General features: G+C 44.1%; 9 protein-coding genes across 10 annotated transcripts in view; 3 read left to right on the top strand and 6 right to left on the bottom strand.

Annotated features, from left to right (window-relative positions):
* Positions 1-1153: 1153 nt before the first annotated feature.
* LOC307080464 (aminopeptidase Ey-like) lies at positions 1154-11712 on the bottom strand (the record flags this gene model as incomplete). The annotated part of the gene is made up of 21 exons (XM_079743168.1): positions 1154-1309; positions 1656-1737; positions 2307-2447; positions 2602-2769; positions 3015-3125; positions 3274-3365; positions 3506-3653; positions 4221-4276; positions 4561-4694; positions 4938-5014; positions 5673-5842; positions 5970-6035; positions 6229-6294; positions 6457-6600; positions 7846-7959; positions 8792-8946; positions 9147-9273; positions 9494-9630; positions 9916-10058; positions 10641-10947; positions 11406-11712. 21 exons carry the CDS (start codon positions 11710-11712, stop codon positions 1154-1156), a joined length of 2901 nt encoding a protein of 966 aa, XP_079599294.1.
* Positions 11713-16946: 5234 nt separating this feature from the next.
* Positions 16947-19474, top strand: dnaaf4 (dynein axonemal assembly factor 4; the record flags this gene model as incomplete). The annotated part of the gene is made up of 9 exons (XM_079743173.1): positions 16947-17069; positions 17173-17320; positions 17465-17598; positions 17705-17894; positions 18124-18266; positions 18665-18777; positions 18861-19014; positions 19137-19242; positions 19359-19474. 9 exons carry the CDS (start codon positions 16947-16949, stop codon positions 19472-19474), a joined length of 1227 nt encoding a protein of 408 aa, XP_079599299.1.
* A 490-nt stretch (positions 19475-19964) lies between these two features.
* On the bottom strand, positions 19965-28002 carry utp4 (UTP4 small subunit processome component). The gene is made up of 17 exons (XM_079743170.1): positions 27911-28002; positions 27543-27707; positions 27146-27334; positions 26976-27060; positions 26526-26615; positions 25705-25916; positions 25211-25382; positions 24912-25003; positions 24676-24772; positions 24476-24540; positions 24258-24380; positions 22336-22489; positions 22047-22153; positions 21821-21916; positions 21452-21637; positions 21223-21333; positions 19965-20601 (listed from the first exon to the last, which is right to left on the bottom strand). Exons 2-17 carry the CDS (start codon positions 27699-27701, stop codon positions 20485-20487), a joined length of 2055 nt encoding a protein of 684 aa, XP_079599296.1. The 5' UTR covers positions 27702-27707; positions 27911-28002; the 3' UTR covers positions 19965-20484.
* Positions 28003-28086: 84 nt separating this feature from the next.
* chtf8 (CTF8, chromosome transmission fidelity factor 8 homolog) lies at positions 28087-29696 on the top strand. Its single transcript, XM_079743174.1, has 3 exons — positions 28087-28302; positions 28701-28824; positions 29149-29696. Exons 1-3 carry the CDS (start codon positions 28283-28285, stop codon positions 29410-29412), a joined length of 408 nt encoding a protein of 135 aa, XP_079599300.1. The 5' UTR covers positions 28087-28282; the 3' UTR covers positions 29413-29696.
* A 3166-nt stretch (positions 29697-32862) lies between these two features.
* Positions 32863-40528, bottom strand: has3 (hyaluronan synthase 3; the record flags this gene model as incomplete). Its single annotated transcript, XM_079743172.1, has 5 exons — positions 40449-40528; positions 36223-36316; positions 35541-36088; positions 33925-34026; positions 32863-33792 (listed from the first exon to the last, which is right to left on the bottom strand). The coding sequence occupies exons 2-5, from the start codon at positions 36314-36316 to the stop codon at positions 32863-32865; spliced, it is 1674 nt and encodes a 557-aa protein (XP_079599298.1). The 5' UTR covers positions 40449-40528.
* A 2783-nt stretch (positions 40529-43311) lies between these two features.
* Positions 43312-64341, bottom strand: tango6 (transport and golgi organization 6 homolog). 2 transcript variants are annotated; one of them, XM_079743167.1, is made up of 18 exons: positions 64206-64341; positions 62933-63591; positions 61553-61669; positions 61245-61404; positions 60679-60785; positions 60125-60290; positions 59161-59216; positions 58877-58989; positions 58175-58351; positions 57794-57920; positions 57394-57588; positions 55457-55600; positions 54442-55044; positions 53689-53746; positions 53324-53473; positions 48351-48502; positions 46858-46971; positions 43312-44126 (listed from the first exon to the last, which is right to left on the bottom strand). In XM_079743167.1, the coding sequence occupies exons 1-18, from the start codon at positions 64255-64257 to the stop codon at positions 43950-43952; spliced, it is 3327 nt and encodes a 1108-aa protein (XP_079599293.1). In that variant the 5' UTR covers positions 64258-64341; the 3' UTR covers positions 43312-43949. The 2 variants fall into 2 exon arrangements, with proteins under 2 accessions (XP_079599293.1, XP_079599292.1); XM_079743166.1 differs by having other exon boundaries at positions 62933-63594; positions 64206-64330.
* Positions 64342-65102: 761 nt separating this feature from the next.
* il17c (interleukin 17c) lies at positions 65103-66007 on the bottom strand (the record flags this gene model as incomplete). The annotated part of the gene is made up of 3 exons (XM_079742698.1): positions 65103-65453; positions 65572-65792; positions 65984-66007. 3 exons carry the CDS (start codon positions 66005-66007, stop codon positions 65207-65209), a joined length of 492 nt encoding a protein of 163 aa, XP_079598824.1. The 3' UTR covers positions 65103-65206.
* A 1122-nt stretch (positions 66008-67129) lies between these two features.
* On the bottom strand, positions 67130-112923 carry zc3h18 (zinc finger CCCH-type containing 18). The gene is made up of 19 exons (XM_079743591.1): positions 112780-112923; positions 111053-112212; positions 110494-110578; positions 107894-108042; positions 106351-106446; positions 105498-105640; positions 105132-105164; positions 103930-104047; positions 103336-103616; positions 91348-91527; positions 85298-85417; positions 81583-81675; positions 79683-80018; positions 78108-78206; positions 71418-71962; positions 70953-71167; positions 70646-70745; positions 69889-69985; positions 67130-68528 (listed from the first exon to the last, which is right to left on the bottom strand). The coding sequence occupies exons 2-19, from the start codon at positions 112196-112198 to the stop codon at positions 68294-68296; spliced, it is 4071 nt and encodes a 1356-aa protein (XP_079599717.1). The 5' UTR covers positions 112199-112212; positions 112780-112923; the 3' UTR covers positions 67130-68293.
* A 2289-nt stretch (positions 112924-115212) lies between these two features.
* The window catches only part of trhr2 (thyrotropin releasing hormone receptor 2), a 10476-nt gene continuing 6131 nt past the window's right edge, over positions 115213-119557 (top strand). Inside the window, exons 1-4 of the mRNA XM_079742595.1 lie at positions 115213-116218; positions 116951-117083; positions 117392-117543; positions 118141-118279. Coding sequence (XP_079598721.1) covers positions 115836-116218; positions 116951-117083; positions 117392-117543; positions 118141-118279 — 807 coding nt within the window. The 5' untranslated portion in view covers positions 115213-115835. The remainder of the gene's footprint in view (positions 116219-116950; positions 117084-117391; positions 117544-118140; positions 118280-119557) is intronic.

The following is a 119557-nucleotide window of genomic DNA, read 5'->3' on the forward strand; positions in this document are numbered from 1 at the left end:
CAAAAAAAAACAATGGATTAAAATACAGCATATCTTTATTATTTCCCAAGAGTAAAATACATGGAATCAACACAACCTACAGCTACTTTAGCATATGAGAATAATGAGGTTAAAAAAGTGTTTTGTGTTCCTCTCTTTGTTCCTCCGCAAGCCCCTCCAATTCAGTCGATTGGGTAACGAAACAGCAAATGGTAGTTATGAAGTATGAAGTGGGTTATCGGTTTGTCTGTTTGTGTTATAGGTCATAAAATTGTAGTAGGCTACCTGAATATAACAACGCCCCTTAAGCTGCTAATAACACTTTGCTCTGGTATTCTCTTCAACCAAAACCTCCAACTTACCCTCAACACCCATCTTGTTTATCACTTCATTGCATTTTTGTTTTGTTGTTAGTCTTTCATTTCTGTGCAATATGAATGTGGTGCTGCAAGATGTTTTCTTAGCAGGCGACGATTGTGTGTGACTTTATAGGCCCGGATTCTATATACAATATAAGCTAGTGAGAAACAGCCCAAACGCTAGTAGATGTAAGGCATGTTATTTTATTCATGCATCATTTCTGGAATTTCTGGTATTAACTTGTTCCTGTGCTTCAGGTTTCTATGACCTGTTGTGGGCAATATTTTCTCTTCAAGCTTTTCTCATTGTAATTATTTACTTGTTATTGTGTTTATTATCACACACTATCTTCTAAAAAGATAGAATAATTGGTGCTTCTTCTTATACTGTTTCATTTGAAAAAATAATAATACTACCACTACTACTAATAACTACAATAGATATAGGTGTCCACATATACTGTGAATAACTTAAAAATAATAATAATAATAATAATCCTTTTTTTAGAATCATAATATAAATGTGTTTCTTTCTCAGTTCACAAATGTATGAATCAGATTCGTAATCAGATTTGATGGTTCCTTTATGGCAAATATTTATATTTTGAGTAGGTTATGATATACAATATGAATGAAGATTTCAGTGGTCATTATAAAGTCCACAAATTATGAACAAACAATTGCAATTATTTACAGATCAAAAATTAAAAGTACAAAAGTTAAAAAAGCTGAAGTTGGGTGTCCATCATAAACATTTTCTATAAACAAAAATAAAATGAAAAAATAACATTCAAATGTGCATGAGGAGGAGTTCCTTATGGTAGGGAGTTATCCACAAACCACTTGAGAACCTGTTGTTTGTTCTCAGAGATCCACCTCATGTTTGCTTTGGTTCTCTCAATGGCTTGCTCCACAGCCAAGGTCCCTGAGCCAAAACCCACCGCTTCGTTGTCTTTCTTGAACTGCTCCAGCTTTGACAAAAACAGTATTTGAAGTAAATACGGGGTTACTGGGTTTGTTTCTGTTATTTTGTCCAGAAGAACATTGATATAGTTTGTAAATGTGTTTGTGTGAGTGTGTGTGTGTGTGTGTGTGTGTGTGTGTGTGTGTGTGTGTGTGTGTGTGTGTGTGTGTGTGTGTGTGTGTGTGTGTGTGTGTGTGTGTGTGTGTGTGTGTGTGTGTGTGTGTGTGTGTGCGTGCGTGCGTGCGTGCGTGCGTGCGTGCGTGCATTGCTGAAGCTTGTGCCTGGTGGAACAATTTTAGATTTACATCTGTTCAATATTTTGGATGTGCTTAAAAAAATAAAAATAAACGAACCTGCTGCAGCTCAAACTTAGAGGAAAACCTCTCGGTAACTCCGTTGATGAGGTTGGAGAAGGAAAAGGAGCCGCCTCCGTACCTGTGGATGAGGACGACAAGGACGTAAGACAAACTAACAACAGAACATTATGTCAACGTTTTGCTTGCTATGCTTCTGTTACGTCTGTCAATCTCATAACCCTCCCTGGAGGAGGGTCTGCGTTCCTTCTCAAGATTTCATTCTTGATAATTACGGGCGATTTGTTCCTACGGGGGTTGGGTCGTATAAGGTGGCCTGCTGTGCAAACTCTAACTGGGACTGACTAAGGGCCATACAAATAACATTGACTGGACAAGATAAGAACCCTTCCTGTTGGTGGGAAACTACCGTTTCACAATCCCATTCCTACGTTGGGCTCTGAAACAAGGTGAGTTCAATGGAATCCTAGGAATCCACATATGGGCGATTTTGGGTCGTTCACTAATCAACTCTCAATTATACATCTACGTTAACATTATTTTTAAATAGTTCAATATGGGCAGTACACTTTGGATTATACTGGCTATTGAAGGTGAAAATGGTCTTTGTTGTTCTCTATATGCTTTGTTTACAGACATTCGAGCAAAACAGGCACATTTGGAGGCCTGAGACCAAAGACAGGGACTCACTGGTTGAAAATGTAGGACCAGCGGTCCCGGATGAAGTCCCAAGCCAGAGGCTGTCCAACCACGTTGGACGCGATGTACACTATGGTGGATGTGGCGTCTTGCTTGCGGATAAGAGATGGATTCAGGGTGTACTCCAGGTATCTGATTGTGGGGAAGGAAATCAAATGTCATCAAATATAACCTAATATATTATAGTACCATTGTGTGCCTGCGCATGCGTTGGGAAGGGCCAGTACATATGTACTAGCATGTGTTGCTCTAGTTATATGCACAACAGTGGTAGTGTCTGGCTGACCTGTTAAGGAGCCACGGTTCTTTTGTGCAGGCGAGTGCTGCCCGCAGTTTTTCAGCCTCAGTAGCAATGTTGGCTTTCAGGAATTGCTCCCAAGCAAAGTCCCACTCTTTGGCGCCCCCTGCTGCGATAGCGCTGCAGTACACGGTGGAGCGCAGGTTGGGTACGATCCTGAAGAAAAGATAAGCTCACCGTTAGCATCAGCACACAAGTACTGGCCTAAACTATGTAGCTATGCAGCTGCTATAGTTTATTCAGCCCGGAGTTCCCATCAGAGATTAATAAAGAATGTTTACGACAAAATTACGAAAATGGAATAAACTACAATATAATGATTCAAATGAAGAAGCAGACAATAGAGTGAAGTTTGAGTTTAGCCATGAGTTTACAAATTCATTAATAACTTATTCACGCACGGGTTAACTGCAGGGTTACTCATCCAGGCTGCGAACCAGTCTTGTACAAGGACCTGACACTCAAGTAGCCCCGTGCTGCAGGCCTTGCCGATGGCGTTCACCTGGTTGTACCTGGAGGAGAGAGCGGCTTAGTGGCTACAAACCAGAACAAAGGTCCAGAGATAAACAGTAAACAGCTAATGCTAGCGTTGCTTACGCACATACTGTTATAAACGCAGCAAGGGGAAATTGGGTGAGAAAGGATGTGTGCTTTACTCACTGATCCATGTGGCCGGTTGGTATATTGGTCCAGTTACCAGTAAGGTTCTTAAAGTGGGAAAACAGGGGAGTCACCTGTTTCAATAAATAAGCCTAAAGGGAAGAGAAATATATGGTCAGCATGACAGCGGTGATGTGGTGGTGTGAAATGATCTTCATTATGCAACGTGCGATTAGGCACAACCCGTCCCATTTTGTTTCCCTTTCTTAAAACTATTGTTATGGCGACCGACCTGCATGGGCCCCAGCACCTCACTGCGGTCGAACATGAGGTAGAAGAAGTCAAGGTTGTCCAAGGCAGACTCCCAGGGCATGTACTCTCTTTCGAATGTAAGGTACTGGGTCGTCCTAAGAGCAAGCGTTGTGGGGATCTCCTTTGCCCTGTGTGGGGATCACAGAATCATGTGAAAGGCAATTGCAACTTGTTGGCTTTCATCTTTTGCTACTCTTTCATACGGTTCTACAAAGTAGTACCATGTGACTCTTCAATGATATGGGTGGGGCTGATGTTCAATGAAATATCAATATATAATGTGTTTAACCCATTCAGACCGGATCACGCATCTGTGCGTGTTTACCTTTAAAACCGGATTGCGCATCAATGCGTGTTTACCATTAACCCATTTGTACCGGCTGCTGCGCGGAGCAACATTGTATCTAGTAGATACAATGTTGCGCCGCACAGCAGCCGGTACAAATGGGTTAAAGCAAAAACAACAACATAGATCGCTTTCCTCCCAATTCCCAACACAAAGTATTGGGACTTATGTCAAACAATGTAGGGGTGGGGCGGGGTTTAGATTACACACCTGGTCTAATCTGTCACATAGCTAGAAACAGGAATGATGATGGTGGCGATGAGGATGGGGCGGGGGTAGAAGGGGAATGTGGGATGGGTGGAGATGGGTGTCATCAGCCATCCACATCGTCTAATCGTTCTCTCCTTACCTGGCAAGGTTGAAGGCATCATCTATCAGCTGAGCTCTGTTGATCTTGGGGATTTCCTGGAAGACAGGGAAGGAGCCATCTGAAGCATGTCTAAATGTGACGCTGTTTACTTACTGCTTGTCTTTATTAACTGTTCAAATTGAATTGATTTTCACTTATCGTTACTATCGCCACTTTACAATTGCACTTATATACTGCTTCATTTGGAAACCAAAGAACTTCGCATACAAGGTGCTCCATAATAATAATAAAGATAAAAAATAATATAGTTATCATTATATATTGTTTATTATATTGATATGATATATATATACATATAAAGTTTTGTATAGCTTCTCACTTGATGGTTGCTCCACAGAGCTTTGAGGAGACTGTCCCAGTTGTCCGTGTCATAGTTGACCCTGTAGTAGCCCACTGTATCCAGGTTGGCCAACACCCATTCCCCAGTTGTTACTTTCATCTCATTCAGGATCTCTAGATGAAGATCAAAACATAACAACAAAACTCAGAAAAAAGATATCTCCAAAATATAGTTTTTTTCTTACACTTCAGTCTATTGTTCTCAACTGAACCCACTCCAATAATAAATATAGTAAAAATTAAAAAAAGACACTAGAAATCTTTAGCCGGGCACATTGCTACAGCGTCGTCAATTGCCTGTGAGACCGTCATAGAACACAAGTAATAGACTGATTAAAATCACCAGAAGGACTTTACCTGATTTGCTTATCAACCATATCGGATCCTTAGTTATGTTGGTCTTCATCCACGTAATAGGAACAATCCACTCATAACTGAGAGAAAAAAGTAGTCAATTAAAATGAAACATGATTACTTTAATTACCATGTTTAACTATTAATACTGTATTTAGTTATTAGCTGGATTAATTTTGGAAGATTGTTTTTGCCTTTGTCTGTTTTAGTCTTTTATAAACATGGCAAGGAAGGGTGAGAGAGAGGGAAGGGGGTAGGTAGAGAGGAAGAATTGATCAAGAGAGGGAGGGAGGAAGAAGTAAAGATAGGAAGGAAGAGAGGGAGAGAGGGGGGAAGAAAGAGACAAAGGAAGGAAAAGAGGGAGAGAGGGGAAGAAAGAGGAAGGAAGGAAAATAGAGGGAGAGAGGGGAAGAAAGAGGAAGGAAGGAAAAGAGGGAGAGAGGGGAAGAAAGAGGAAGGAAGGAAAAGAGGGAGAGAGGGGAAGAAAGAGACAAAGGAAGGAAAACAGAGGGAGAGAGGGGAAGAAAGAGGAAGGAAGGAAAAGAGGGAGAGAGGGGAAGAAAGAGGAAGTAAGGAAAAGAGGGAGAGAGAGGGGAAGAAAGAGACAAAGGAAGGTAAAAAGAGGGAGAGAGAGGGGAAGAAAGAGGAAGGAAGGAAAAGAGGGAGAGAGAGGGGAAGAAAGAGGTGAAGGAAGGATGGATAAAAGGAAGAGAGCGAGGAAGGGAAGGAGATACTTACTTGTAGATTGATGGATCTACTTTGGATTCAGGGTCCAGAAGGAAATGCTTTTGGTTCACAAGACCCGAAGCGGTGTTTATTGTGATTAACGGGAAGCCCATCTGAAGCACCCAGGTGTTCATGATTTCATGGACCTTCTTTGGGAGTTTTATTTCACTCTCCTCAACAGCCTAGCGACAGGACGACGTAGAGAACAACGTTAAACCTGCTTATATAGTGTGCAATGAACTCTATGGTGCGTGTACTGTAGCTCGTTGCTATAGAGAAACAGCTGCTTCTTTGAGGAGCAATACCCACTGTTTGCAGGTGATCCCACAGGTCTGTGTAGATTGTATTCCCATAGGCAAACTTATTCAGGTAGGTCTGCAGGATACAAAGAGAAACTTTGTTATTTATTTTTGTCAGTGTCGATCTTGGCTACAGTTTAATGGTTTTGGCATAAATATGAGCAGAGCTTGATGAAGGACCCGTTTTGATGCTAATAGCACATGCACAGGGAGAGCATGACACACAAGTCAACCAATGTGTTGTTTTAGTAGATCTCCACAGCACTTACACTGAGGCCCTTTTTGAAGAGATCCTCCGTCAGGAAATTAGACAGCATCCTCAGAACGGCCGCTCCCTGAAGAGAAGAATACTCTATCATCAAGAGTTGATCAAGTACCCCGTCTCACCTTGTACCCCAGAAATGTATGTATGGCACCACGGGTCTAAACTGTATTAATGGTAAATTATATATATATATATATATATATATATACCATATGTATATGGTAAACTGCACCTTGCTGTATGAAATGGCATCGAACAATTCACTGATCTGCTCCGGCCGCTGGATGTCTTCCTCTTTGGAGGACAGAGGGTGGGAGGAGGTCAGGGCATCCACGGCAAACACCCTGTGGATGTCGCTGAGCACCAAGAGGTCTTTCTGATGGGAGGGCAAGGGCAAATCATCACACACCCACACACACACACACACACGCGCACACACACACACAAACACATAGAGATACAGTTACAGTGTTCTCTATGAATACGTTACACCGATTCGTAAATCGTTACATTGGCTCCCTGTATGTCAGAAGATTGATTTTAAAATCATGCTGCTCACCTATAAATCCCTACATGGTTTAGGGCCAAAGTATATAACTGATATGCTTCCACTACATAAGCCTTCTAGACCACTCAGATCTTCTGAGACCAATCTGTTAATTATTCTATGTTTGTTATTTTAATGTTTCATTTTAATGTATGTGAAGCACACTGAGTTTGCCTTGTATATGAGAAGTGCTATATATATATATACATATATATATATATATATATATATATATATATATATATATATATATATATGAATAAAGGTGCCTTGCCAAGCCTTGCCTTGCCTACACCGGACTCACCTCATCCCTACAGGAAGAGGCGGGGAGGGCTTTATGATGGCCACAAAGAAGAAAGGCCCCCCTTCATTTTTCCTCTCACTTAACTTATACTGACTTGTAAGTTAAAGGTTAACTAGTTTATGCTACAGTCAAATTCAAACACTGCCTGCTTTATGAACGTATTCAACACAGTGGTATTGTTGTCAATTATTTGAATGTATATGCTTATTGTCTAGAATTGATTGTCCCTGTGCCCATCCATGTCACATCTTTATGTTTACTCTAATATGTGGTATAGGCATTTGTTAGCTTTGTTACTTTACTCAAGATTGTTTTTGTCACACATGTAAACTATCTCAAGCCCATGATCGTTAGCAGATCATTTCATCCTACATGTGGGTTATTATATCTATTTTATATCAGTTGAATCAAGAAGGAGACAAGTGGATTTAAATTACAGAGTATCTCACTGCCTTGATTCTGATTTAACTGTTATGTGGATAAGGAGGAGGTCAATTCTTTCGGTCGTTATCTACTGAAAATCTGGAGAAGGAGGATAAGTGTGGAATAGGTTAAGGGGAAACTGGGCTGGGGGACACGGGAGATGCCTAACTTCTAGGCCCTAAACATAACATGTTGGGATTGGTCAGTGCATGTAGGAGGGATCCACACATTTTGTGAAATATAAAATGATGCCCGATTCCAGAAGTTCTGTGGCTTTCTCGAGCGCTCTTATTTTTTTAAAGTGTTGTGTTGACCCAGGACACCACTTTCTCACAAGGGTTCCTCACCACGCCCCATTCTGGTTCAGCGTGGTCCGCCCCCAGGTATTCCACGTAGGAAGCAAAGCCCTCGTTCAGCCACAGGTCGTTCCACCAGCGCAGCGTGACCAGGTTACCGAACCACTGGAAAACCACACAGAGTGCCATGTAATGATACTATTTTTTTTCAACTGAAACATCATAATAATAATAATAATGCATCATTCATCATCATCATCATCATCGACAATCAATGTAAGTTCAAAATAGAATGGAAATTCTAACGTTTAAAAGAGTGCGACCCATAAATGCCTTCTTTCCCCCAAAATGATTATCCTTTATTATTTGGTAACACTTACTACAATAAGGTGCAATAATAAATAGCAAACTAGTCATTACCTAACCATTTGTTAATATTTGCTAATTGTTACTAAAATATTTATTTGGCACAAGTTAATAGTTTTTTCATCATTAATTAAATATTAGTTGTTTGCCCTAACCCTAACCCTAACCCTAACCCAACCCTAACACACGACCCTAACCCTAACCCTAACACACGGCCCTAACCCTAACCCTAACACACGGCCCTAACCCTAACACACGGCCCTAACCCTAACCCTAACACACGGCCCTAACCCTAACCCTAACACACGGCCCTAACCCTAACCCTAACACACGGCCCTAACCCTAACCATAACACACGGCCCTAACCCTAACACACGGCCCTAACCCTAACCATAACACACAGCCCTAACCCTAACACACGGCCCTAACCCTAACCTTAACCAGCGACACTCTGTGGTCAGTGAAAAAAAACTATTAACTTGTGCCAAATAGATATTTTAGTAACAATTAACAAATATTAAGGTATTGGTATTGACTAGTTTGCTATTTATTATGGCACCTTTTTATAAAGTGTTACCAACAATTGTTATGAAAAAATAAAATCAGTGTGTGAAAAAGTAAAACAACATGCCATGTGAGCCAGCTCGTGGGAGATGATGGATGCAATCCGTTCTTTGTTGGAATTGGAGGAGTATTTCTCGTCGTAGAGAAGAGCTGTCTCCCTGTATGTGATCAGGCCCCAGTTCTCCATTGCGCCAGCATTAAAATCTGGAAGCGCTATCTGATCTAGACGGACACAAAAACACAACAGACTTTGGTTTGCAGTCATACCCGTCACAATACACTGAATGTCTCTGTATTCATGCATTTGTATCGATACAGTGCCTACATAACTAAAATAAGATGCTACACACACACAAACACACACACACTAAGACATCAGACATCATTGTTGCAACAAAGATGGATCCAGCGGTGGTCATTACCTGATTTAGGAAGAGGATAAGTTGCGTTGTAATAATTCTCAAAGAACTTGAGGATTGGCCCAGTGACATTCAGAGCGTATTCTCCCTGATTTGCTTTGATCGCTTCCTTCCGTGCAAATATCCGGATCTACAGTATAAGCCCCCATAGGGAAACACATAGTAAAGATGTGGACCTACAGTATAAGCCCCCATAGGGACACACATAGTAAATATGTGGACCTACAGTATAAGCACCCATAAGGACACACATAGTAGAGATCAAGACCGTAAGCCTACATAGGGACACACCTAGTAAAGCAGAGAAAGAGAGAGAAAGTGTGCACCAGAGAGGGATTCATGTTAATTACCAAAACTCCTTCCAGTGTTTTTTGGATGGAGTCAAAGTCACTGACAATAAATGCCAGCAAGTATGTCGACATTTTCTTGGTTGGCTCAAAGGTGGTGACCTTGACATCCAGGCCATCGATAGTTTGATTATTTGTTCCTTAAGAAGAGACAGGGAATAAGTATTTGTTATTTCTGTAAACAAATATTTTAATATAGAAGTTGAAAGTAAGTATAGAATACCATTTTCTTTGTATTCGGTTAAAAACCTTCCCCTGGGTTATGTTAATATAATTTTTTTATTAATCTATCCTAAACTGTAACATGATCATAAGCCACTATAAGTGGATAATAATAGTTAATATAGTGTATTTTATTTCCTGATCTATATTGTTTCACTAATTCTACGCCATACATTTTGATGTTGATGAACGGATCTGCTCACCTGTCTCCATGCCATTGGATAGAGCTCTGGTGCCGTGGGCGTGGACCAGCGTGATGTGAAAGATTGCTTTCATCGCAGGCTCATCAAAACACGGAAACGCCTTCCTGGCATCCGTCGGCTGCATTTGTGTGGTGGCAACAATCCTGGCAAAAACGGGCCATTGTTAGTAGGCCTACATGTTTCCTACATTAGTAGGCAGGATAGTGTAGTGTGCCAGGATAAAAATTTAGTTTTCATTGATTTTAAATATAATAAAGCCTATAGGCTAAGACATATGTTGTGGAATAATGTACGCTCCCAAAGGATGAAGATTAATACGTTTGAGAATGACCTTGTTTTGTTCATGACACTTGGCAGATCCTTGAAAGGTTATTTAATTGACGTGTTTATGGTAAAGATTACAGCTAAGATTAGGGTTATTGGCAGTCAGCCTATGCAGTCCATAAACGACATTTAGAATCTAATAATGCAGGAAAATTGCTTGATGCTACTTTAAGATAGCATGCTATTTAAATATAATATATATAATATATATATGCACACATATATGGTTCCACAATGAAAAAAGAAAGGTAATGAAGCAGGTTAAATATCATCTTGAATAAACATAACAACTTTTCAGCATTTCATATCTGTTCCTTAATTCCCTAAAAGGACAAAGTACAAAAAGGGGCTAATGTATTAAAATATCTCCACACATGCTAAACACAAAGAAATAAACCTACTTCGTTTCACCATTTTCCAGGTATTCGCTCCTGTAGAAGCCACCCAGGTCATCGGCGAGTTCCCCAGTGAAGGTGGTGGAGAGCTTGTACTTCTGATCCTTGACCAGTGAACCACTGAGCTGCAGCACCAGGTACTGGGTTTTTTCCACCAGCCAGGAGGACTTGATGGCCGGGGCCTTGGCTCCTCCGCCCTCCGTAGTGAGGTCGGCCAGGTGTCCGTTCCCAGCCTTGGTGTAGTTGAGCTTGTTGGAATGGATCAGGATCAATTGAGTTTCCCCCACACATTTGAACACCACATCGGAGGTGCCTGCACAGATGAGCCAGATGAGGAAAAGAACACATTTGAGGTGATACAAATGGATTCACCTCTTTAGGGCTTTTGAGTTGCATGTTATGGAGGACTTTTTTCATAGTCATTCGTTCTTAGACTTTTTCTGAAACCATGCACACATACACAACCATACCATACACAAGATGAATGTTGCACACAACCACTCACGTGACTCTGAATATTATAAATCCTGATTCACTGTACAACATGCGGAACATCCATACTGTACATATTCAAGATGGGCTTTTCCTTTTAAATACAAAGTGAAATGGGATTCCCACGGTAGTTATCAAAAAACACATTCTACTGAGAGTGATAATAGAACAGAATGAGATCCACACATCATAGGCTCTCACACGCACTGATTCACCACCTTATCTTCACAAAGCACACCGAGGCGAGAGACGCCTTTTTGTCTTTTCATCTTAGCTTACCTGTAAAAATGTAAAGCTTGCTGACAGGGTCTGGTGTCAGCCTGGGGTGCAGTTTGACAGTGTAGGTTTCCGGCACCAGGCTTTTGGGCAGACGGTACTGGTCCCAGGGTTCATTGGAAGGCGCAGGGGTGGTGACTGTGGGGAGTGTGGTACCCGTTCCATCCGTGGGGGCCACCTGGCCGTCGGTCTTGGCCTTCTCCTGGGAGTAGACCACCGACAGGGCGATGATGGTGGCCACGGCCCCAGCGCCCAGAACGATCCCCACCACCCCGACCGATTTACTGATGAAGAAGCCCTTGGCACCCATGTTGTCGAGGATCTGACACCTCACACACGCTCAGGGACTGGAATCGCCAATAAGGGGTGAGCCTCTATTTGTAGTCACAGATGGATCCACTGCCTCCGTCCTTGAGCAATGGCTGATCTATTAACAATGAAACTGTGGATGGAATTGATGACTATAGATTTGTGGTTGGGTGTACCTTGAACCCACTCGCAGTTGCACTCCAAAAAAAACAACCATGTGCAGGGATATTTTTTCTTCTGTACTCTTATCACATAGTTTTTCATTGCTCTTATTTGAATTAGATTTCTATCTCTTTTTAATTTATGCCACTGTCCTGTACTTACTGCTATGAAGCATTTTCCCGTCTGGAAATAAGAGAGCATCTAAATGCATATAAAATGCATGCCGATGTGCCTGTGTGTGTGTGTGTGTGTGTGTGTGTGTGTGTGTGTGTGTGTGTGTGTATTTGTATTCTGGGTCTATATTCTGAATGTGTATTTTTTGTGTGTGTGTGTGTTACTCCTGTCAACTCCTGGCAAAGCGCACCAAAGGCTGGAGGCTTTGCATCAAAAACAATTTGACCTCCACCAGAGTGACCTTAGACATACAACCCATCCCTACATTTTTTTAACCATCATTGTGGTTCATTATAAACTCTTATGCCACAAACTAGTTTTAGCCAGACCGTTTTATGAAGATAATTTTATGGATGGTAAGTGATAAAGTATAAATGCTGAGTGCGAGAAAATTTTAAGAATTGCATAAGCGGAGATTGGTTTACAGCCACTTTAACAATGTGGAATCACCACACAGTTCAAAGATGATGAGCACTCATCATCGATGATTCATCTTTGATGAAGTCAATTTGGCACTTTTGATGTCAATTTCATGTATGTATCCACGTCATATTGACTTTCGCTGAGGTTATTACGCAACAATTTTTTTGCGTTTAACTATCATCCATATGCATGTGGATCAGTTATGCTATGAATGCTTCTGAACAACAATGGTATTGATTATTGTATTGACAACAAATACAGTATCTTCAACAATCACAGACCCATTTTTATCAAGAGACACAGTGTCATCGTTGTGGTGATTGGGCCTACCTTCAAACTATCCTGACATCTCATGATGTTGGATCCACCTTGCTGTGTGTTCCTGCTCTTTTTTACTGTCAGTTTCAGTTTTTCCTCAGCTTATATTTGCAGGACTGGACATTTGGAGTTGGTCACATTGAGTAAAGAAGCAGGGGTTAAGGGAAGTTCAATACCCTATCCAGGCTTTGCTTGAAGAAATAGACCCTGAAATTAGAAACTACATTTTTACTTTTTAGGTTTATATGAATGTCCAGTGAGTGCATTTGATTACAGTCAAAGGCCAAAATCATAGGTTATTAGAATTATTTGTATTTACATGGAAACAAAAGCATTGACACCGATGTCAAAAATGTTTGATAATACACTACGCATGTGATTGGTCGACAGGCCATATTTAACTCCCTCCAGAATGGTAGGCCAGTGGGGGAAGGATAGTAGTCTAGTGAGTGGTGTTGAATGGATATTCATATTTCAGTCCACAAAAACCTCATTGTTTTATCAAACTTTTAAAACTTATAATAATATTATTTAATAATTATTAATATTATAATAATATTCAATCTACAAGTGAGAGCTTTGTCAATAGTCTCATTATGATCCATGATATGATCAATGAAGAACATATCATCTCTGTAACATCAGACGACATCAGAAACAATTTATTACATTGTGACAGTAAACCTTGGCTGTTAATCATCTGTGTTTAACTTATGTACAACTTATCTTACGAAGTCTTTATCTGAAATATAAAGTGTAATAAAAAATCCATGCCAAAGAATGGTGTTTGCACAGAAGACAGCTTAACAAAGGGATACAATTTATGGGCATGAAGCAACATTTTAAGACATAGCCGAGCTACAGGGGTGTGGTTGTTAATTTTAAGAAGACTGTGGTATTTGAAATAACCAATCCCATAACCACAACCAACAAAATCTATTTATCAATCCATTATTTGTGTGTAGCTCACTCACGCATTTAGCCATGCCAATAATAAATGCACCAATGCCATTGTGATACACTTGAGATGGTGTCTACTAAATGGCATTTATTCTTATAGATTGATACATCCTCAGAGGGAAACACAAAAACGCATTATCAAGTTGTTTGGACAATCAAGGTTTTTAGCTGCTTTTCCACTGAAGACCTGAAGTAAGTGTATGGAAGATTACACAGTTCAGCCAATTTCAATCAGGACATTATGAAAGGCGATATTGTTTTGCTATTATAATTGATTTTGTTTATTGTAACCTTTAACATTCTCATTAAATCATATGTGTTCCTTAAAACATGTAAGGTTAAAGCTAGAGTAGGCAATTTATTTAGGATGAATTTCTAGTCATATTTCTTGAAATTCTCTTTCCATAACAACCGTAAAGAAAAAAAGGGTATTCATTATAACTGGCTGTCCATTGCCCTGCCTTAGCTTTAAGTTCTAGTCTGACATGTATGTGATGTCCCTGTCAGACAGAGAGAAAGAAAGAATGGGAGTAGGCAACATAATGCTTGTAAAAAAAAATAGCACCTGATGTTATGCACGGTCTTCTTACACTGGGACATAGGGCATATTTCTCACCAGCCGAGCTTTGACCTTGGTTGAAGATGACCCTCTTCTCTTCCTCTTAGATAACTTATCTAATGTGAACGATGTGCAGGAGCACAGTATGTGTGTGCAGATTGTGACCTATCTTAAGCACTCATCTCATCTCGTCTCATTAATCGTCAGTCCGCCTCACCCTGCAGTGTCATTTTCCGTCAATAAAGATGAACCCCATTTCACATGGTGGATGCGCTGAAATCTCTTCAATGAAGTCTTTCATATCTCTCAATGGATCACAGCCCGATACACTGATTCATATTCGTCTGAAGATGTATTTTCATCGACGTTTTTTTACCCATATTTCAAATAATGAATCACTGTACATTTTGACAATTGTCTTTGTAAGTCTTGATTTTTAACTAGTTTGATTTGAGACACTTTATTAGAGACTAGTGTTATCAGGGAAAATTAATTTGGTAATAGTGTCATATTTAATCTTGGATACAGCAGTCCTATAATGAAATAGCAGAAGTTTGGGGGGAGACGGCACAGAGCATGGACTGGAAACCAAGTACTGCAAGGGGCGCAGAAACGCCTTGTTTCCCGTTTTCGTTACAGAGGTATTCTACGGAAGACAAACTCATTCACATGAGTGGATGAAGCTTTCAGAAGGAGATTTTAATAAGCGTATGTCAGTGGTCAGCCGACACGTGTGGATTTACCTATTCACCTTTACCTACACTTATTTGCAGTTTACTACTGCGGGCCGAATTTGTGTTTGCCAATTGCACGCTTACGGATACCGGCTGTCAGCAATGACCACCTCTATTTCTGAAGTACAGAAGCATAGGATACAGTATATTTATGTTTATTTAGGATTTTACAAGACTGAAACTCTCTTGAGTTGATACGCCCCATTTGCCAGAATTCGAGATTGGCTGCCATCAACATGTATATAAGAATCTTTGGAGTATGTCATAAGAGACACTTGGTTTGTGACTAGTGTTATTTGAGACACTTGATTGGTTCCTAGTTTTATGTGAATGTGAATGATTCCGATCCCACCACTTACACCTTTCTCACAAAACGTCATCAGCAAACCTTTCAGAGTATGGTGGAGATATTTAGCGCAAAAAGTATATGGCTTCCCTATTCTTTATCTGATTTCTTCTTGCAATATCATGGTATGATGCACTCTACTTACGTACAAGGTGAACGACTTCAATCAATAATTTACCAAAATGCTGATTCTTAATTCTCAGTCTTATCCTCCCAAATCTGCGACAGGATTCCTTTTCCCAATCGTCATAGTTCTGAATTCAAAGGAAAGCAATTGGATCATTCTTTATCAGAATGGATTAACTATTGACGGACATATAGATAAACTCTTGACGGACATATAGAATAGTTTTCTTCTGTTCACCTGTCCTCTTATTATCATTTTTAAAGTGTGATTCAACTAGCTGTTCATCTTCAGTTCCCTCTCAGCTCTGATCCTCTTGGCACTGTCCTACATTCCAAGATAAGGTCATTGCATTGCAGGCTGGAGGTGATGACTGTGATAACTGTCCACAATAGAATACAGTATTTCCATCACACTTGGATTTTTTTCCACTATTGTCTCGATAATCAAGGATACTGTAGGACAAATAATAAGAGAGTAGTAGACTAAGAGAAAGAGAAAGTTAATAATTCTTACCTTGCTTTACTACTCTTACTTTATTATGTATTTACAGTATGCCCGGCTAATAGATACCAGTCCTATGCCAATGGTTCCCATTGTAAAGGCTGATTGTTGGGTCTATTGCACGTGACATGTGTTAAATGAAAAGGCTCAGATTGAACTTTAGTTCTTCTAGTGGGTCTTTAAAACACTGTTATGTGATCACCCTCTAAACATAAACATCCACTGATCATTTCTGTGATATATATGTATGTTTACGGTGTGTGTGTGTGTGTGTGTGTGTGTGCGCGCGCGTCTATGATGCTGCAAGAACTTCTAATTTAGTAGTTCATTTGAACTAGATAGTAAATCCTTCCCCTGATTTCCCTTATGGCTGCTACATGATAACAATTGTTTCGATAACCAACAAGCATTTCCAGCATACCTTGACAAAGCCCAACCCTTTAGCGCCCCCTGTTGGACCGTCACGAATTACCTACCAATAACGTCAAGGCTCATTATTATAATGTAGAAGATGTATACGAAATATATACGAAATATTGTAACATCTATATATATATACACATGACACGAGATCAATCAGCAACCCCACTCCCATCCCTTCAAATCATCGATAATATAAATAACAAAAAGATTATTCAACCCCCTGACACAGACGAACACGCTTGCGCGCACGCAAACAGAAAGACAGACACGTCACCATGGCAACGAGACGCAGTTCGCCAAGAATCTAGAACTCTTCCGTCCTCCTCCACCCTCATCGTAGCGCCGCATAGCCTTCACTCTGTCTCAAACGCAGCTTGCCATCGAGACTTGAGTTTCCCCCCCCCCCCCCCCCCCCCAAGTCTTTTGTTAATTTAAATACCTCCGCTCATCCCTACAATTGGGTGTAAACTTATGTCCGTTCGCTAGGCTCGACAAGCACCGCTAAAACATGCCTTTAATTGTGAAAGATTATACCTGGACGCAAACGGAATCGATGGTTTACCTACGAGTGCCTTTGAAAGGGGCTACGGCTGAGCACGTCGACATACTCTCTACAGATGAGTATCTCAAGGTAGAGCCTGACTGGACACGATAAGCGAGTCAGTGTTTGTGTTGATAAAGTATTGTGTTTTGTTACCCGTCATCTCAACATCTCAGACCCCACGTATCGACAGGTCCACTTCCCACCGTTCCTGTTGGAGGCATTTCTATTTGAAGCTGTAGACGAAGCGAAAAGCACAGCCAAGATTGGAAACGGAGTAGCAGTTATCTCTCTGCCGAAAAAGATCCACCGACTATGGGACCACCTCGTTTTAAGTATAAGTAAGTAAGAAATGTCCTCATGTACCTGTCACCTCAACATACTAGTTGTGAACTGACTTGGGTTTTGGCTGCTCTGACAACCATATATGCATGACAAGACGATCTGACACATATCTATCTTTTTCTCCATTGAATACGTTTCAGATGATAAACAGACGAAGAAAGAAATTCGAGAAAGAGCATTGCAGGCTCATATGGAAAAGACTGCGGATAGCCGCAAAGAAAAAGCGGTGAAAAAGCAACAAGAGAAAAAATATGCCCTGGAGACGATGATGAAGGTAGTGTGGTGAAATGATCAAAAATATCATTATTTAAGAGAAAGTAAACTTTGACCTGACTCTTTGTTATCTATTTACATTTCTATCATCGACATGACTGTGCCAGCTTGAACAGGAAGAAAGAGACTTGATTCAGAAGATGAAGGATGAAGAACGAGAGAAAGCAACAGCAGAACTTGAGGGATGGAAAAAAAGACAGATTCAAACAGCTGTGGAAAAACCGCCAATCAACATGACCAACAGGGATAAAGTGCAGACCCTACACCAGGCTTCACGTGGCTGCAGTGTCAACCCTGGTGAGCATATTTATGTACACTTGTTTTTTAATAACAAATAAAGTATTACACCAAATTTAGAGGTTGGTATGTGTCGGCTATTCCCAGAAACTGCTATGTTGCCCATTCTCCTAAAATCTGATACATTTCTTTCCTATTTTTGTAAATTAAGCCAAGGTTACTTTGATTATTATTTAGCCTATTATTGTTGTCGTTTGTTAAACCGTACTCATCATCTTCTTACCTGCAGGTCCGACCTCCTCCAGAGCAGGCAGCAGAAAAGAACAAGTGGACCTACCTGCGCCGAGGTCTTCCGGAACGATCCAGATCAAATTCACACCGAGAGTGTTCCCCACGGCCCTTCGGGAGTCCCGGGTGCCAGAAGAGGAGGAGGTATGGCTTTCCTTTGGTTCTCCCTCTATGTCCCACGTCGCAGAGAAAGTGGTAAATTACTAGTTTGATCAGAACCAGTGAGTAACCGTACAGTTTGACGACTGTATAACCAAATGAATGCTACATTAAAACAGGAAAAATGACAAAGTACCGCTTACCTTTGGAGATTTAAAAGCGGATCACAAATCAGCTCTGGAAAAAACTCTCTTTGGCCGCCGTTTACACTTGTCCCCGGGATATTTTCTTTCTCCCTCCCTCTCTCTTTGCAGAACAAACTTGGTATACATGGCCCAAACAACATTTACAGCTGTAAAAAAACAAAGACTAGCATCCATTCTCTCCACCTATATAAGGGACCTGCTTATGTTACGCTAGACAAAGCTCTTCTGTCCTAACAGTGGCTTAGAAAGCAGGCTGAGGCCAGACGCGCAGGAAACACAGGGCTGGCTGCCGAACTGAAGGATCTCAGCGATGAGGAGCGGAATCCAGACTGGTTGAAGGAAAAGGGCGAGTAAGTACAGTAAACATGCACCAGACATCTGGAATTGGCAAGGTTTTGTCATAAATTAATGTCATAAATCTTCTTTTGTTTAGCAAATATTTTGCAACTGGAAACTATCAAGGTGCAGTAAATGCATACAACCTGGCGATCAGGCTGAACAGCAAGATCCCAGCCTTCTACTCGAACAGGGCTGCCTGTCATCTCAAATTAAGAAACCTCCATAAAGCTCTTGATGATACGTCAAAGGTGCGTATCAGACTCCGCCATATGGTCCCATTCAAAAAACATCTAGCTACATGAAAAATATGTGACAGGGGCACAGGATTTGAAGAGGAGGGTTGTCCAAATAGCCATGATGTTATCCTCAGGCCCTAGATCTTCTGACCCCGCCCGTAGCTGACAACGCATCGGCCCGAGCAAGAGCCCACGTGAGGCGGGGCACTGCCTTCTGTGAGCTGGAGCTCTATACCGAAGGTAGGAAAGACTCTCCTTAAGTGCTCCATCAATAAGCTCTTTAATGATCCACCATACTAGGAGGCACTGCCAGCCAAGGTCAAATTTTGACTTTGTCAATTGTATCTTTTTGACAGGTCTTCAAGATTACTTGGCAGCTTTAAAGATCGATCCTCAAAACAAAGTCTTACAAGGAGACGCGCACAGAATCAGGCAAATCATTCAAGGGTGCATTACAGGCCCTGAAAACTAATTTCTTGTTATCCATTTAGGCGACACTAAAAAACATTTTTTGTGCTTTTTGAAATTGAACATGAATGATTTTTTTTACTATGTAGTCCGTGGGGCTTTGGATTAGTATTCGTAGGTAGGTCCATTGAAGTGTGTTATCCCAACAACTACGTATACGAAACGCATCATTGGATTAAGTAACTGAAACAGAAATGGTTATATTCGTTTGATTTTGGCATGACTTTTTCCTGAGTTTGTTTTACTCCTACCTTCAAAACATTATATTTCTTATGACACATTGAATCTTCAATCTTGTTAAGAACCCTGGATTTCAGAGGCAAATGTCCCTTAAAATGCTGCAGTTAATTATTCTCTCTATAGATAGAGAAAATGTGTGGAACGACACATTAAATGTATGTTTAGTTCCCTTTGTTTAACCTGCTACTTCAAAATGTGTCAACCTTTAGATTTCAGAGGGGGGGAAATAATCTGTATGAAACACTTCTGGAAATAGTTATATTTATTACATTAAAAATCTTTACAAATCATGGGAGTGGGAGTTTGGACCACCGGTAGAATAAAATCACTAGAATTGAGTCGACTTCAATAACTTCTTTTAAAACATCCTCATAATCAACTGTTGTGTGTAACTCAATCTGCCCATTCCCAAAGTCAGGCCTTGTTTCAGATGCACTCATGGGGGCATCTTATTATGGCTCTACACATTAGATGTCCGTGATACCGAACCTGAATGAGAAGTAAAGAAAAAATTTGGACTCAGCCCGGGCTAGTATTTGAAACGACACATATCTTTGTTCTGATTAAAAACACCATTTCTTTCAGGAAGTGTTCACGTCTGCCATCATGAATGCATTCAATATACACATACTAAATAGGACAATATCCACCGGCCTCGCTTGACCTTGCAAACAGCTTTTGGGACCCCCCCAGAAATGACTGACATCGGCTGCAAGCAGTATTGACAGGGCTCCGATGCCACCAGGAAAACCAGCACGGTTATCTGACCACACTCTATGTGGCAAACTTCTTCTGTCGAACCGGTGCAGGTAACCGAGTGGCAATGTCCAAAAGGGGGCGCTCCACCACGACGAGGGAATGGTCCTCCATCAAGCCCACGCAAAGCAGGTTCTTAAATACAGAGGAATTAGAAATTAGCTGTGTCTCAACGCCTACGCTGCAGAAATGAGACGGTCGGACATTGCTTACTGTGGCCTACTGACATGTCACCAAGTTGTTTCCCCCCTTAGCGTGTGAAAGCGTGATGTGTGAAAGATCATGTTTGACTTATTTTTACATTAGACAAACAGACGCAGTACCCACAGTGCGGTCAGTCACACTAGCTAGCATGGCTAATTATCTTCTGATTAAACTTATTCATTTAGTTGAATAAACAGAAGGGTGTCCAATCTGCATCCAGCATCTTGTATTTTTTTTTTTAAGTAGATAAGTATAATGGTTTTTTTTTATATTGAAAGCTTTTTCATTTTAAGTAAGTCAGGAGATGCTGGAAATGCCATTGCTAGAAGGCTACGAGGGACTAACCATATCCTTGAAATTTCCTCAGAATGAGGGCTGTGTTTCTTGGCCGCGTTAGAAGCACTCTTTACCAGCCCTCGAGGAAATAGCATCCGAGAAATGCAGCCCACGGAGGCTGGGGCCTAAGCTTCAGGACGCAGCTACAAAGTGTGAATTAGACCTGTGGTAACTATCAAACGCGTCACACTGAGAAGGCCCCATGGATAGTCTTACCTTGAACATCTCACAGATCTTGAAAGCATGGCTGTCTTTGACCCTTGCAGCCTCATTCATAGAACGTAGTTGATTTTGATTGCACAGGTCAGAGTCTTTCTCCGGAAGAGGCTGTGTGCATAAAAGAGGTTAGGTCAGATTTTACGTTGTTGACGGTTAATTGAAAAGCCACGGCAAGACAGTGCACCGCAGGAATCCGACAGTCGTGTGGGGCAGCGCAGACACATACCAGACTCTTGTCTATGATGCAGAACATGTTGGTGTCATGCAGGATGATGTAGTCGGGGTTCCTGGCGCTGAAGGAGACGTGGGTGACGGGTGCGGCCCTGTTAAGCCACGAGCCGTGAAGGCCCTTTTTCTCCAGGCTGCGACTCCACTCGGTATATTCCTTCTGCTCCAAGGAGTACTCGAAGATCTACGGCCAGGGAAAAAGGGGAGGCCGTCAAATAAACCTGCAGTTTTCTCCACAACCTCCTCAAGCTCATACGGATGTGTCCATATTATCGTTGTTGAGCAGGTGAGGTCGGCACCACTAAATATACACATGGTGTGGTGCAACCAAATACAAGAATCCATTTGATGAGGGCAGAACACGTACCTTCTGGTCAGCGTGCACCATGACAACGTTACTGCCTGTTGGGTGAATGGCCATGGCACTAGGACAGGAGCTGTACACTGGGACCGTACAGTGGTACTACACACAAGACACACACGCACAGGTTAGCGGTTTGATCATTTTTGCAATGGTAAGGAGTCAAAAAAGTAAAAGCACGTGGAAACAAGAATTTCCCATTGCACCCACGCAGTAAGGCCCCCTTTCACACCTTGAGTTTTTTGAGGTTGTAGACGTGGACCTCACAGTCAGAGTTGGCGGTGGCTAGCCACTGGCCATCGTCGCTTGTGGACATCAGGTGAACCGCCTGCTTAGAGACTTCAGGTGGAGGTTGTGAGGGAGAAGGGAAGTAGTGGGGTACAAAGAACACAACTAGTTATACACCACCAGTCTCATTGGGATTGAACCACAGGACAGAAACTTGAAATCGAAAGCAATTTTGTCCCCTTTCAATTAAGTGGGTACTCATGATAGATGTGAAGTTAGTACGGTTGTCTCACCCGACTTGGGTTTGAGGGTGTGCACATATTTGGCCTCCGACTTGCTAAGAGCAAAGACGAGGACTGATGACTGGCTGAAGGAAGCGAAAAGTCTGGAGGAGTCGGCGGAGAAGCACAGCTGGTTGGCCCAGCGAAGGACCTTCGGCAGCTTAACCTGGAAGGGAGGAGGAATACCAAAGGTTTAAGGGGTGTGGGATAGAACCTCACACGACTGTCAGGAGAGGACATTCCAAGCTTACTGCCTGGACCTAAAGTGTAGAGTGTTTATAACCGTAAAGCGCATCAGCTTTCATTCTGCTCGCATGTTCACTAATGAGCATTTCCACATCGCAGGTGTAGCAAAAGCACATGATGGAACAGAATGTAGGCTGCAGGATTCAGGGAAAAATGTGAATCACGATTTTTTTGCTTAGAATCGATATCACGATTTTCTGCCACGATTTTTTTCTCACAAATAAAAAAAACATTTTCTCTTTATTTATTTTTTTATTGCACACATGAACCATGACAACAAAAAGGTGCAGTATAAAAAACGAGTATACTGGACCAACTTTAACTTTAACATAAATAAGCATAAATAAAACACAAATCTTTTCTTTGGAACATACGCCTCTCATATGACCCTATATGTGACCCTGAACATGGCACTTAAAAATTCCTGGCCAGAAACACAAGTCTGTCCACAGTCTGTCCGCTCTTGCTTTAGTGATGCACGGTGGCATGTCACAATGTCGCCCGCTGTACTGAACAGCCGCTCAGAAGGTGAGCTGGTAGCTGGAATGCATAGGTATTTCTTCACCAACACAGACAACGGTAGATATACAGATCTATTTTGCCCCCACCAGATTAAGATTAATCTTCACCATAAACATAACCATATCCTTTGCTAGATGGTAAGCAATTGCGTCCGTTATTTCCTTACTCCTACTGGAGTTATGTGGGTATGGGGTTGCCTTGTGCAAGGTGTCAGTAATGGATGCCGGTGTTGTTAATGTTGGACGACTTTCAGACTTCTTCTTGCCTTGTACAGCTTCATCATATTGCACTTTGTGGTGACGATTGAGGTGCTGGTATAGATTTGTGGTGTTACTTTGCGGTGCTGCAACGATCGCAAAGCATGCCTTGCAAATCCCTTTAGACTGACCCTCGTTGTTTTGCTTAAAGCCGAAATACTTCCACACCACCGAATGCGAGCCTTTTTTTGGAACAAGTTCCGTTTGTGTCTGAGGGGTTGGCTGATTCTCGCCACTAGTAGCTGGGTCCTCATCATCAAAATCCATTTTGTCTTCACTGTTTATCTCTTGTTGCACTCGCAGTCGCACTATCTTTCCGAACTACTGCGCTCTCTGCTGCTCCATGAGTGAAACACGTGACTAAAAGGCGCTTCGTCATTGGCTGAGGGTGAAGCCCTTCTCAGAACCTAGAAGGGAGAGAGCGCTTGGGAGTGCTTTTAAACCACGGACCTATGTTTTAAACTCACAGAAGAAAGTCGCGTTTGTCAGATGGACTCGGCTCATAAAAAAGAGAATCGAATTAATCGATTAATTTAAAACTTAAATCGACACGGGGGTGAATCGAGATCGCGATTTTATAACAATTTATCGTGCAGCCCTCCCAGAATGTTTTATTTTTTCAGTGTGGGGTTTATTTATGCTGCCTCAGCCCGGCGCTTCTGACACTTTCACTTTCAGCGGATCAAATTAAATGGCAAAGATGAATGAGAATGTGGCGCAAGAAAGTTCAGCTTTCACATGCGCGCTGTGCTTTGAGCCTCGGAGATTACTCCCAAGAGGCACAGAGAAATGTAATAAAGATCCTAATAATGAGTGACAGCATGGGAACTTTTACCTTGCACAACACCAGAGCAATACATGAAGCTCCACACAAACGGAGGAACCGTAGCAACCCGGTCCCATCTCTACCTTAGTGAGGGCGATGCTGTCGTTGTCATACTGGAGTTGGAAGAGACGGACGCTGGAGGCAGAGGCGTAGGCCAGCCAGCCTCCACATGGAGACAGAGTACTGCAGCAAATATGATCATCACCCTGCAGAGAACACACGTACACACAGTGAGCTCACTGGTTTTAAGGTCCAGATTGCCATTACAGAAGCTGGTTGCACACAGGTCCTTGGCACACACCTTTCTCTTCAGGTGAATCAGTGCCTCTGGTTTCTTCTTCACAGATAGCTCCTCTCCTGGTCTCCCTATAAAAAGGTACATGATAAGCATGTAGGAAGTATCAATTAGTACAAAATAGGGAATGTTTACACACCACACACTTAAATCATTGTCATCTATTGTTATTGATATGTATTCCAGTGTAAGGTTGCCCCACCCACCGTTTTCATTGCTTTCACCGAGTCTCCAGACCTCCAAGCGTTCAGGAAACTGGAAGAGCAGAATTCCTGCTTTCTTCCCACACGACACCAGGCTTCTCTACACGGACAACAGACCGAAACAGTCAAGGTTTAATAAAGAGCAGCCAAGAGAACAACACAAGCCATTGCCTAAAGTACAGTTGACGATAATTAGTTTTAACTTTGATATCAGATTCTCAGCTAGAGTTGGTACTCACATGTGGGAAGGTGATTTTGCACGGGGCAGATTCCTTGCTACCCTTAACAACTTTCTCCATAAAGGGTCGGACTACCAGATGCGCATCATTTCCTGTGAGAATAACAATGGAATAACAATCATTATCTCGAAATTGAATTATTTAAACATTTAATGAATCAGAAATGATTACAAAAAAGACAAACAGTATCAAAAATGTTTGCCTCTTTAGTTGGTTTCGTTTTCTTTATTGGGGTAATGGAGCAATCAATTTGACCTGATAATAATGATCCTAAGCCTACGAGAAGCCTCCCCACTGACCTCCTGAAACAGCAGCGGTCTCCGTGTGAACCAGGGCCCGGACGTCGTGCGAGTGGCTCCTCAGGGTTCTGGTGCGCTGCCACTCCTTGTCGGGCTGATCCAGGTGGGCTGAGATGAACTGGAACTGGACCACGCTGCCCTCCGACGTCCCCGCCAGCAGGCTGCTCTCGTCCTGTCCACGACACATTCAGAAGCTCAGCATGACGCCACACATCAGCAGAGCGTGGTCGCTAATGAGGTTGTGAACAGAGCGGGAAAATAACTGCCCAGCAGGCTGTTTCTAGAGTGGACTCCAAACGCATAAAACACGGTTTAGTGAAGAACAAACGTACAACGTTATTCTAACCCTTCTAACCCCAACAACTTTTTCAAACGTTCTCGGTGTGGACCTCAACATGAAAACAATAAAGACTAATGAAGAACAAAGAGAACATTCTAGTGCGATTTACGTCCCTTACTACCAACAGAAAACGATGGGCCCCGTTCAAGCTCACCCGGGAGACCGCCAGTGCCATGACGTCCCACTTGGTGACCAGGTGAGTGCGGATCAGCGTGCCCATCTGGCTGTCCCACACCTGGACCTTCCCGGCAGAGTCTCCGCTGATGACTGTGTTGTCGGACAGGAAGACCACGCTCCAGACCGCCACTTCTTTCTTCTTATTGGCCCCCGCAGCCCTATCCACCATCATCCTTTGAGTGGCGTGGCCTATAAGGTTTGGTGCAACGTTAAAGGGTCAGCTCAGGCACATGGGGCTGTACACTCAGACACCAACAGAAACTCAGGCACAAGTGGGCCTGTTTTAGATTTAAAAGGCAATCTAACATTTTAACAAGCTAAATGACTTTTATTTTTTCCACCAATACCCAAAGGTACTGGTTATTCAAAAAACTTTAGATCTGCCATTACAAGCTAGCTCCAGTATTAATGTTTATACAAAAACACTCTGCTCCTCATCCCTTCAAACCCACCCTCAAACAGTGAGGCTTGCTGAAAAATACTTGACAAGATTTCTCTACACTGCAGCCGACCCAGCAGTCCGAGCTAACCTAGATCCCTGTAGACATTAATATGCGGCTACAACACCAAATGTGTTTTAGTCCACATTTACTACTAAAATGTTGCATATTATACCTTAAATACAAATCACATACTATTAGATTATTGACTGTACCACCACCGTCCAATTTAGTGTCAACATCAACTCTACTCCGTGAACAGAAACCGATGTATGTGGGAGATTGGACTGCATGTTCTTCCAAAGTCATTGTAGTATACACACTTTACCCCATTGTAATAACGCTTTACATGTCTCACCTGAGGTGACGTTAAACACACGGATCATGTCCATGGTGCCAGCAGCAATTTGTGTACCAGATGGATGCCATGAAAGAGATAGGACACGACCTAGGAGAGTGAAATAGCAATTCCACATGTTACAACGAACACCAATACAATAACAAACAATAACCGTGCTTATGGCTAGAGTTCTCATCAGCTTGATTCGTTATATGTTAATTCCTATAACAATATCAGCCCCATTAAAACGGTTATTAAAGGTTTGGATAGAGGCTTACAATACTGATTTTTGTTTTGACGATATTTGCTTGCAAAACCAAATAGCTTGACAGATTTCTTCGAATGAGTCTTGGTCATAAGACTGGACATTGTACAATATTTCACACTATTAGTTTGCTGATATGGATTTTCAATGCGTTTTTTTAGGACACTGAATAAAAGATCTGTGCTTTTTATCCATCAACTTACTTTTCAGTCTGTCGAAGTTCCTTTGAAACAGAATACTGTCTTCCACAAGTTCAAAGATTTTCACTGTCCCATCCTCACAACCGACCTAAAAAAGAAAGCAATGACAATATGAGACTTTCATCATTGTCTATGGCTAAAACAAGAGAACATCAGACCGTTACGTGACTAACCGCAAGTTGTGTCCCCTGACTGTTGCTGCTGATGGTCCAGACTGGTCCTCCGTACGCTTCCACGGTGTACTTTAACCTCAGGTTCTCCAGGTCATACTCCACAATCTCTCCATTGAGACCAGTACTGAACAGACGCTGACCAGCCCAGCAGAGTGCCTCGACTGTCCTGCCATCCTTGCCCGGGATCACCTGCAGATGACGTTTGCATGTGAGCACTAAAGCACTACACTTCCTGGCTATTCCTTAAAAGGCTATGCACCTTAATGTTTTGTCAAATATTTAGAACAAGATCACTGCAAATTATGACCAAAATGACCTGCTGTCATTTGGGACATAGTAGCATTTAGGGAAAGTAATATATAAATGATATGAATTGTCAGTGCATGCAAGTTCGCACCTTTTCTTGAAAGCAGTTGTCTGCGAAGTTGTAGATCTCTACTGTCCCGTCAGCACGAGCCACCGCGAGTCTCTCTGTGTGCGCGTTGAATGCCATGGCACTGATGGCACTGGGCATGTAGTCGAAGAACCTTACCCGGTGCACTTTGAATTCCCCCATTGTCACCTAGGTCGGAAAACATACAATGCTGAGATTATTATGTCAAAGAAACAGGGCATTCATTTAATTAAGAGTCGCCCCATAAACAAGCAGTAGAGTAGAAGCTAGCTATTAGCAAAGGATACACTTTTCATAATAAACACCTAGAGATTTAGAACAAGCTCTAGATATACGTAGCGATCTTATCTTGATATTTTAAGGGTACTCACTGTGTGTTGTGTCTTTATTTAGCTCTATAAGTATCCTTTTATTATTTCTACTATGGGCACACGTTGAAAACAGTAGTGACCCACGTTGAGAGCCTTTGAACCGGATACAATCGGCACTGTCGGCATCAAACGGAAATACGTCATGGAACTAGGAAATGTGGACTGCTGGCGGGAAAGAAGAAAAATAAGCATATGTCAGAAACAACCTAACAGTTGTAGTGTTACATTTTGATGACATTTTGTTTCGAAAGCTGTTCGGGTTGAATGCTAATAGATTTGATGTTATTCAATGCAATGCAAGAATATTGTATTGCACCCAGTCATCTTAAACAACGCTGAACACCTAAACAAGGGTCGACAACCGATAGGGCAATGGTCCAAATAGTAATAAGGTAGGTGGTGACAGACTATAGACGTATTATAAGAGAATTATGTGTTGAATGAATTATAGGCATGTTTTTACGAAGACACTACCACAGAACATTTTTATCCCCATTAAATATTTTGGAAACATTCTATTCAGTAATTGTAATTGTTAAATTGTTCTTTGCTTTTTAACATCAGCCTACCAATTAGTTAGGCAGCATTAATAAGGCATATTGTATTAAATGTGGGATATAAACATTTTGGCTTATGTATCTTGGTATTATTGATCATTCATATATATTCTAGTTGCATAATAAAATTCATGAATGCATGCAGGACTCGACATAGCCGGAATCTAGTTAACGTGTTAGTTGGTTGTACCAGGGCTTATGTACTCATGCTCTTGTTCCACCTTGTCTTGTAGAAGCAATGTGGGCAGTGGTGCCGCTCCAGAGTGGTTGCTGGTTGAACTGCAAGGTGAAGTGGTATCCAGGCAGAACTCTGGTCTAGCAGGGAATGCCATGGGGGATCTGCTCTACACTAAGGAGGTATGTAGTTAGTAAGAGATGTAACAGTATAAAGAGTCCAGCTCGGTCGGGAGGAATGCCGGCGTTGTGTTAATGTATTGTTAAACATATTCATACTGCAAAGTCAGGTAAAACTAATTGATGTCGGAAAAGGAGTCAGTGGTTGTGTCAGGCAGACGGATTTCCCCTTAAAACGAATTGTGCTTTTATTCTTCAAATGCACGTTGTGGGCATGGCCTAATTGTAGCATCACTCAAAACATGGTTCTTGTGGTGGGATAAGCATGTCTGCACACACCTGTACATTTACTGTATTCATAAATGTTGCTCTGCTTTCCTCCACCAGGGTATTCCTGTGCTGATAGTCGGGCATCACATCCTGTATGGTAAAGTGGTCAAGCTGGAGAAGCCTTTCGCTGTCCTCACCAAGCTCCCTGGTCACGCACAGGACGCCGCCAGCCATGACGACAACAACCAGGTACCCATGGATACCGACAGCCAAGGAGATCCTTCCTGCACCTCCTACTCGGTGACAGCCCTTATCAAGAAGAAGCTAATTTTCAAGACGCGGCCCAAGCCAATCATTACAAATGTGCCTAAGAAGGTGTAAACCAAGAAACTGTTAAGTTTCGTGTCTGTGCACATACCTGGTGTGGTGGGTATAAAAATATGAATAAATAGATCTTTGCAGAACATCTAATAAAATAGTTGAGGTGCTTTTAAGTATTTGCACTCTGCTAAACCTTTATATAGCAATGACTCCGACACCAGGTGGCGCCAAAGTCCCTTTTTTGAAACTAGGTATCTAAAGGGGAGAACATGTGAATAGGTGTAAATTCCCTTCATCATAAGGAGAATGTTTTAATGTGTGATTCATTTGTTTTTATTCATACCTTGCAGTTAAAAAAATAATAAAATACTAAACCTTAAAAGTAAAGCATCAGAAGATGCTTTGTTTTCTGGATCCTTTCAGCAAAAGAAAACATTTAAAAAAACAAAAATTAAGAAAACAAATATTTCATTCAAAAATCCTTGTCATATTGGTTTGTTTTAGGTAAAGCCTACCTCATTATAGTTTTAGAAGTGTAATGGGAAGTTAGGATCAGGTCTTGAAGGTTATTAAATGCTACACATACATGTATGTGTTCAAATGCACATCATTTAAGTTTTTGGGGGATTTGTCCCGAACCCTTTCCCATATCCCCCTACATTTCTTAACACACACCTCATCCCAAAATAAATGCCACTGGTTAAAGTACCTATTGACTTTCTAAACGTAAAACGTTAATACAAACATCGTTATCATTTAATCATGTTGGTGGACTAATGTAAATACAAGTTCAACAAGGCAAAGTAATGTCTCCATATTTCCTTAAAACATGGACCATTTTATTGTGTGGAAGAAGTATATTATAAACAGACATTTCAGTACACTGAGTGGCGGACCATAAAGACGCAGACTCGGTCCTGGGTCATGGAGGAGTACATATTGACGCATACTTCAAACAGAAACAAAGGTAAAGGGAATTAAATCAAGGTAGCCTTTCATGCAGTTCCTCTTAAAACTCTTGAGCGTGCTGAATAAATAACATCTCCTTGTCTCTTGAACCACATATATGGCAACAAGAAAACCTGTACCTTTAATATGTTGGTGACCTAAAGCATCCAGCAGTATCACCTTTATCAACACACGAATGGAAAGAATCTGAAAAATAAATGGTTGGAATGACAGGAACAAGCTAACGGAAATATTGCCCTATAACCTTCGCAGAACTTCATAACACTTGGCACGGCTCCCTCTCACTTTCGGTTAAAAAACAAACAAAACAGGCCAGAAACTCTTGAGTGTATTTGATGAAGGCAGCTCACTGTGTTGTGAGCACATTGAGGTGAACATGGCTCCACCCCTTGCTTAAGGGTGACTGAATCAATTCATTCAACTGTTGAAAAAAACCTCTTCCAACATTTTTCAGACACCTCCCTATATCGTATACACACATACAAACAACTGCACCTAAAACCCTAAGAGGCACATTGGATAGTACTTTTTTTTTATTCAAGTCCCAAAGTCTCTGAATACAAGGCTTTTAGTTCAAGTAGTAGTTAAACATTTGTAGCGGCAGTTCATTTTGTTAATCAAACCTATAGCGGCTAGGGTGTTTTGAGTTCCGGCCAAAATGTCCATGTCAAAAGTCAACGTGAGCTTCAGCACGTTTTTAATGGTGTTGGATGGAAACATATTTTATGTCATCCTTCAAATGCATTTTGAACCGTTTTGTTTTACTGGGATACATAAAAGATTAACAGAAAATATCTTGGAACCACAACCCTATTATATTGCAAACAAAAGATAGAAAAAAAGAAAATCTAAAATGAGAGATGCTCAAACTAAAGCAATAAAATGCATGCAGAGGAAGTCATTTAAACGCAGCCTCCCGACTTGGTATGAATGGGAGATGTGTGTGGGGAAAACAGAATTTAGAATTCATTAGGAAAATTCTGATCACCGCAGATACGGGATTCTACCAGCTGGCCGCCGCATGCACAGAGAACCATTAGAAAGGGCCACCCTAGTCAGTTACTTTATACTTTTTGTCAGTCAGGTTTCCGATATAACTTAAGTAGCACAAGTGAAAACCTCCTCATTCAAAAACAAATGTCACTTACATTTAGTGAGACAAAGCAACACAGCAAAAATAATTCAGAGTTTACATTTTTAAATAGTTTGATGCCGTTGAAGGTGTGAAAACCCCCTCCTGATAAATCAATTATTTATTCCAATTGAAATTGTGTTTTAAAAGCCACAGAGCAAGGAAGAGGTCACCGATAAAACCATGAAATTATTATTTAATAAATTAACTTTTACCTTGAACCTCAGTTTCTCTTTGGTCATTGGTTTTTACACTGGCTAATTTTTGAAGATACATTGAAGATATTTGGTCCAACCACCTACTAAAAAGGTTGGTTGGTAGTTAGTTTGGGAACATACCTTAAACCGTTACATGAATGTGAATTGGCACTTATTAAAATATAAATGTTTCTTATATAAAAACTTGAATGGTAAATGGAAAACTAACTGGTATATGGTTGTACCTAGACCAAGACCAATGGACGACTCTTAGTCTGGAACTGCTCAACAGTACCAACACACACACACACACACACACACACACACACACATATATATATATACAGGTGTAGAAATGGCAGATTGTCTGTACCAATGATAAACGTGTATTACAAACAATTCAAATTGCAGCAGATGATTATAATATTAGCGGCTTGACAGAATAGGTTGAGGTCCTATGACACTTGGGACACAATTGTATCCACAGTCTTTTTTACGGCCTCAGGCCTGATAATATTGTCAGTTACTAATATTTACAGTTACACATAAATTGAAAAAAGCTATTTTTTTCCCCTTTTTGTAAGGGCCATTCATTGTGGTCAGTTACAATGCATGGTCGCCATTTGTTTTCAAATTAACTTAATAAATGCAAGAAAAATACGGCATAATATAGCACCTTCTCTTCCCTTCTTTGAAAATGTTCACACTAATCCACAGCACACATAACCTAAGAGAGAAGGGTTGCACTCGGCCATGACCCCTTAAGACTCTGAAACTAGTCCTGTTCTGTACTGTAATGTGAGTACTTAAGAATTGTAATAACTGTGCTTCACCAAAAAAATGCCCAAACCATTATGATTTGTAAACCTGCATTCAGATTTCTATTGATCTTCTAAACATATGAATATATGCACATATGAATCATCCAAAACGGCATAACATTCCATTGATTTTACAGTGTAAAGCACCATACAACAGTGACATTGGGAATTGGATTGGGTTACATGTATTTTCAGTCTCAATATTGACTCCCTTAAGTGGATCATTGCTGCTGTATCTCAGACTCACAACTGTTGAGCACCATTGATAAATATGAGCCTTTCCTAGGTCAGGGTCATTCAGCCTGGAGTAGAGTGCAGCTGTTTCGGTGAAGTGACTGTCGCTAGCAGTTCACAAAGTCACAGCACGGCGCGTGACACCCAGCAGCCCCTCCTACGCCTCGGCGTACGGCAGGTGGAACTGCTCCTCCCGCTTGTTGCAGCGCTTGGCCACAATGGCCAGGTAGAGCACCAGCAGTATGACCCAGTAGCACGCGTACAGGATCAGCCCCACGATCAGCAGCACCTTCTCATAGTCGCTGAAGGGCTCCTGCGTCTCGCAGTAGATGGTGTAGCCCACACCGCCGAGCAGCACCGTGGCCCACACCGTCACGGGCACGGCGCCGATGAAGTTCACCACGATCTTCCTGCGGCCCGACGTCCCCCACCCGGCCTTGTTGATGGTGAGCAGGGCGAAGATCTTGGAGGGAAGCAGGCTGGACATGTAGAGCAGCGAGTAGAGCGACATGAAGATCATGACCAGGCTGCCCCGCAGAAAGCAGGCGTAGGTGGCCTTCACCATGCCCACCAGCTGCACTGTCAGCAGGAACAGCAGGATGTTCCATAGCCGCCCGCGGTAGAACAGGTGGATCACGGTGGCCACCAGGAAAAAGGGGAAGAATCCGGTGACCACGGACTCGTAGGTCATCCAGAGGCTGTGCTTGTGGAACCAAAGGGCGTTGTAGAGCCACTCGCGGAAGTAGGACTTGCTCCATCGCGTCTGCTGGTTGAGCCAGCGCAGGTATTGCGTGGGCGTCTCGGTCTGGCACTGCGAGCGCGCCGTGTACTTTGTCTTGTAACCGAAGCTCAGCACGCGGTTGGTGAGGTGGCGGTCGTCGCCAAAGCTGCACTTGGAGCCCAGGAAAGTCTGGTGGTACCAGGGCTCCAAGAAGCGCTGGAGCAGGGAGTTCCGGTACATTCCCAGCGGGCCACTGATGCACTGGACGCAGCCAAAGTAGGACTGGCAGGCCCGTTCGATGTTGAAGGCCATCCAGTAGCGCACGCTGCTCAAGAAGGAGATCCAGGAGTCATACTTGTTGAGAATCTGGAGGGAAAGCAGACATGGATGAGAGGTCACTTGCAAGGGATAGATGAAAAATATAACACAGTGATTTTTCAACAGGGTAGTATATAAATATAAAATAAATACTTTTTGCACAATAATTTAATGATTTACCTGTACGTCTCCACCCACGCCTCCCACCATCGGGTCCTCTTCCATGATCTTCAGCATTTCTATGGTGCAGGCTGGGTCCAGAACAGTGTCTGAGTCACACACCTGAAGAGCCACAAAGACAATGGTTCACCTTGTGTCTTTCTTTCAAACACACACACACACACACACACACACACAGACACAGACACACGCACACACACAACACACACCAATGTTGAAGAATACCTAACAGAGTTCTTGGTATAAGCACACAGGCGAATGGGCGCGATGCAAGCATGTGGCAGAGGGGCTTTAAGTATGTACTGATGTCCAGGACATAAATGAAAGGCCGCTGACAGAAGCGACCAGCTGCTTTATCCTAATTGCAGAGCAAAGGTTCTCGATGCACAGATGCAAACATCTGACCAGCCGCAAGAACATGTCAGACAGGCAGCAGCCAGATAAAATCAGATGTAACCATTATATCGTCCATCAAAACATGTGCAACAACTATTTAAATAGCATACAACAGGACGGTACGGTTAACCTAAATATGACTCACAATGTGTCCATAATTTTGTGTTAGCTGCTTATATATTTTTTCTTCCAGGTACTCAGGAATGAGTAGCCAAATCATTTAATTATCAATGCAGCTGTCAGATGAAAAATTTGGACTCATGAACATGCCAATAGCCAACAAGGTTAGACTTCTAGCTACTCTTCCATCTGAATCAATGTGGTGATCTGTATGTCTTGGCCCACTGGACATTGTAATTGATTTAGCAAAACTGCATCTCTGTCTGTTACCATTTTGGATGACAAATTAGGTTCTGCCAGTGTTATGACATTTAATACTAACTCCAAAGCTTCAGTGATCTTTGATTCAGATTCATTGCCAAAAAGGTCACTTTTAATGTAGAATGTTGGTGTATTTTAATGTGTACTCTGTGTTCACATTTCTTAGTCTAGGAACAGGCCAGTGCCTCTACTACTGATACGAGGTGTTATTTCCAACATTCTGCCATTTGTGATGTCCCAACAAGGGCGAACCAACCCGGTCGTCTGGGACATAGCCAGGGCCATATACCTTATCAATGGAGACACTGCATCTGTTATTTTGTTATTCACGCTTTCTTTCCTATAATACTCGCCCAAAACCTTTGGTTTGGTGAGAAGAGGGATCGACAGCCAAGGAGCACATCGGGAGACTACTCCTCACCACCTACACTAAGACTATTCCACCTAAGTCTGTATCTGTGCTGTATTACATCCTTCAATAAACCATCTATTCAACCCTCTGATCCAACCTGTCAAGTTGCTTTCTACTTCAAGAATTACTACTACGACGAAAAAATACACAAGTCACACAGTCTATATGAACAGTTTAGAAATAAGCTGAAATCGAACAATTCAGATTCATTGCCAAAATGGTAACTTTAAGAGAAAAGAAGGAGGCCGGCAGGTTTAACCGAATTGTATATTTCTTAATAGAACAAAAACACAAATGACATCCCCTCTAATGTCCCCCATTAAAGAGACTACGATTGTCATCCAGATATTTGGGATTCTAGCTAGACATGATGTCCACAAGTTGCGAGCAAACCTTCTACAGCACAAACCCTAAAGACTCCACTCACCTGCACATAGTCGACGCTGTCCCCCAGCGCCTTGAAAGCCGTGTACATCACCTCCCTCTTCCCGCCCCACTCCTGCATGACGCAAGCATAGCGGCAGCCTCGTGCCAGCCGCGCCACGCGCACCGCCTCCTCCATGTGCACGGCGCTGCGGGCCCCGCCCCTCACGCCGCCCCCGCTTCCGTCGCTGTGGTAGTTGCCCTTCCACACCATGCTGCCGGCCTGGTCGACACCGCCCATCACCTCCTGGAAGATGTCCATCATGTAGCGGTCCTCGGGGCGGTTTCCGTCCACCACCAGCACCACCTTCAGGCCGGGGAAGGAGATGCGGCGGACGCTGCGCAGGCACTTGCGCAGGTAGTCGGGGTCCTCCTGGTAGGCGGCGATGCAGAGCGCCACGGTGCGGCGCAGGTGCTGCGGCCGAGCGGGGCTCCGCATGCGCCGGTGCTCCAGGTAGGCGAAGAGGCTCTGGAGGAAGAGGTGCAGGGAGAGAAACGCGCCGTACAGGCCGAAGGACAGGTGGTGCTGCTCGGTGTGGATGAACTGGTAGCCTGCAGAGGGGAGATTGGGTTGAATGGGTATGCAAAGGGTTAAGTTAGGCGCCGTAGGGACTCAATGCATCTGAATGTCTTTAATCGTATGTACGAGTGGTTTGAGAGATGGCAAGCAGGAAGGACAAACCAACCGGTGACATAGGCCAGCAGGATGGCGAAGAGCACCACCGCAGCAAAGAGGGTGGTGACCACGATGTTCAACGTATTCCTGCATCGGGAGGGCATCTGAGGGGATGGAGGACAGTGTGTCAAAGTCAGTTCACAGGGACCTAAAAAAGGGAAGACTCATTGAAGAATAATTCACATTAGAATACGCAATGCTAATTGCTTTAAGATATTTCACACATCACAACATCATGAACCACTTGTGAGTATGCTTCACAAGCAATGAAAGGCAATGATCGCCAAGTAACGCCTTTAAGATGCAAGAGGCACTACCTCTGCAGCTTGTCGTCTATCTTAAAAGGACCATGGCAAAGAGACCAACCCCTTCCCCAGCAAACCCCCCAGGTCAGGGAAGTTTCATTTCCTGGCTTTACTGTAAAACACCTTCATCAAGAGCTGTCAGCTGGGAAACATGCTTTCATTAGCAAATGACATCATGGAAGCACACAGCCTCATTGAATGGAAGCTATGAAACTAGAAGCAGAGAGGTAGACTCTGGGTCAAGTCATACGACTCTGTCCGGCTTTGAGAAACGACTTTCTTTCAAAACATTCTGGCATAAGGCCCATATTGTTGTGGATCAAACTGCCCCTGGGTAAATCCCTTGTAGGAAAACTCCCTAACCACTCCACTCCATTTTTTATGTATCAACCATTTTCCTTTTCTCTTGCCACTGTTACACACACATACCCCAAAAATCCCACCAAACCAAACTCCAGGTTAATGGCTCTAATTAAAGGCCTTGTCGGGTAAAGGAGGCTGGGAGGGGGAGGGACAATCCTGTCCTTTCATTCACTAAATTACCTCCCTGTGCCCCTGGTTCAGCCCCGCCCCGTTTGGTCTGTACAGGGGAGACAGTCCTCATTCACAGGCTCACATCACAACAGCCAGCTCTGTGGAACCCATGGGGCGCAGACAGACTCCGTGTCCGCCGGGCCAAAGCGGACACACAGATTACCAACACCTGGCACTGGGCTACTCAACCATAAATGGGAGATGGAAGACTCAGGTGGAGGGATTGTGCAGGAATTGTTCAGCCACTGAAAGAGTAGAGGGGTTTGGGGGAAATGCAGCACCCAGTTCAAATTCCTTTCCGAACTCCGCTCTTGCCTGGGACCATTAATACCCGGGGTGTTATTTAAAACCAGCACCTTCAATAGACTTTCTTAGTCATCATCGAATATCAAGCCTGTCAGGGAACTGTAGGAGGAAATGTGCTGAGTTACAAAACCCCTAAACCCAATCCTGGCGCGTACACAAGACCTACATCCCACATGGATAGCAGGTTTACTCTAAATGTGTTCACAGGAAATTTCAGAATTATCTGAAGTATCTGGATGTGAAGTATTGACTGAGGGAATTAAATGAGCCTAATAGTCAAGCGTGTTAGAGAGTCTAGTCGGCATATGATCCCTTGGGAACTACATGGACAGTGATAGGCAGTGGTCCAAGCCCTCCCCCAGGGCACAGGGAAGATAAAGCAGGATGGTAATGGCCTGATTACAGGGCCAGAGAGGCTAGCTGGCAGTACAGAGGTAGGATCAATTATGGACGCTCACTGCAGGATGACACAGCGGGACATGGTTAGTCTAGCTGAGTGTTAGGTTGGTTGGTCGTAATTGTTAATAATCATTTCAATGACCAGCATTAGTGTTTAAACTTCATCTTATTATCTGTTACATTTTCTTATGCTTTGAACAAATAAATAGATACACAGGTTCAAGCCCCTTCCAAACTAAGACCAAGATCATAACATGAAGATTGAAAACCTAGAATGGTTTCCAATTAAGGTCCTTGGGAATCAGCCATAAGATGACTGCTAGAAAGACTTGGAGCTGGCTGGAGTGTAAAGACATTTCAAATCTAACCAGGTTAAGGACACTTCGCCCTTGAACATAAATCACAACATTAACCATAAATCTGAAGACTGCCAAAACAGCATAAGTCACCTTGGCCAGAAATCGATGGTCTTCAGTCAAGGTTACAGGATTAATAGGGAATTGTCCAGAGCATCTGTGGATGCTGTGATTTGTGGAGACTAACTCACAGGCTTCCGCCTCTCAATGTCTACAATGTATTGAGCAGTCCCAGAGGTGTGTTGTCTAAACGTGCATCACTTCAGGTGCACCTGCTGAGAGAATTGCACTGTCCTCATGATTCGGTTCTGTCCCTCTTCACTCAACACGCAGGATATTATCCATCAGCCAAGCTTCCCAGTGGAACCAGTTTAGCATTCCCAAAGCGCTCTCCAAGCAGCTCGGCATCAATGTCAAGCACTTCCAGGAAATCAAAAACCTTTAATCAGGGTAATCCGAAGAAAAACAAAGGCTCTATTCCCTGATGCAAATCCCAGCATCCAAAGAGAGTTGTGGGTTTTTCCCATGTTTGGCATGCCGGCTGCCTTCCCCCGCCCCTCCTTCCTCACAAGTCAGTCCCAGGTGGAATCTTCCTCCTGGCCCACTGAGCAACTGGGCTGCAGGCTCAGGTGAGCCGGTGTGGAGGAGGTGGTCTGCCTGTTGGGGCTTAATGACCTCCCTACTTTCTGGACAAGGGACTTTTTACAGAGGTTGGCTGTGAGGGGGATGATTGGTAGAGCAGGAAGGGATAATTGATATGGGAAGGAAGAAGGAGGGAGCGGAGAAAGGAAGAGATAAAGAAATGAAAAGAAAGAGAGAACAAGGTTGTACCTAAGGAGGGCCAGTGGGAGAGAGAGAAACAGGAAGAATTGGTGTGGAGGTTTGGAAGGGGAAGAGGATAGGGCTGGTCAGTGAAGATTGTACCATGGGATGTTGGAACACAGTGGGTAAATGTTTAGGAACTGATTTTAGGAGCCGTCTATGAACATTTCAGCCAAGACAAAGTTATTCCAGACCAGTGAATTAACTTTTTCAAAAGTATCAAGTGAGTGTTGTTGAGCTCAAATATTTTTAATATTGCCCAGCAATGGTTTGCACATATGGAAGTGATACAGGTCAGATAATTCACAAAGCTTATAATATGTGTGCTTGTGCAAATGTATTTGCAGAGGGAGAAAGGTAAAAAATTCCCATAGTTTACAGTCCCAGACCCTTTCAGTGGGAAAAGAGAGCAAACACCAACCAATAACATTCACACATTCTGTGCCTTACATTCTGTTCCTTACATTCAGCTGCAGATGATTCACACCTGTGAGCCTACACACTACTTACTGGCTTCAGCTCACGTCCGAAGGAAAAGCAGAGAGGCAAATAAGTTCTGCTACCCAGTGGAAGTGTAACGTCCAACATCATATAATGGTTCCAGCCTAGACCTACATGTCTAATTCGGTTCTTTTCCCTGTCCAAGACGACATATCCCAGGAAGTCAAATCGCAGGTACAGTTAGATTTTGACTGTGGATGCTAGTCCCTGAAATGGGTCTTACAACACATCAAGGTTTTCACCCCACGCCAAAAGATGAATAGAAACAGTTGAGGGGCTCCAATTGGGTCCCATTCTTCAATTTTTTTGGTTTGGGGAACCTTTGGGATACAGAAACCAACATTTAGACTAGGGAGCTTTTTTTCACCTTAGAGCCAACATTTGAAGGATAACAGATATAAAAGAAACACCTCCAAACACGTCACTCTGAACCCGGCGCCGGGTGCGAGTCACCGTGGCGCTGATGACGCCATGGAATGTCAACAGGTCAACATTTTCTTTGGGGACGCTTGGGGAACACAATTCTGAGGTGTTCCTGTCCGGCTTTCTGTCAAGGGTTGTTGTGTGTGTATGTTGGCACACGCACGCGAGAAAAGCAAAGACAGCCTACAGGCTTGTGACTCATAAGAAAACACGGTTGCTGATTATAACCTTTCAGATACGAAACATCAGTAGTCCTCATAAGGAATACAAATTCCACGTTATTAATGAAATTAAAACGTTTAAAAAGATGACTGAATGGCTGAATTATGAAAGAGCCACTTCTTCCAAGCCATTTTCGGTGATTCAAACCACCACGTGTCACATGGATTTAGCTGAGCACACTCCATTCCTATTCATAAACTTTATGTTCCGAACCCTAGCTCTTTCAAAGAGTTTCAATGTCTGCTTTATTTTCCTTTCGCAAATATAGCTCCACGCACAGACACAGGCACACACACACACACACACACAGAGACAGACACACACACACACACACACACACAGTGACGGGGATCATTTGTCATCCTTACCTTCTTCGTCCAGCGGACCCCTCCGTCTCCGTGGTCCCCTTGAGGAGTTCCCCGAGCGTCAGATCATCAGCCGGTGCGTCCGTCGCCCGCTGCTCCCCCCCCCCCACCCCCCAGCACGCCTCTGTCCTGTCTCTCACTCTCCCCCCTCCCGCTCCGTCCGTTGGCTCGGTCCAGCTGTCGGGGCCCGCTTCAGTCAGTCACCCAGGGGCGCCCGTCCCGCTCTCGCTCTCCTCTCCTCTGCCGCGCGGCACAGCGCACTCCTTGTTCTCTCCTCTCCCTCCGCTCCTCCGCCCTCCACGTCCACCGCTCAGGCCCAGACCGCTCACACTACATCTTTATTCCCTCGCTTGCCTGCTCGCGCGCTTAATTCAGGAGGACCCCCGCGTCCAAAAATACACCGGGCCCCGTCCCCCACCTCCCTCCACGCCTCCTCCTCGTCCCTAACCCCCCTCCCCGCCCCGCCTCCTTGCGTGGCGCTCCTGCGTCGGCCCCTGTGGACCCTCCTCTTCCTCCTCCAGCACCAGTCTCCTCTCTTCTCCTCTAAACTTCTCCCCGCCTCCCTGAACCGTCCCAGGGCATAAGGCGATGCCCCCACACTTCCCCCCTCTCCACCAACTCTCCTCCTCCTCCTCCTCCTCCTGCACCTCCTCCTCCTCACTTGAGGATCCGCTCAACAGAGGTCCGCTCCCTGCCTCGGTCAGCCTGCATCCGATTGGCTAGCAGACCTGGAAAGAGCAAGTGACGGTGGTGCGTCTGGGGGGCTCGTGAGTTCCCATCCACGTCCCTCGTGCATTGGCAGCTGGCGGGGCTGCGGCCCATGTCACCTTGAGGGGGGTCAAACCGTGGCCTTGATCTTGACTGTCCCGGTGGTCCCCTCTCAGTCCGGTGCACGTCCAGAAAACCACCGGTCTTCACTCTCTGACGTCTCTCCACCTCTTTCACCTCCTTTCTCTCCCTGTCCCTCTCTCTCTCTCTCTCTCCCTCGTCTCGTTGTGCTGCCGCAGCTCCTCGCCGCATCCCGTTGCACTGCAGCCCAAACCCCCTTTTCTCGCTCCCCTCTCTCTCCTCTCCCTCTCTCTCTGTCTCTCTTTCCTCCACTCTCTTTACACTGTCCCGGCAAGCAGCGGGCTGGCTGGCTGACTGGCTGGGGCAGGGTGTGTGCGTCACCTGGCAGGGGTGACACACCATCTTCTATTCAGCCCCCCCCCCCCCCCCCCCCCATCTCTGATTCTTACCCTTACTTGTCTTCTTCCCCCCCCCCCCCCCCCCTTCCCACACACACACACACACTCACACTGGCTGGGCGTCCCACAGATTGCTCTCTCTGTCCCACTGCGGTGTCGACAGCAGCCCCAAACAAGCCCCTTGACTGCATTGAAACGACCCCCCTCTTTAATTCCTGCAGCCCATGTGTCAAAGCATCCCTTATGGGTTTATTTATCCCCCCCCCCCCGCCCAGCCCCTCCTCACTCTCTCTTGCAGCCCCGGCTCTCTTTCTCACTCTCTCTCGCACCCTTGCTGAAGACTGCATGCACATGCTCTATATGCTCACATATGGTGTAAATAAAACTGCAGTGTGCCCAGGGATGATCAATACTCAGTGGATGGAGTATCTCTCTCTCTCTCTCTCTCTCGCTCCCTCCAATTAATAACATAGTTGGAGAAAGTGAGACATTACTATTAACATTAATAACATTTAACCAAAGGCTCTATTTCATTGGACTGTCCAACAACAGTACTCAACGTTTCATTTACTGAAACACTGATATGTGCAATACAGCGATAAAAACACGTTTTTTAAGAGTTGCTGTGCTATGCCGTTATGCTGCTAGAATAAACAGGCAGACTTGCTGCCCCCCTCGGGAAGAATGCTGATTCAGATGCAATGTGCATAGTGTGTTTCATTGCCTTCCAACTACGGTTCTTTCAAGTTTTTATGAAGTCCAAACAAAGAGGTATTTTGAAAAGAACACAAGTCAATCTCCCAAGGTCACCTTGGCATATTGAAGATTTCAGCCATGTTTCCTGATCCATAAAGTCGTGACTTAGGACAGACTGAGGAATGCATTGCAGGCAGGTGGCTATTTATACAGTGTGAGATGCTCCTTCATCAGAGCGCATCTGCACCTGAACACTTGAAGTGCTGAGTTAGCAACGCATGGCTCCTCCCCAAGGACACTCGTGCTTGTAATTATTAAATAAGCAACAGACTAGATTAATCTCTCTAGTATACAGGCGTAGGTAGTTGGGATGGCTCCATGTTCTGAAATTATCTCGGACAAATAGTTGTGCTGTGTCCATCTGGCTGGTTTCCGTCTCCGTAGCCTGGGAAATATAGGTCATTTAGAGGACAGTCAATGAAGTTATAGTGTGCGTTACCTCACATTTTAAGCATGAGTAAAGCCAACACAGATCATTTATTGTCTTTTATGCCTTCACTTGTTAACTGTTGACTGTAAGTCCAGCACAGTGCTGAAGCCTCTGAGAGTTAATGTGGTTTCAAAACAGCTTGTATGCTAGCCATTACTATTAACTGAAAAATAGTTTACAATCATCCAAAAGTATGTCATACCAAAGCTTTTCAGCATGAGGTCATAACTCCTCACTTCCATCCTCATACCTAAAAGAGGAAGCAGTCGGCATTCTGTTGCCCTAAATAGAAGTTTGACAATTTCCCAGAGAGAAGTAATGTAATCCAGGGAAGGACAAAGCTCTACTTATTTGCCCTTAATGAAACATTGTTAACCGCGAACGATTCTGAATTTACATCTCGATGTGCACAACAACTTGCAAAGACATGTATTGAAATCAAAGACCCCCCTTTTTCTCACAAAAGGGGCCGTTTTATTGTATAAAATGACAGGAAGCAACAGAGGTATCTTAAACATATACACTGCTATTGTATATACGTTTTTTTGCAGTGTTATACCTGCTTTACTGTTTAGTTGAAGAGTTAAATTAAATTAAATTGATACACACATAAGCACCGTGGCAAAAACATTTGTGAAGGCACTTGTGGATGGCATTCCAAAGCGGTCCACGTTCACAATGGTAATACTAGACATTGCATCCAGACCCTTTCTAAGCTCTGCTACGGTAATGCCGTAGCAGAGCTAGAAAGAGGGCAGAGGGCAGACTCATCAATGCCCAGCAAACACCGCTGAGACCCTGTTTCTATTTGTCTACTCGTGTTCACACAGGGGGGAGATGGAGAGGGCAGAGAGCTCTGTATGTTGAGAGGCTCCTACCTCATTGACCATTTACATCCTAGCCTATTGGAGCATAGCTTACAGGACAAAAGAGGGAATGTTTTAGGCGGTTGTCAGTGGAGAAACACAGGATATGTGGTGGGTTGTGTGTGTGCGTGTGCGTGATATATATATATACACACACACACACATTCACATAAAACGTTGTGATGGTTGGTAGCCAACAGGTGCAGACCGGTCGTCAGTTTGGGTGGTTTTCTGAATAAAAGGCTGAATTCACCTTCCTTTGACTTCATGGAAGGACCACAATCTTTTTTTCCAGCTTCTGTTTGGGAAAAATGTAGCGCTTCATGACATCATCCAGCTCCTCCAACGCCAGCTGGGCGTGGAGCACAGTGACCTGATCCGGGTCCGAGCGCACCGCCCACTTGAGCGAGCGGTACAGATCCAGGAGAACGTCCCCGAGGACCTGCAGGTGGAGAAAGGTACAGATGCACGCGCAATCAGCAGGAGGTTCAGGACATGTATGTAAGAGAGGCACAGCGGTTCTGAGGGAATGGCCAGGAGGCCAGGCAGTCAAAAGCGGTAAACTTCAAAATATGTAGCTTTCATTTCGGCTTGCTGTGAGGCCGAATAAGTTTTCGCACACAGACTTGTTCAATTCAGTTGGTCACTCATTTGATTTGTTTAATCAGATCAAAACAAATTCCACCGCCCCCTCTGCAGAGAATTTGATATAATCTTGGAGGCGCAAGAAGGGCAGAAGAAGAAGCTTGGCGATGATTGCGTTTGTTTCTTTTTGCCTTTTTTGTTTTTACAACCTCTGCAAATGTATTTACCACATGAAGTAGGCGGATGGCTTGAAGCTGATCATGTTATGGTGACGCATTTCCACAGATTCATCCTCATAACAGACAAAGTTAAGGAACATGAAACTCGAACGCAGGTTAACAAAGAGTTCGATGTCTCAAAAGACCTTGGAATGATTTATTTCCTGTGTCACACAACACACAACTCAATGCAAGTTGCGTCTGCCTGTCTTGGCTCTGGGGATTCCGGTCCGTCGTGGCCTAGATTCAGTGTAGTCGAGAAGTGCCTGCTACTTTTAAGTCTCCACCAACATCCTCCCATTTGCTCACCGTGACCCTTCCCCACCTTCAATACACCACTCATGAACCCACCCAGCTTCACTCCCTCCCTTCACCCCTGGGTGCAGGTATGACAGTGCAGCCTCTGTTCCCATGTCCCAGTGTGTCATTAAGTTATACTGCAGCTGGACAGTTTCTGCAGCCTTTGCTCCAGCAGATGTTGGGCCTAATGACAGGACCAGGACTGCTACCTACCCAGCGGTCACCAAACGCCTTGTTGAAATTCACCGGGCACACAGGGTGGGTCATTACAACCATTACCACATGTCCAAAATGACATGTGCTTATGCATAAATGTTACCTTACATTTTTTTATACTTTCTAAAATGTATGTATTTAATTTTTTACTTCTAGCTCATAATTAAAATGATCACTTATCCATGTTTTGTCAGTTTCCTGAAATTATAATGGGACATTTTAGTGTAGTGTTTTCTGTTAATATTGCAGGCCTTATAATTTGCTTTGTTTATGGATCCAATTAACTTTGATGTTCCTCACTGTCAAAAAAAGATGTAGCTTGTCATTAACACCATCATGAGCATTAGCATGTTCGACGGGCCAAGCAATGAACTGTGTGATGGTTGGCTCCTCTGTCTTATATTTTGTACAGCTGTATAATACAGATGGACGGAGACGGAGGTACTGATTCACTTTGCTTATGGTGGACTTTACAGTTACAAAAGGTTTCTCACTACATGCAATCAGAGCGGAAGGGGCTGGATCTTGTGTGTTTTAAGGACCATCTTGAGGGCACCTGCTTAGCGTGTCATTGGTGTGAAGCCGCCTAGTGTCTGCCTGTTACCGCAGGGAAACTGGGAGTGGATTACTGGTTTAGAGCGTCTCTCTTACAACAGAAGGTCTAAACCTTCTGAAGGTGATTTTTTTTCTTTTACCCAACAGGTGCATAATGTTCTGAACAAGGGTTCGACATCGTGAGAGAGTTCAACCGATGTGTCTTTGGCTCTTTTAGTCTGTGTAGACTAATCACTGTGGTAACCATGGAGGGAATGTGTTCCAACTAGGGTCCATCGCAACTTTTGTTCGGTAGCAGCTGAACACACAAGGGCAATCCCGCACACACACACACACACACACAAACACACACGGTCATACTTCAAACACCTCTTTCTGATGTGATCCTTTGTGTGGATCATCTTACCATCTGTCTCACTAGAGTAAAATATTAAATTAGTGATTGTAGGAACAGCGGGTGTGAGTCGGTCGATGCCGTGTGTGTGTGTAGGAGCACTGGATCAATTTGAGTGAAAATCAATTTCTGCAATACGGCCTCGGCCACGGTTTTTACTCAGCGTTTTTACACTTCCGCGTACAATTGAACCATGTACTTTCACACGCAATGGAATGCAACGGGAAACAACCAATCAGGTTGTTTCCCCGTTGTGAAACTTTTTTTTCTATAATTCCCAACACATTGCCCTGGGGCAAAAGACATTCAGAAAGAGTGCTACGAGGGAGTGTGTCTGTGTGTGTGCGTGGGCTCTTGTGAGTGAGAGGAAGTGAGTGGGTGGGATGGAGTGAGTGAGCACTTGAAAGTGTGAGGGTGACTGAATGAGTGAATTACTGAAGGAGTGAGAGTGGGTGAGTGAGTGACTGTATGACTGAATGAGTGAGTGAGATATGCTGAAGGAGTGAGAGAAAGTGAGCATGCGAGCGAGTGTGACTGAATGAGAGAGAGAGCGAGCGTGACTGAATGAGAGAGCGAGTGTGACTGAATGAGAGCGAGCGAGTGTGACTGAATGAGAGAGCGAGTGTGACTGAATGAGAGAGCGAGCGAGCGTGAATGAATGAGAGAGTGTGACTGAATGAGAGAGCGAGTGTGACTGAATGAGAGAGCGAGTGTGACTGAATGAGAGAGTGAGCGAATGTGACTGAATGAGAGAGTGAGCGAGTGTGACTGAATGAGAGCGAGTGTGACTGAATGAGAGCGAGTGTGACTGAATGAGAGAGCGTGACTGAATGAGAGAGCGTGACTGAATGAGAGCGAGTGTGACTGAATGAGAGCGAGTGTGACTGAATGAGAGCGAGTGGTACCTGGGTGGTCTTCTCACTGAGGCCACGCAGGAGGAGGGTGATGACATGGACCGCCGCCCTCCTCACCTCAGCCTCCTTCTCTGTCTTGATAAGTGCTGACAAACAAGAGCTCAGCTGGGGACACAAACACACACGTTTAATTTATTTCAATACGAATGCAAAATATAACAATTAAAAGTGTCAGACCATTAATAATTGAATACATAATATTTGAATAAACTGATATTACGAGGGAATATCTAGGGGGAAAACCATTGATGCTTTTCTGTGTAGCCAGTATTGTTATAAAGGTGTGGGAGTCTGGGAAAGTAAATCTGCAGACTATAGTCAACATAAAATCTGTACGAGTCTACCAGAGTCTACAGGTCTACAGGGAGCCATGTAGACGATGTGCCACTCTGTTCACAACATGCTAGCAGTAAGCACATTCAGGACGCAACACACACACACACACACAAACACCACATGCTTGCAGTAAGCATATTGAGTACACACACACACACACACCTTGCTAGTAGTAAGCATACCTAAGGCATGCACAAAAACACTATGTTATCAGTAAGCATATTCAGGACACACAAACAGACACACAGCACACTGAAGACTCACACATACAGATACACAGTAACAGATAACGAACACACAAACGGTGAGGTGCTCAATCCAACATGGTCTCTTCTCTGTGAGGGGCCACAGAAGGTGGAAAAGTACACTGACCAGGCAGAGAGCAGTGTTGGCAGGTTCATTTATATCAGCCCGGTCCAGCTAACGAACAGGGCTGCTTATTCATGACACGGCTACACACACCTCAGAATCTAGATTTAAACATCTGACCACTGTGGTGTCCCTCAAATATACATCTACACTATATAGAGCTCTCTCTCTCTCTCTCTCTCTCTCTCTCTCTCTCTCTCTCTCTCTCTCTCTCTCTCTCTCTCTCTCTCTCTCTCTCTCTCTCTCTCTCTCTCTCTCTCTCTCTCTCTCTCTCTCTCTCTCTCTCTCTCAACCAGATCAAAGAAAATTAATGAAAAGTATTCCAGGTATTTTTTTTTATCCAAAACAATTTCAGTTTACTTTACAAGTTGACTATTTGAGATGCAAATATTCCTTGGGTGGAATTAAAATGAATAGACTAGATGAATAACATCATTTATTTATTCATAATTTATTTATCTGGACATGTTTAGCTCTGCTATGACTATGACAGATATTTGTAATGTGATGGACAAAATCACAACGGGAAAGAAAACTAACAAAATGTGAATATACGTGTTCAGCGTGAGGGCGTGTATATTTGTGTATAGTATGTCAATAGCTGTTGTATGTATAGTAGCTCGAGCTGGTCATTTTACTCCCTTAGACAACGTTAACGAAGAATGCCCACAGCTGCTTCCGTTTGACCCATGACACACACACACACACACACACACACACACACACACACACACACACACACACACACACACACACACCAGCCCTCCCAGTGTACCCACCTCCAGAGCCAGGGGGCCCAGAGCGTAGTCCAGCCTGTGGCTCAGCTCCCCCAGGTTGGACAGGGAGCTGGCCCTTACTGTGGGGTCCTGGTCCCGCGTGCCCTGCAGGAAGGCCACCATGAGGGGCCGTCCCAGGTGGGGCGCCAGCTCACCTGGAAGGGCGCGACAGGGAGAAGGATTATTTGACAATAGTGCCTCGACGACTATATAACGCAGGGTGTAGTGGCTAGGGCTGTCGGTTCCGGTTGGTCGGTTGGTCGATCGCTATGCACTTGTTCGACGAAGTTCTCATTGGTCGGACAATCGCTGGTGATCCTTTCATAAGGAAAAAACGCTTCTTAATCCATGGGGGGGCGGGGAAGGACATATGCAGACCGGTGTGTTTTATTTTTGAGTGATGGGCTATGATGTGTTAAAAATACTATTAAATATGAATCAAAAAGTTTTTAAGGGCTCCGTAGTCTGTTATAAATAGTGGTATGGTTTTATAGACTAGAAGACTTGTAAGACAGGAGGTCAAAACACCCGGGTTTACACAACATTGAGCTCGCCCAATTTGCGGATGACTGCCAGCCTACTGACAGGACATTTACTTGGCTACAAACAAATTCACACCATGTCAAATAAATCGTTTGTGTGGCAGCATTTGTTTTTAAAAGGATGACAAAAAATGTGTTGGCATAAGTCGTTTTTTTTCATGTTGTCTGCGACGTTCCGTCACCTTTTCACGCCCGATAGACTTTTGAGCATGAATGGATCAGACTTGGCCCCTTGGCACGCCTCGCAGCGTCCTACATTGGGAGCCATAACACCCACACACAGCAAAACCTTGGACTGAATCTTCCAACGTGTTTCCTTTCTACTATGCGACACTCGCTGGCGCGGCGCTCTGTGGCTCTTCTGGGGCGTGACCTGCTTTACATTCAAGCTCTGCCCTGACGGGGTCCGACTCGGCCAAGGAGTGGATCTGTCATCCACTGACTTCCTCCAAACAGCACTGATTTTTTGGGCTACTGGGTAAAGTAGAGTGCGCTGCAGTCGATTGAGTTAATCCAGAGATAACATGCAGATTTATTTGTATTTTCCCCCCAATCGATGGGTGATAGAGTTGTCACATTTTAGTTGACCACAAATTTATTTGGTTGACTACAGCCTTATTTGTGACAACCTAGTCTCTGCCAGCTCCTGTGTGTGTGTGTGTGTGTGAGTGTGTGTTTGTGTACGGGTGTGTGTTCTGGTTTCCGTTTGTGTGTTGCAGGATGGAGGGTCAGTGATTGCTGATCAAGCGCACCTGGGCCCATGTGCCTCTCATACTACTTATGAAGTGCCAAGTGGAACGGCACTCTCTCATCTGGTCCAACCAGACATGTCACTTATACTTAACGTGTGGAATGAGCAGGGAAGAAGCAACAGTTACATTATGGGATTGGTGGTTTATCAAGTCCATCAACTCACCCGGCCCTTTTTTATTCTAAGCGTTAGTTCCAGATTTACCCGGACATCTATAAACACTAGAAGAACTAGCATAACAGGTTACTGATGAGTCACATTCAATGATTCGAGGAAAAAAAACAAAACGGTCAAAAAGAACAGACAAATTCCCCAACTCCTTCGTGGTGTTCAGACGGACAACGACAACACCATGGACCAGTGGGGTTTACAACTGCGGACTAAAGCTTTCTGGCTGTTAACAAGTGACAGAATAGACACAAGGAACGGAAAAATGGACAAGAGAGAGAGAGAGAGACACAGTGAGGCTCTCTGTGGCTGAAGTGACTCCCCCAGCCAAGTGCAGGGAGAGTAACACACACACGGGCAAACAGAAACCATGGCGCAGAGCGAGAGCTGGCCGACTGGCCGAGTTGTGGCTCTGTCTGGCCATGGTGGGCAGATCATTTCCCAGCCTGGCCGTGGCGAGTGCCCTACAGCTGGCTTCGTCGCCTAGGCTCTCAAACCCACACACACACACACACACTTGATGCCATTCAGGCCGGCCCACATCAAGTTCTGAAAGAGAGCCAGCAGTCTCGTAGACTCTGGGTCAGAGACACAATAGCACTGATCTACCCAATGGAAAACATAATGATTTTAATGAAGTGTGTGTGTGTGTGTGTGTGTGTGTGTGTGTGTGTGTGTGTGTGTGTGTGTGTGTGTGTGTGTGTGTGTGTGTGTGTGTGTGTTCCAGCCTTGAGGAGGCATCTTTGCAGACACACAATAATCCATGACTGTGACAAAGTAGATTCATGCCTCCTGCTGCATCACGCTTAGTAAGTAAAACGCTATAATAAATCAGCGTGGTATCACCCATCCTCTCTGCATTTGCATTTTGGACTTGGCCCCACCGTGTGTGTGTGTGTGTGTGTGTGTGTGTGTATTCTCTGCAGGACCAGCATGTGTCTTTTTTCTTCTTCAACATTTGCTTCAATGCTCTAGTCAATTAGGAGAACCTTGTTATTTATTAAGACACATGCTGGCAGGGCTCTGAATTGGCCCTTGCAACTGCTGACTACTGAGGAGTGAGACAGCGGGCATTTGGGGCATACAGGGTGAGCGTACAAACATGGAGCCACACTGCTCTCTGTCTCCCCGTCTCCATCTCTCTCCCTCTCTCTCTTGTCTCTGGCTGGCCGGCTGTGCCTGCTTGGCAGAGAGTCCGTCCAGATCTTGATGTTATGGATTTCAGTCAGTGGGTTGTGAGCAGTCAAAGTGGTGCAAAGGCCACAGACAACATCAGAGTCGTGGCCCCCCCGAAAGCAAAAGCAAAAAGCCCAAAACAGAAGGCAAGTCTATCAGTTGAACAGTTTTTTGGTTTTTTTACCCCTAACAACACACTGGGTTCCCTCTGAGCACAGAGCTTACCCTGTGTTGTTAGGAGTCCATATGGCCCAGTGGTAGTAACTAGATAACTATCACAGACAAAAAATGCTTGTTTATGTGGCATCATGGGGGTTTGAAGAGCTACGCAGAATTCTCACATTATAATCCCTTTGAAAGCAGCGGTTAATTTAGACTCTTATATTATTATATTTTATATTATCTCGTTTTTAAAATACGTCAAATGACTGTCGATGTAACCGTGGAAATCCTTCTAGAATGACTCCCCCCCCCCCTCCCCCCAGATGTTCATCATTACACATGCTTCAGCCTTCATTTTAGTCAGAAGTTAGAACCCCAAATCAATATATAGATATATAAACTTAGCACAAAAAGTAAGGAAATTTGTGTTTGTTTGATTCTTTCTCTGTGGTAACAATGCTTTTTGGCAATAAATCTTATACCGTTGGAAAGCCTGTATAGTTCCCTTTCAAATGGTGCCCCATTTGTAAGGAACATGCACTTGTGGGATGAGCAGCAGAGCTGAGTATGTGGGTTGCGCCCATGAAAAATTTGCCAAATCTTCTCTGCCAATGCCAAACAGCTTATTCTGCCATTGACTCGTTTGGTTTTTGGTGGATTGGATGATTGAAGTTTGAAGAAACAAGACATATTGGCAATTAAACAATTTATTCATTTCACAAACAGGGGCCTCATTAGCGTGTGGAAGAACGATACACAGCCACAACAGCCTGGCAACTCCTCCTCATGCTGGTCACCAGCTGGGTCACACACTGCTGTGGGATGGCATCCCATTCTTCAACCAGCATTTGTCGCAAGTCAGCCAACGTGGTTGTGTTGGTCACTCTGGCACGAACAGCACGCCCAAGCTGATCCCACAAGTGTTCAATGGGGTTGAGGTCAGGACTGCTAGCAGGCCATTCCATCCTCTCCACTACCACATTCTGGAGGTAGACTCTGGTAAACCCCGCCCTGTGGGGGCGAGCGTTGTCATCTTGGAGGATAGAGTTCGGTCCCAGACTGTGGAGATATGGGATTGCCACTGGTTGCAGAATCTTATCTCTATATCTCTCTGCATTGAGATTGCCTCCAATGATGACAAGCCTCGTTTTTCCAGTGAGGGAGATGCCACCCCACACCATCACACTGCCTCCACCAAAAGATGTTATTCTATCGGTGCAGCAATCAGCATAGCGTTCTCCGCGTCCTCTCCACACTTTGACCCTACGATCCAATCTGAATCTGGACTCATCACTGAACATAACGTTCCTCCACATGTTCAGGTTCCAGTGCACGTGTTGCAGTTTGGAGAGGGTACTACGGCTCACTCCAAATAATGCTGCAACTTGGTTTTGTGGAACACCAGCTTGAAGTTGCCCAATCAGGTGCCAATCAGGCACCTGAATGGCAGCACCTTGGGGTACCAGAAGCTCAAAACAAGTGTCAAGAGCAACAGCAAAATAACCTGTTTGGCAATGGCAGAAAAGATTTGGCACATTTTTCATGGGCGCAACCCACATACTCAGCGCTGCTGCTCATCCCACAAATGCATTTTCCTAACAAATGGGGCACCACTTGAAAGGGAACTAAACAGGCTTTCGAATGGTATAAGATTTATTGTCAAAAAGCATTGTTACCACAGAGAAATAATCTACCGAACACAAATTTCCTTATTTTGTGCTAAGTTTATATATATAAAATCGCTTTCTCTTCTTATAGGGCTTGTACAACGTGAAGTCGCAATGACCCCCTTAATTTCGGAGGTATAGCAGCAGAAACAATGTTAATGGTTAAAGTGTTTGGTTATTTTTTTGTAATTTATCTTGATTTGTCACTATGGGCTGACATTGGTGTGTTTGATACTGCCACAACGTTTCTCCTGCAAGTTGTGGCAAAACAACGTTTTGAATATCCTAGGTTAAGGTATATTGCTTTATTTTTGTTGAGTCGTTTATTTCGGACTTTCCATTGCTCGAACTCTGTTGAGTACTTTCCAAACAGCCACAAAAAAAATCGAACGCACAGTATAAAAAAAAAAGTGGTGATTTTGTAAGCAATATTCCATTTTCTAACAGTGGAGAGAATGTGTATGTGGGCCTGTTCTTGTGTGCGTGTGTGTGTGTGTGTGTGTGTCTCACCCATGGCCCGGCTGGCCCTCATCAGCACCTCTCCGACCTTGAGCCGCGTCTCCAGGGCGTGCTCCCGGTCCGGGGGGGAGGGACCCCGGAACTCCCCCAACAGCCTCTCCAGGATCCTCTCGGGGAAGGAGTCGGCCAGCGCCGCCAGGCCTGCGCCCAGCACAAGTCATGTTTACGGAGGAAGACAAAGATCAATGGCTCGGACTGAATCGTTCGGCACGCACGGCAAAACGCTTTCCTCATCGCACATTTCACTGGGGGCGACGGATCGATTCCTTTTGCGGTGAAAAAGAAAAAAGCAGAAAAATGAAATGCAACTAATAGAAAACATCGAGTGCTTAAAAGAGGAGGTTGTGGAGCCTCACCTTGAATGGCTGACAGGTACACAAATGTGTCATCGTGTTCCAGGTTCTCCAAGAAGAGCTGCACGAGGACACACACACACACCAGCATTATATGTTTGATATAAATCTAGAACTATCTCACAAACATGGTGAAGAAACATACATACACAGAAAACAAATTAAATACAGCCAAGGGTTTCCCCAGCAGTAGCTCCATTGGGGTTAGTCTTAAAAACAGACACAATAGGACGGTTATCAAAGGGAATAACCCAAACAATGCCCTCAGGTAAATAGACCAGAGGAGCTCTGGAGCGGGGGGGTAGAGAGGCCGGGGGGGATGAAGGGGTTCATTAGAGGGTGATCTGGGAAAACCAACCAGTGCCGGCTCTCAGACTCACCTTTATCAAGGGTCTGATATCAAGGGTCTGGGGGGGGGGGATCGATAGGAAGTCCCCTTTGGGCATGATGAGGGGGAGGGGGCTGTAAGGTTGAGGGGCGCAGTAGGCGGTGGGGTTCTTATACTGAATAGTTAATGGGTTGTCATTCTTGTCTTGCTGCATCTGCCTCCTTAACAAGTCCCCGGGGAGCCCAGGCTATCCCTGTATCAACGCCCCCCCCCGCCCCTTCACTGCCCTCCTACTTACATCCCTCCCCAGTGTGTAGGATGGACCCTTTCATGTATCAATCAAAGCGTCTGCCTTGCCCATGAGAAGCACCAATGACGATAGACCCTGGCTATGCAGCGAGGCCCTTTGGCGCGTGCACTCCACCCACCAGTAGGACCTGTTCCTGGGCCTGGAGCGCCGGGCGGTGCCTCTCCGTCACCATGCGCGTCAGCCTCCTCAGGGCCACTGCTCTCGTCGGCACGTCCGGGTCACACGCCTCCAGCAGCCAATCCGAGAAGGCTCCGGGGGTCTCTGGCAGCGGCCCGGGGCGGCCAGGCCTTGTGGCGGCGGTGGGCGCCTCGGATCGGGCGTCAACGCTTTTCAGGGGGCCGCCGTGGGCCCGAGGCCCCCCGATGGGTCCGGGCGGCGGCGGTGGATTAGTAAGCACGCCGGGGGTCGTCCCGGACGCTCGGTCGGGGGCTGGTCCCGTAGTGGTCGGGGACGGGTGGGAGGGGGCCCGGGCGGGTCGGTTGGAGCGGTCTCCGGGGGGACGCGGGGCGTTCCCGCCTCGCGCCGCACCGTCGACGGCCTGGTCCTCCCCGGGGCCGGCGCTGCACGGCAGGCCCTCGGGCCTGTAGGCGCCGTGGGTGGCGATGATGGCCCGCAGGTCCCCCGCCAGCCCCTGGATCAGCGGCTCGGGGTGCTGCAGGGAAACCAGCTCCAGGGGCCGCAGCAGGCGGGCCATGCAGGCGTAGTCCTCCGCCCGGCGCTCCTGTTGGGGAGGGAGCGGCGCAGAGCAGAGGAAAAGGGTCAGGAGGCCGATAGGAATGGATTGGGATGAGAGCAGGATGTTGGTGGTGGTTCTTTTGGGCTAGTCCTGCCGATTTGTGCGAAAGGAACTTGGCCCCAAACCCGGCGGGGCATGCTCTGCTGTCCTCACTCCACAATTAACTTGGGTAATTAGCAGGGAACGATAACATAATGAGATTATCATTGTGAAAAACAATAATTACTTATGACTTCAATTAACAAACAATTCTATAAATGAGTTAAACTAATTAGTTTTTCAGCGGTATAACAGTAACAAATAAATAGAAACATTACCAGTAGCAGGAAAATAATGATTCCAATAAAGAAGCAGGAGTGGCAGTGGGGATGGCAGCGGCAGGAGAAGCAGTGTTTACCTGCGGTTCAGAGAGGAGGGTGGCCACCAGGCCCATGGCCATGCTGAGGGTCTCGCTCTCCACCGGCTGCTCAGTGGTACGACCGGAGGCCTGGCCCAGGCCCGCACAGGCCCTCTGGAGCAGGGACACCACAAACCCCACCACCTAGGGAGGAAGGAACCAATGAAAAACTAAGCTTTAGACCCAGAGACCTGCTCTACAAAGGAAAAGATAAGTGAAGCCAAAAGTAAGATGTAGCCGGTTCCCAATCAGTGAGGTCATTTTCTCTCTCTCTCTCAGAATGGCCCCGTCTGGCAAATAGTCAGCCACATAACCAACGCAATGGAACTCTTTATCAACCATATTGAGTTAACTAGAGTCATTCATCCAGCCAGCTAATGACGCAGCCAGCAAGCCTTTCAGAGTACAGCCTCTCCAGTTAGTATGAACCTCATTGTTTGGTGAGGAGCACCAGAGAATGGGCAGAAAGGCTATTTCTGGGTGGTGGAGTGAAATGGCCCTTTTTCAGGGTGACAAAGGCCCCCTTGGGAAGAGAAGGGCTTTTAAAACCAGCCTCAAGGGGGGCTTTTACCCTGAAGGCTGTGCCATCCAAAGACATCATGTCCCTAAAGAGCTTAACAAGCAGATTTCAATGCATCGTTTCAAGGCTGCCACTTTGCCCTATGAACTTTTGTCGAGATATTTCTGCAGACAAACAATCTAAACAATCAAATTGGCCTTCAAAAGCTCCTTCAACAACCAGGTCATGGGCAGGCAGTGTATATTCTAGGTGAGCAGTAACTGTGTCAGCATGACTGTGTTTTTTGTTTTATTGTGATTGTGGGAGTATAAATACATGATACTCATTTTAATTGTGAAATTAAGTGTTGGAACATTCTCACCTAGGGCAATGAGACCCAACGGGTTTATACATCTAAAAGTGACATTTATCCTCGTTATCGTACAGGGCTATTTTGTCTAAGAAAGTCATCAATACCTAATTGTTATTGTCATTGAGTTTGAGGTCACCGTCAAGTAACTCGACCAGAACATAGCCAGCCTTCTGGATCAGTGGGTTCTGTAGTTCTTTGCCCATTAATACACATTCCTACATCTTAAAAAGGCAAGGGAATATCAAAAGGTTGCATTGACAATGTTCAAACAAGCTTTCCTACATCCCCTACATTGAGCCCTATGTACTTGGAAAATGTTTTCACATGTTGAGTTTAAAGGCCGACACGTCTTAAAGAGATATGACCTCAACCCTTTAACCATCTCTGACAAATGAACTTGTAATGAACCATCTGCAACATCACATCATGTGACCTGATTGAGTGGAATGGTATGCAATATGAACCTTACTTGTAGTGGAATCAAGTCATATGATGTCCCTCATACCAAATTCCTGACATAATACGTAGACATAATTGTTAATTATGTTTACTTCCACTTTGTCTGAGAATGCATCCTTCCTCCTCACATGCTTCATATTTTAAATTTATATGCAAGGAAAATGTGTGGTATAAGTGGTTTACTCCACTTACACCACAGTTACCAACAATGATACGACACGATACAACTTCATTAATCCCCCGTAGGAGAAATTAGTGATATTGATGTTAGTTACTTTCATCTATAATGTTACTGTTTTCCTTCAACTTAAACCAGCCGAAATGCAATTATACTTTGAGCATTCTGTATTAGTATTGCCAAGAAAACTTCTGGTCGATAGTTCAATTTGAGTGTTGCCGGAAATATTGGCCGGGTAGCGCAATGATTTGGAACTGTAAAAACACAGAAGTTCTCATGTCTCATTATGGAGAAATAATACACAACCTTGGAACGTATCTGACCAATAACAATCAAGCCTTCTACTGTAGATAAGCTGTTGAACGTGCACTAGCAGTGAGAATGCCGGCAGGTCATGGACCCGCCCCAGCGTGCTCCGCCCCTCTCACCTGTGTGGTCTTCCTGAGCAGCGTGGCGTGGGGCAGACCCTCACACAGCGCCGCCAGGGCCTGCAGGAGGGCCAACCTCCGACCGCCGGCCGCGGCCTGGCCCGACCGGTGCTGCTCCGCCTCCAGCAGACTCATGGCGCCTAGGTCCACTTCCTGCTCCTCCTTGTCTTCCTCCGCGGCCCACATAGTCAGCTCCTGCGTCGGAAGGAGCGGGGGTTTAACCGTGTCGAGCTTTAGTGTGTGAGCGCTCGCACCCGCGTGTGACAGTGGTCGTGCTTGCAAGTTCCTCTTGTCTCTGGGCAATGTGTTTCTATACGAGGATGTTCATTATGTGTGTCTTGTGCCTGTGTGTGTGCGTGCGTGCGTGCGTGCGTGCGTGCGTGCGTGCGTGAACGCGTACCTGCAGCAGCTCCAGGAAGAAGTCTCCCGGCAGGTCGCTGTCCTTGAGCTCAGCCAGCAGCAGCACCAGACACTCCACCCTCCGCTGGTCCCCGGAGACACGCTCATACAGTGCCTCGTCCTCGTCGCTGGGCCAGGGGGTAAGACACACAGAGGACCTGATTATGGCTGTTGGAGCCCAATGCGGGCTCACCACTTTCAATCTCACCAGAGAACTCAAACTGCACATCCCATAATAAGCAAGAGGAACATTTTGAATTCAGAACCATGAAACAAATCAGTAACGCACAAAACAAATGAATAGACAGACAGACAGACAGACAGACAGACAGACAGACAGACAGACAGACAGACAGACAGAGTGCTACCATGCAACACCCACCTGTCGGTCCCTCTGGGAGCCAGCTGAGCCCCTCCGTCGCTGCCCGGGGTGAAGTGCAGCTCAGACGCCCCCCGACACTCCTGCCCGCCCAGGCTACAGAGCCCCCGCAGCACAGGGAAGACCTGGGCCTGTTCTGCGTGGCCCAGGTACCACAGCAAGATCTCCTGACATGGGGCGCTGTGGTGCACGTTAAAGACACACCGATTAAAAATACATGATACACACGTATTGACAAAAAACAAAACTCAACTAAAACATTAAAATAGGGGCGCAGTATAGAGTAATGGCTAGTGTTTTGACTTCCCACCAAAGGGTTAAGGGTTTGAGCCCCAATATCTACCTGTACTACCGTAACTATCCTTGAGAATTGTCATTATTAACAAGTATCTCAATTCACTGTACGTCGCTTTGGAAGAAAGCACTTGCTAGATGACTAAATACTAAGTAAACAGGGCCCAAACCACAAAGAATGCAGTGGCTCATTCCTGATGATTCTACCTTGCCGTACGGCATAGCTCAAATAACATACACAGTGGCATCTGCAAAGCCACGAGTAGTATGACTCATGTTAGCTTACATGCGCACTTAAACCAATCAAATAAAAGTTTCAATCAAATAAAAGCATTGGCTATGATCTTTCTTGTGGACACACGAACACGCGCGCGCACGCACGCACACACACACAGTAAAAGGCCAGGGTACCGCAGGTGGGAGACGTTCTGCTTGGTGAAACAGAACAGGCTGAACACGACAGACAGCACCTGCTCCAGCGCAGTCAGCACGGGGACCGACGCACTGTTCCCAATCACCCAGATCTGGAGCACAGGCAGGTATGGGCACATCACAATACTGTACAACAATAGAAAAGCATGTGAAATATTGAGTGACGGGTAATAAGTCCACCATCCTTTCTCCTGCGATAGACAAAACATACATTTCCTTGCCAAGTTATTCCGACAAAACAAGCTGAGACTTCCAGTCCTCACCTTGTAAACATCATCCACACATCGGCTCAGCTCCCACTCCTCCACCGAGGCCTCGCCTGAATGGGGAACAACAAAAGGAACTCAAACACTACAGAGATCGTTCCAGAAACACATATTGATGGACCTACACCAGAGATTTCTATCAGATTTCACTCCATGAAACTGTAACGTGACATTGGTTCGAAATAACCTGGGCACAAGAAAATTAAAGCATTGGCAAATCCTGTTCACCTCTCGCTTCCTAAACCATATACTATATAACCAATTTAGAAAGGGATACGCCGAGATATCTGTCAATCTGCCTTTGACTGTGTTAAAGATTTAGACAAGTTGTTGTGCGTCCAGAAGGGGAGTTTGCTGGGTTAGTATATGCTATCGTCGGCTATCGTGCTTAAATTGGCTTGCAGAGTTACAGTAGGCGAGCCACTTTTGATTACTTTCCAACGATTTCCAATGTGTCCCGAATAGTTGCTCTTTTGAAACGAGTTTCAGTTACAACACAAGATCGTACTTTGTCTACAAACACACCGGTGTTCATCAGTGTGATTAGTAGGCTACCTGTGTTGCACCACTGACTATATGATCAGCTGCCTCCGGTTGGGTAGCCTTGGTGAAGGGCAACCTGTCAGTGGCACATCACAGGCAGCCTCAGAATCACAGCAGCAACGCTTCACTTTTTGACCACCTCGTCTGAATCTGGGTGAGACGGGCATCCGCCAATTTATATTTATGTAGATATATCCCTCTCAGTTTGACAGCAGGAAAAAAATGGAAAAAAGTTGTTAAAGCAAAATTGCATTCGGGTCAATTTTTTTTTTATTATAAAAAAAAAGAACATTTTACTTTCAATTTGCTTCACCCATTATCTCTACTTAACAAGAAGAGAACAACTGTAACTTGCCGTTCCCCTTCCTGAACTAACATCAAGCGGTAAGTGATACCATGAGAGCAGTGTAATTCTGACCGGTTGCCATGGAGCAGCAGCGCTGCAGTGGGCCAAGGAGAGGTGCCAGGAGGTACTGCTGTCCAAACTGTGGTTTCTCCTCCACTATGGTAAGCGCCGCCCTGGTGGCAACGCGCTGGAATTGCCTGGCGGTCAGTTTGTCTTTGAAGTGCAGCAGTTCTATAATCTGGCCAAAGAGAGTGCATATCAAGACAAACATGTATTTCACAAACGAGTACGTTTAGTGTTGCTTCAAAAAATGCCTGATAGAATTTTGGAATTTATTTAATTAATACGTGGAATGCCCAGGATTTACTAATAAATATTATTTTCATAAACATCACTTGTTTCTGTGTATTGGAATTAAATTGGCATTGAAAATACAGCCTAAATACATCTTAATATGTTTTTACATTGACATAGGTATATTTTGATTTTGTATAAAATTGTGATCTACAATGTGTCTGAATCTCAACTCAGTCACAAGTTAGAACAGTATTTATCATAAGAGAAAACAAGCATGAACTGTGTCTTTGTATCTTCCACATGTTTCACATGCCTCCGTCTGTGTTTACCTGAGGGCAGACCTGTCTGTAGTAGAGGTCTGCTGAGACACACTGCTGGGGACAGGCCACCAGTATCCTAGCAACACCGTCACACTTCCTCCAGTCGGAGTCACCGCCTAGTGGACCCAACGGAGAACCACAGCAGTAAGCACTCTCAGATTAATGGACCAATTGTCAGAAAGATCACTCGACACAGAACATTCCCATGTGGAGATGGTGAATGGCATAATGCACCATGTGGTCCTCAATAATTAATGCATTCTAAAGTTGAAATGTTGCAGTTGAAAATATATGCCGGAAAGCAATCTACCATGTTTAGTTAAACGAAAATACATCTTTATTGCATTGAATAGAGATGATTATTTTTTTATTGGGGTTATTGAGGTTGAACGGTATCACCCCATTAATAATAAAAATTGTATTTATTTTCCACACCGTGTGCTCGTCATAACAAGATACCATTGAAATGTGTAATCATACAGAACACCAAGATTCATCCTAAGAATGCATCACAGTGCTTCTTAAAACCCTGTTCCATGTGGTTGGCCCTTAACCTGGCTCCCGTGGTTCCCTACCTGTGCCTCCCTCCAGGATGGCCCTGGCTACGGCCTGGACCCCGTGAGGCTGCATCAGCCTGTCAGACAGCAGCTGGCCACACAGGCGCCGGAGCCAGGCAGGAGTCGCTACTGTTGCCGGCCTGCTGGGGGCGCCATTGGCCCCTGCTGTTGAGGACACCTGAGTAGTATGGTAGACAGAGACAGAGAGAATAGAAACCAATGCTCATCACTATTTCAGAAGTTTATTTATCATCTAAAGTTATAAAAGGCAATATCAACAAATAACTCTGGATTTTTTATTATCATTATCTACATCTTATCTCAACCTGTTTGGGTCCACCTTGGAGTATCAGCAGCTCCTTGATTACGATGGGCTGATAGACTGTACCCAGAATGCTTTTCAGGGCCGCCCTGCAAGCTGTGCGTTCTTCCATATTCAAGTCCTAAATTTGTTAAGAAGTCAAAACACAACACGCATATTAAACAATACCATCTCCAGCCTAATACAATAACACACAAAAGTAAAAAATGTATGTATATAACAGTGCATTATGGTTATACATATAGTAATAACACACATTATGCCTTTTATATTTCAATAACATTACTATATATAGCATAAATTAAGAAATCCAGGTATAGGTTTGAAGAACCATGCTAGCTGAATGCACCTACTAGATTAACTAAGACCACTGGATAGGTGAAAGGATGCATGGTCTAGACTCTAGAGAATGCCTGTGCATTCCCAGTGATAATATCGACGGATATGGCTTCTCAGTCTTTTGTGTTAGAAGGGGTGTTGCCCCTTTCTGATAAAATGCCAAATCCAGCGCCAACATCAGGTGATTGTTGGAGATTTTGGTATAAAGTTTCATGTAGAAGTAGTCTTTCAGAACTGGAAACTCCTGAAGGGATGCTGAATTTCAAGAGCGCTTTGTCCAACTTTTATTATGCATCCTAATCTATTTATCTCCTTTTCTGGCATTCCCAGATCAGAGTGACAGTCACCTTACCTTTTGTGGCCTCCCTGTGTCTGACAGCTGTCAGGAGGATAACAAGGAACCCTTTCAGGTGTAGGGTATATGAATTTGTATTGTCCTCTACAATATGGAGGTCAGGCATGTCTGTGGCAGGGACAATGTGGCCAACACACTGTGAGGTTGTTTTGCTTTTGTAAAGGATATTATTAATATAATATTTATATATAATTATTACTATTATTATTATTATTATTAGTTAGATTATGTTGTCAGCCATGCTAGCTGTAGCTGACATCAATCAAGTGATCTGGCGGGCCTAGCCAGGTGCAGTAAGCTTTATGGCTGGTGGCGTCTTTGTTTATTGAGGAGTGAAGGAGATCCAGATGTCATGTTTCTACAGTTTAAGGTGTCCGTCATCCCAATGCATCCCCTAGTGTTTGTCCGTTTTTTTTGCTTTGTTTGCCAGCTCTCCCAACCCTACTATAGTGTTGTTTCAAATCAGTTTATGTTCAATAAAATAATGCATTTTTTGGTACAAGTTGTGAGCTGTCACTGTCTCATCTGAACAATAGTAGAATCATAAGTGGCCGTCATTGCCCTAAAAGCTTATCGATTGCTGCTATTGCATATCAATTCAGACATGACGGACACGTTCTAAAATATGTTTGAAACACCAGAGAGGAGAACACTAATCAACAATTATATGCTGACACATAACTCGGTTACCTTGTCTCCCTGGGAGCGCTGCGGCTGATGACCCAGCTGGCACAGAGCGGCCATGAGGTCGCCCAGGTGACGGGTAAACACCAGCGTGGCCAGAGACGGCAGCTCGCTCAGTCGCAGCAGCACCCTGGTGGCGGTCAGCAGCCGGCGCTCGGCAGGGGGCGCGGAGGGCGCAGCGCCGTCCCGTCGCACCAACCCCGCCAGCAGCGGGCCGAACGCGGAGCGGCGCTCCAGGGCCAAGCCCACCCCGGGCACCAAGTGAGCACAGAGCCCGAGGGAGACCGTGAACTGGAGGGCTGCGCCCAGCGTCTTCTGCTGGCTCACGCTCAGCACGTCCGGTGGCAGGGGCGGGGCAGCCTCGGGGGTGTGCCGATTGGCCGCCGGCGAGGAGGGGGTACGCTCGAAGAGCGCCATCTGGGTGGAGAGGTGGCGGGCGAGCGTGAGCAGCAGGAGGAAACACTCCTGGGCAAAGGCCCAGGGGACATCCTCCTCCGCTTCGCTACAGAACCAGGCCGCCTCGGCCCTCTCCTCCTCCCTCAACGCCCATGCCTCCTTAAGGCTCTTGTCGCTCTGCAGCTGCTCCAATAGCAGAACTCTGTTTGTCCGCAATGCCCCCAAGATGGCGTCACGCTGGGATGACTGAGTTTCTCGCCCATGGGCCTCTGCTGGAAAGAACGCAAAACCAGTACACTGTGGGATGTAGGATTATGCTTCAATAACGACAGAAGGTAGATCTTAGCCTTGAAATTATTTGACATCCGTTTTATCGGGCTTCCGATAGCTATACACAGGGAAGAGATAACGATCCAAATAATATATTTAAAAAACGAAATATTGAATAAATAATCTTATCAAATAAAATCAGGGAGTTTCTCTTTGCAAGTTGAATATTCACAAAACCTTGTTTCCGGAGGGTAAAGGGTTGAGATGCTGATCTAGCAGAATAGCCCAAAATAAAGCGCCTTAAAATACAAAGAATACACGATAGCTTCGGTTCAAATATATATGTAAAGTGCAATGACTGCAGTAGTGTGAGTATTAATTATAACATATCATAGCACTCTGTTCAGCAGCGGAATAGCTGTCTTCATATGGTCACAGAGAAAGACACAAGATCCCTAACCACAAGAGCAACGCGACGAACATATGTAATTTGTTTATTTATATATATATATTCCGGTGTCTCATTGAAATTGACTGGGGTATTCTTACGGGACAAATGTCGAAATATCTACAAAGGGTTAGGACTTGCAGATGTCAAATTCCACACACTTACCACCGAGTGGTTTTGTCAACACATTTAACGCTGAGAAGATTGCTGAAGTCATCTCGCCATTGTCAGAACACCAAATGAGTCTTCAACAAGCCAAACGCAGACAGCTTACAACCTAACCACGCTGCTACGATATTACAAACACGGCGCGAATATATTGCGTCACAAGACTCCGTTCAATGTGAAACCGAAACGCGGAAGTAAGTTCACAATAGTAAACAAACAGCCGATGAGTGCTTGAATTTAGTTTTTCAGTTTCTAAAGAACACTAGATTGATATAAATATAATTTAAGTTATTGTTAGTGAGTTTGATTTTATTTGTTTTGGTTTGTTTTCTATGAGAAGAAGATGACCACGCTCAAAAAGAAGAAGATATTTGACATCCCGGCTGGGTTTTCCCTCCTTCCCCAAGTGAACACAATACGTATGTGAGTGAAAGTGAAGTGAAGCGAAAGGGTAAACATCTATCCATAGAGCTACCTAAATATATATATATATATATATATATATATATATATATATATATATATATATATATATATATATGCTAATAAAAAATGACTTTAACCTAACAGCAGGGTATTGGTTATTCAAAGTGCATATTCAGTGTATTCAAAGAGCAATGCATTTTAAATCCACAACTAGCTAGGCCTACTAGCACAAAAAGCAAGTTAATACATTGTTTCTTGTTTGCACTTTATTAATATCATAAACGACCACACCAAACGAATCTAACAAATCAAATAAATAACTTAAATACAATTTCAATTAAATATTGTAATGAATAATTTAAATAGCTTCACGTTATAGGCTTAATAACAGCCTACTACTATATGATAGTATACCAGTATGTATTTGATGACGTTGTCAACTTCAAATGGGACGATAATGACGTTGGCGATGATAAACAAAGGGGTCTATAACGACTCCGGCACGATCTCCATCACACGTCAGATTGCATTTTAAAACAAACACAACAAGGTGAATCCAACAGATTGTATATTCATATCAGATGGGTGCTGCAAGTGCATCCAACGGCCACGTCTTCGGAGTACGGATGCAGCCGGTATCTCTTGCCATCCTCGCACAGCTCCTTCCTCAGGAACCGCTTGCTCTGATTGACCGTTACTGAGTTATAGGTGTGATCCTCCCATGGCTTGTTATCGTCGCTTTTGATCAAGATACACCCCCCGCACAGGCACTGAGCTACAGCAATCGTCTCCGGGAATCGGCCCTCTTTTGTTTCATACCTGCGGGAGAAAGGGGTAAAACCACGTTAATCTCATATCCGCTCCGCCACCCTTGCAGCCCTTCGCGTGTGTGAGAGTGAGTGACGCAAGCGAGGGAATGTCGACGGATATGACTTACACGATTCGCCAGGGGGAGATGGAGCGGTCCTTCAGAGATTTGCCTAAACCAGCGTAAATTTCGACCGGGCATTTCAATGGGGTCTCCTCTCGTACTCCGTCTGTATGCTCACTACGCTGGATTTTGTGCCTTTTCAGAGCTCTTTCTTCCAGCTGTTCTTCATCATGGCATGGTAACGAGAACGTCCGTACAGTCACAAATAAAACGCCCAATAACAAAATCTGTGAAGGGAAGGAACATGTAAATACAGATTATGCACTGTGAAAACATATTAAATTGATTGAACGTTGAAATTGAAAAAAGTACACCATAAGACTATCCATTGAATGAAATATCTTTAATTTTTTATTTAACTATAGGCATATCTTTACTTTGATTTGGCAAAAATAACACAATATTAATTCTCACTCACCTGCATTACGCCAAGGCCAAACATTGTCCTTGTAGTATATGTTTGTTACGTGTGTTCCTAGGGGCTTTGCTTGATTTTGATGGCCATGATGCTGAGACGGACATTTATAGTGGCCGGGCAGGGAAAAACCGGCATGAGGAAACATAAATAGTCAAATTCAACAGACTACTTCCTCTTCCCAAATGAAGATGTAGGTGTCAACGCTATCCCACTCCGTCATTGATTTGGCTTCATAACATTGCATCACAGCTCGGGCTTTCTTGCTACATGATGACGAGATATTAATCTATTTATAACCCTGCGCTCTGTAGGCTACATGAGTCAATGATAAAACATAATAGTCTCACTGCGTCTTTGTTCACACAGTAGACATCAAGTTACAGGCCATCAAGAAACGTGATCAGCCCCATCCATGTTGTATAAATGCATTAGTCTCAATTGTAGTAATAAATTGTTTGTCATGCAGATAGTTTCTCAAAGTGCGTCGGCAGAGGTGCAGCAAAGCTTATTACAGTTGCGCTGAGGTCAAAGTGTGGTCGTTAAGCTTGTTTCTTTCTACATACAAACCATATTCCCATAATTTGCATTGATCTTCAGAACTTAATCATTGTTTGGGCAATAAAGGCCCAGGGTGGTTAAGCCAGCAAGTTGTCAAAACAAAATGGACCATGTTATACTTTATTTTGTTATGGCATTTTTGGAATAAATACCTATTTATCGGATTACCAAGCTTTTTAATCTGTATGTGTGTGTGTGTCATTTTTAAATGTTAAAAAAGGGCTCAGTGGCATATAAAAGGTGTGTGCCAAGCTTATATTCCATCCATTGCTTTTATAGAATGGTGAACATTGCGTTGCATGACTTGAGTGGAAATAAAACTGTGAATATAACCTTTCATTATATGTGCAACTGGGATCAAATGGGTTGAATTCAAATAAAGCACCAAGTGTCAATAGGCAAACATAAAATGGTAATAGACTTGCTCCACAACAGATTTTCTATTAAAGAATTTGTTCTTACTTGCCAGCTTTAGCATAGACAGTCAGTAAAACACAGGATTGACCGTGAAGCTTATTCTACAGAAAAAGTTAAAACACAGCAAACAATGCATTCTCTTTATCAAAATAGTTTATTTAGAATCCTTTTTGTCGCACATGAAAGATGCGGGTATCCATCTACTCATATCGCCGTTACATCTCTCATATTGTGTGCCAACTAAAAATGGGACAAATAAATTCTGTATCACTTGAAAAGAGCCTAGAAGAATAACAAAAAATTAAACAAAGATAAGAAAAAGCTGAAAGAAGCAAGACTTCACGTCACCATTTTATTTTCCCGTAATAATGACCTACTTGGGATTCGGGTAACGCGATAGTACTGTATAAAGGTTTGGATCTAATCGCCCCACAGTGCCAGTGGAGTTGAAGAGGCAAGTCAGTGGCAAAAGGTGTCAGCCATTAACAAAATTTGATTGGTTAGATGGGGCTCCAAATAGAAAACCTACTTGGGTGTATGTACAAAATAAACAAAGGACAATTAAGAAACCTTTTGTGTAACCATATCAAGTCTGACAGTTAAACTCTAATGGATCTCTAAACTGAATCCGTCGATTCACCTCATAGACCGATTTAAAAAGGGGCGGTGATAAGGGGTGGCAGTATGGTAAAGAGAATTCAAATAATATAAGACTACCCAGTAAAAATTATGCCGAGCGTAGAAAGGGCGAGAGACAAGCGATAACGAGATTCAGTATCTATAAATTCACCTTATTTGTCAAAACACACAAACATCAGAAAGGTCCTTAATTCCTGTTATTTTTTGATTTTTTTACTCAACTGACCAGCAAGTAGACAGCACTTATCCACCATTTTGTTTCGGTTCTGTAAAATCAAGATATAGGACAATTCCCTGACCTGCATCCCTTTCACAACAGCAAGTAAACAAACATGGACATTCAACAACGTTAAATGGCAGAGCAAGTTGGCTGTATGCAAATTGACGGAACAAAATCCCATGTATGTCTACAATCAAGTATTTATGCTGGCCATGGTAGTGTTTGCTGGCCATTTAAACAGCGGCATACATATGTTGTGGGATGAGAATATTTGTTGTTTATTTTACACATATCCAGTGAGATGCTCCACATCAAAGGGCATTAAGGGGCAGAGTGTGGTCGGATGGAAATGTGTGGGATTCCCGGGGGAAAATCTCCCAATCCCATGGCCCACAATGTCGCCTTGGCCACTAGTCCGTAACGGCAGGTAGGCGAACCGTCAGGCATCTTTGTCGCTGAGCTGGGCTCAGGCTGGGCTACTTTGCAGGGATCTTTGCCCTCTTGCGGGCGATGGCGTCCTCGACGGCCTTCAGCTGCTTCAACAGCTCCTCCCGACGTGATAGCGTATTGCTGGGTTTCCCCGAGCCCGAGCCAGAGCCAGAGCCTGCTCCAGAGCCAGAGGAAGGTCCCGGGCCTGGGGCAGCCTGTTTGCCCGATGGAGTCGACGGGCCCTTTCCGGAGGACTTGGTGGGCGGGGACAGCGGACGCTTTCTGTTGCAAGAAGGGTGCAAGAGAACCCAGTCAGCAGCCGCAGCTCAACCCATTGTGGACCGACAGGAATTGACTAAAAATGAAGCCTACGTTCATCCTAAAATCTGGCAGCGATTGCTGTATCTTTTGCCTGTTTAATTAATTTTATATATGATTATATATTATATAACTATGCTATCCCAAAATCAAAAAATAGCTCCACAAATATAAGGGCAAGATACATTTGCTTGGCGAATACAAGTACAAATTGAAAAAATTGCCATGGAAATAAATTAAAAGACTGATATGATCTGAAAGACTGCGACACTCACTGAACAAGTTCTGCATCATAGTTTGTATATTAACCCCGTTAGGTAGGTTTTCCAATCTCAATTCACTATTCAAATGATTCGTAAAGCTTTTCAAATGAAAGAATTAAGATACAAATAATAGCATTTTGATTCATGTCTATGCATATTTGGTAACTGTAGATAGAAGAAAAGTTAAATTTTGTCTGAATATCCTAGGGTAATGGCCCTCCAGTTGAGCTATTGGCAGAAGTCATCAGAATGGCAAATATGGGATGACTGACTTTCATTTTTTCATTTGTTATGTCATTGGATTTTCAAACATAACGAGAATATTCCGGTAGTACTTTGAATGCTGCCGTCCAGCGTGAGGATATTCAAGTAGGCCTATGATCATACTTTGGAAAATGTGTATGCACAGAAACTTTAGACCGCATTGAAGCAGTGAAGTTACAAAGTCGGACTCGAAAAAAGCCACTGACATTTGACATATTGTGGTTATGCGTTATGAAAATATGTTTATATAGAAAACAAATAAAACATGAAACTAGATTCTGCAGCAGTGGTCTCCGCCTGCTCTAGGCAGTGAAAGATACACGCTATGAATGGCCTTTTCTTCTTTCTCCATTAAAAATGTGGATATTCCTTTTGAAACCAAGATTATTCTAAGATTGAAATTATGTATTGGGGCAAGCCCCACATCACAGGTTGCCAATATCCAACGTGACACACGTTTTTTTGATGGTAGTGGGGGACATCAGCAAAGAGGCTACCGACATCACATGTATGATGAGCTGAAGTTGTGTTAACCACTGCTTCCACATATGAATACCTCTTCCTCATCAAGCCCCAGCCACACTTCCTGATCTAAATCCCTCAACAGGTGAACAAAGCAAGTTTGTTGACCTATTTAAATAACACGTGGGAGGGAAAACCTTAAAACAATTTCTAGCTGCAGAAGTTGTTCACTCCCACGTATTATTTAGAAACTCCTGTCAGGGTTCCCCTTGTGTGGGCGTGATGCAGTCAGGTTTCGAGTCTGTTTGGCTCTCATACTTCCGGACTGTACCAACCTGTCTCCTTGAGGTGGCATGGGCCGGGGACCTGGGCCCCTGGGCCGATCCATTCTCGGCGGGAACATTGGTCGTCCAGGCATCCTCCGGTCACGTCCTGATGGAGAACAGCAATAACAATGATCATCATCTGTATTAGATATCAACGCTCCCTGCACTGATATATGCCCAATCTTTTGGCATTGGATTTGTGTTTAAAGCTCAAAATTTGCAGGAGAGCTCCGGAAAAATGACACAGGAAAAATAATGAAATAGGACACATGATATCAATATTGGTGCTTGCTTTACAACCACACAAATAATCACCACACAGCATACAATATCAGATACTTTGACGTCAACTACGTTCGTCAATGACGTCAGTACAACGCAAGACATACATCCACATAGGCATGTACATAGGTATTGCGTTACTTGCATCTCCGCTGACGCAGTTAACTACAGAAATAATTGGAAGCATGTTGTGTGGTGCTGCAGGAATGCACGCAAGTCTAACATTTGTGCGTGCGTTAGTCTTATCTTTGGTTATAAAGATAGCTTATATCTTTATAAGGTTATAAAAGGTAGGAACGTGACTTGATGTTATCAATTTTTATTGGTTTAGGACCATGTTCTAATGAATCTTAATAATAAATGTTAATGTACCTTTCTGCACTGCCTACAATTTTCCTTGCAGCCCTTTGGTACAATCTGTGGTGCTTTGAAAGGTTCTTTGTGACTCTCAAGCTTGTGTGTGAAAATGGAGCTGGGCCCTCACCTCTGCCAGGAGACATGGCCATCCTCTTGCTCAGAGGGGAGCCTGGGCGCTCTTTGTCAGACGGCATGTACCTCTTCCTGTTGCCACGGTCACCCTGCTGCTACAAACAACAAATGAAGGGAGAAATTAAAACAGATGGGGGGAAAGGGGACAAGTAAAGGGGCAAATCTGAATTTTTACAACTCACAAATAATGTCTAAATTAATTGATGGGATACTTTCATTGAATGTTGTATCGTATACAAGTATGAAATAATGCATCTGCTGGGACGGTCAGGTAGCATTTTTATTAATTTTATAGAAGATACCTTATTGAGGAGGGTGAGCTTGATGTCTTTATGGGATCCCGATCCTCCGTAGTTCCCTGGGGGTCCCATGTTACCGGGCATGTGGTGCATATGGTGGCCGCCCCTGTTCCCGGGTCCCATCCTGGGCATGAAGTTGCCTCCTCGTGGGGGCATCCCGGAGGGGTCCATCTTCCTGCGGTCCTCACGGAAGGGCTCGTCCTTCTTCAGCGGTCTCCCTGTGAAGGGAGAAGGCAACGTGTTATGTTTGATATAGTCAAGTTCAATTCAAACAAATCCATCAATCATCATTTTCAGTGGAGGCAGTGTCCCATTCAGGGGAGCTCGGATCAGGGTGGGAATCCCCCCGAAATCGCACTCTGATGGCAAAACTGACGGCAGAGAAATTCAAATTATGTTGCCTGAATATAAAAATGGGAGCTTTCCCCGTTTCTTTAAAAATAACACACTTAAAGGGCACACACTAACCCCTGCCCCTGTCTCGCGGGTGCGGTGGCCTCTCCCGGGGGGGGCCAGGCCTCTCTCTGCGGGGGTGTCCCCCCGGGTGTCCCCCCGGGTGTCCTCCAGGGTGTCCCCCCGGGTGTCCTCCAGGGTGTCCCCCAGGGTGTCCTCCAGGGTGTCCCCCCGGGTGTCCTCCAGGGTGTCCCCCAGGGTGTCCTCCAGGGTGTCCCCCAGGGTGTCCTCCAGGGTGTCCCCCAGGGTGTCCGCCCTGGTGTCCCCCCGGGTGTCCCCCCTGGTGTCCCCCCGGGTGTCCCCCCGGGTGTCCGCCCGGGTGTCCGCCGGGGTGTCCCAGGGGGTGTCCCAGGGGGCCCCCGGGGTGAGCGGGATGCCCCCCGCCGGGGGGCGCGGGGTGCCCGCCCCCGGGCTGGCCGGGCGTGGGGGAGCGGGAGCTGGCCGAGGACACGGGGCTGGCCAGGTCGGCGTACATGTCTTCGGAGTCGGCGCTGCGCACCGAGCTGCTGGTGCCCGACGTGGCCGAGGAGACGGACGACACGCTGCTCACGCTCAGAGACCTGGGAGGGGCCGGGGGAAGGGGGCACACGAAAGGCGTTGAAATTACACCCTTTTTTTTTTTTCTAAATGGAGGGCTGTACGGTCGTTGACGGGTTTTTTTCTTTCATTTTGCTACGCAACAAATCAGAGCTTTCGTTTGCACCGAGGGCAGACATAGGTCCAGGGCAGGCTGAGAGATCCTACTCTGGGGGGGGGGGGGCAGCATTGCCCCTCTCGTAGATACAAATCGTGCATTAGACGTGCCGTGATAGCGAGGGCAGGCAGAGCATGGTAGGAGATCTGCTGCACCGCTGCAAATTCATTTAATAAGTAACATACCGTATTTTCCGCACTATAAGGCGCACTTAAAAGCCGGTAATTTTCTCAAAAAACGACAGTGCGCCTTATAATCCGGAGCGCCTTATATATGGATCAATTGGTTAATTGGTTGATCCATACTGGTTGTAAACGGCGCTCTGTCAAAATGTTTCAGTATGAAAAACCAATAAAAACAATTTAATAATAATAATAATTAAATGTTTCACTACGACTACGATAAAGCCACACCGCTTGCAGCATTACGGCTATCGTAGTCAGTGCACACAGCATTTTACTGCGCTTACTCACAGTCCCAGTATCTCACAGTATCACACAGTGTGATACTGTGAGTGTGATTCACACTCACAGTATCTTCTATGCTATGCGCCTTATAATCCAGTGCGCCCTATTTATGAAAAAAGTTCTAAAATAGGTCTTTCATTGAAGGTGCGCCTTATAATCCGGTGCGCGTTATAGTGCGGGAAATACGGTAGTCATTATGGTAGTTTCAACTGGGCAAATGTTTAACTGTTACTGCGTGTGACTGCGAGTTATGCATTCCAGTATTGCACCTTATTCTAGTTATTTTTTCATTATTGGCTCATACACATTTACTTTATTGCTAAATGATGGCATGTGCCAAACAACAATGTAAATCTGATTTATTCATTATCCTTACCGTGTTCTATTAGCAGACGGCAAAACAGTAATATGGTGGGGCAAATTATATGGATATAGATATTTATTTTTAATTGGTTTATTGTGAAATAAGCCTGTACTTCCTAGTTAATTATTTTTTATTATTTTATTGTTACGTCTGTGTTGAAGGCCATTCTGATGGAAGGATTGATTTGTGTGTTCCTGCGCATCATGTGGTGTCCCCTTCAGGGCATGGATGTTGTGTGGGCGTGTGATGTTGTGCCTGCAACTGATGTTGTGCGTGATTGGGATCTTAACCTGTTAAGCCCTAGGCCTATTTCACAGGCCTCCTGCCCGAAATGACATGCCCAAAATGAATAGAGTATGCCTCCACAACTACAAGGGCTATATGAATAAAGTTGGTTTCAAAAAGAAGGTATCCCCTGTGAGGTGGCTGCAGAAGTGTCAGAATCAATATGGATGTTACTGTGTCAGAGTAAATACAAGTATAGAACATAGTAAGAAATGTCAATTTTCGCTTAGAGAAAACACATTATTTAGAGTGAATACCAGCTTGAAACTATGGGATAGTAGCCCAGAACCTTTAGGGAAACATATAACAACATCTGATGAGTACCCTGTTCCAGGATAAATGCTAATAAAGTGAAAATAGTGATTTTAGAGAGGTTTTAGTACAGGTAGGTCCAGGTAGACTAAATGGTGCCATTTGGGCACTTTTTGGCACCATCAGTGCCATTTGACCTTTCTAAGGTAACAGACTGTAAAACTAATTTTATTTCACTGACATATCACTATAGGTATTCATTCCATCCAAATTCAACAGTTTTGACTTGTTTTGAAAATTCACCCAGACCTCTATACATTTTCCCAGTCAAAGAAAACCATACAATCGAAATGAAATTTGACTCGAACTGGAGCAGATATATTTGAGAACAACATATAATAAAACCAAACTGTAAAAACAAAAGGTAAAAACACAGCTAAAGACTACAATCACTATAGGGATAAAGATATACAGTGGGGCAAAAAAGTATTTAGTCAGCCACCAATTGTGCAAGTTCTCCCACTTAAAAAGACGAGAGAGGCCTGCAATTTTCATCATAGGTAAACCTCAGCTATGAGAGACAAAATGAAAAAAAAAATCCAGAAAATCACATTGTCTGATTTTTTAAGAATTTATTTGCAAATTATGGTGGAAAATAAGTATTTGGTCACCTACAAACCAGCAAGATTTCTGGCTGTCACAGACCTGTAACTTCTTCTTTAAGAGGCTCCTCTGTCCTCCACTTGTTACCTGTATTAATGGCACCTGTTTGAACTCCTTATCAGTATAAAAGACACCTGTCCACAACCTCAAACAGTCACACTCCAAACTTCACTATGACCAAGACCAAAGAGCTGTCAAAGGACACCAGAAACACAATTGTAGACCTGCACTAGGCTGGGAAGTCTGAATCTGCAATAGGTAAGCAGCTTGGTGTGAAGAAATCAAATGTGGGAGCAATTATTAGGAAATGGAATACATACAAGACCACTGATAATCTCCCTCGATCTGGGGCTCCACGCAAGATCTCACCCTGTGGGGTCAAAATGATCACAAGAACGGTGAACAAAAATCCCAGAACCACACGGGGGGACCTAGTGAATGACCTCCAGAGAGCTGGGACCAAAGTAACAAAGGCTACCATCACTAACACACTACGCCGCCAGGGACTCAAATCCTGCAGTGCCAGACGTGTCCCCCTGCTAAAGGCAGTGCATGTCCGGGCCCGTTTGAAGTTTGCTAGAGAGCATTTGGATGATCCAGAACAGGATTGGGAGAATGTCATATGGTCAGATGAAACCAAAATAGAACTTTTTGGTAAAAACTCAACTCGTCGTGTTTGGGGGAGAAAGAATGCTGAGTTGCATCAAAAGAACACCATACCTACAGTGAAGCATGGGGGTGGAAACATCATGCTTTGGGGCTGTTTTTCTGCCAAGGGACCAGGCCGTCTGATCCGTATGACGGAAAGAATGAATGGGGCCATGTATCGTGAAATTTTGAGTGAAAACCTCCTTCCATCAGCAAGGGCACTGAAGATGAAACGTGGCTGGGTCTTTCAGCATGACAATGACCCCAAACACACCGCCCGGGCAACGAAGGAGTGGCTTCGTAAGAAGCATTTCAAGGTCCTGGATTGGCCTAGCCAGTCTCCAGATCTCAACCCCATAGAAAATCTTTGGAGGGAGTTGAAAGTCCGTGTGGCCCAAAAACATCACTGCTCTAGAGGAGATCTGCATGGAGGAATGGGCCAAAATACCAGCAGCAGTGTGTGAAAACCTTGTAAAGACTTACAGAAAACGTTTGACCTCTGTCATTGCCAACAAAGGGAATGTAACAAAGTATTGAGATGACCTTTTGTTATTGACCAAATACTTATTTTCCACCATAATTTGCAAATAAATTCTTTAAAAATCAGACAATGTGATTTTCTAGATTTTTTTTTTTCATTTTGTCTCTCATAGCTGAGGTATACCTATGATGAAAATTACAGGCCTCTCTCATCTTTTTAAGTGGGAGAACTTGCACAATTGGAGGCTGACTAAATACTTTTTTGCCCCACTGTATGTATATATATATATATATATATATATTAGTGCTGTCAAGCGATTAAAATATTTAATCGCGATTAATCGCATCAATGTCATAGTTAATTTGATTTCGTGCTGCTAGCCTTTTAATGAGATCAGAGTGTTGAGAAGGACAGTAATAAAATATATTTGGTAAGATGGATATAAGAAGAGACCCGCAGTGAATTCAACCCGGTCCACTTGACATCAGGGAGGTGCATGACAGTGGTAGGCCTACCTTAAAACTTCAATAGCCCAGGCTTTTATTTGTTTCAATCACTGAACTTTCGAACAAAACACTTGCTCATTAAAAGTGGGAAATACTATAACATTTATTATTTAAACCAGCATGAATATTCCTACCGTACGAAGGCCTATACACATTACCAGGCTATCGAATAACACCTACACACACACACGGCGGCGGAGTGGTAATCGGGAGAGCTGGGGTGGGCCGTTAACGTTTCGGGGCTATGGGGCTGATTACTGCGGGATAACAATATTGCGTTTATAAAAGTTTCTTGCAGCGCCGTCCGACAGCCTGAGCTGTGCGCCCACAACCTCTCACTCACTCAACAGCCGTAACACTCAAAAACTGTCAACGTCGCAACCAAGTCGATTTTGTCTAGAGGGGAGTAACTGAGCGGCCCCTTCCGAAGTGGTACAGCCCAGGTGGTCCTTGAACTGCGATTGGTCGGAAAGAGGTAACAGCTAATGACAACATTGAACTCTAGTACCAGGCTCAAACAGAGTGACACACAAACACACACACACTTTTAAGGAGTTTTTGTGCGGCGTGCTTGTTGTTTTGTTTCCGGTGTAGCTAGATCCGGTATGGTTTTGGAGTTTTTCTTAAGTGACTAGTTGTTGCTAGACAGCAGGTGAAAAAACGACAATGTTTGCCAAACCAAAAGAGCGTTAATCGCGCGATAATAAAATTAACGCCGTTAAAATTGGTTTGCGTTAACGCCGTTAATAACGCGTTAAACTGACAGCACTAATATATATATAACACGCTGGCAGCAACTTTGAACAAATATAACTAACTAACTAAAACTAACTATATACACTAAGGGCTGTCATGCCACTGCTGGAAGCAGTTCTTTTTGGAAGTGAAGCACAAAGGGACCTGGCACTTCCTGCAGTACAATTAATTTGTGTCCAGTTCTGGCAACAGCAAGTCACTGTCGTCAGACGAGGACTCGAGAGGGACTACAGTAGCCCCACTGTCGCTAGTAATGATAGCAAATGCCATTATTTATTTGAAAAGAATAACAAATAGAAAAAAAACGCCAGAAAATACAAAATAACTAGCTAACTACTAGGTAACTAGGAATACAAACGTTGTAAGAAGCGTGTTGTAGTAGCGTATATCTCTATCTAGCCGGAGTGTCTGCTCTGAGAATGTTCTCGGTGCTTCTGGCGCGAATTATGCTGACCTTCCAGTCAAACCCGGGAAGATATCTTGGGTATGCATTGGTCAATTTGGATGATTGACCCCTCTACCAAACCGTCAGAGCCAATAGAGTCGAGGGACAGTCAAATCGACGGACCCAAATCCATGTAAAAAAACACCATTCGCCAATCAAAAGTATAACACTGAATAACGTTTTTTATTTGTTTATTTATTTTGCTCTTCTGTGGCTTCTATTTCAGTGAGTTCGTCGTAGATTGATGGGAGTGATATCACTGGAATCGTTGGAGCCTCAGCTTTCATATGACATATAGTTTGTGTGGGTGGCATGAAGTAGCGAAATCGGCAGCGGCCAGAATGCGCGCATGCACATTTTGCGTGTTTTGCTACGGGCTCATTTAGTGTTTTGTTTAGGTAAAAATGGTTATCATGGGCTTTAAGCTGAGCTTCTTCCCGTTACGGGGGTATGCACCATGGACATGTTGGAGCATGGTGGTGCTGTTTACAGCTGTTTATAGCACACGTTGGCGCAGCTGTTCGCTCGGGTTTAAGAGGTTAAGGGGGAGTTTCAGGTGAAAGCGGAGGCGGTGGCTGCTGTCGATATTTTTGATAATCTTCTAAGTAATACATCCTCATGAGGCAATGCCTTACCTTGATTTCCTGGGAATGTTGCCAACAGAGAATCACCGGCACATGTAGGCGGAGGAGAGACAACACAAAAGGGGAAAGTCGTCAGGCCTGGTCACATCAACAGAGCAGATCATCCTCAGATCATATCAAAGTACATGAGGCTATCCTCGAAAATATTTGACATGTTTGACAGTGAAACCTTGAGAAGCTGTGCAATGCAAAGAATTAACCAGGAGTATCATTTCCTGCCTCGTCCGCCTGATGGACAAAGATGGCTCCTGTCTATGTGTGGTGGTATGCGGTTGTGTGTGTGCACACACAACACACACAACATGTGTGTGCGTGTGAAACGTGTGTGCGTGTGAAAGATGGTATGACGCGTGTGTGTTTGTGCGTGTGAGAGATGTCATCCAGAGATGTGTGTGGGAGTTCAAGCGAGAGAAATGCCTGCGTGGGCTTGCAGTTGACTTTCTGCTGTGTGGGCCGACTGTGGCAAACTTCATGTCGTGCTGCTGTGCATGTGGCTCTACCTGGATTTCCGCGAGCCAGAGCGAGACAGCGAGTTGGACGAGGATCTGGAGCTGGAACCGGTGTAACTGCTCGCGCTCATGCTGCCACTGGCAGTGCGCCTGCAGGTGAGAGATGCAGAGAGAAGGTGACAGATGAGGAGAGGGTGGGACTGAGGCCGAGATGGAAAAGCACCCTTGCAACGAGCACAGTGGTGCAGGGATCCCCCTGTGTTCAGAGACAGAACCCCCCTTTTTAGGGCTTTATTTACTTAGGATTATTGTTGAAGTCCAGCCCATATATTTTTGCTTTCTTGTCCTGTTTTTGTTTCTCTTATTTGTGACTCTTTAGTAATTTCATAGTTGTCTTTCCTAAATGCCTGCTGTGTAGATGTGCCAAGCATTTAAATGTTCAGAATGAGTCATACTGAGCCCCTGGTGAATAAAACCCTTAGACCTTGAGTATACTTCTGACAAGTTTACTTCTATTTTGCCATTGTTTTTCTCAAACGTTGCAATCATGCAACATCATTAAAAGGTAGGGCTGCATGAAATTAATTTAATAAGCCTGTGTCCGAAACAACCGAGGTTTGTCCACTTGTTCAGCAACAATGCTTTGATAATGTTTCATCCGCTGTTGGCTGCCATACAGAGCAAGGATGCTCACATCGCATGTTTTGTAACTCTCAAGTCGTTGGCCATGAGTCCAAGTCAAGTCTCAAAACCTCTTATAGTTGCAGCAATAGATGGAGTTTAACCAATCCCACTTTTTTATTACCGCTATCATTTTCGAGCAGAACATATTTGAGTGGGCTGATACGAAGTACTGTGATAGGTGACGCACATGAAAGACATACAATGAAAAATTCCACAATAGCTTGGATAGGCTGTGCAGCACTGAAGCAGCACCAGATTAATTATTATTCAAAACCTTCCGCCACCTTGGCTCTGGGAATTGTTATGTATTCATCCTTATCTTAGAGTGCCTCAGTGACGTCTGTGCACGATGACCAAATCGTCATAGTAAATCACCATCGGACATTTTCAAATGTGACAACAGCGCTTTAATGTAAAACATTCCAAAGATATACCAAAATATGGGGGTGCTTTAAATGATCAGAAAACAAAAAGAATGGGGTTCGAACATTGTGCAATGTTTTGATGAAATTGCAGAGCAGAACTAGCGCTTTGTACAAGCATCTGAATAGAAAACACACAGGCTCTATACTGGATGGGGGATCACCAGAAAAGGAAAAAAGACACCAAATTACAAACCCTTTATCATTATTAGGTAGCTTCTTGTTATATTTCAACCTCATGTAAACATTGAAATGGCTGCTAATTTACATTCAGTATTCAAACCACGTTTTTTTATCCTCGTATTATCAACCTGAAGTTTTACATTTGAAAAGGTCTCTTACATTTTTTTACTATTTCCCTATTATGCTCCATTTGTTTTTGATTTGTTATCAAAGCGATGAGGAAACTCCTAGCCCAGGTTGAGAGCACATGCAGAGACTCTAGCCTTCGGAACGTCACGCGGCCCCACCCACCCACCTAACCCTCTGTTAAAACTGAAGGAAAAGGGGGAATTCCTACCTGCGCGGCGGGTGCTGTTGCCGTTCTTTGCGTCTTCCCTCCCTGGGGCCCGGCGGCTTCCCAGGCTCTCTCGGGGCTGGGGGCCTTCCTTCCACTACTCCCCCTCCTCCTGCAGCGGGGGCAGACCCAGGGGCTCCCCCTGGTGCAGCGCCTGGGCCAACAAGACCACCACCTCCTCCTCCCTCCCGGCTGTGGGCAGGCGGTCGCCCCCCCTCGGGTGTGGGCCGCTGAGGCTTGCCCTGCTGGCTGCCGGCGGGAATGGGGGGGCTGGGGCCTTTCTTCATGGGAGGCCTCTCCCTCCGCGGGGGGCCCCCGGGGCCAGGCTTCAGTGGCGCCCTTTGGTGGGACGGAAGGTGGAGGGGAATGGGAATAAAAGACATTTGTTCAAATTTTTCCCAAACAGGCATGAAAATGTTTGTTGCAGCCGTCCTTGTGACGCACTTGGTCGCACCGTTTGTAAACCACAGATAGTCGAGGGGACGATAAAAGTTTCAAACTTGTGGGGCTCTGGTGCTCAATAATTAAAGAAGTATCGATAAGCTCCGATGTACCCTGTACAGCTTTCGGCATCAGTGGCAATAAGGAAATCAGTTTATATGAATTAGGCCTAGATAAACGTTTGCGATAGTTATACAACTCACGTTAAGATGCATTTTCACCATTCCCAAGTCATTAAAACAATATTGAAAAGGGAAAACCGTCGCTCTCCGAGCTCGTCTTTAAAGTGGAGGGCGAGGCCGGATCCCTCTGCCTTCCCTCACAAATTAAGGAAATACATTTTCCATTAATTCCGGCCAGATTAATGGTGCAATAGTATCAGCGTCTCACCAAACAATGTAGGCTGATAGAAGAGCTGCGCCACCATGTTACATTTCAAAAAACGGCTGTCCTATTTTCCCTGTTTAATATCAGAAACGGTTAAATGTTTAGAAGAACAGCGTTCTTCTAAACATTTAACAGCTAAACTACAACATCCCTAGTAGGATCTGTGTGGAGGAATCAGTGGCTTTCCCTCGTTTTACGGCAGAGCTTCCAAGTAAAGCAGCTCCCAAACCAGACAAGCCAGGTAGCGCGGGACAACGTCACTTAGAAGACCGAAAACACAGTCGGAAGATTCGATTTGAGGTCCTGTTCCGAGTTTAATGTAATGGGTGGCGTTTGAAGTTACTGTGCAGCTCTTTGGCTGTGCTGGTGTGAGTGCGTTCATTGGAAACTGGTTAAGTTCAATTTAGGGCACACAGCTTTGAAAGGGGTACTTCAAATGATCACAAAACTAGTAGGGGGTTTGTACATGGTGCAAAGTTTCAATTCAGGCAAATCGTGCCATTACCGACTACTAGCACTTTCTTTTTTAAGAGCATTAAAAAATAATCACACGTGCATTATTCTGGAAGAGCTATGGCCAGTAAAGGTAAAACGGCTGATGCTCCTTCAAAAGAATGTTTCAAATAACATCTTTTTGGAGCTTGGCTGCATGCATACCCAATGCGTATTGCTCTATTCCACTCTTTCCTTTTGCTGTTAATCATTTATATATAATCAATATATTTATTTGAGATTACATTTAAATTGACTGAATATTATAGCGAGTCTATAAAAGCCATTTATCCCAAACATTGTAAGCTGTTGCTACAGAAGAAAGTCGACATATGAGAAAAAATAAATCAATGTCCTTTTGTTCTTAATTTCTCATTTATTTATTCGAAAAGAATCGATAAGACTACCGGTGACGTACCTTTATATTGCTACCTATAAAGATATCAAAAAGAGCAGGTGATCCGTCATGAAACTAAGCCAATTCAGTGGTGGAAGATCAACAGCGCACGTATGCAAGAGGTGGCTGGGCTGGGACTGCCTCGGAAGTGGCTCTGAATGTGTGGGTGTTCAGGCTTCTCCCTACCCCTTTGGCAGCACCAGGGGCAGGTCTGTCTTGTTCTTAAGGTTTCTGGGTGCAGCCTGACTCGGAGAGGGCGAGGTGGAGAATGATCTTGATCTAAAGAAAGGTTATAACATAAAGACAGCACAAGACAATAGGTTTGAAGCCGGGAAGAGCAAATGTTGGATCCACTTATGGTTTGGAGTAGGCAGACGGTTTAACAGGTCAATAAATGACAAGCCACGACTCCATAATCCAACGCAGTTAAAAACCCTACTGGCTCTGCTTTAAAATTGTTCAATGATCTCCTGCAAGGAATTTAAAACATTTTTGGCATGCACAGACAACATCAACAATGCGGATTTCCGCTTGCTAACTATTGAAGCCATTAAAGCCAGTTCCAAAGTGTGACCTGGACATGCACCTATGACAACTTTTAAGGCAGTGTTTTGAGGCCCTTGTCCTTGGACTTCTATCGAGCCAATCAACCTCCGGTTAAAATCCCTTTCTAAAAGGAGAGGGAAAAAAGCTGCTCAGCTGCAAAACAGAAATACAATCCTGTAATGCAATAAATGTTCAACGAAAACAAAACATTCTGCAACCAGACCCCGTCAATCTGCCTGTCCAACTGGCATGGGCCTCAACCATCTATCCAAAAACACATCACAGTGTCACTATAAAGCGGGTCGGGCAGCAGTGTGTAGTATATGGACAACACTGGTCAGAAGACTCCATTTTAGGTTTTGTTCTTTGTTTAGTACAAGGGGTCACAATGGACGGCGCTGCGATTCGTGCTAAGGTGCCAATTCAGATACGTTCACATCCAAAGCCATCGAGCGTTCAACAAGAAAGTTGCCGGAGAATCGCAGACATGAAAAAAATGAGCATATATATATATATATACACATTGATCTTAGATGATATGCCTACATACTTTAACACTTTCAATACTTTTTTGTCTCGTCTTCTTTAAGTTGGACGAGTTCAAAGTTGTGAAAACCGGGGTTTTTTGACCTCCTGCCATATCAGTCTAACAGTCTTTCAAACCATATGATTATTAAAACAAACTACGGCCCCTCCGATATTACTTGTATTCATAATTCATGTTATTAGTAACACGTTATAACAAATCATTCAACAATAAACACATCGGTCTGCATACGTCCCCCGAAAATAATGGATTAAGAAGAGCTTTTTCCCTTATGAAAGGAACACCAGTGAAGTGCATAACAACCAACCGATTGAATCAACTAACCAGAACCCCACAACCACATTCTAAGCTACACCAAATCTCACACAAAAAAGATGTTGGTATAATTTTTGACAGCAAACTCAAAGTTTAATGAGCTAATAAATTCAGTAGTGTTATCCAGCTTCTTTCAGCTCAAGAATTGTCAGATTTTCTTAATGGCCCCATCTCCTCTGCTTCCTATCACACTGCAGCCAGGCTATTAACCGGAACTAAAAAGAGTCCATATCACTCTAGTCGTTGCAGCACATCACATAACATCAGCTCCCTGTCTGATACAGAATCGGGTCCAAAATACTAGTCCTTACCTTTAAAGCTCTGCATGGTACTGCTTTTTAGTTCTCTCTCCAAACCACACAAGCCCTGTAGGTCCTAAGAACAACGCCTACTAGCACATCTCCCCCTTACCACCCCAGCAGGTCCCTGAGGTCCTCAGAACAAGGCCATCATCTCCCCTCACCACCCCAGCAGGTCCCTGAGGTCCTCAGAACAAGGCCATCATCTCCCCTCACCACCCCAGCAGGTCCCTGAGGTCCTCAGAACAAGGCCATCATCTCCCCTCACCACCCCAGCAGGTCCCTGAGGTCCTCAGAACAAGGCCATCATCTCCCCTCACCACCCCAGCAGGTCCCTGAGGTCCTCAGAACAAGGCCATCATCTCCCCTCACCACCCCAGCAGGTCCCTGAGGTCCTCAGAACAAGGCCATCATCTCCCCTCACCACCCCAGCAGGTCCCTGAGGTCCTCAGAACAAGGCCATCATCTCCCCTCACCACCCCAGCAGGTCCCTGAGGTCCTCAGAACAAGGCCATCATCTCCCCTCACCACCCCAGCAGGTCCCTGAGGTCCTCAGAACAAGGCCATCATCTCCCCTCACCACCCCAGCAGGTCCCTGAGGTCCTCAGAACAAGGCCATCATCTCCCCTCACCACCCCAGCAGGTCCCTGAGGTCCTCAGAACAAGGCCATCATCTCCCCTCACCACCCCAGCAGGTCCCTGAGGTCCTCAGAACAAGGCCATCATCTCCCCTCACCACCCCAGCAGGTCCCTGAGGTCCTCAGAACAAGGCCATCATCTCCCCTCACCACCCCAGCAGGTCCCTGAGGTCCTCAGAACAAGGCCATCATCTCCCCTCACCACCCCAGCAGGTCCCTGAGGTCCTCAGAACAAGGCCATCATCTCCCCTCACCACCCCAGCAGGTCCCTGAGGTCCTCAGAACAAGGCCATCATCTCCCCTCACCACCCCAGCAGGTCCCTGAGGTCCTCAGAACAAGGCCATCATCTCCCCTCACCACCCCAGCAGGTCCCTGAGGTCCTCAGAACAAGTCCTTCTAGCATCATGTCCCCTCACCCCCCCCTACTAGAGTCCGGAAGTTGTCAGAACAAGTCCTACTACCATCATCTCCCCTTACCACACCATCAGGCCCTGCAGGTCATAGAACAAGGCCTACTACCTTCACCTCCCCTTACTACAGCATTATCTCCCCTTAACAGACTACTACAGCCCTGAGGTCTTCAGAACAAGGCCTACTACCATCACTTCCCCTCACCACCCCAGCAGGTCCCTGAGGTCCTCAGAACAAGGCCATCATCTCCCCTCACCACCCCAGCAGGTCCCTGAGGTCCTCAGAACAAGGCCATCATCTCCCCTCACCACCCCAGCAGGTCCCTGAGGTCCTCAGAACAAGGCCATCATCTCCCCTCACCACCCCAGCAGGTCCCTGAGGTCCTCAGAACAAGTCCTTCTAGCATCATGTCCCCTCACCCCCCCCTACTAGAGTCCGGAAGTTGTCAGAACAAGTCCTACTACCATCATCTCCCCTTACCACACCATCAGGCCCTGCAGGTCATAGAACAAGGCCTACTACCTTCACCTCCCCTTACTACAGCATTATCTCCCCTTAACAGACTACTACAGCCCTGAGGTCTTCAGAACAAGGCCTACTACCATCACTTCCCCTTACCACAGCATTATCTCCCCTTAACAGACTACTACAGCCCTGAGGTCTTCAGAACAAGGCCTACTACCATCATCTCCTCTCACCCCAGTACTACAGCCTCTTCAGAATGGTTTAGTATTTGTGTATGCTGTTTATTTTTCAATCCTTTTGTGTATTCACTTTATTTCCTGTGTTTACTGCGTCTCTATCTTGACTGAAACACAGACTGAAAGATATATTCTGTGTTTGCACTTTTTATCGTAAATGAATCAGACAGACTCCTGGTTTGTGTTTTGAGGGGCCAAAACGTAAACAAGTGCTGCCTGCGGTGTAGCCAATTACGTATTTAAATGACTATGTTTAATCTACTCAGAATTTTTTTCCACACTTGCTTACAGCCCTCGAATTGCTACTAGAGTTGTAATGGAAAATTCATGGGTTTCTCCATGTTTCCTATTTGTTGCTTCGCGCCCTCGTGGTGCTAAATCCGTGACCTGAAGGTGACCCATTGGCCATGGCTTGGGACTGAACTGTGGTCCAAGACGGCTACCTGGATCGGCTGCCGCTGATGGAGCTGTGCTGGGAGGAGTGGCTGGAATAGGAGCTGAAGGAGGAGGAGCGGGAGTGCGACGACCCACTGCCTGTGAAAGACGAGGACCGAGACGACGACCTACAAAGCAAACACAGAAAGGATTTCAATTTCATGCAGAGGAACCTCACCAAAAAAAAAAAACATGCATTACAAATCATACAGACAGACAAATGCTCTCCCTCGCACCAAAACCACCCGTATCCTCCCCATACCAACCATTGGTTATTAGACAACAAACAGTTACAGTTTGGGTCATTCATGTACACATAGACACATAAAAGGAAAGAAACAAATAAACACACAAAAGAAAAAACAAGACATGAGGAAAACAGTTGCAGCTTGTATGCAAATGATAAAGAAGAGACCTCTTAAAGATGAGATGAACTGAAATAATCAACATCGATAATGTGTTAGTTATAACCATTATAAAAAAAAGACACTGAAAAAAAATATTAAAGAAATCAATATATTGCTTTTTTTTAGCAACAAAAGAAATGAGTCTGTTAGTATTAGAGCGCCGACATTTTCGACGTCACTGGCATGGTAGGACAGGTCATTGCTGCAGACACGCAAACATCTTCTACACTCCACGGCGGAAAATAGTGATTTTAATATGGCTGGTTACGTGTTTGAGCCTGTGAGGGACATGCCTGTAGTGTCCAACTACCACCCGGTGGAGAGGGATCAATTTCAGGCTCCGGCTCCACCTTCGGAACGTGTGCGTGTGGGTGCTGCCGGAGCATGGACACTGCCGCAATCGCTCTGCTGCCGAGAGGTCCCGGTCAACCTTGACCATCTTATGGTGGGATTAGGTTGCATAACCATGCATAGGGCATTTCAGATGCTGTGCGGCGAGAGAGAGGTTTTGGAAGTGGCCATGCTCTCTCTAAGGGGTGTCCGAGCGGAGACGCTGGAGCGCCCCATAAATAGCAACCACAAGTAACAAGGCGAAAACGATCTTTCCCCGTTTCCCTTTTATGCGTTTCAGGAATATCTCTGTAAAGACGGACTCATTGCGAAAACACATCGAGCTGCATAAAAGCTGTAGTACCTACATATTCAAGGCACTGGTTCTCCACAAAAAAAAAGTGGAGCGCATCAAGCCTGCGCACCTCCAGCCTGAGCGCTCTATACAAACATTCAAGTGAAGGAGGAGACAGCAGTTGTTAAACCTTTTGGATTGAGTATAAATACTTTTTAATGTACAGTTAGTTATTAAATTGACCAAGGGGCTGTATTTAAAGCTACAAAAATAATACAAAAAAAACAACTAACTTTCAACGCAACTCTAACGTCGCTTCAGGCGTCCACACGAATCTTAACACGAAACCGCATAGGTCCAGTTTTATTTGAAACCACCCTGGGACCATGGAGCTATTAAAGAACATAGTTTATCATCTGCCTAATAACATGGTTATTAAAGACATGGTATTGGCTCCGTGTGGACGGGGCCTTTATTTATTTATTGAATCATTTTCTTCTGTAAAAGGTAACATGCCAATTTGCCATTCTTGTATTAGAAATTCATTGCGATACTGTTACTGATTTTGGCTACTTTTTGACTATTTATGCCATAATGACACAGTAGTTAAATTCAGTGTTTAAGCACTAGCCAGCAGTGGCAGCTTCCACTTAATTGATTTTGTGTGTGTTCACTATCTCATGAAAAAAAATACGCATAAACTTAAAGATTAATCAATTGCATCACTGTTTTGGCACCTACATGCAGCAAATGTATTATGCACAATTCAACTCTCAATGCATCACACAATACAGGGTGGCACACTGGAGTGCAGCTTGCACCTCTATTCTCTATCTGTAAATCACATTTTAAGGTATGTGACAACATATTAGGCTGCAACTTAACACGCCTCCTCTGTCCTTCAATTGCTTTACCTCCTCCTCTGTCACCACCTTCTCTCTCCTTCAATTGTTGTACCTCCTCCTCTGTCGCCTCCTCCTCTCTCCTTCAATTGCTGTTCCTCCTCCTCTGTCGCCTCCTCCTCTCTCTCCTTCTCCTCTCTCTCCTTCAATTGCTGTATCTCCTGTCACCTCCTTCTCTCTCTCCTTCAATTGTTGTACCTCCTCCTCTGTCACCTCCTTCCTTCTCCTTCAATTGTTTTACCTCCTCCTCTGTCGCCTCCTCCTCTCTCGCCTTCAATTGTTGTACCTCCTCCTGTCACCTCCTTCTCTCTCTCCTTCAATTGCTGTATCTCCTCTGTTGCCTCCTCTCTCTCTCTCTGGTAACCTGTCTCTCTCTTATCACCTCCTTGGCCATTTCCCTCTCTTTCCCTCTTCTCCTGATATCTAAAAAATCTCAGTTAATGTTCAAATGGTTTGAGAGAGGTGGTATAACCTAATCAGTTTTGGAGAATGTGTGTTCCCTAACCAAAAAGTTGTAAAGCATTTTAAACACCTTTCGCCCACTTACTAGCACATTAAGATTGCTACAAAATAATATTATTATTAATAATAATAATAATAATAACAATAATGTTGTTTCAATGTTTCCTAGGAGCAACATGCACCGTCAATAACCGTGTGTATGCGTGTACAGTACAGGCGTGAGCGCTCAAAAGGAGTGGCGTAACCTCTGAACTAGTCCATAGCAGCTAGCTGTCAATGGATGACATCTCTAAGTAAATTTGTGCAATCCCCCCCCCAAAACGTGTGACTGTATTGGAGCAAACAGCAACTTGGTCCCTGGTCTGTACTCGCATTGCATTTTACCCACCCGTACCCGAGTCCATTTGAGGCAGTGGGTTCTAGAATCTTAGGTTGAGGACGTCTATCGCTGCCATAACAACGTATGCTAGTCTTAGAAAGTTCACAAAGTTAGCTAACAAGCTAGCTCTTATAAAGCGTGAAATAAATATCTGGCGTGAATCAGGAATTATTCAGATCGCCTGGTTTTACTGCACATAGCACACCAATAATACTGTTCAAATGTAAAATTATTTTGGTCACTATGCTCTCAATCGAAAATGGTTTCATTCTCCACTGATACCTCTTCATTCTGAGGGTTTGTACATAACAGATCAGGGGTCAGCAACCTTTTCCACATGCAGTGCCAGTTTGACATTTTCTCGTTAATGAGTGTGCCTTAAGCAACAATATATTAAATATTAAGCTGAATTATGACACAGCGACCAAAAACATTTCCAGAAGACCTGGAATTGTATTATTTCCATATAGTCCACAATCAGCAATCAACATTTTAAATGCTTTTTTTGTTATATTTGCTACATGGGCTTACAAATTATAATTACATATGTCCCATCTTAAAACACCACTTTCAGAAACTCATTCAAAAACATATTTGCACAGTGAGAAATGTAAAAAACAAGAATAGATGAGAATGTTGGAAACATCCACATCAATATCTTTAAGACATGTACAGCTTTGCAAAACCATGTGAAGGCGATGCATACAGGCCACTTGCAACAATATTTTAAATATTTTCTTATCAATTGATCCCATTTCAGAACACTGCTTTCAGTAACTCATTTAATAATATTTGCACTGGGAGGAAATGCCCAAAACAGAAAAAAGTGCAAAAAAAATCGGTAGTTATAATTATGCTTCCGTATTGTGCGGTGAAATTTTTCAATAATAATTAAATATTAAAGTGTGCCAATGATTATGCTGCGACGTGCCAATGGTGGCACACGTGCCTAGGGTTGCCGACCCGTTACAGATGATTAAAACATGATACTATCTTGCTGGCAAATTAAATTAATAAAGAAAACAAACAAGTTATTCATTCAGAATATTTCATATTTTTGTTAATCTGAATTATGTGGGATGATATTGGTGGGGTTGTATTAGCTGGATCTGATTTTTGGGCGGGTCATGACCCCCCTAAACGACCCCCCCGGCGCAAATTACGCGCCTGCCTGAAAGACATGTTAGATGCACTTTGGAAGATACACCCGCAGATGAGCATAGATGCGAGGCGGATTCACGAGTGTCACGTTTACTTTAGGTGGATGTACGAGGTTTACTTTCTGGTGGATGTTGATGGATAATGCACAAAAGGATATTGCACAGATACATCTTACTATGAAGCTACTTCTTAGAGTGTAACTCCCTCTGCATCAGCAATCGGCTAGTCGGCGAACATCAGGGTGAGTAGAAAGGGACATGTGTGGAACTTCTGTTTACAGACCCGCCATGGAATAATGACCAGTTTTAAGGCTGCTAGCCATGCATTAAGGGCTGGTTTCCTATTCAGAGGTAGCCTGTGGAAATGTATGATTACCCCAGCTGTCTTGGCCCTATATAATTCATTACTAAAGCCAGGGGCAATGCAGTATAATCCTTGTGTAGACCAGGTTGTTTGATTTTCCGTAGCCATTTCAGCGAGCCTCAGAGTCTGATTCATTACCTGCTATGGCTGCTAGAGCCAGAGTTAGCTTACCATGCCAGTGACGTAGCTGATTGTTGAAATCCAACATGGCGGCGCCCCGTAACATAAACAACACTTTCACCGTACAATTTTATCCCTTTTAGCAAGTTCAGCCATTTTTAGTTATTGCACCAATGAGAAGGCAGACAATACATATGTTATCTATGTTAACTAAACTTCAAATTTCAGTTCAGTTCATCTTTAAACTGGTGAAAAGAGGAAATGGCTCTAAGAGACATAGGTAAGCCATTCCAAGTAGAAGGGCTTTTAAATTTAAATGCCTTCCGCCCAATTTCTTTGGCTATTCTTGGAACAAAACAGAAAAGACATCCGTATCTCTTAGGCTATAGGATGAACGATATGGAATCAAATGTTGTTTCAGATATGATGGGTAGATTGAAAAAATGCATTTGTGAACAAACTGTAACCAGTGAAACTGGTGTCGAGCATTTAGTGAAAGAAGATTCAAAGACTGATAGATATGAACGTGATGAGGTCTGAATGGACACCTCAAAACAAATCTGCAGACTATTATAAATCACATTCAGAGGTTTGAGATTGGTTTCAGCTGTGTTCTGCAAACAACATCCCCTTAATCAATTATGGGGAATAGAAGCTCAGTAATAATTTGTAATCTAATCTGTTTTGTAAAACAATGAATTGAGCGCTATAACATTCTTATGCTGCAGTTTATTTTTTTAGGATGCAACCATATCAAATGATGAGCATTACTAAACCATCGATATGATAATATGTTTAATAATGCGAGGTTCAGGTACACTCATGTCTGGCATCTGTGTGTGCCTGTGCGTGTGCGTGATGGTCCAGGTAGGCAACAGTTTTGGATAGTTTCAAGGTCCGGTATAATACAATTTGTACCATTGAAAACCCAGGGTAGGCCCACAATGGCATCAAATGATCCATTCCCAGTCAGTACCCTCACAGGAACTTTTATAAAATAGTAGCAAAATCTGGTACTTTATTTAAACCATTTATAGGTTGACTAAAAAAAAGTAGTATTTAAATCCAGGGTCTTCAACTGCAGAATATGTCTGTAAACACTAAAAACACATACAAGCCTTTGATGATCTCTTCGTTTCGATCAGGGTTGATTAATGGTTGATCGTGTTTGACATTATCCCCAAAGAATAAGAAATGCAAGTCGAGATGGTCACTGATTTAACCATCATCCTTTAGCCAATGACATTGGCTATATCTTTCTCTACCTTTATTTCGTTCTCGGCCATCACTCAGTATCGCATCACTGATGTCATCGCTTCGGCTATTTAACTGGCTATGTAATAAAGATCATAAAGTCCTTCTAATGGTAAGTGTCACTGTTTTAATAATAACTTAGTTGCCTCTTCAAAGTGGGTTCAAATCTGACGTCTTGGTCTACTCTCTCCCCTACCAGATTGACTCAATCTCGAAACTGCTCACACACAAAACCGTGCGTGCCATGCTGCTGGGGACAGATTCTGGACGCGAGCTGCTAGACTCTCATTCTATCACCCTCTCAGTCTATCACCCTCTCACTCTACCACCCTCTCACTCTATCACTCTCTCAGCCTCTCACTCTCTCACCCTCTCACCCTCTCACCTGGACGAGTGGGACATGGTCACAGAGGAGCCCGAGGGGCGGTGGCGCCGACGGCCCCGCGGCGGCGAGCCCATGGGCTGCCGTCTCCGTGGCGACTTGGACCGGCGCCAGGGGTCTTTCCACTCGTCTGGCCGCCTCATCATGGGCATGGCGTCCTTCTTGGGCAGCGGCTCTATGGGCCTGCTGGAGAGAGGGGGGCGGAAAAACAAGGTTGCTGAGAGGACGCTTTATTCATTTCTTTCAAGTGAATTCAGGTACAACGCTGCCAAAGGTGGGAAAATTTGGAAGATCGATTTCATATCCACCAATAAATTGGTGGTTGGCAGGAGAACCCAGCCAAAGTAAGCAATGTTTTGAAAGTATTCAATGGGAAAAATCCCACACCTCCCTTGAGGCCTCCCTCCAAAGCCATTCCCACAAAACAGGTGACAATCTCACTTGCTTTGGAGCAGCTAGCCTTTTGGAATGGTTCGACAGGCAGAGTGCTCGTGGGTAGATGATTAGGAAAGTAGAAAGACAGGTAAGCCGTCCAATATTCGAGCCCAATGAAATGATTGGACGGCCCATTACAAGCCTGTGACAGCCACAGATGTTATTATTTTTAGAATTTATCGATGTGCTTTCACGATATTAACCAAATTTGAACAAATATGAACCCCTATAAGTTGTGACCATAGCTTTAAGTTATGATATATTGAATATCAAACAGATATCTACGCTGCATATTACAGTGATCCGCCGGGAGAACTAAAGACGTCATCCCCCGTCCTGTGTGCCTTTTGCGGACACCCGCCGAGGAGACGGTGCTTCAAAGCAAAGCCAGGGAGCAGCAGTACCCCTCTCTATAGAGCAATCCTAACTTCAATATTCAGACACAATAGGCGCATTACATAGTACCCTGCGCCTAACAAAATACTAGCGATCGACCGATATGGATTTTTTAGGGCCGATACCGATATTTTTTCATCAGCCTTAGCCAATAACCGATACCCCGATACCGATTTTCTTGAGCCAGTATTTGCAGCCGTTAAAACCCTGGAAATCCAGAGTTCTCGCGAGAGCACAATTTGAATTTGCTCAGCGAGTCACTCTGGGAACGAGCAATATACTTGTGTATATTCTGGGCCTCCCCTGGCCCAGAACATTAATCATCACATCGATGTATCAATATAGGCGGGCCAAAAGCGTTGCTGTTTTACCGAGCAATACAGCAAGAGTCTTATCTATTGGTTAGCGCCACTGGTCTGGATACGTCACCCCCTTGTATCCTTCTGATATTTTCAAATACATGCTTGGTGCGGCCCCTCGAGTTGGGCCATTTTCATTACTCGTTGCCAGACCCTACAGTTTTCTAGATGTGGGTCTGGATTTCCAGGCTAAGCCTCCCTCAATTAACATCATAAAAATTACACAATGATGATAACAAATGTTACAATATCTCAATTTTAAAAAACTGAACTGTTTATTGAACTGTCTGTAAATCATGCCGAAGGGAAAAAAAATAATAAAAAAAAAATATATATATATATATATATATATATATATATATACATACATACACACACACAGTGGGGCAAAAAAGTATTTAGTCAGCCACCAATTGTGCAAGTTCTCCCACTTAAACTGATGAGAGAGGCCTGTAATTTTCATTATAGATAAACCTCAGCTATGAGAGACAAAATGAAAAAAAAAATCTAGAAAATCACATTGTCTGATTTTTAAAGAATTTATTTGCAAATTATGGTGGAAAATAAGTATTTGGTCAATAACAAAAGGTCATCTCAATACTTTGTTACATGCCCTTTGTTGGCAATGACAGAGGTCAAATGTTTTCTGTAAGTCTTTACAAGGTTTTCACACACTGCTGCTGGTATTTTGGCCCATTCCTCCATGCAGATCTCCTCTAGAGCAGTGATGTTTTTGGGCCTTTGCTGGGCAACACAGACTTTTAACTCCCTCCAAAGATTTTCTATGGGGTTGAGATCTGGAGACTGGCTAGGCCACTCCAGGACCTTGAAATGCTTCTTACGAAGCCACTCCTTCGTTGCCCGGGCGGTGTGTTTGGGGTCATTGTCATGCTGAAAGACCCAGCCACGTTTCATCTTCAGTGCCCTTGCTGATTGAAGGAGGTTTTCACTCAAAATCTCAATATACATGGCCCCATTCATTCTTTCCGTCACAAGGATCAGACGTCCTGGTCCCTTGGCAGAAAAACAGCCCCAAAGCATGATGTTTCCACCCCCATGCTTCACTGTAGGTATGGTGTTCTTTGGATGCAACTCAGCATTCTTTCTCCTCCAAACACGACGAGTTGAGTTTTTACCAAAAAGTTATATTTTGGTTTCATCTGACCATATGACATTCTCCCAATCCTGTTCTGGATCATCCAAATGCTCTCTAGCAAACTTCAAACGGGCCCGAACATGCACTGGCTTTAGCAGGGGGACACGTCTGGCACTGCAGGATTTGAGTCCCTGGCGGCGTAGTGTGTTAGTGATGGTAGCCTTTGTTACTTTGGTCCCAGCTCTCTGGAGGTCATTCACTAGATCCCCCCGTGTGGTTCTGGGATTTTTGTTCACCGTTCTTGTGATCATTTTGACCCCACAGGGTGAGATCTTGCGTGGAGCCCCAGATCGAGGGAGATTATCAGTGGTCTTGTATGTATTCCATTTCCTAATAATTGCTCCCACAGTTGATTTCTTCACACCAAGCTGCTTACCTATTGCAGATTCAGACTTCCCAGCCTGGTGCAGGTCTACAATTGTGTTTCTGGTGTCCTTTGACAGCTCTTTGGTCTTGGCCATAGTGGAGTTTGGAGTGTGACTGTTTGAGGTTGTGGACAGGTGTCTTTTATACTGATAAGGAGTTCAAACAGGTGCCATTAATACAGGTAACAAGTGGAGGACAGAGGAGCCTCTTAAAGAAGAAGTTACAGGTCTGTGACAGCCAGAAATCTTGCTGGTTTGTAGGTGACCAAATACTTATTTTCCACCATAATTTATCGGCCGATACGATACACGTAAAAAACGCAAATATCGGTCGATCACTACAAAATACCATCAAACCGGATACGTCTAACGCTTTAAAATGTTCCCAATGGATAAGAATCACTAGACGTGTTTAGTTGTGTATCCCGCTAGCTCTACAACCATGAAAAGCATGTCAATAACTGGGCTCCAAGTGGAGCTCCGCTGTAGGTGTTAACGCACTGGAAAATACTGGTTCAAATGACTCTTGATGTCTGTGTATGTTTTGAGCAAATCAGAAGGTGGCAGGAACATGCCACCTAGAACACATGAGCTCCTTTTTTGTGTCAATATCTAATTCTATGACATCACAGTATAATTGGGTATTGACATGAAACGTGTTGAGGACACCTCCCTTCACATGTTTTGTGTCAATATCCAGTGTTGTGCAAGTTCACACTTTACAAGAGCTGGATCAAAGTTCAGTTTAAAATAAACTAGTTTATGTTCAGAGTTCACAAATTTTTATTTTTAACTAAGTTCACAATCCCAAGAAATAGGATAAACAATGCATGACCGTCATTCGCGAGCCAATGCCACGTTCAGTAGCTGCAAACGGGAAAGTTCAGTTCACCAAATATATGAGCGTGTTAAATGACCGCTGCTCTTTTAGCGTGTTCATGCACAACACTACCAATATCTAATTCCGTAAAAGCACAGTCTTAGTAGTTATTGCTATTAAGCCTAATGCACCACTTTGCCTGCAGGGCGCTTCAAAAAGGGCAGCTGCTGGGGTCATCGTGCTTGGGCTGTGATGCCTTATGTCCTAGTTATGATTAATAGCTTCAGCCCCGAGGGGTCAAGAGCTGAAAAGGATGAATGAATGCAGCTACTGTCATCTCACAAACCTGAAAATACTTTGCATTCCTAGAAAAAAGCTGGGGTTTTCCATGCAAAACTTGACGATGGCAATCGTCAAGTTTTGCATGCCTCGCTGAAAGGTGTGTGAAAGCTGGTAGATCTTCCAACAAATTCCTCCCACATGTTGCAAATAATTTCCAATTTTCATATCATAATCTGGCTATGTTTACTTTTTCAAAAGGACTGGTATTTCCAGACACATTTTTTCTATATATTTGTTGGTGTTTCAGGTCCATGCAACATTTTGGCCCAACTCTAATCACAGACCTCAAAGCTTTAATAAAGGGCTTAACCGTTGTCACACGACAAGACGTTGGGTTCCGTACTACACAACTACTAACAGACATCAGACATAAACCAGAACGCTTCTGAAACCAAACACTTCTATGCAGATCTGAGATCTGTTTATACAGATTAGAGTGACCCTGGGTCAACCCCTCAAGGGAAAAAGAGCCAGGCATACCGAGACATAGCTTGATAAACAAAATTGTTTACATGACGATGATTTAAATACTGATTGACGTAGAGACCACTGAGGAGACACAAGCAGGAACACATTTACGGAAAGGTACTTGATGGATAGATAGAAAGAGATCCATACTTGATGGGCACATGCTCCCTCCATAGTTGAAGCATGGCTGCGGGGTTTGAGTTTTATTATGACAGGATGCTATAAACTCTGTCCTGCGTCCCTTGAGTGGGTCCTTACATAAAAGACCCACTCCATGGGGTATTCCCAAGAAACGGAAAGAGGTTTATTAAATGCAAGTGTGTCCCTAAATACACATGAACTCACTAAATATTTGAGGGAAAAGATTTATGTGTCTGGATCTGCTACCGGGATGCTTTGACCGGATGATGCAACGTGTATGTTTCTGTACTAGCTCTTTACCTCGCATTTACATCAACCAACAGAAAGCGGTACAAGGTCCCCCGCTCTGAGCCAATGAGCTCATCTGTGGAATTAGTGAAGTGTTAGGTTACTTATTGAACTCTGACAGGCCTTGTTCAAAAACGCTGTTAACTGCAAGCCAACAAACCATGCACACACAAGGTGACGTTGATAACGGCAGGAGCTAAAAATAGAACCAAAACAGTTCGGCTATTCTTAGCCCTTGGACGGGCTATCCTTCAAAAGCAGCTCATGGGTGTGTGGATGAGGCAACAAGGAAATGAGGGCAATTAAACCCACCTTCGCCTCTGGACACTTGAGAGCCCAACAATTTAGAAAATGAAGAGTTTCCCATAGAACTCAGACAGACTGAGGGGGATCGAGTTCCCCTCGTCCAGAAACAAACACAATCCGTTTTGTCAAAGCTTTTCAGCAATGAAATGGGGGTACATTGAACATCAATCTAAAACCCCATGCAATGAGCTTCACTTAACAGTTGCCAGAGACGCCATGGATGTCAAGGTTCAATTGTAAGAAGGGTTGATACGAACACGATTATATTTAGTTAACTGTTTAGGATCTTAAATGGATTGTAACAAAATCGCTGGGTTGAGATTACTAATTAGGATATGGCAAAGCATGCCTACTTTATTAGGTCGCAATTCAACAAAAGCGGCATTCTTCAAGATGGGCTTAGAGTAATTGCGATTCATGGCTACTGCCAAGAACAAACAGTAAAAAGTAAAAAGAAAACAAAAGGCCTCTAATTGGACGTTATTTGAGTGCGCCGTGGTGTAACAAGATGGGAAACCCTGCAATAACACGTGAAGGATAGGCTCTGAGATGTCCCGCCTCAGGCATTTCCTCCTCCTCACCTTACTCATTTCCGACTGATGATGCTCTAAGGTTGACCAACATCCTGCAAGTGCAACATTAACTCACGACCCCGACTGCTGTTTTAAGTACGCCTTTACTGTTGACATTAAATATCTTAAAAACGCTTTGAAACAATCAGCAAAGCCATCGGCTAATGCAAGTGGCGGTGCTGAGTACACAACTACACCTCTCTGTGTGTGTCAAAAAGGCAAAAAGGCAGTCAAAAAGGTGAGCAGACCGCATCAGTAGGATCTGGAAAGATAGGAGTGGCGGTGGGAGTGGAGCCGTGATGCAACAATGCAAAAGGAACACAAAAGACATCACAGGAAGAGAAACTCGAGCGCGTCACATCCCAGGAAAACAATGGAGCGCTAGTTAGTCTTTCCATCGGTTGTCACCCGGGGAACAGGTTCAGGAGGCCTACCCTGCGGCCCGTCTGGTGTTGCATCACAAAAAGAGGTCGACACAAATCCTTACACCAGACGAAGCCCCGGGGGTAGGCCCGTCATGACATCCGATACAGGCTTATCTCCAACCCCATTCAATCCCTCAATGAAGGAAGGTAGGGGAAGTAGCCGCAGACAATGTTGTGTGATGATGTGAAGCAAGGTAGGAATACATGAGTGTGCTTTTTAAAGAAAGCAACGAATGACTTAATTGCGAAAACAATGACTTGGAAATGCCGGTCAGTGAATCTATATGATGATCTGGTTACACTGGCCAACCACCCGGAACAGTGCCACAGTACATCAAGTCAATACAACTGTATTCAATATGCAATATAATCACAAAATAATACATCTGCATAACATAGAATGTCATAACAGGCTCTGGCTCTTCATCTGCAATGCAGTGCTATTCTCGCCCTGGGAACATCAACTTGATTACTTAAAAGTTTGAGAGAAAAGCAACGAATTACGACAATGCTAATCATTTGAAAGAAATACAATACAGCTTGAAAGTGAAACTGTCTAATGCAGTTTCTCTGATAGCATTGTGGGTGTTTCCCTGGCATTTCCTACAAGCCAAGCATGAATTTGTTGACCATCGAACGTCAATGTCAACAGTGGACTGTTGCACAACTTTCTACAGGTATGTTGGAGGTGGGCGTGTCCCTCACGGCACACTCTTTGGGAACATGATTCACCCTTCCTCTTAATCTTTCCTGCATTGTCATATTGAGCGATGCTGAAATTCATGATGCAGTGGGAAATAGTAACCACTGCTCACGTTCCAAATATTTCTTTGTCTTTTTACCTGTCAGAGTAGCAAAGGCAAGGCAACTGTATTCATATTGATCCTGCTTTCCCATGTTTCGTATTTACTCTGGGGATAATTAACAGATTGGTCTCGGAAGATCTTATTGGTTTAGAACAGTCTTTCCCAAAGACTTTCCCAAAGACTAAAATCTCCCAAAGACTTTCCCAAAGACTAAAATCTCCCGCGACCCACACGTGGGTCGCGGGAGATTTTATTTGGGTCACCAAATAAATGTTGTTTTTTTAGGTTTTATCCTTTTAATGTAGAGTAAGACAAGAAGGTATGGGAGAGAGGGGAAGAAATGCTTATGTTACCTTATGTGGTTAACGAATTGATTGTTGACTGTTTGAATAGATTGATTGACTGTTTGATAACAATAACTGCACTTAAACACAAGCCTACCTGTTCGGCGCGAGCATTTCAAACTTTCAACAATAAGCATGTTTTTGATAGTACTGAAGGTTTGTATGTTCTGTATCATTTTACTTAAAACATTGAATCTATTATGAAAGGCCTGCGTAAATTGTGTTTGTTTTACTATTGAGAGGAAATGAAAACACAGATAGCCTGTTAACTCCAAAATTAATTTACTTGGTCTCATTTATGTATTTATTAAACAATTATTATATATAGTATAAGTATTTAACAAGTGCATTATGTTTTTTTTACCCAGTTGACTAGAAAACCTTTCTCATCTATCTGTCATACATCAAGGTGGTCATGCCCACTTGTGATGTCAGAAGAGGCAGATTTTCAAAACGGCTTGTAATGGCTAATCACATTCACACCTGGTGGTATAATAGGTCACCTTTAAACAAAGTTCTGATTTACCTCTTCGAAATGGCTGGTTTAAGATTATATATAAGGTGATGCGAAAATGGCAGTAAAATTTTTCAGGAATGTTCATTAATGCAGAAATTGTGTTATTCTCACGATTTATTGATAAGGCCTATTGGGAATGGGGTTGAGGGTTTGTAATTGAAAGAAAATAGGTCCCCAGGAAAAAGAGTTTGGGAAACACTGGTCTAGAAGGCTTATGCAGTGTAAGCATATCAATTATATAATTTGGCCCTAAACCATGTAGGGATTTATATTTGAGCAGCATGATCTTAAAATCACCAAGCAATTAGTTTAATACGCAACTATTTACTGTTTTTATATAATTGTTATGGTAATTTAAGTTAATTTTGGACACCACCACCACCTCCATCACTACAACTACTATGTTGCAAGAAAGCAGAGACGTAACGTTAAAGTTTATTCAAAGGTCACTGTGAAAACAAAAGGCATTGGTTTGATGACAGCACCAAAATCTCAGCCCTGCCCTAGAAAAAGCTAGACTGAGTAATGTTGTGATGACATGTGCAAACCGAAAAACATTCCACAGAAAGGATTATGATTTACGAACGAGACACAACTTCCACTGATACGTTGTGGATTTTTCAACAGACTGGTAGACATTGTTGTGCCTGAACGCGATCATTGAACGATAGTTCATGAACTCGTTCATATTTTGGGCGAACGTGAACTGAACGTACTGTATTACTGCCTGATGTACGTTACTGTGAACTCGTTCATTCTGGTGTCTGTGAACGGCACGCTCACTCGGTTTAACTTCGTTCAATAGGGGGGTTATTGGTTTATCAACCCGGCGGATGCGCGCGCAGAACGCTGTGTTGTTTGACCGGCTGCCATGGTAATCTCCGTGTGGTTTATTTGCAGTTGCGGTGTTGTCAGTTTACTGTTACATTAAACTGTAATCTGAAAACGCGGTTATATGCTATAGACCATATAGTATCTGTCGTATAAAGGCTGGGACGAATTTCTAATTATAAATATGTACACTTTATGTTGAAAGTATAGACCGTCACGATTCCCATTGAAACGTGATTATTGGTGATTATTCTTCAAAACGAGAGCTGTTAAATTGTGAAAAATGAATTAAACTGTAATCAGACAATGCGGTTATATGCTATAGACCCTAGAATATCTGTGGTATAAAGGCTGAGATGAATTTCGAATTATAAATATGTACAATCCATAACGTTAGCACTCTGGCTCATAGCTCAGCGGACTAGAATACCTCCTAGAATCATTGCTTGTTGGCCGGAAATGGAAAGGGGGGCTGTTTACGTTTGGTTGTAGTCTTTTAGCTCGGTTCTCCGTCTCAACAGTAGGGCTAGAACCGAGTGAAAAGACTACAACCAAACGTGAACACCCCCCTTTCCGTTTCCGGCCAACGAGCAATGAGTCTTCCAACAGAAATCAATGGGATTTACAAGATGCGCTAAATGTGCAATAAAACACAATAGAAACTGTATTTTACTACGATACTTGATTCAACCACTCTATTTCATCCTAGACAAACCACAAAGGGGGCTCAATGTTCAAAATACTGAAAAAAAATAATAGCTCACAGCAACATATTGAAAAAAAGAACTAAGAACTAGTTCAATTTTTGGAACTGTGAACTTAGTTCAAAATTTTGAATTATTAATGTTTAACTGAACTAGTTCATTTTAAAAATTTTGAACTGAACTTTGAACTTGTTCCCGTAGAAAGTGAATTTTCCCAACACTGATGGTAGACAACATAAATACATGATCATTTTCAAGTGATCTGGCAAAATGGGAAAACGGAATGCCTAGTTGCCACCTATTGAGTTGTGCTGTGTTCCGATATCCATACTTCCATTGAATCATAAAACACGGGACGAGATGTTAACTGTCCGTTGTGCCAATAGATGGTATTGATGCTCACACATGAGGTTTGCCTTGATGTTGAGAGTGACGTGTGAACCGACATGGGAAAGATGTAAATTTCAGGACACATCCTCAGTAGTTTACCTTTGAATCAGTGGGTGTTTCGGCCTTTCATCACTAGACACCCTCATCAAAGGTGGCCAGCTAAAGGGTGATCAAGTCTGAGCTTGTGTCCCATGCCCAATCATGATAATTGCCTGGTTGTGCCTGGTTCCATGAGTACACTTAAACGTAATACACTATCCGCACTCACTAAGTGAGCAGATTTTCAGATGTCAGGGTTGTTCCAAATTGAATACCGGAAATTATGATCGCCACTGCCTCCGCGGCTCGTCCCCCACAATAAATATCCCGCTTTGAGCGGTGAACCCTTTACGCCTAGCAGCTATAAAGTCTAGCGCAGAAACGAACGAGTCCGGTTGTGTATAAGAATAAACTACCCAGCCTGTCAATAAGCTTCATTCCGACCTATAAGCAGACCAACTGCCGGTCAAGCACACAAAACACTAGAGACAGGGATCACAGGCTATTTTTGCGCGCTTGGCCCACTCTGGATAAATGTCGTTCATATCGCATATGAGGACTTCGCAGACTGTGGAGAAATGCAATCCTCCGTAGCCACGGAGCGCTGTCATCACAGCGAGGGCATCTCGCCGCAGACTATTATTTAGACAGATTATTAGCTAATTTCAATCTGACAATTTGAACGGAGAGATACAATTTTGTCAGACATCTAATTTTTCTATTACCGGACAACGGAAACCCTGGCACTTACAGCTCACATCACGTGGCTAGATCTTGACTGTAAGGATAATGGGAGTTAGAAAGGGCGTGTCGCGCTTCTGCCTTCTCACACAGCGAGGTTCATGGCTTTGAGTGTCGCGATTTCGGTTTAGATACACATATTGTTACAGCGCTAATTACAACCAATGCTGATGTGGTCATGTTTTTTTTCCTATCCAACTAGCCTCCTATTGCTTGTAACAGTGGGCTAAATTTGCTTAATTATAAATCAGGCTCATAGGGAAATTTTCTTATAATTCCAGACGAAACCAAAACGGCACAAAAATAGGCTCATTTTTTATTTAAAGGTGTCATTCTACAAGAAACCGTTTAATCTTGTTCCTTCCGTGCAATATATAGCCCTGCCTCCCAGATGCCTTCATAATAAAATATATTAAAAAATAAACTCAACGTTGCACCTCTTGGCCACGAAAGAAGAGTTGAAGAAATGGTTGGATTGGACATTCATTAATTCAGTGGCGGGGCACGGCGGGAGTGCTGTTCTCTCTCTCTCGGGGCATTCATTGCTACTAGTGACCAACGCAAAAGTAATGGTTGGATTGGACAATTATTAATTGGGGCACGGTCTCTCGGTCTCGGTTTCTCTCTCTCTTTCTCTGAAACAGGAGCACCAGCGCATATTTTTTCACCAAATCTGACTCATAGGGCATTCATTGCTACTAGTGACCAATGCTAAATTAATGAAAAAACGGCACATTTAAGCAATATAGCACAAGTGTGATTGGGGTTGGTAATGGATAAAGACTACCAAAGGGTGTAGCCAAAAAAACGGATACTTTTTTTTTTTTTGGGGGGGGGGGGGGGGGGGCGGCACCAGAGGATCAGGGTACGGTCAGGGGGGCGTTTGCTCAAAAAAGGTTGAGAACCACTGCCCTACGTACTCAAACTAAGTATAGTAAGTATGGGAAGTACGGATACTGGAACACATCATTGGTGTGCGGCTGGCAGCAATACAACTAGGTGGCTAGTGTGCATGAAAACACACCTGCTAAGATGAGCTCCAACAAAGAAGCACCAGTCATGCCTTAGGCTTGCCATCCTATTGGCTGCACCGTTTTAGGATACATTTGGTTCGTTGTGATATTCATTTCCTAATCCAGTGAATTAGAAGCGTCTTTTGTTCAAGAGAAGAAAATATGACCAACGACTTAATAGATCAAGCTTAAAATGAATTGCAGTTTCTCTTTTCCTTCATGATTCTATCTCATTATTAGTTATAATATATGCCTTGCCAAACCCCCATACCAGCAGGTTAGATCAATTGTCGTAATACTTGATACTGGCTGGTTCTCCCCTTCAGCGGTGAACAGCGCAGCCAGACACATCACCATCATCCAGACACTCAAAAGCTACCACAAAGCTCACACATACCGCCCCTTCGGTTGCAGCGACGCAAACGACCCCAAAAATCATCTTATTTGGCGAAAGCGACGACTCGACTGGACGCAAACAGTCACGCAAATCCTGACGCTTGGACAGAAGCGACGCCTCCGCGCGGGAGACTTACTTGGTGGGCGGCGGGGGGACGGGCGAGTGGGGCTCGGGCCGGACCTTCATCTTGAGGTCCTCCTCCTTCTTCTCCCGGGGCTCCCGTGGCGGGCGCACCCGGGGGGGCCGGTCCTTCTCCTCCCGCTTCAGGCGGTCCCGGTCCCACTCCTCCTTGCGGCGCAGGCGCTCCTTCTCGCGCTCCCTCTCGCGCTCCCGCTGCCGGCGCTCCCGCTCGCGGTGGTCCCGCTCGTGGTCCCGGTCCCGGTTGCGGTCCCGGGGGTCTCGCTCCCTCTCGCGCTCCTGGGGGCAAGGGTCATACAGCCGACGTTTAATGAGGACCAGACAGGGCAGCCTTGGAAGGGTGTGGGTACGGAGGATGACAAGCGCCATCCTCAGTTACAGAATAAAAAGGTGTGATTCAAAGTGTCGACCCAAACAGGAACGAGGGAGCACGATTAATAAAATCGGATGTTATAAATGCACTGGACTGCCTGCTCGGATCGCATACAGGGCAGCGAAACAGACTGGCATACAATACCACAAGTCATTAATACAGCTTTGGGTTCTATTAAATAACAATGACAACAGTTGGTGTGTCGGGGGGTGTACTCACAGTGTAGTGGTATGGTAGAGGAGGGGCTTCTGTGTACTGCACTCTGAAGTTCTCGTACTGCCCCCCTCGCCACAGGGCCTCCATCTCATAGTCATAGTATGGGTCGGCATACGGCTCCCTGAAACAATTAAGACAAAAAGGACCTCAATATGTGGGAGAAACTGTGCCAGGGACACAGCTGGGCTGCCTCTGCACATTTTGGCCTTGATCAAGAAGAATTCACAAGGAGTCAATATGTGAAAACGACGGTTGTTCAATAACTGGAAAGGATGGCAGTGCTGCCCGCTTTGTGGTGTTAAATCCCTAGCCGATACATCGACAATCTGAAAATGAGTTAACTCGTACTAAATAAAGGCAGACCCAAACCTATAAAACATCCCTATCTGAATCATTAACCGCACACTGAGACCGACCATCAAAACATGTCCAGTAATCGAGTTAAGTGTTTCTGAATCCAGCTGTGAGAACCTTGGCTGTCAGACCAAAGCAATTATCAATAGTGAGCAACATGTAGGAATGATGGTATGTAGGAATTGCATTAATTAAATGTTGACATCACCACAACCAAAAGCAAACCATCAAATAATTACTATTATTATCAATAATTAAGTCAGTCACATGCACACTCATGTCTCGGATAATCCTAGAAAAAGTCCATGTCAAAAGGAATATAATTAATATAGACGGTCTTAATAAAGTACTACGTACTAGCAGAATGTTTTTTATTTTACTTGTATTATTCCTTCCTTGTGTACTGTGCAGTGGCGTTGATTTAACTTTAACGCACAATAAAATCTCAACGTGTCCATGTCAATGCAGTCTCGATTTAATCGTGTTGCATTTTCTTTCCTTTTTCCAAATTTCTCTAGTGTCAGTGATTTAACACTGAATTTATAAATGAGCTTCAGCAAACAATAATTTTGATTGTCAAAGCTTGAGGCAGAATCTCAAAACAAAAACAAACAAATCCAATACAAACGGAAGCAATACCAGCGTGAGGAGACACAAACAGGCAAGAACGCATTGTTACGTTTTCTGGCCCGGATACAGGTGGCCTCAGGATGAAGAGCTTGATGAACAAATCGTTCTACTCAGCCTGAAGTCAAGTATATGCCGAGAGACTAAAAGCCTATCTATAAAGGAAAATGTAAACCGAAAAATTAAACAGACACAGACACCAAAATATTAAGTCTGCCACTCACCCGGGGTAGATGGGTTCCCTGAAGTCCATTTCACTGAAAAAAAAAAAAATTGATGAGTTAACATTCTGTTTATTGCAGACGTGGTATTAAAATGTGAAGAATTGAGTGTTGGCAGAGAAAGTATTATTTGTTAATTCAGATACTTTATCAATCTTGTGGGAAGTTAACAGGAAATAGAAGAAAAGTGAAAGTGAAAAATTGTGCCCTTGAATACAATTAACTAGCATCAAATTGTGTAAACAAACTATTAATCCACACTTAGGCTTGGGAATGTATATACTCATAATGGATGATAAAATGATAACTGAGGTGGATAGGCTTGTGTAAAGACTTCCGCAATATGAGAGTGTGGGTGTGCGTATTTACTCTCTGATAATGCGGTAGTTGCGCTCTCTAAAGAAGTCGTTCTCCTTGTCAAACTCCCTTTCGTCCTCTCCAATGGTGACGTTGAAGCGCTTCTCCTCAAAGTCAGGCTCCTGCTCCTTGCGTATAGTGGCTTTCTTTAGAACCTGGGTCCCCATGTTTGAATAAAAAGAAGGTGAATCAATGCCTATGTGCTCAACATGGAAAGGACATGGTCTGGACCCCCTCGGTTCCTTTCCAACTGTCAAAGGCTCGTTATCAATGACCGTAGACCAAATGACCTCAGGCGGAATTGGACATGGAACTGATCAGGGCAATAACACATATGACACATCAGTGGGGTCCATCTTTGTTGTTTATGCCTCAACGGTGTTGATTGGGCGCTACTCTTTACAGTCCTATCAAACCTGCCCCGTGTTAGATAATCGGCTGCTATCGTCCTGACCTGGGCCAGGTCTGCTGATAATCTGTCTGAACGGGAGGGGGCAGGCGCATTATGCCAGAGCAAATAAAACGTGACTCTTATTTGCCTGTTTCCAGTGCCCCAACATGCACAGTGGTTTAGCGGCCTCCCAACCATGTGGGAGGTCCAACAGAAAGTTGGATAATACCAACAGTTTGAATTGAATAAAAATGAAAGGTTAAGAGCTCAACGCAAGGAACAGTTTTGCCTTCGACCGCTGATATGAGACGACACTTCATTGATCAGTCTAGACCACCGCCTGCCTCTGATGAACGGATAATGAACAGAAAACGTCAAGTTCGCTTTCTGTTCATTATCCGTTCATCAGAGGCAGGAGGCGGCGGTCTGGGGACATGGGTGGCGATTGGCTGATCAAAGACTGGTGGGCATCACCTCTTTGGCATGCCTCAGGCCCCGCTCCCAGGCACTCTCCACAGGAGGCTCCACGGGCGGCGGGGGCGGCGGGAGCTCCTCCACCGGAGGCGCGCCCTGCGGAGACGGGAGGTCACACAACGGTGAGGAGTACACGGAGGCACAGGCTCCTCCATTCGTCCACTCAGCGACAACAAGAGAGGGCGAGGGAGGGATGGTGGCAGAGAGAGGGATGGAGCGCGAGTGCAACAGTTTGATGTTCTTTTTTTTCACTTCCTAATTTGAAATAGCTCATTGAGAGCTGATACATTGGAGAACGGTCTTGTTTACACACTGGTCAATGTTTCAGACATATTTAACCAAGGATGGAACCACTTGATGTCCTTTATGTTAGGAGAAAAACGTGTTGATTATCAATATTAAATCTGACACTTAATATATTTGCTATGGGCCTATGATTTATAATGTAGGCGAGAGTGGGGTAAGATGGGTGGGTATATAAGGTTGAATTGACCACCCCCCTATATTCAGGCAACTGGACGCATATGTGGTAATTTGACAACCAAAGGACGCACCCATAATTTATATCTGGCTGTGAAGTAGAGAAGCACATGGTAAAGTTCCAAGTATGTTTTGGTTCACAATAAACAGTATTTTTCTTGTCAAAGTAAGTTTTTAACACATCAGGTATAAGGGCAAATTTATCCACTTGTAAATATATGTAATATATGGTGGTAATATTCCAAGGTATAAAACCATGGGAATAATTTAGCTAAAGATTAGCTTGAATTGTTAAACTAGGATTTCTTTTCTCCAAAATCGTGGCTGTGGGGCAAAGTAAGCCACATGCTTTGGGGTAAGTTGAGCCAGGTTCAACTTAACCCACCATGATGCACTTTAAGTTAAGTCTCTAAAGTATAAAGTGGTATTTCAATGTAGTATCACACAACTGATTTGGTCTTTCATATTTTAAACATTGTAGAAAAGATATTGTGCCAAGAAAGAGAGAGAAAGGAGACAGAGAAAGCAGCCACTGATTTCAAAGGTGAAAATCCATCAGAGAAGTGGCAAAATACAGAAATATTAACAGGTTTTATATTGTTTAAAGTCACCTTAAGCATGTAAGACTATTTGGAAAGGAAAATGCATTCACGGCAAGTTGAGACGCAACTCTTTTTTTTGAGAAGTCATATTTTCCCAGACCTATGTCATAGATGAGATAGATTGTTATAATTTTGATCGACAGGGGACACCCTGACATAAAGGTTGATGTTTCTATAGGGACATGAGTAAAATAGGCTCCCCACTCGCCCCTATATAATAAATACATTCAGAACACAGTTGTATTTGACATTTGTGCTATCACGACTGAACTCTTTCATATGACAAAGCTTCCATTCTGCTCGAGCCAAGAGACTACTACAGAAAATGAGTGAGAGTGAGTGGGAGGGAGACAAAAAACAGAGGAAGAGAGAGAGAAAATGAGTGGGAGTGATTCATCCGAAATAGAGAGGATTGGTGTGTGTGGGTGCGTGTAAGCCAGTCAACAAAAAGTGAATCCTACCCAGGGGTTGTTGGGCAGGAGGGGATGGGGCACCCCTGGGGGAGCTCCATTGGGGGAGAACAGGTCGGGCTTGGTGATGAGGGAGTAGTTGCCTTTGTCGTTGACTCCCGGATGGATGAACCGACAGTTCATGCCCCAAGTACAATTACCTGTGGTTGAACGCCAAGATAAACTAAAATAAAGTCATTGGACAAAATGCAATACCCATAAAAATATAGATAGCAATACAAGCACTAAGTTATATAATTACATAATAATAATGATAATAAATTTGTCTTGTATAGCCATTTCTAGGACCCAATGCGCTTCACAACAAAATAGAAAAAGAAAGAAAAAAAATTCAGATGAAGTCCTTGTACTCGATTTTAAAAATGTGAGATACATAATAAAATGTAATATTCCTTTTAATAACAACTAAGTTACAATAATTGAAATCGATAACCCCTAAAAGAGCAATCCACATTAATGCTCTGTGCAATGGCTCCCCCTATAGTTGGAAATGGGCAATCACGAGCAAGGACCAAAAGCACACAAGCCGCTGTTCTCCCCAGAGAGTGAGTGCAGTAGACATGATTAGACAGCCTAAAACCTTAGTACTGTGAGTGCGGTACACTGGATACACTTCCAATAGGCGTAAATGCTTTTAACTTTGGTACACATACATACACTTACAATAGGCTTTACGCTGTGGTCCCTTTGCACCTTAGGCATGACACTTTTTTGGTACGTCATCATTGAAATGAATTGGGCTGCCCCCCACTAAACATTTTTCTGAGTCGCCTTGGCTTTGCTCACACTTCAAGCCACACTGCTCAACTCTGATATTTTGTTCAGATCTGATTATTTTGTTTGACAATTTGTTTGTCATAATAGGTTTTAAAAAGGTGGCCATCCGAGATTTCAGTGTGAATTACAATTACAATTAGGGCATTTGGCAGACGCTTTTATCCAAAGCGACTTACATCGGTTAATACACACATTGACACACCGACGGCAGAGTCAACCATGCAAGGCGACAGCCAGCTCGTCAGGAGCAGTTAGGGTTAAGTGTCTTGCTCAGGGACACATCAACACTCAGCAAGGAGGAGCTGGGAGTCGAACTAGCAACCTTTCGGTTACAAGACAACTGCTCTACCTCCTGAGCTAAGCCGACCCCCACTGGTTCAGTGTGAACCAGTCAGCCACAGTCCGAACTGAGCTGAAGAGCAATAACAACAGATGCCACCTGCAGCACGCACAGATGAACTCTGTCTGCCCAATTACGGGAGAGCTAAAAATGTGGTAAGACATATAGGGTGGTTTGAACATTGTGCAATGTTTAGATGAAATGGCATGGCAGGACTAGGCCTATTCGAGAGAAAGCAAGTTCAGCTTTTGGGAACTTATAGTATAACACCACGGTTTGTGTGGATGGAGAAGCTCCATCTGAGTATCGATTTATTTAATACTGGCACCCGAGGGTTGGGCTTCCCGGACACCTATAGTGTATTGCTACGGTGTGTGGCGCATTTCATATGCAACATTGCTCATTATAACGCTCATAAAAGTCACACAATGACACAACTACCTGCGGGCGACCCACGTGGTCCCTGCAGGAGAACAGGTTGCCGCGGCTCCTTGTTGGCTACCCCTGATCTAGAGTGACTCTACAGTCGCCTCAATCTGATCCGTTTCCGATTCAGGACCACATATGAAAGTGGCCCAAACAGAATCGAAAAAAAAAAAGATATGTGATTTGTGGTGTTTATACTGTTCTGGAGAAAAAAAAAAGAACTAGTGACAGCCTGTATTGCTGTCTCCAGAGTCCAACAAGGAGTCCAACGCTGAGAAGGGTTCCCTTGAACACGCTGCTGTTGCATGTCTTCATTTAAAGTTGAGAGACGACTGATCCTTTCATTCATTTGATATATTTTTTGGGGGCATAAGAAAATGGTTTGAGTTCAAGGTGTTAAAAAAAAAAACACAAGCAGTTGCAATAGTGCTGGTTGATTTTTTCGAACAAACGGAAGGTATTTCTGGACAACGGCGAAAGCTTAGTTTATTGAAGAAAATGTTGCGCAAAAGTTTAACGTCCTTCTTGGACGTACTAGAATTGTTTCTCTTTTTTTCAATGTGTCGCGTTCTTCTTTTTCCTTGGATTTATTAGCAGGCTACTCTATGTCAGGCTGCTATGAGGTCACGATGCTTAAGTAGCTGCCGCGGCTATCGCCATCCGGCCTAAACCCCGCCCTACCATAAGGGTATACGGGTACTGTCGGTGGTGGAAACGCGAGCCGTAACTGAGCTGGGCCAAGCCGCACCTTCACTACTGGGCCAGGGCGTGCTGGGCCGAAGCGCACCCGCCGGTGGAAACGCGGCATAAGCCTCTTCTGATGGACTAATGGTAGGCCGACTCTCAGGGGGCTGTTCTGGCAATAAAGCTGATTTTGTTTAAAATGTATCTGATCTACTGAGTGGCAAGTAAAGAACACTGTGCTTGTTTGCTGGAGGAAGCAGATATGGACAAAAACATTACTAGCAAGCAACATACAATATAATAGCGGGCAAGCAAACAGGTTTGGGGACATTATATAGATACTATTGTTGAGTGTTGTGACTACCTTTGACAAAGAACCTGCAGATAGGACGTGGTCTGATTTTTCGGTCCATGGGGTCTTTGACCTCGCCCTCTTCAAGGTCATCATCCTGCCACACACACACAAACACAAACACACAATTTAATGCTTTGGCTAAATGTTGAAAGTCTGTAACGACATCCACAAGCCATCACAGAAGCTGATCTGTAATCTGTTGATTTGTTCAAAAAGGTCTTCTAGATACTTCATTATATTTAATCTGCTAATCTGTTAGTATTGTAAAACAAAGCAAAGGGACATGGTCAAGGAGGACAGACAGTTGTTTTTGGTGCTATGCAGCTAGGAAGGAGACATCCCTTACAGTAAACCTGTGGTACTAGTACTCATACGAAGGAGTAACCGCTACATTTAAATCCATAGCAAAAATGAAAGGATCAGAAGCAAAATGAGTACCACCAAATTTGAATCGAAGTGACGGCATTTGAATGCCCCTGCCTAGCACAGCTATTTGTTTGTTTGTTTGTTTTGCTTAAGGCACAGGTTGCATTAAGCAAAACAAATGGCGTTGCAGGGGTTCACTTACATCTATCTCTCCTTCATCCATCTCCCCATCATCCTCGTCTTTCTTCTTGAAGGAGTCTCTGCGACCCCTCTCCGGGCCCCCCGCCTTCCTGGACGGGCCGTCCCTGGGTGACGGGGGGAGGATGGGTTTCTTCTCCCTTTTCCTCATGCTTCGGAGTTTGTCCTCCGTGTGCTCCCCGTCTCCCTGCTCCACCTTGCCTTCCTCTTCCTCGTCCTCATCCTCAGCAGCCGGGGGGGCGCTTGGCTCCTCTGGGACCTCCTCGTCGTAGTCCAGCTCGTGCTCATCCAGCTCCCGGGAGGCCGACGCCGTGTCCTCCTTCATCTCCCGTGCCACCGCCGCCCTCCTCCTCCTCCGAGCATCTTCCTCATCCTCTTCGGTCCTCCTCTTGGCCTCCTCTGCTGCCCTGTTCTTATATTCGTCTTCTTCCTCTTCGTCCTCCACCCTGTTGCAATACTGTTGTTGTTCTTCTCCTTCTTCTTCCTCCTCCTCCTCCCCCTCCTCCACCTCCTCTGTAACTACTGTTACATGTTTGTGCCCTGCTGCAGAATCCTTCGGCTCATGGCCAGGAGACTGTTGGCTTTCCTTCTTCTTCTCCTCTTCCTCGTCCTCCTCGTCGTCTTCCTCCTCCTCCTCGCCATCTTCTAGGGGCTCTCTCCCTCGGGCCAAATAGCTCCTGCCGTGGTCCGGCTCGTCATCTGGAGACTGTGGCGTATCAATGACTTCTTCCTCTTCATTGTCCTCCTCTCCCTCCTCCTCTTCATCGTCATCGTCAGCCGAACGGCTCTTCCGCGGAGGGTCATCGTCTCCGTCCATCAGCAGGATGGTCTCATCTTCGGGCCCCATCATCCCGCTGCCTGTCCCTCCCTCGCCGATGGGCTCATCGTCATCATCTGGGTCTGAGACAAATTCTGGGACCACCTCGTCTTCATCCTCCAACTCGGAATCTCGGCCTACTCTCGCTAACTGCTGGATGTCTTCCTCTTCCTCCTCCTCCAGCTCTCCATTCTCCTCATCGTCGACTAACTCGTTGTCTGAGATAACCCTGCCCTCCTCGTCGGGAGAATCCAGCAGCTCGCTGTCTGAACAGCCTTTCTCCTGCTCCTCAGGTGACTGAGGGGACTGGGTCGGGCTTTCAGGGGTATCCATCAAAGATTGTTCCACTTGAGTAAACAAACCAAAATCAAATAACATGAAGAAAAAAACACAGAGAAGCAACGTTTAGGAACATCAAAGGCGGGACTACAAAGGATGAAGCTTTGATAACGACACTTAGAAATACTTGGAATGCATGGATATTGCCTGGATGCTGATGTAAAAGTTAGCCATCGCTGAATATCGATTAAAAGTATACACTACGGAAGTATGGCAATATATGTTTAGGACGCGCATATATCGCGAACTCCGCGGATATGATTCCCAATACTAGTTAAACTCTGAAGTACAGTTGCTGCAGACATTACTGCTACTTGGATCGGGCTAGCTAGCAACAAGGCCCAAAACTTGTCAACGTCAAACCATACTTCCCACTTACGATGGGTACATGATTAGACAAAAGCGACTGACCCTACTTCACCCATTTAGTAAATAAAAATGACAGTGCGCGCTTGGATTTCACTATCAGACATGGAGCATGCATGCTTCTTTCTATTAACAATGCAACCTCCCCTAACGGCAAGGAGCTCTGCTATTCTGCTAGTGGTAGCTTAGATCAAAACAATCCTGTTCACCTTGTCAACCTGGACCTCGTTGAAGACAGGTTTGCTGCGTAACGAACTGCCCCGATTCTATTAAATCGCTTTTACGCAGTACAATAATATTTTCTGGTTATTTTATCCGCTGTGTTTCAGAAAATAATAAGCCCTACAGCACACAGCGACAGCGGCCATTACATTGACGTCATCAACACGCGACAGTTTGGAAAAAGCCGCGGTGCAGAAAAAAGACAAGCGGTCAATGTTTAATTTAGTGTTATATTCTGGCTATAGCCTAAAGCAAACAACGCGGGGGAAGTAAAATATCCCTTTGCTGATGGTATGACATTTTCAGTGCACCTCAATGCCATATAATGTTTGGATAAATCCCCAACAAAAAGCCCACTTTAAGATGCTTTATTTCAAATGACATGTATTAAAGATATAAATCATTTGAACGCATGGGGGCGCCATGACCCTCCGTCGCTCCCTAGACAGGCAGAGCAGAGCCGTTAATAGCGCTCTCTCGCACTGTGGAAGTAAAGCGCAGTAGTATTAAGAGTGCTGTCTGGTGAACATGCCTTCTTTCTTTTTCTTTTCCTTTTTTTGTTTTTAATGCATTGAAATTGACTTTTTCTATAAACTGAATTGACGTGGTTGAATGGCTGGGATTTGGAAGTACAGTTAATGATTGAATAAAATGCATTTGCCAGGATTCTACCAGGATTCGAGATAGAAGGTAGGCGACATGATTTTCTTTCTAGTATAATTGGATGTCATGCTGTCAAATCTTATTTAAACGGCCCTTGATAGCCTATTTAATAATTTGAAATTGTATATGCAAAGAAAAGAAATGTAACAATTTACGCAAAATTTATAAAATACAGAAACATTTTAACTAGCCTATGCAAAGTAATTAACCTTACAAAGTTGTTAATCCCACCAGACTTGCTATTTTCTCCTTTCTGGTTGTCACACGGCTGCCTTATTTCCCCATTACTTAAATGATTGCAGTACTCGAATTCGAGTCACAACACAGATACTGTATTTGAAGTGCTCACTGGAATCCAGAAATTAAAGATGAGCATGCAATTTGACGGGGACTGGGGAACTTACATTCAACACGTCGTGGTATATCATAAGCGAACCTAACTGACTGGACGCTTTCTTGAATCATAAAATAATGATGTGGGATCGAATCTGAGATAGGTTACCATATTAATACATATCAAAGAAAAGTTAAACGTGTAGGTAGGCTATATGTGTATGTAATGTCATTATTATGTCATAAAGGATTAGGATGATTATTATTAATGTTATTATTGTTACTTTTAGGGACAGTTATTGTTATTATTTATGTCATCATCATGCATAGTCATCGTGCAACTGAATTCCAAAAAAGGGATTATAATAGCTATTCCAATCATACTTATATATTCCAGCAGCACTGCTGATGGGAATCAAAATGGTCAATGGGCAGGCCTACTGGGTCTGCCAAGGTGGTCACTTTTGCAGCTGGCCTATTTTAGTAACAGTGGGTGCGGTGAGAGCTCTACCATTGGGTGTCTGCGCTAAATGACTTCATCATTTTCTGTCCATCTCAATTGGATCAGAAAAAGACTTGGCTCTAATATATATATAATTATCTAAATGCTGCCAAGAACCTGCCTGGAAAAGACATCCAGTGCCTGACCACTTTAACAGCACGGACACATGCCTGTTAATTGATCCTTTAGTAGAATGAGACTTTTTGCAGAAACAGTAAGGCACAAAACACATTTTCAATACTGTCTATTGATTGCAGCAGTGCTAAAACATCACAGGCAAAGTGCCAGCCAAAATAAAGTTACATTTAAGACTAAAACTGCTAATTTCAGATCATTATTTACTGTCAATTTCACAATTTAAAAAATATTCTGCTTTTGTCATGAGGTTCTTTAGGATTTCTTGGCATTGTATCATTAATAGATATTGGAATTAGTTATCCCTATTGCAGCATAGGATGCAGAATACCTATATTACCATTACTATGGCTAATATACCTATTGGCATAGTAATGCCGGGACATTCCATTACCTGGAATATTTACAGGGACTACCACCTGGTTTCTGTTATCACTGTGCCTTCCATAGGAGAGCATGATACAGTTGACTGCACACATGCTTTCAACACCCAAAGAGGAGTCACAAAACACCACCTCCGGGCAAGAACCATACACACACGCACACGCACATACACACACACACACACAAAAAGACACAGGAGGAAAGAGGGAGAGGTGAGTAGGCAAGTGCATGAATGAATGAATGAATGAATGAATGTGTGTTTTGTGTGGCAGTTGCTTCCATCCACCATACAGGCTGTAGATAACCCTGTCTTTTTGTAGATTTCTATAGTGTATCTTCTCTCTTCAGGTGGATCGCATTAAAACTGATCATGTGTAAGAGGAGGGAATGGCCTGCCAGTATATTTACCCTCAATGCTGGTCTGTCATCAATGTGAAGCCATAATGAAAGCTGAAAGTCTCGCTGCGACAAGAGGCCAAGAGGCCAGTGAATTGATGGAAGAACTGAAGTGTACTTATTGACACAGAGATTGATCAGGAAACGGAGGAAACCATTTAACAGACTCTAGCCTGTAATTTATCCTGCTTTATAATTATGATTATAATAATACCCATTTTCTTACATAGCACATTTCATGGTCTGGGACAATCCTAAGGTGCTTAACAGTGCATTTTAAAACAATAAAAGAACAGATGAAGCTTAAACATTTGTACCTATTCGAACAAGCAATAACATTATATTTACTTTAGCCCGTCTCTGTTCAATGCGGAGATGTGGCATTTGTATGCATTTTGAAAAAGCAAGTCCTCTTTGATCTCTGATTGAAATGAGAAGTAATTCCCCTCCTCACAAATAATATGTCATCCTTGATTGGAATCAATTTGACATTTGATTCCAATGACATTTAAGACCGGCAAACGACTCCACCATTAACTTACCACTAAATCAGCCCTAATCAATCGGAGCGTCAGAGGGTTCGCAACCGGAGAGACCATCCAAACATCCAAGTCCATCCGCGCGTCACACATGGCGGCCAACGGCAGCGCCCGGATCGACGCCCCCACAAACGTCTCGCTGGGCCTGTCCCCGCCTGTCGCCGAGTCGCTGGAGTTCAAGACGGTGTCGGTGTTCCTGGTGCTGCTGGTCTGCACCGTGGGCATCGTGGGCAACGTCATGGTGGTCCTGGTGGTGCTCACCACGCGGCACATGAGGACGCCCACCAACTGCTACCTGGTGAGCCTGGCCGTCGCCGACCTCACCGTGCTGGTGGCGGCGGGGCTGCCCAACGTGGCAGAGAGCCTGTCGGGCACGTGGGTGTTTGGTCACTCGGGGTGTCTGGGCATCACCTACCTCCAGTACCTGGGAATCAACGTCTCCTCCTGCTCCATCACGGCGTTCACGGTGGAGAGGTGAGTGAGGGACTGAGTGAGTGGGGCCGGCCTCTTGGGTCAAGCCTGGTTTTGTTTTTTGTTGGTTTGGTTTCGTTGTTGTTTGTTGTTTGTCTTTCACTTGCACTTTAATACTGTGCGTGTATATGTGTGTCAACACGATTGGAAACTGCAAGTGAAAGTGTCCTCGATAACGCACTCTTGCATAAAACTTCTACTCGCACTTCTCTTTGTCCTGTATAATCATATTAGCTACTCCCAATTTGAGTGAAGATGCGTTGTATGTCCTCATTCCATTCAGTAGGACCTATGTGTAAATGCCTTGGCTGGAAAACAGAGGCCAGAAAAACAGGTGCTGCCGCTGTGCTCTAGCCCCCGGGGATCACAACAACTCAAATACACAGACTATCAAACTACAATTGGCGTCCCGTGGATCCAGACTGCATGTGTACAGATCATGCTGTCGTCCTCCCTACAAAACACCTTAGCAATGGGAACAATGTTGTTACTATGCTGATACATAAGGCAGGAGGAATTGTTTATTTGTATTGCCATGAATATCTTTAGGCCTACTAGATGGGGCTGTTGTCTACCGCTCAAATGTCCATGAATTATTGCGTGCTTTGTTTTAAAAGTTGAAATTACTCAAATCGTCGTAAATAAGCAAATACTTCCAAGTGGAATGCCAGAAGCGCTGAGGCAACGTTGCACTTTTTAAAGTTCAGTTATTCCCGGGCCGCTCCCAATGTGCAGGTACATCGCCATCTGTCATCCAATGCGGGCCAAGACGGTGTGCACAGTCTCCCGGGCCAAGCGGATCATTGCCGGGGTTTGGATCTTCACCTGCATCTACTGCATGCTGTGGTTCTTCCTGGTCGACATTAAGGTTCGGGAATATTTTTTCCATATAAATCGGATTTTAGCTTCGGAGCAACTGTCCCAAAATAAAAAAAGATTTGAGTATTTTTCCTATTTAAGATCAAGTGCATTAGTCTCTGCCAAGAAACGACAAATTGGGGCCAGGATGATGTAGTGCCTAGGAGTGTTTGACTTTGAGGTGTAAGGTACTGGGTTCGATCCCCAGTGTCCACAGCCTAACATCATTCTTCATTAAGATGTATGACCCCCTACCTGACGTGTACATCAGATGTCCCATATTGCCCCTCTACCCCCAACACGTTGCATGAATTGCAGGTGGTTGAGAGTGGACACGTTCAGTGTGGCTACAAGGTGAAGCGGGAGCTGTACCTGCCCATCTACCTCATTGACTTTGCCATTTTCTACGTGGTACCACTTCTCCTGGCCATCGTGCTGTACGGTCTGATAGCACGGATACTATATCTCAGGTATGAGGCCAACCCAATGAGACCAACCCGATGACATTTGTTACAGCGTTCATTTCTTGTTATGCCTTAAAGTAAGGATAAGCTAAATTTGTAACATTGCTAATGCATTGAATGTCCGCAATTAATAGAAAAATGTAATCAGTCACTCAAAAAGTGAATTACGACAGTTTAATTGTATGTGTAATCATGTTGATTAAATTATATCATGAGTTTCCATAATAGCATTCAATCAAATTCCCCTTGACATATACTTCAAAACCTTAAATATACTCAATATTCAGCAGTTCCACGTAGTTTTCCCATGAATGCACCTCTATAATATGCATTCTACACACTTTAACCCATAGATAATGCCAAGATCTTCATTTGCATTTGACATATATAAGTTGTATATATAAGTTGTCTGTCGTGGTAGAAGTGGTTATAAGACATCTAGTAGTGGATTGTCACACTCACAGAGCTCTATGGGAAAGATCAACGAAAGGAGGTCAAATCCATGTTCTGATTAGCCCAGACATCTGTCAGTGAAACAATATCAGTCGTCTTCCGTCGCAACCACAGTTTGTCCTAACGACCCATGAAATGTTGTCCCTCCAGCCCCCTGCCGAACCAATCAGACACGGGCACCGTCAGCATCGGGGCCCCAACGCTGCGCCGCAGCTGCAGGGAGAGAGCCGAAGTGGGGAAAACCGTCCGCGAGAAACGGCCCAAAAGCGCATTGTCATCCAGGAAACAGGTATGTGTTGGTGATCGCCCTGTATGCTTTCTCTCTGTCTCTGTCTCTGTCACGGTCTTTCTCTCTGTCTCTGTCTGTCTCTGTCTCTCTCTGTCTCTCTCTCCCTCTCCCTCTCTCTCTCTCTCTCTCTCTCTCTCTCTCTCTCTCTCCCTCTCTCTCTCTCTCTCTCTCTCTCTCTCTCTCTCTCTCTCTCTGTCTCTCTCTCTCTCTATCTCTGTCTCTCTCTCTCTGCGTCTCTGTCTCTGTTACTCACATCTAAACTTCAGGTTCATGCTCTCTTTTCGACTCTATGTGACTATTACTGCACCCCAACTTTTGTCAAACTTGCAATCAATCCCATTCTCTTGGTTTTGATCTCCTTGGAGATTGGGGGCAATAATTCCCTCCTTACCGCACGCCTGTGGCGCTCTTGCACATCTATTGTTTCAGATAAGTAGCCCTCTCCTTGGCTTCTCATAGTGTGCTCCGTATCTCCTGGAGATAACAGGGGTCAACTTGGGACTTTAATGGCTCATTCCCCTTCTGGGGAAGGATGGAAAAACAATGTTTTCAACTGCACCTTTACAGATGGTGCAGTTCAAAGTGCTCCATGGTTTACATAGGGAGCACCTCCCCTCCCTCTCTTCAATCCAAGATAATTATTTCTTTCCTCTCTTTCCTATGAGGGCATTTATTCATTTTTTTCCTTTCTTAGAATTGTATTATTTCCAACATAATAATCGTAATAATCATAATAATTTGATTTTCACCCCAAAAAAATTTGAAGTTGATGTTGCTAGTTAATAGTTTTTCCCGGTCGTGACTCGATCAATCCATGTAGTACTTCAGGGCTAAGCTACAGCTGCCTGACTTACAAGCCTCAGGAATAGCCGTGGGGCCAAACAAATCCAATGCCATGAAACAATTTCCCCTGATCAATACGAAGGAAATCAATATTATCCTTCATCGCGGGCCCCCTTATGGCACATCCCTCCTCATCCTCCTCGCTGGGGGCACAAAACCAAGGCCCTGCTCTTCACTCACCATTCCCCTGCCGTCCACGCTCTTCATCCACCATGCCTCCGCTGTCCACGCTCTTCATTTTATTGAACGGGAGGGCATTAGAAAAGATAAGTATGTTCAGTTGCGACAATGGATAAACTTGTCTCAGTAAGGCCTCAGGGCTCATCAGCTTCCCAGCAGAGGCTGTCAGAACTAAAATCAATCCGTCTTGTAAAACGCATGAGGTCCGGCCAACGATTGGGTAGAAATCCCCTTCTGTTTCGCAATGAGAGTTAG

Source organism: Pollachius pollachius, assembly GCF_949987615.1.
Source record: "Pollachius pollachius genome assembly, chromosome: 9".
NCBI classification, from domain to species: domain Eukaryota; kingdom Metazoa; phylum Chordata; class Actinopteri; order Gadiformes; family Gadidae; genus Pollachius; species Pollachius pollachius.

Bases quoted from the DNA above. Each gene is read 5' to 3' on its own strand.
- utp4 (XM_079743170.1), bottom strand. From the start codon at position 27,701: ATGGGGGAATTCAAAGTGCACCGGGTAAGGTTCTTCGACTACATGCCC. The intron at 25,383-25,704 runs GTGAGCTTGAAC...TGTCGTGGACAG, and splicing joins TGGCACTGGCGGTCTCCCGG to GACGAGAGCAGCCTGCTGGC. The intron at 24,773-24,911 runs GTGAGTACCAAC...TTGTCCGTGTAG, and splicing joins GCAAAATCACCTTCCCACAT to AGAAGCCTGGTGTCGTGTGG.
- chtf8 (XM_079743174.1), top strand. From the start codon at position 28,283: ATGGTCCAAATAGTAATAAG. The intron at 28,303-28,700 runs GTAGGTGGTGAC...CTTGTCTTGTAG, and splicing joins ATGGTCCAAATAGTAATAAG to AAGCAATGTGGGCAGTGGTG. The intron at 28,825-29,148 runs GTATGTAGTTAG...TTCCTCCACCAG, and splicing joins ATCTGCTCTACACTAAGGAG to GGTATTCCTGTGCTGATAGT.
- tango6 (XM_079743166.1), bottom strand. From the start codon at position 64,257: ATGACTTCAGCAATCTTCTCAGCGTTAAATGTGTTGACAAAACCACTC. The intron at 55,601-57,393 runs GTGAGAGGGGCG...CTTCCTCCCTAG, and splicing joins TGCTCAGGAAGACCACACAG to GTGGTGGGGTTTGTGGTGTC. The intron at 53,474-53,688 runs GTGAGGCTCCAC...TGCTGGGCGCAG, and splicing joins GTACCTGTCAGCCATTCAAG to GCCTGGCGGCGCTGGCCGAC.
- zc3h18 (XM_079743591.1), bottom strand. From the start codon at position 112,198: ATGGATACCCCTGAAAGCCCGACCCAGTCCCCTCAGTCACCTGAGGAG. The intron at 103,617-103,929 runs GTGAGTACACCC...CCTTGCCCCCAG, and splicing joins CTCTACCATACCACTACACT to GAGCGCGAGAGGGAGCGAGA. The intron at 91,528-103,335 runs GTAAGTCTCCCG...TCTCTCCAGCAG, and splicing joins GTCCCCCCGCCGCCCACCAA to GCCCATAGAGCCGCTGCCCA.